We start from the raw sequence: 144179 nt of genomic DNA, 5'->3' as shown, positions 1-144179 counted from the left end.
GCTTTTTTTTTTAATTTTAACTGTGAATTAAGTTAACTATTCCTTTATTAAAAGTACTGAAACACTACTTTGGCATTGTTCTTCCAGTAACTAGATGTTATATAGCCTACTCACTCTGGATTATTTTATCAGGCAAAGATGAATCTGACGACAAACAAAGCAGAACAAGCTACTCTAAATGTTCCTGAAGGCCACACAAATATAATTACAATTCAAGCCCCAACAACAGTCTCTGACAAGGAGAAACAGCAATTCCAGACCTCTATTCCAAAACGATTTGATTTAATGTTGCCTGAGCTTTTAGAAGTCACTCATCACTGTAACACCATCATTAGTGACATTTTACAGGACTCCAAACACTCCTCTATTCGGCATAAACACTGATTACCAAACTGTCAGTTTTAAGTAGGCCTAGCCTAATCTTATTTTTCAAGAACGTATGTGCCGAATGAACGAGACCCTATAAATAAAGATATATTCCTACGTAATATTTAGATCCACCAGAATTGACAATTCCTTAAAAAAGCAGTTTAATGAATGGAGTTCGTGTTAGTTGGAGAAACTTACCATCCCATGGCCATAGAAGTCCGCATCAGAGGAGCGTCCATGGCACCAGGGCAGCGGGAAGGTGGGAGGTGGAGGCGGGGAGGCGTCGTAGCCGCCGCCGCCGCCGTTGTTGTTGTTGTTGTTGTGATTGCAACTGTAGCCGTTGCTCGGCAACATCAAGTCCTCAAAATGCTGCGGGACGTCGTTGAAGGTGCTCTCCTGCATCTGGAAGTTGCACGAGCTGTCAGGGACCGGGAACAAGGTGGCGCGCAGATGGAGGGCTCGCGCGCTACAGTTGCTGGCGTCAGCTGGTGGAATGGAGGGAGGAGGGTCCACATAGCGACCTAAGGGAAAGCAAGTTAGATTAAAAGAATGCCCATAAAGGAAACAAAAAAAAAATGAAAAACTCGTATTACAGGCTCCAGGTTAAGCATTACATCCAAATATTATACATTAACCTACAACCCCGCCACATGTCAAAATACACTGATTGAAAATCGATCTGCTCAAGACTCATGATACATTTCAAATGAAAAGTTGTTAAAATGTTCTTGGGCCAATCTATCGACATAGTAAAATATATTCAAGAGCACAAAGAAAGGTGCTCGTTCACTGTGGTCTCTGAATGGTAACAGACCACAGGAGGATATTTAAATAGACCTATAATTTCAAAGAGTGATGTCATGACACTATCAGCCAACACACAGCCTTCGTTTATAAGAAGGGACCCTGCACTTTTGGAATGTGGTATTCAATAGCTGACCGGAATTGCATTCCACGTAGGTTAGACTTGTAGTTGGTCATGACCTGGGCGTTCATGTGAGTATTTTCTTTCGGTTTGGTGGGTCACAGCAGATTGCTGCCTGTCCTCCATGAGTGCGCGATGTTTTTGATTTTGCTTTTTTTTAGATGCATCTGCTTATGTTGTCTTACTGCAACCAGATTTTTTTTTATTTGGATCATTGCAAACTGCATGCAAATTTTGACTTGCATTTGCAAGTCGTACACCGCCAATGCAGGTGGAGCCTGTGATTGCTTTAGGTGAGTCTGGGTTCAAATTCTGCAGATTTAATAGTTTGAATTGATTTATTTAGCTTCAGACACTGGGCTTCGATATTGCTGCTGGGTAAACTTACATGGAAGTGTGGACGCGCAAAGATCCTGAAGATCCAAGCAAGCCTGGGACAGACCCATCTGTTAGGAGAAGAAAGGTGGGGAGAGCAGAGAAAGATACAAGATCATTAGATATGTCCTTTCAGAAAATTTGGATTTGACTTTGAAAGAGATCATTTTGTTCATATATTTAGTGTGGGGTGGGGGGGGGGGGGGGGTTCCACTTTAAATGTGTGTGTGTGTGTGGTTAGGCCTACTTGCGTGCTTAATGGCTTTGTTAGGGTGTTTTCTAATGGAGGGATAGTCAGTCATTTACAGGGGCATTTTTTGCTTTGCTCATTTTTTTCTCCCTTGCTTTGTCAGGAAGTATTGGAGAGAGAAATGAGGGAGGGAGGGTTACCGTTTTCACTTTCTTGCTGGTGGCCTCTCGGGCTCTGTGCCTCTGCAGCAGCTCTTTGACCGTGGTCTTTACTCGGACGCCCTGGTACACCCTCGGCTTATCTGCACGAAGAGAACAGCATGTCACTCATGTTTACAAAATGCTCTCTATTGGAGCAAACAATAGCCGACAATACCTACTCTCTTCTCCACCCACTACACCACCCTTCCTCCCTCCCCCTCAGTTTAAGCCCACAATGTTATTTTCCCTCAAATTGAAAAGATGTCATAGGCCAATATCATTTTTCCCCAATAAGCTGCAATCTCTCCATGCAATGATTCTGTCTACATATTCTCCTGTCCCTAATAAACTGTTGATGTTGAATGAAATACTTTTTATTCGTTGGTAACACATAGCCAACATGTTATGAGAAACAAGAAACTGTAGATTAAACTGTGTCTGGAGCTTCAAAGTCCAACATTTTGTCAAAAAACCGCTATGCGTAAAAGTGCATTATCAGCGCTCGGGTATTTTCGCCCTCTTTTCCGGACCCTGGAGCCCCAGTGCTCCCGGTCAGGGCTCGCTCTTTGCGGAACCGCACGGCTCGGCGTTTCCTATTACGCCGTCTGCAGACTCTTTCACTGCAGCCTGTGTGGGATCCGCGTTCCAGAGCTACCGCGCCCAGACCAGGAACAAACGAACGGGGCACAAGATGCGTTACAGTAAGTGTATATTTCTGATCATAAAGGCATGTACGACAGAATGAACGTTGAAATGAAATGGGAAACCTGGATCAATCCAGAGGTTGGAATAGAATTGGTAAATTTAAATAAGGGCGCTTGGGGCGGTCGCGTATAACGCAAGGACAAATAGATTAAAAGAGTCTGTACATAGATCCGTAACTAAAACTTAAAACTTTTCCTAGTGATCGCGGAGAAAGTGTCAGTCTGACTTACAGTTCTGCCCTGTGAGTCGATAGAAACGTAAATTTTGCAACGGCAAGAGCAGCGCCACATGTATCTATGAATACTCTCCGCATTTCAGCTCCATGCTACTGACGTTTGACAAGTTCAGTCTGAGCTTCAGCTTGATCGGACTGATTTTTTGAAAAAATCAAGAGCAATTTCAGCCTCATGCTGTTTATAATTCAAACCAAAGCTCTACTCCAACCTCTGTTACTTTATTCAAATCACCCCCTTTTGAATATGTGATGCTGAAATGCTACGGAGCTTATGCAGGCAGTAATTTGCCAGATTTTTCCTATAGGTGAAGCTTAATTAGCGAACCCAGAAAGAACACCTCGCATAGGTGCACGCAGTTTAGGCCTAAAGGCGTAATTTAATGCACCCAGGAGTGGCGAGCCGTTTGGAAAAAGGCGATTTGATAACGAAACGAAGCCTCCGCTGCGAAACTCATAAATAAATAAATATTCATACACCTAACTGCTACTTCAGGATTTGTTTTAAATGTGGCAAATAGTTGGTTCAAAATCACTCGACAGACACATCCCACTCTAACACGGTTACACCTAACGTCCTGTTACGCACAAGCAGCCCGGGCAGAGAGGTTATGGTTGAATTATTAGTTCTAGTAGTTATTAATCTTTAATAAAATGTCTTTGGAAATATATATCAACATGCCCTGACGTTTGTGATGGCGTGGGCATAACGATTTAACATGTAAAAAAAATCCACAAATGTCATAAAGCTGCACCAGACTACTTAAATGGAAAAGCTCCTGATCCACCCATCAAAGGAATCAGGTGGCTTAATTTAGTTGAATTTTACTTTTGTTCATCTTATATATTCATATATATTAAAATTTGTAATGAAATGAACATCCATAGGGAAAAACTCCTCATTTTGCACGTATCCCTGGTTTGATATTAATTTTGCCACTAAACATCCCCTTTTGTCTTTTGTCTTTTGTCTTTTCTGTCTAACAGGACAAAATACTACACATTCATTTCCATGAAAATCCGATGTGAAACTTACCAGACATGATGGCTGAGATGAAGAGAGACTCCCTGGAGAAGACCTGTGGGACTCCACTCCACAACGTCCTTTTCTGCCTCAGCAAAATGGCCAAGAACGAAAATTGTTCAAAAGTCTCCAAAATTTCAACACAAATGTCTTACAGTAGAGTGAGAGCATACACAAATATTGTATTATAGCTGGGGATATACTAGTTTGAGATTTTCTCCCTCCATGCCTACTATTTAAAACCCCTAGAACTCAATGATTTGACAATGATTTGATTGCGCGTTACTTTCAATTTGAATATTCAGAGGCAACTGTCTTATATCGATTTTTCAATAAAAAGCACTACGCATGGACATCGCATAAACTCCACTTTAATGTAATATAGTAGTATTTTACATTTTGACCAAAAAGAAACCATACTTTTTAAATTTTATCCTCCTTTTGCAATATCAGAGCATCACACCCCCCTCATTAAGCACTGCAGCACTGGATGCTTCTTGTGCGCAACTTTAACACACCAATTCACCGTATATCTGCCATCACACGTTTACCGCGGCCAGTTTACACGCCAAGAACATATTCAAACATATTTTTAAGCTTTATTTCAGAAAAAAGCACATCAAAGAGAGAAAGAAGTGGGCGTGGCAAAGGCCAGTAGCCATCTTTGCAAGCTCAGGCCTTAGCAAGTGCTCTGAGTGCAGTCACCTGCTCAAGCCTGCAGGGAGAAGACTCATCAGCTCTTTGCTTTTATATTATTACGTTATATTTTGAGACTTTTAATTAGTTTAGAGAATAAAATTATAAATAAAAATTGCAGAATAATGAAAAGTTTCCCATTGAAGCTCCACAGTCTGACAGGGAGTTTGAATACACCCTATTTCAGCACCGAATCATTTCCATCTAAACTTAACACAGCTGATTAAAGCTAAAACGCATTCATTTTCTTTAATAATCTATAGGAGGAGGCATGAAGAACTTTGGTAGCTCTTTCTGGACATCCCACAGCAACAATAGGCATATATTCAGATTGGAATATAAAATGTTGCAAAACACTTTTACCTTTCTTTTTTTTTTTTAAATTAGGACGCACAATAGGTAACTAAATTAATCGAAATGTCAGAAAAATACAAATACAAACATTTTATACTAACATTGTCCTATTCAGCAATCTGTGATCATCTGGAGCAATCTGGTCTCTCAAACTGGTCAAACGTTATTCATTAAACCTCGGTATTAATATTATTACTTTAATTATCATGACTGAAATTATCATTACTACAACTATACATTCATTTCTATTATTTGTTTCAGTAGCAGTCGTGGTAGTAGCTGCAGAATCCCAACTCCATATAGAAAGTGATAGATTTTGACGTATATGACATGTTAGTAGGTCATATTCGTTCCTTTAAAAGCGCTCTTTGGTGATCACAAGCACTTCACATGAAGTCCCCTCTTCATTACATTACACACACCTAAACTTCCCTAAACTTCTTCCTCCCTGTCCTGTCGTCTTCCATCATAGTCATGGATTTTCACCCTCTTGTTGCAGCACAGCGGAGCCTCTTCTCCTGCTGCAGGATTGTTGCAGGGGCTCCACCTAGTGGTCAACAATCAGAACGTCTTCCCAGCTCACCTGCCTTTAAGTCTGCCTATTTATTTACCTGTGTATCACTTTACTTTTATAAGTTTGACAAAATGAGCTGGCCAGTATTAAAGTGTTTCTGTGTTTACTATCATGTTTATTCGTGATCCAAAAACAAAACCTTTCGAATACATTTTAGAAAGTGGTCTGTTATAGATACACACACAAATATAAGGATGTATCAGTTTCAGTATTAATATGAAACCTATTCAATCAGCATCAGCCCTTATTTTGATTGCAGTTGTTTTCTAGGTTAAAAACAAAAATGTGTAATCATTTCAAAAAAGCAATACTAAGATGCTGTGTCATTTAACAGGAGTTCTACTGATACACTTCTTTAGGAAAATATGGAGCTCCATGAAAACACTGGACTCCGGTCCATTAACAGTCATAATTAAACATGCTGAACATAACAAAGTATGAGTGTTTAGACAATAAATATGAATCAATGGGATTTTCTTGTCAGTTGTCTGATTGAAAAAGCTTGATGAAAAAGAAGGATTGACATAATCCTTCTTTTTCATCAGATTGAGCATTTCTAGACAGTATAACAATTATTAAAATGTTTATAACACACTTTTGTGTGGTTGTAGGCAGATATGAGGACATCTGCGTTCATCAGTTTCTTTGTTAACAACTATAACTCGTCCCATGATGCACTCATAACTACTGATGTTTGACAACACACTAAAACGTGTAAATATTAACAAGTAATAATATCATCACTAGTGTCAGATATATTTCTTAATAGTTTTATACTTACCTGTGAATATATACACAGTTAATGCTTTACTTTACTGTTAAATTGATATCTGGCAGGGTTTAAATATTGACTCACTTCATCAATCATTTGTAATAAAGCAAAGGACTTTCTGTTCAATGTTGTCAAATGTGCATTAAAGGAGCCTTTATGTCTTAGCATTTGTTTGGTGTCTTTTGTGACAAAGACATGAAACACAAAAATGTCTTAGCCTTATCTATTTACCACTATATTTAGTGAGTAATAAGTTATAAGGTATTTATTATTGTTTAGATTGTGCTTTTTGAATGCTATAGGGGGGTTAAAGTAAAGTATTGCCCAGGGTACCCCCCAGCAGAAAGCAGACTTGCATAATTTCATTCTATTTGCAACAATGTACCCACTGAGACGCCTGAAGTAATGTCTTCATCATACTTTTCAGGCTCTCAGTTGTTGTATTGTTCTATTTTCTTAACCTAAATTATATATAGTTGTTTAATTCTGTATTGAGCCATATCTAACACTCTCCTTGAATAAGGGTCACCGCTGACCCATGTGCTAAAGCTGTGGATCTCTACATTTTTTGTCTGATGTACCCCTACTGCCCTGATTAGCTAACCCCTTTCAGCAGCACCACCAGTCATGTTCCAACTGTTTTCAACTGAACTTTTAATAAACACTGTGTATTCTGTAAAAGTGGATATTGCCACAATATTGTTTCCATTCAAGACACAGTGATGCTGACGTTGCCAATGTCTCTTTTTTACCCAGTAGGTTTGGCCAAGTTTGCCTTCAGAGTATTACCACTTAGATGAGCAGTTTCAACCATGGGTCTATTCACTTCTTTGCTCTAACAAGTTTTCTAAATTCTCAAGCACAGCAGGTGGTGTTAAAGGAGAGGTGTGGTTCATATATGTACAATTTTCAGGTCACTTGCATACATAGAAACAGAATGATCTCTGTCTCTCCATCAATAGTTCAAGCGGCTGTCTTTCCCTGTGTGCATGATGAAACCTGTGTACATTGGGAATTAAAAAGTCATTAACTTGGAGCCTAAGGACAGGATGTACAGGGGTTTGGTGTGCTTCTTCGATCTTATATGTTTACAGACTGTCTCTACTTTGAATGCAATACATGTGACCTCCGGCTCCAAACACGACTTAGGTTATGTATTGGAGTCTAGCTTCCATTTGGATGCCTACACATATTTAGGCCAGCAAAGAATGACCCTTTATGGGATACTGTGACAGAGTACCGTCACTACGGGTGTGTATGCTTTCTGACTGTGGCACCAGCGAGCCTGGCTCTTTGGCGTTGTGGTCAAGTTGCACGTTTGGTAGCCTGTAGACCCAGGCTGACTGCTCTCTCCCTTTGCTACAGACACATGATAGACTCTATGGTACAGCAAAGGGATGTAATGCTGTGTAAGACAGCCTGAGTTTCCTAAAACCTTCTCCTTCAATAAGAGTTGACTCGCTAACAAGAATTTCCATCACAGTCAACTTATTGTTTATTGGTTAATGTCGCATTAAATATACTAAAGATCAGACATGTTTACTCTATATGTCAGTGGAGCCACTCCACAATCTTACCCTTTACCGACTGAAGAGGTACCCCCTCCCAGGTAAGTTTAAGGGTCTTAAGCATGTAACATGTTCTCTTAGTTTTTCATAACAAGTCCTCATATTATACACATGACGGTAACAGCCCTATTTTATTAACTGTACTAAATTTTGTTTTACAAAGTTTGTTTGTTTTTTAGTTTTAAGGCTTATGGTGTGATTTAAATCTAATCAAATCCATACTTGTCACTCTTTTAATACAAATCAAACAATAAAGACACACTTTTTACATCATGTCAGGGTGTACTATGGGCACCTTGGTCAACATAGGCTACCACACTCCTACCAACATATTCAAACTTGAATCTTGCACTGACATTGTCCTTTCAACAAAACACTTCACGACTGTTTGACTGAGTGTGTTTCCTCTGTATTGTCAAGTGCTTGTTGAGTCCATTATTTAATTGTCTGTAAAATCTCCATCTTCCTATGGACTCGGAACCTCAGGCCCGGCATCCAGTCAGTAAGCCCTCCTGATCTCGTAGGGCGACCAGGAGCTCACTCCGTCCTCTTTGGCCCAGCAGGAGTGAGCCTCGCCATTGGCAGGGAGGCTGGCGTGGCTGTCAGCTGCCTCCTCTGTCACCATCTTGGACACCAGGTCGCTGACGGGGCTGCTCATGTAGGGAGGGCAGGCAAAGGATGTGGAGGGGACCGGGTAGGAGCTGGTGGTGGTTAAGGAGTGGTAGTGGGCGTCCTCCAGAGAGTGCAGGGTGTAGGGTTGGCTGCTAGACACGGGGCCCATAGAGGAGCCTCGGCTGGGGGAGCGGTACTGGGAGGGGCTCCCTGGGTGCTCTGGGCTGGACATGGAGGGCGGGACGTTGACGGAGGCCAGGCTGTCTGGACACAGAGCCTCCACCTGGGAAACTGGCTCTGGTACTGACTGCTCCCATGAGTCTCTCTGAGGCAGGAAGACAAGAGAGGATCATTTATTTCTTTTATTTTTTTACTGCAGAGTAAATTTGTTTGTCAGTGTTTTCTTCTTACCACTAATTTTGACTGAATGTCCCAATTTGAGTAACCTCTGATTATTATTTATATTATAACCATAGTAAACTTGTGAAAGCGATAAAGCCCCATCCTATGCATCAATTTATTTATTAATAATCCCAAAACAAATGGTCCGGCCCCTCTAGCATTTGCCAGAATTGCTAGATAGCCAGTCCGCTGCTGGTCCTGGGCTTAATGCAATAGCATCAGACACCAGATTTTAAAAAAATGTTGTGTCAGAGCATTTGATACATTGATTGCAGTATATAAAGAGAATTTCAACAAATAGAACAAAGAATGCCTCTGAAATAAATTGCCTAACCCTCTAGTCCAACAGATTTGAAAATCTGTGAGGACTGTGCACATCAATACTCATAATCCTGCAGTTCCTGTCAGGTAGAACTTTCTTAGCACACAGATTCTTTTCACTTACCATAGCAGGGATGTGGTGAATCATAATGAGGGTATCCTTTTAACTAGATAGTTATCACAAGCTGTATAATAAAATATTATGTCCATAAATGAATGCTTTTCCCTTCATATCCCAGCCATTATTGTAATATACTTATATATGATTATTAAGAAAAAGTTGTGTTAAAGGTATTTTAGGTGGATTTACAATATATTAAATCTCAAATGATGATGATGAACCTCCATCCCCTCTCCACTCATTTCTGTCATATATATTCAGCGTGACCCCATCATACCAGAAATAAATGCGAGGACTCTCCACCGAAAGGCAGCAGGGATGAGAGGGCCGATGAGGGGAGAAAGGATCCTCCAGAGCTGGAGAAGGCGGCGGCGCTGCGGTAATCACCGAAGGTCTCTGGGTAGTAGCTGTCAATGAGGGAGGAGTAGCTGCTCATGGCGGAGGGCTCGCAGCCCAGAGGTTTACCTCCCAGAGTGGACGAATAGATGTCAGGAGAGAACTGCTTGGTGGACTGGCAGAAGTCTGACTCTGAGATGAAGGGACGCCTCATGCCATAGTAGCTGGGCAGCATGTGAGACCCTGCAAAGAACAATATGAAGCTTTTACACTGAGAAGAATAAGCTCATCTTCATCATGGCAGGAGTAGCAATCATTTGCTTTGATTGAGACGGCGTTGACAGGTTTGTCTTGCAAGAGTGAATGAGAGAGTGAGAGGAAGATCTTTGATGTGTTTGATTTGCAGAGCCTCACCTGGCATCTGGACAAATGAAGGTGGAGTTGTCGATCCTCCCTGTGACGGAGAAACAAGACTTGAAATAAGGCACACAATGTGGATGTTTTAATTGAAGGGGGGGGTGGGGGGGGGTGTTGAGGAGTGACAGAACTTTTAGAAGAATGCACTGAAGTGGATTATGTCTTTCACAAATGCTGGATTCTGTCAAATTCAGGTCTCAGTCCTGAGCAAACAGCCTGTTAAAACAACAGGGCTCCTTTTGTTGAATGTGTCTCACTTAAGGCTAGTTTTTGAAAAGCTGTTATCTAAATGTGTCTTTTATACCAACATTCAGCTGAACCTCTCGTTCGTTTTTCATACATGTAATCCACCTGTATTTGCTCATGGCCTCTAGTCTGTGTTGGAGAGTTTATTATTTCTATAATTATCAAGAAAACAGTCAGTGAATACTCACCCTACCTATGTGTGAATTCAGTGATTTTCTTACTTTCTTGTTTTGGACATAACAAATAGGGATACACAGACACATCTGGATAACAGAGGCCAATGTAGGCAATCCACACAAGAGCCAAAGGAAAACCAACAAATCAGCAATAACAAAAAATAAAGTACAGACCCAGGAATAAGCACACTTCTAATAATAGAGAACATATAACAACAGAAACAAAGTGATGAGCAGTATATTACTAAACTCAGAGGCCATATTTGCTGCCTTACATCATTAAAGCCTCCGAGCATGACTCGGAAAGGACAAGACACAGTATACACATCAATATAGCTTATACTGTCTTTAATCAAACTGACTGACACTGTGGTGAAGGTCTATCCCTCAGAAGATAATTATTTTAAAAAAAATGTATTTGCACAGCACTTTTCAAGTGAGGAGCGTTTCCCAGTGTGTAAAATGAAATGCAAAACACAAGATATACAATATTATGAGTATAAAAAAAGATGTTGACACAAGACATACATAATCAGTTGATCTGTCAGTAAGGTAAAAGGAGTAACAGTCATGCAAATCAGACATAAAGGCAAGAAAAGAAATTCAGGTGACAACATGACGTGCCGACAACATGACGTGCCGACAACATGACGTGCCGATAACATGACGTGCCGATAACATGACGTGCCGATAACATGACGTGACGAGCCGTGTTATGAAAACAATATGTAGTATGTCATGGTCTGAAAACAAGTGGATACAAATGTGTTGACAGCAAGAAGTGAAAAGTTCACTGATGAACTCTGGCACAGAGTCAGGTGAAGCCTCGAATGTAACAAGTAAGATTTTAAGATGGATTCTGAAGTAATAACCAATACAACTGGAGGTCACAAGATTCATTGGGGTGGTTACTAAATGATGACCAGGACAGGAAGAAATAATCTGTACATTATTTCCTAAACTTTCCTTTAAACTTTGCTGTTTCTGTTGTGATTACTGGCACGTGATTACATGCAGACAGGGTTTAGACAGAAGTATACACATATATATAACTTGTTTGTTTTGGCCACTTGGGGGCAGCTTAAACAAGTTGTGAACACAACAATGACTACATTTACATGTACAAATTATTCAGGTCTTCATTCTGGCCTTATTCCAAAAAAGACAAAATTCCTACAGTTTACATGGCTAATTAAAATTAATATTTCACTACAATTCCTGTTTACATGCAACCGTGGATCCCACGTTGATGCCAGTCTTAGCTGTGTTGGACAGGGGACTAAGCCCTAACATGTTGCTTATCACTTTAAAATATGGAAAAGTGGAACGGCTAGAGCCTCTTGAGCCATCATGCATATGTCTAATATGTGATATTTGCACATATCCAAAAACCTGTTGATATCCAAGCCTTTCATAATGTTTAAAAGTAGGTGTGTCTCGCCTTCCAGCCACAAATGTTTTCTTTTGCGTGCGCATCTCTACCAGTTGGCTAGTTGGTTTGTATACACCGCACAGATTTGACCATAAAAAGAGGCTTTGTAGTAAAAAAAAAAAAAAAAAAAAAACTGCAGTAAAAACCCCAAATGAGAAGCTTTTTCAGAATACTCCTGAAACCCGAATGATATCGACACGTCTTAATAGTAAAATGCTACATTCAGAATATGGCCTCATTCTGAATATCCAAAAGGAATATGCTTTTTACCTGACCTGTATCAAATGTGGAATATTGTCATATTCAGAATAATAGTGGAAAATTAGAATGCATGAAAACGCAGTGACTGATTCATCATGACCTTTATGTTAATATGGCGAGCTTAATCGCACACATCCAGCAGCTACAGAGTTCCATTATCATTAAGGTCAAAGTCCAGTTCACCTGTTGAAAGTCCAGTAATGTAATATATGTAACTTGACTTAATGTATGTAACTTAACTTATGTAACTAACGCACTTACTTTAACCCAAACCATGATCTTTTCCTGAACCTAATCAAGTAGTTTTGGTGTCTAAACCTAACCAAACTCAACCGTTTCACAAGATTAACCATGTGTTTTATTTTGAAATTCTATGTTTATTTATAACTTGACCTGCTCATGCAAAAACGTCCCTAAACGGGTTCCCAGTGCATTAAAAAGCAACACCAAAGGGTCTTGTCCAAGCTTCCATAAGGGACAACTTGGGAGTGAGAATGTGTGGTTTAGTAGGGTAGGCAGAAATGTCTGCTGCACGAATTTGTATGAATTTAGTTTTAGGACTTTTATGTTATCTTACATTTGCTTATTTTGTGAGATACTGAATAATTTGTCCTCTTTAGGCCTCAAAGCTGTTGAAGTTTGAGAGGAACTGTCCCTCACAGACATCTGAAACCTGTGACTGGACACATTTTTTTGGGTTTAATCTTAAGCTTATCAGAAGTATTTTATGTAAAATCTCTGAAAACAATTAGGAACCGCAGCTAAATGTAGTGGAGTAAAAGTAGAATATTACCCTCCGAAATGTAGTGATATAACACAAAGTACCACAAAATGGAAATACTCAAGTAAAGTACAAGCACCTCAGAATTGAACATTTTCAAGCGCAGCACTTGACTAAATGTTTTTAGCTTTAGAAATCTCACTCTATGCTCTTGAACGTTCAACTTACACGACAATTTAATAATTCACTAACTGCAGGATTTTCAGGGAATAACAAGGAAATCCAGAAGAAGTTGAGAAACTGTGTAAAAATATATTTATCTATTACTTTCTTATTTCCTTTTCCACTCTGCATTATAATATGTTGTTCCAGCTCTTGGTTGAAGCTATATGATGTTCAAGCTGCATTAAATACAATATTCAAATCCAGGACCATTCCATCAAATAGAAATGTTTAGGAAGTTTTCATTTTAAATTACTCCTAATTCAGACATTTTGTTTTGTTTGTCTTATTTGCACAAAAAAAAATAAAGAAAAAAAGAAATCACATTTAAAAAGTCAGATAAAAATATTGTCACAGGTAAAAACACAAGGAGGCATTCATCCAATTCACAAAAGATGAGCAGGCAGGGCCAAAAAGCCAAAGGGCCTATTGTGCGGTTACTCTAGATGAGTATCAAATTTCATCATCATAGCATGCTACAGGAGCAAAACATCTACAGTCACCATTAATATTCTCCTCTGTGCAAACCAGAACCTACAATATTGTTCAGAACAGAGACGTTTACAAACTTATTGGGGTTTGAACAGCAAAATGTTAGATCCCTGTTAGAAAATTAATTGAGTGTATGAAGTTCTTTAGTATGCAGACTGCTGATGGTATCTTCGGAACCTCAGGATCTCTAATGGAACGATGGTTGGCTGCACAGAATGAATATACACGTACAGTGGCACCTGTCAGCTGGTTCATCTACTTCTGTTTGATCTATAATAGATTTGTTGTGTAATTAATATGAATTTTATGTTTTCTTATTGTTAATACAATCTTGTATAATTCGTGTGTCTGTCTGTTTCTGTTCTAAACCCAGATACAGATTCGTGCAGAGTCAGAGAGATCAGACTGCAGGGACATACAGTCAGGGTTCGATAGAACAAGCTCACTTGTTTGCATATTGCTAACATGAAAGAGTTGATATTAAGCCTGCGCTGGCTGGGAGACAAGCAAATTTTGAGGGCAGAATTTGAATGTGATTTGCCAGTGCCAAGACTTCCTCATGTGGCCCAGGTATGGCTCAGTGCTTCTCTGAAGGCTGTCTATGGAAATCACCTTGCTCAAGCTCAGAGTCAGGCAGTGTGTGTGTGAAATGGAGGAGGGTTGGAGGGTAATGATGATAGATTTTTCTAGCATTATTTCCCAGAGAAATGCTTCCTTCCTATGTAAAACACTCTTTATATTCTCATGTTCCCATTATCTGTTACACGCAGATAAAAGATAAAAATGGTTGCAACCTTTTCACGGAATAAATGAACACACACACACACACACACATCTTTTGTGAGAATATTCCCACATTCTGCATTCAGTTTAATGTTCCTTTCAATGGTCCATAGCCTCACAGCAGTTCCTTTACGTACTTTATATTTCTCATTTTCTAGTATTTTACTTGTCAGGACTTTAAAATGACACCTATTTCTTGTTTCTATTCTGTTATTTTTATTTTATCTGATCACAATTTCCCTACAGGGATCATTAAAGTTAAGTCTTATGTTGAATTGTGAGTTCTTGGTATAAAATGTCACAAACCAGCATCGCACAGACTGCAGTACTGCGGCATGTATGTTAATAGTAGCATGTCTGGGCACCTTACCTCGATAGAAATGTTTTCGGTTCTTTATATTTTCACTGTGGCTCTCTGTGTTCCAACATGAGGAGACTGCCTCTGTGGTCAGAGTTTGCTCTTCATTCTCAATGGCCTTTTATTCCCAGAGATAAAAGGTGGCATTAGCTAACATAAGGATGTGGACGGCTTTAGTTACTGTGTGTCTCTGGGCATCGTTAGGTCTTTAGTCATTTATAAACATACAAGTAAACGTTGCACTGAAAAGGGGCGCGATGCCTGAATCCAGTGAAATGGAAGTATGGCATACTGATTTGACAGTAGGACATTTGACATTACTTTATAATAAAAACTACTTTATATTTATATATTTAACCCTAGGAACACAACACCCGGTTATTACTTAAAAAATGCTAATCCAATTTAAATGTAGTGGGTTTTCAATGGAAAGCGTTACAGTTAAATTCTCTTCCAGTGAGACTCCTGTGTGTAACCTTTGATGAACTGTGGCCACAAGTGGCAGCCGGAGGATACTGGTCAATGCTAAAACATAGTAGCATAACTGAACTGACTCAGTAATGTCACGTATACTAAACTAAACTATCTCAATCTCTATATATAAGCTATATATTTAAGTTTGCTAACATTAGCTATCATTAGGCTAATGGCTGTAATTGGCTGTAGCAGCAAAGCCACTGAGCATATTGAACTGAGCAAAGGTGTTTGATTCCTTATTAATTCAACTTTTTATTTCCTAGAGTTCCTAAGAGTTTGTTCTAAAATTGGCACTTTATTTTAAAAAGTGGATGCAAAGTCAACTTTTATTTTCCAGAGCTTGTTGAAGAGTAACAAAAGCAGAAGTTAACTTTTTGAGCTGCTGTTATTGTCTCATCTGTGGAATCCCCTGACGGCCTCCATGTGCTGGAAGTCATGATTTAAAGTCAGGTTTAGACACCCCCTCTCACCCAATTATAGTTACCAAGTAAACAAGTTAGAGTTTTGCTCACGTAAATTTCCTGATGTCAGATGGGCCCACACACTGGCAGAAAAGCCACCAGGTGTAATTCGGGGTTCAGCAATTTACCCAAGGCCACTTTGATATGCAGCCTGGGGAGCGGGGGATTGAACCACCAACCTTCTGATTAACGGCCAACCTGCTCTATCTCCTGAGCCACAGCCTCCCAGAAATGGTAGCGATTGATGCGAAATTTCTCATTAAGCTTACAACAAGTGATGGGCTCCTGCATGAACCCAATATGTTTCTGCCAGAGTTTCAACAATTTTGGTTTATGTACACAATTCAGAAAGTTCTGTATTTTTAGAGCAGTGGAGCTCTACGGCATAGAGGAATAACATAGATGAGCATACATAGACAATACTTGTTAGTAGCATCACTTCCTTGTTGGTTTTGGTCTTTAATGGGATTCGGTGATAATTAGAAGAATATAGAATATCGCCACAAATGCTACGAGGAACATCAACTACAGTAATGAGGCTGGCTAACTTACCAGTTAGCCACCTGCACTCTGAAACTGTGTTTGTTTGGCTTCACCAACTGAAGCTAAACTCAACCGCATGTATATTTAATCTTTCAGAGCAGCTCTGCCTCCACAAAATTTGTTTTTAAATAAAACTTAAATGTGTCACCAGCACAGCCAAGGATTACTGTTGCCTTACTGTCCTCCCACTCAGAACAACCCCCATATCTCAGAACAGAGGCGGAGGCAGACATCCAGTACTTTGCCCAGACCTAGAAGGGTGCGGGGGCATGCTCCCTCAGGGAGATGTTTTCCCCCATTACAGCAGCTAAATGTTTTTTAAGCCCAAACATCTGTACATCATTTGGGAAAAACATGAGAGTTGCTCAGGAAAAAATCATCCCGTAGAACCTACATCCTATGTTTTATTTAACTGTACTCTCTCTTCATCATTGTGAAAACATGACAACACAACAAATGTTGAGGCTTCTTTAATCTAAAAAGAGGTAAAAATTAGATAATTAGATAGAGTAGGAATTTGGTGTAAACAGCAATACTGATGTTGAAACCAATTTTTGTTATACTATGCTGGAGCAGAATTCACAAAATAAATGTTTAGTGGACAAATGTGCAACATCTGAATCCATCCCATTATAATCAGTGCTGCTCTCAGAGCAAATCAAGGGTCCCCTACAGTGCCATGTCAATGTGTGGTCTTCAGTAGCAACTCTGAATTGAATATTAGATGAACATTTACTCAGCAAAATCAGTGACACCTGGTGGCTTGTAATTAATTTAGCTGACATTAATAGTAATATGTGTGTTATAAAACCTGCATGTTATTATCACACCTGTATACTTTACATTTATTCATTTAGCTGTACTTTAGTATACATTTGTTGTAGTGCTGTATTAAATTCACATATTATTGTAAAAAGCCTAGATAAAATATTTTTGTTTGTACCTTTTTGGTATAGTTTAGTCCGAGTGCCACTGTGGGCTCATGTTTTTAAACTTCATGGTTGATATTTAAGTCGCAATGTGAAGTGATTGCAGAGGGATTTAAATCCATTCAATTAGCTTGTTACTTTTATTCCAGTATTACTTGGAATCAGGAGGAAACGTTCACATACGTATGAATAAGTCTTCTTAATATTGATCGCCATTTTTCTCTGTTATCCTCCTCTCTTCTTTTCTCAGTAATGTGCTGATCAGAACTTTCGAAACTGTCAAACTGAATGAAGGGCTTTCTGAAGCACCAGTGACGTTTGAAGCTTTGAACGACATCAGTATTCTCTATTTGACACAACCTCTACTTGCATTAGATAGCTAGCCAGCAAGAAATCTTGTCTACTCACTAGCCAACTGTTACAGCTGCGGATTCATACACCTGTCCACGGTTCAATGATCAAAGCTGCTGAACCATTTTCTGTGGCTGAGGTTTCCTTCTCGGGAAAAACAGTGTCATATCCATAGTCAATAAGTTGGTCAGCTAGCCAGCTAGCAAGCCTGCTCACTGAAGTGACACAATGGAAATGACACAAAACAAGATACCAACCCCCCATACGATGTTAGGGCGGACCTATAGATGATGACATTTCCACAGTAATGGAACGTTTACTCATCTTGATTTGACCATGTTCTGTTGATGTATGCTAACTATCGAGATGTGCTACTTAGCGGTTCTGAGCATGCATATGACCATTAATCTGTGCAACCTTATTGTCGAGCATGCCGTCGAGACAGATCGTGAGCAATATCTAATAAAAATCATTATTAGTCAGATCATCAGATTATCAGAATACACTACCCCCGAAAACAGTAGATGTCATAATACTGTGAGTCGGCCTGTTGAAATGCTAACACATATGGTAGCATTTTTGGACAAGGCAGAACACCGGTCCAGTCAGAGAGACTGAGTGGAAATGTAACAAAGTTAAAGTTATTTTAAAAAGCTAAAAGATTCTGGACGTTAGATTCTGAAGCCACCAACCCCCCAGCTCCGCCGTTGTCACAGAACATAGGTCCAGTTGCTGTGATCTCTTCTTACAAAGCTCTAAATAAAAGCCTCAGCCAGTAATTTCATGCCAAGTGTTACATTTGAGAAGGGCGATTTATTTGACCCGCCTCTCTTTGTTGCATGATGATATTTTATCTATTGTCTTTCAGACAATCCCCTCATTACGCCTGTCGTTAGCGGCCTGCATATCCATAAAGAGGACATGCCGATGCTAAACAGAAAACAAACAGTGGATACTGTCCTGTAAAAGCCTTTTGACAGGCGGTTTGTGGAAAATGAAAAGCCAGTCTTGCTTGTGCATGCAGGGGTCTAAAGCAGAGCCTTGCTTCTGTGGCTGTGAGAGTGTGTGTTGGCGTGTGTTTCTGAGACAACAATAGGAGGTTTGTCTGCGGCCTGTACACTACAGAGGACAATGTCAGCTGGCAGGTGTGCGTGGATCAAACTTTGCATAGGCAGCCTCCTTCGCTGCCCTTTTTCTGTCTCTCTATGCTACCTGTCCACCTCAATCTTCCCACCCCGCCTCCACCTCGGGGGAGTTTTTGGAAGATCATGGCCGTCACCATTGCGAGTATTGTGTCGATGTTCTTTTGTGAGGTCAGGATGAGACTCTGGGCTTTGTGTCTCTCTCTACACAAACCGCGCTCAGCTATTTACAGATTGGCTTTGCGAGCGCTCGAGGGGAGCAGAGACAGAGGGGGGAGGTACAGTTGGTCAATGGATCAACCATGGATCGTTGGTCCACAAAACAAACCAAAATGTAAACAAGGAGAAGAGATTTTTAGAAAGCAACCTCTTAATTGTGCCACCAACAGAATGTCAACTGTGGCTGCACTGTTTGGTTTGGGAGAAAAATGAAGTGGGGAGAGACAGGACAGGACAAAGCAGGGCAGTTTAGAGGAGATTGTGCTTACACCGTATCTGGGCCCAGTTGTTTGTCGGGATCGCTTCTCCGCCAGCAGGTCTTTGACTGTGTGCTTGACTCGAACGCCTTGGTACACTCTCTTAGAATATTCTAGACAGAGCAGAAAAACCATTTGGGAATCCACGTTTGATACAAATCCAGAAACAGTTTGACTGGCAACACAACTTCATCCAAATTTTCATCCATCCCCACAATTGTGTGTTCATTTGAATGTTTCACAGTTTTATTCATAAAGGTGAATGACTCTTTGGGATTGGTGTGTAAATGTCATGGAAATTGCCTTTGGTTTGGTCAATGCAAATGGCCTGCTAAAATAATGGAAATATTACAAAAGAATCTTACACTTAAATAAACATGTGAAATTCTACATGCATGCATCATCCAGTAGAAGTAGCTCATTTGCTATTACTTTAGTCTTTACAAATCTCAAATAGGTGCTGGTGTGATTTGGGCACATTCCTGGGAAGCAGAAGCATAAACTCAATGAAAATGCAAACTTTATTATGCAAACGGGAATTGCATGCAAAAAACTTTATGTAAAAGATCACAACTTTTTGAATGGATATTTGAGATAAGCCCCAACTTTTGCTCAGCCAATGAAATTCTTGAAAATATGCATTATTCTTTGGATTACATCAAAATAAAATTTGAATGTTTTACAATGTGTGACTTGGCCACAAAGCTAAACATCATCCCATCAGGTATTATTCCCTATTTATATTTATGTTACAATATGAATTGTATTAATCAGCATATACCTTCCAGCATCTTTCAAATATCAAACACTGATTAATGATTTTTATGGAGAAGGCATTTACTGACATTGCTTTGTCCTAGCTGACATATTTCTTATGTCAGCCCTACTGAATCGACAATATCAAGAAAGGAAACTATTGATTTAATAAGCACACATGTCATCAAACACTAGACACGACACGAATGACATTGTCACACGCACACAAAAAAATCCTTCTAAATGGCCTACCATGCACCCTCCAAAAGAAAAACACTATTTTATAAAATTAAAAATGGATGTTTAACAGGTTAAAACAACCTTGCAGCAAAAGTTCCGTTAGACGTTACATGTAGAACATGTACAAGGTTTATGGCAACAGTAATAATGACAGCAGGAGCAGCTGTCATATATGAATGAGTATGTCTTACCTGTGTCCATGATGCTGTTGAGCAGTCTGACACACACACACACACACACACATAGACACACACACACAGGGGCCTCTCTGTTCTTCCTCGGCTGTATTTGCCTAGAGTAGCTAAATCCCAGTGTGCAGCTCCATACTGAATGCCGTGCCACGATGGGAGCTTTAACTACGCTGTCAGGAGGGCAGGGACACATGGAACATGCCACCTCATACTGCAGTCATGAGGAGGCAGCTTTTGAAAATGACCTTTATCTATTTGTTTAAATGCAAATCTTTGGTAGGGACGTTTTTTAGACTATTTGCATCTGCAGTCAAGATTAGGGGTTGGAAGCATCGTGATCATGGAAGAGAGACTGGGAAGCAGCATGTCACTCCTCCCTCAGCCCCCACTCATCATCCAAATGTGAAAGGATATATTGTTTCCACATTTTGATTTGTAGCTGCAGGACTTTTCTTACTGCTGGTTTGTGGGATCGAGTCTGTTTTTGTTTCAGTTTGAGCTTCTGCATCTCTGGCATAAATAAAAGCTTTTCCAAGCAGCTCAGAATGTACCAAAGCATCTTCTTGTGTTTGCAGGTTGAGGGTTGGCATCTCAGGTCAGACAGTTGACAACAGACTTTATTGCCTCCAGCCAAAAATGATTGTTTTAAAAAAACCGAGAGACTTTTTTTGCATAAAAGCATATTATCGTGCAATTTTCTACTCAAATTGATGTGCTGAAATTTGTATAAAAGAACTTGAGCAAACTAAAAACAAATGAGTCATTTCAACCTTGTGTTTATAAGATAGGGAAGAAGAGCTGTAGGCATGTTTTGCTAAACAATTTGTGTCTGTCATTATAACGAAACTTCCATCCGACATTTCAGTTGTTTCCTAGCTGAACCTCTCAGTGTTTTGCCTTCTGATTGTGACTCCTGTAGTTTGTTAAAATGCGAACAGTGTCAATGACATTTTTTCCACACTGTGCGATGCTGATTAAGATTGAACCTGGTTAAATTCGGACACACATGATTTCATAACGACTTTGAGACCAGTAAGATAAACTAGCTAAACATTACATTTATACCTACTTGGATTTGCATGCAGTTTGGTGTGATACTTTCAAATAGAGATCCTAACGCTATTGCAATGTTACTACGTTCGTGCATATGAACACACTCCCAGTTAAAAGCCTGCAAATTTCAAATGCTATCTGTATGACCTGAATCACAATGATGGTCACCTTAATTACCCAGAGCTGAAATTCTGCCACAAAAAATAACCCATTTCAGCCACAAAACAGCAACATTAAGCTTAGGAGCTGATCTACAGCGGACAGAAGATTATGCATATTACTCTCTGTTCAGTGCATTCAGCTTCCCATAACTATGAGAGACTTACATACAGTTGGTGTGTTGGCATGTGTTGCAGCAACACACAGGAGAAGTGATGAGATATTGCTTACTTGTTTTTACAGAAAATAAATGAGAGCATCAGAGGAACTTATTTCATAATTAAAGCAACATTATGTAGTAATTTTATCTTAAAATAACAGCTTCAAATGTTGGTTATTGGCGCTTTGTAACACTGGAGTCACAGACGTGCACCAACAACATTTCTCAACAATGGCGTAATGCTTTACTGCACCAACAAGACTCATCAGCAAGCAAGCTTTAAGAAACAAAATGTCGAATGTACTATGTGAGTTCTTTGGAAGAAACTAGGTATGTATTCTCTGTATGGATATCATGGCAGAGGCTGCTAAGAGAAGACTTTAGGTTAGGTTAGGTTAGGTTAACTTTATTGTCCCCAGGGGGAAATTCTGCTTGGGCACAGTGCAGTGTTGCTTCATAAAAAAACATCACAAAAGACATCAACAAGAACCTGAGAAGCATTGACATGTTGTACTTCACAAGAGTGAAATATAAACACAGAAGAAAAAGGACATTGTTGACAACATAGTTCCATGGATTAAAGTGCAAGTGCTAAAGTGCTAGTATGTTTGTTGCACGTTGCCCCATTGCCCCGGGATCACAAGTAAAGTGCTGAAGTGCTCACATATTTATTGCACACAGCTCTACTTGACATTGTTTAGCAGATTAATGGAGACTGGCACAAATGATAATTTTAGGCGATTGGATTTGCATTTTGGCACAGGGAGTCTTCTTCCTGATGGCAGGGTTTCGTATTCAGGGAAGAAGGGATGTTGAGGGTCTTGTTTAATTTTCCTAGCCTGTTTCATAACTACCTGGTCATACAGGCTCTGTATAGGCTCGTAGTTTGGAAGTGAGGAAGAGAAAAAGAGAGAGTGACCGGACTAGAGTAAATAGCAGACTGGTTTTTACTTTCTGTTGGACTAGTAAGTGACAACGTATGAGTTGGCTTGCTGTGTCTTGTGTTGTTGCGCTTGCTTGATGTCTGCCTTTGTTAGCAAAGGTGTCGACTCAAGCAATCTCAGCCAGAGGTTTTACAGACAGAGGTTTAGCCGCTTGCTATAAATCTCAAGTTGATGTTAGCAAACTTGAACACTGAAGCTAGCTCACTTGAACATTGGTAACGTTACTGTACGTGCTCTTGCGTCAGTTGGTATATAACTTTGTTAGCTAGCTTGCCCAACAAGTTTCAAGCAACATTATGCAGCTATTGGTGGAGAGCGGTGCCAGGGATGAGCCGGAGAGAAGCTCAGCAGCCTCTATGGACATAACGCTAGCTAATGGCAGAGGCGAAGAGACCAAGGACGATGCTGACAGAGGAAGCTATAGAAGAGAAAAAGAGAGTAACCGAGCAAGAGGCTCCTGGACGTTGGCGAGAGCTTTGTGAAATAAAAGGCTGCAAGACAGACGCTGAGCTAGCCTTATTTATGATGGACTAGTGAGAAATATTGCTGTGTCTTGTGTTGTTGCACTTGCTTGATGTTTGGCTGTGTTAGCGAAGTTGTCGATTTGCTAGTTTTTAATAATCAGTCATGTAATCATAATAAATACACATGTGCGGCTGTCCTTATTAACAACAGTGGTGAATTACACTCTGAAACGCACAAAAACAAATCTTACATAATGTAAAAATAAAAAATATGCTGCTGTTGCCAGCTTTGTTGTAGCCTGCATGTTTAATTAACATTAATAAAGTCAACTTATATAAATCTTTTGTATTTAACTATCCGAAGTGACTGTGACTCAAGAAGCAAAGCCCTTAGAAAGTGTTTTGTTCTACTGATAATAGAGTAATAGAGTCAGAGCATCAGACTGACAAAACTAGGACAATATAACAATATGGTTTCAATGCAAAAGAAAAGCATACAAAAAGTAGAATTTTAAAGCCTGAATAAATGTTTGGTCTTTAGTGCCAATACAGCAATGCAGACCTAAAGGAACATTCTCCACTTTCATGTGTTGGTGTGTCACAATATTTGTAATATTTCCTCTGTGTGCTCTCCAAGTGTTGTGTGCCTTCAGAGAGCCCACAGGGAGCATCTCATCAGGCTAAATGATTTATCACAGGTTACTCTGTTCATGCATATTTTAGCGATACTAAGATTTTTTAATCAGTCTACAACTAGCAGCTTTGTAAAGCCATACAAGACACAGTGCCAGTCTGGTTTAACCTGATTCTTCCCAGCAGCAAACATTGCATAGCCTATTGTTCATCAATTTTTACAGCCAGGAGAAGAATCAAACTTGGCAGGTCTTCAGTTTGTGCATACACAATGCATGCTGGTATTTGTAGGCAGAGTGGGGCAGGCTTTGTGCAGGAGAACATTACTGTCTATCAGTGGGAATGCAAAGGTACTGGAGAGGTTCTAATTTTCCTGGACAATACAGACGTGTTTATAATTATAGTGGGGACATTTTTCATGGGCCCAAATGGTTTACGCATTTGTATGTATCTCACCATATTGTTGTTTTAACATAGCCTACTGTAGTGCTTAAACAACTAGGCCTAGTCAATAATCATTAAGTCATATTAATTAACATCAAAGTGATCGGTTAATAATGAAAATTATTTATCAAGCAAAAATGATGCCTTCTGTGGTTTCAGTTTCTCGAATGTGAGGATTTTTATATTGCAAATGTAATATCCTTGGACTGTTGGACAGGCAAAAGAATGTTTTTCTTATACATTTTATAGACTAAACAGTCAATCTAAAAATAAGGTATAAGTGAATTATTATAGAAAGTAGAAGTAATTATTGCAGCCCGTCGAATATAAAAGCCCACATGGACAGATTATGAGATAATGGACCCCTGGGCACAGATATAGGACCCCTCTGCACAACAGCTGCAATGGTCATTTTGCATCTCTTTGAGCTACATTTTGCAGGTTAACTCTCAAGTGCTGCTGATCATTAGCGCGGGAAGGTGGGTGTAGGGGCTGCAGCCCCCCCTGCTGGCCAGAGTGAAACATAGGGCAAATATCAGTTTGGAAATTTTAAATCATCTCTGATAAAGTCATTTCAGCAGTTGCTGTTCAGGGTTCTTGTGGATACAATAGTCTGTTGTGGAGTATTTGATAAATTGGTTCATTTTGAAGATTAAACATACAGTGTGGTTTTCTCAGTATTCTGGCATTCCTGTCTGCCTAATCTCAGCTAAAGGTTTAGAGGAACTAAAAAAAGCATATTTTTACACTTATAATAATTGAATAAAAGGAACACAACGTGCATGTGCTCTGCACACCCACAGACGCCTTTAGAATGTATCCTGTCAATCAAACGGAAACTGTACATGTGGGCTCTATTTTGGTGTCGGCTAAGGTGCAGAGAGGTCCTGGCCTGAGCTGGCTCGGTATCCTGGTGACTGGTGGCACCACGGGGAATCACGGTGGAGGGTGTGGCAGTGTGGTGCAAAGTGTCCGCTGCACACCTGCTCCGAGCAGCTTGACAGCTCAGCACATTTGTGATCTGATTTGTGATGTGTATCTTCAACATATCCAGAAAAGTGAATTCAGCTTAAAAAGAGTGATCAGCTGCTCTTGGTATAGTTGAGCTGTTGTAATCATATTTGGAATTATGCAAGTCCCATACAAGAATACGTTTCCTCAGAGGAAAACTCTCCATGACTGTCACAGTCCCTAACACACCCACCCATAATGTCTGCTAATGTATCCCACCCTGTGCCCAAGTGTGTCACAGGTGCGCCAAGGAAGGCTGACCACAAACATACAAGTGCGTTTGCGCGCTCCCGTCGCTGGCCGCGCCGCTGGCTTCATGAATACAGAACCTTCTGTGTCCACTAACACACTATCGTTTTGTGAAGGTGAAGAAATACGCTCTGCACAGAATAAGTGACAGACTGACAGCTGATTCTGAGAAAAGACATGATGGACAGTATCTGGAAAGTAAAATCTTTACAAGTCACACTTTATTTGGATAGTCTGCCTGCCAGTCATTCATTAAATTATTGTGCAAGAAAAATGATACATGGTAGTAGTCTCTGATTTATTAACCATTCATGCAGAACAACAGGTTCAGCATTTTAAAAGTTTGGTGATTGCGTCACTTTCTGAAGACATAAGGGCTCAGATTAGGGGTGTGACCACTTTGAGCATGAAACACTTAATTTCCTGCATTCTAAAGACATTTTCTGCACCAATTGGTGGAAATGTCTTTATTTATATGAAAAATATAAAAATATAATCGAATCTAATGCAGTAATCAGCCTTTGGACAATGCATTTCTTTCTTCTGTATTTGAGTTGCATTGTTTTCTTATTGTACATTGTTTCATTTGTTATCCAACATTTCTCGTTGCACGTTGTTTTTCAAAACATTTGTAACAAAAGCTTTCAAAAAGTGATGGAGACTGTCCCCATCGTCATCAGTGTAAATGACACCTATCTGTCAATATTTTTAAATGTCCCGCCCCTTTCAGGCTGTGATTGGTCGGTTCACGAGAAGTCACATATAAACTCCATTCAGCACACGGCTGTTTGAAAGGCAGCCGAGCTTCTCTTCTCCCTCGTCTTCTGCTGAAATGACGTTCCCGCGCATATGCTAGATGAAAACAATCTATCTAATACCTTTCCAGACACACTTCCCATAGGCCTACACAATACCTCACAAAATAAGGGCATGCATTGTGCAGCTGTAAGAAGTAAAGAAAAATGTATTTCAATATTAGTTGTGAAATATTAACACACTCAGTGTTGGCATAGTTATTTGCAGCATTTTATCCTGTTAATCAGAACTTCAGTTACATTTTACAATGTGAAAAATAAGGGGATTTTCCCAGGAACAGCCAGCAGAGGTATCGGCTCTTTCCCTCCACCACAGCATATGGTATTTCCAAACCAACAAGGCACCTTTGAGTCAGGCCTGGATTTCACTGTGAATTACAGGAGCTGACTTCCTTGTCAATAGCAGTATTGTAGCTCCCTGAACTTTTGAAATGAGGTGATGTTATGTGTACTGACTGCTCTGTGGAGTTTTTATCAGTTAATGACTCAGAGATAAGAGAGATGCACAGCTCTCCTCTGCAACGGACACCTGGGGCAGAAGAGGAAGGAAACATTGCAACAGTGCTGTAGTGTACATTGTCTCATTCTGCAAGTGAAGTCACAGGACAGCGTGATAGCGCCACGGATGTGTCTCTACATTTTCTAATGCTCCAGTCATTTAATTTTGCATCTGATCTTGTAAACAAGGTTAAATTTCTCTGCTAGCTTTTCTTCTGGGAAATTCCTCCAGTGAATATTAAGTATCTCCTGTGTACAGATTGGTTTGGAGCCTGACATTCCAAAAATAATGTGCTACAAAGAGATTCCCTAGCCTACTTTTATTAAATGAAAGTCATAAATAAATGCCCGCAATGTGAATTTGCATGCTTTAAAGGTCCATGTTTTAAAAAGTGAACACCAACTCTTAGAATGCAACTTACCTTTTGTGTTTCCAGTTAACATTTTTTTGAAAATGCTTTGCAAAAAGCCCAATTAGGATTTTGGCACTAAACACAGAAACAGTGGCATGCACTTTAATTTTTATGGACCCTGGGCCCTTCTGGTCCTCCCATATGGAGCCATTTCATGACTTTGTCTTTAATCTTTTGTATTATTACAGTTTATGTAACTACTAGTACTTCACTGATTTGATGCAGTTCTGCCAATTGTATTTTAAGACTGCAAGCGCAGTGCTGCGGTGACTTCAGATGCCTTCCCTTAACTCTTAATCAGCTCAGATTCGTTAACACAGTTCCCTTCTATTGTCAAACCACTGTCACGCAGAAAACATGGTTTGCAAAACATTTACCCAAGTTAAGATTTCAGATGAGTCTTCTGTTCAGAATATTCTCCGTCTTGCTCCCAATGAAGAGAAATCTATTTGTGTCATGTCGGGTCATTCACTCTGAAAACAAGTAAAGCTGCAAAACTGTAGACTAAACTGTAGACATGAAAAGATAAAGGAAAGGAAGATATGAAGCAGTAAACAGATTGCTAAAAGTTTATTTTCAGTTCTGTGTATCAGCACTAAATGGCTTGTTACAGTTTTTTTTATAGCATTGCATGAAGAGGTTTGAAAACACAGCACCTTTTGGAGCATGCATTTGTCGTTTTACAAATGGGACCACAGTTTGATGTTTGTGTTGCCTATTCTCAAAACTGTTTTTGCTTCTAACATAGCATTAAAGCAATCAAGAAAAACTGTATATGGGGGAAAAATGCATTTCCTGAAGTACACATTGCTATGATTGCTAAACGTGTTTAACGGATGAGCCGTGGATTTCCTCACACATTCATGTAAATGGCAGCAAGGCATTCCATTGTATAATCAGTTGAGTGTTTGAAGCGGCAGCTGCAGTGCCTCTTGGTGGACTATTGCTTCCAAACTTTCCACAGCATTTCAAAATCCACACAGTAGAGCTAACCTTGTCAAATTGTTGATTAAAGCTGAAAGACTGATAAGAGCCATGATATTTGGAGATATGCGGAATATGAGTCTATTAAGGATGGATTGTGCAAAAAGGTTATAGACCTTCGATCTGTTGGGTCTGCCTCTTTTTATCCCTGTTGCTCCTTATCTTTATATCTCACCAACAAAGGGGACAAATCTAATTATTTTATGATGTTTTTAATGATAATTCTTTACTCAGCTTCTGGTCTGCACCATGTCATCAATAGTACATAATCTGTCAATGAGCATCTTTACATGTACACTTGTGCCTGCGTCCCTGTTCAAAAATGAAAACTTCCATGGGGGAAGTTAATCCTTTTGGCAGGAAATCTAAATAGAACATTATTTAATTTTTAGAAATGGAGAAATCACAGATGACCACTTTAGGTGTAGAGTTAGGACTGGATATTCAGTACGTTGTGTTAGGTTACAGTGATGGTTTGGCATGTATGAGTTTTGATATAAAGTCACTAGAAAAATGACTTGTGCTGCCAGCTACACATGTTGTGTGCATCTATGCTGACCTCCAGTGAAATCCTTTAGTCATAACAGCTGAAGCACTCTGCAGTCCATCCACTAGAGGGCAGTAAGAGACAACTCAACACAGAACAGAGATGACGGCGGCTGACTTTCGCCGACTTGACAGTCTAACGTGAGCTGCAGGTGACTGCAGGGGCGGGGAATAAAAACGGCGCCGTCAAGTCGGACACATTCTACCTTCGTGAGCTGAGATCAAGGACAGATCTCGCGGCATTTGCACAGAAAAATGCCGCGAGACCAGGCAAAAGTGTGGTTCAACTTGGTGCAGCCGGGGAAAAGCAACTGCGGCCGCCGGACTCGGCGCCTGCAGCCGCCTTGCTCCCGCGAGGTTTTAATGTCATGTGAAATGGTCACGTTTTGAAGCGCCGGCGAAAGTCGGACACAATTTCTAACCAGCATGCCTTATTTTAAGGCCAGCATGCATCACGTTAAGTCAGCGCTGCGCAGCGCCGCATGAAGTCAAACGCACCTATTGACACAGCAGTGACAGTCAGGTGAATGGATGGAAAACAGTGCGGAAAGAACAAAAAACTATAACAGAACTGTCAGATAAGTGGAATTGGTAGATTTCTAATAAAAGGACATGTGCAGTAAATACACACATTGGATCAGACCGTCAATAGAAAGATGTCATGCAGACAGATAGGAGGAGCATAAAAACAGTTTCTCTCATCTCTCTGTCATCTGGGCTTGTTCGAACAGTTTTTGCTTATCATGCAACACTGCTGAGTCATATTAATGTATCACTGGCTGGGATCACACATGTCCTCTGCTGCTGTTAGTCTCTACTGTCAACAAAGAACACACTGTGCTCAGGTCAGGCTGATTTATCAGGCTGAGATTTTGTTGGAAGCTGGATATCAGCTACAACTGCTCTTAATGCTGCTCCTGCAGCTACTACAACTGTTGCTTCTACTACTACTATCATCTGAGAGTGTCCTCCCTTTTCCACTGCTACCTGTTACATAAGAATGAGTTGATGTTAAAGGGATAGTCTGGGTTTTTTGAAGTGGGGCTGGATGAAGTCTATGCCAAATGAGTAAATGACTTATCCATAGTCAGTGTGTTACTTGCTGTAGATGGTGGTCAGCGTGTCCCCAGCTTGGAGAAACACAGAGTTGTACCATCAAAGAAGCAAAACATGTACTGCTGTTGACAGGGTCAGCAGCAAAACGTATTTTAGCCGCCTAGAAGAAGGAGAAAAAAAAGTTCCAATGTACACTTCATTTAGAATATTTTCAGCTCTTTGCCTTGCCGTCAGACAACCATTTCCTTTGGAACTTCTCCAAATGGGGGGACACACTGACCTTGATTAAAAACCCCAGAACTATCCCTTTAACAGTCCTGTGTTCTGTCTCTAAAAGGCTGACTTCTGAATAAAAAATATTGTTTTCTTATTATGCAATCTACCAGTTTGAAAACATGTAAATTCAAACTAATTCACAAGCATTTCTTTGACCACTTATCAAGGCAATAGTCAAGAAAAAACCTGACCAGATGCGATCTGTCAATTTAATGTAAGTCTGTTTGGAGTCTGTGACATGAAAAGTCCAGCCAGTTTAGAAATATCTGTAATTTACAACTAGACAGTCTTTTACAACAAAACCAGCAGAACCTTGTAACCCGTATAACTCTTTTTGGATTTTCAGCCTCCTAAAATAAATCCTAAACTGTTATTTTCTCTGTCACCATCAGGAATAATATGTTTCTTATCGCAGGACATGGTCTTGGACCGCTGAGTGGAAATTTCCAGAGGACGGAGTATTCTGCCTCGGACGGAGGAGAAAGCTGTATTGGAGAGGATTCTTCGTGGGTTCCTGTGTATCATGCACATATAGGGATTATGCTCATAAAACTAAATTCCAGCTTGTAAAGTTTTGGTATGTCTCTGAGCCCTGGCCACTTGCTCTTTCTTGGAAATTATAGTGCTTCGTCACACTCGAGAGAAATACTTTAAATTCTTCAGAGAGTCTGGAAGATGTGTTTTGCTGAGTGGGGTAATATAAATGTTTATTCAAGCCCTGCCTGCACAGATATTCACATCACTTAGGCACATGGAGGACAACTCACATGATATTTGAGATATTTGATCTGTGTTATTATTTCCGCTCAATCATTGAAGATCTACATCATATTACATCTATGCATTATTTATTTAAACTCATCACTGGAAAAGGCCCAGTTTCACTAAATATGGGTAAGAGTAATCCACGAGTCAGTCTGGTCAAAAATGCAGCCACTGATCTATCACCACAGACACGACTCTATATGATTAGCTGTCACAATTCTCAATCAACAAAACATTTTGTCACATTACAGCAAAATGGAAATGTACTCCTGAAACAAAACCAATAAATTTAAGCAACCAGACGGAGTACTCTTACATAAAAGTAGTGATATATTACAGTACCCAGCCCTTGGACGAGCACATGGAAACATATTAAGTTGAAGGGAATCTAACCCTTTTCTTCAGCACTTTATAAACAATTTCTCGTTTAAAATGTGCAATAGTGAGAGTGAGAGGGACACATTATTTAAGCAGAGGCCTCTGTGGGTGAAGCAGGAGATATAAATATGAGGTAAAGCAGACTGCCAGAGAAAACACTTTCCTTTTTAACCTGATGAGGTTGTACTGATAATCCTGTTCGGTATCATTACATTTGGAGAGTTTACATGATGGAGACTGGAATGATGTGAAGCTATCACCCCCTCCATGAAAAGCTACTGCCTGCTTTTAGTTTTGTTTCCTCCACAGAAGTCTTTGTGGTGACGATATGTGCAGGCACGTAAACATTTCACGGAAAAGGATTTGAACTCTGAAACAATTTAATCACAGCAGCAAAGCAGCTACCCGAGGCAGTGAACAGAGGTCCAATGAGGCCATCTCTTATGCGCTCCAAGTGCAGGTGCATCGGTCAAACAAGAGAATAATAAAAAATGGCATGATGCTTTCATACGTCAAGAGGAAGGTCTGGAGCTTCTGCTTGTCATTCTATTTAATATGATCCACTTTTGCGGCAGTGTTTTCAATGGCGATTTAGTTACTTTAAAGTTAAAATCCTCTAGTGTGATTTTCGTAGACATAAATCAAATCAAATTTTATTTACAGTGAAAAATCTCCATTTAGCATTGTCCCAATACACATTCCAATGCATACACAGTATAAAATACAAAAGAAAAGATAAAATACACAAGATACAACACATCAGGGTAAAACAGTATGGAAGATTTTATTGGACTTTAATATTTGTAACTCACAGAAAAAAATCCACAAATGTGTACTATGATGCACAAATATTTCACTATTTACAAATATTTATTTTTACATTTGTGATGTGGAAAATCACATCCACAAAGCTATAGAGTGACTTGTACACACAAAACAGTTTTTGCGCATTTGCAGATTGCTTTGTGTCAATTTGTGGATCATGTTATAACTTCCTTTTAACGCATTTGTGGAATTTTGTCCAATGCATCTTGTGGAGATCTGTAAACAGAGATCTGTAAGTGGGAGAGCAGTTTATTCGCTATTCGTAGAATATCTACTGCAGTACCCAGGGTAATCTGGGTATCTAAAAAAACATATTTGTAGTTATTGATATATTTGTGCATCATTGTACACATTTGTGGATTGTTTTCTGTGGGTTACAAATACTAGTCCCACTAAAATCTTCCATAAAACAGCAAGAAATTAAATGATAAAACATAAGTTAAAACAGTTACATTTAAAACATCAAATTAAGGGGACGTTCAAAGGTGATGGACCAAACACGAATTCTAGGGGAGACTGTAGTGACATGACTACAGGTACGTTTTCAGTGTTGACCTAAATATATCCACTGATCGTGCTGCCCTAACGTATAGTGGAAGGTCATTCCATAAATAGAGAGCACAGTATACAAAAGCTCTGTAGCCAGCTGATTTTTTTGTTAAACAAAGGGATGACCAGCAGAACAGCATTTAGAGAGACATGTAAAAGGGCATGTACGTGAATGTGGTGTAATTAGCTCAGCTAGGTGGGGTCCAAGTCCATGCAAATCATTATGAGTTAAAGGAAAGACCTTAAAATGAGCTCTAGCTTGCATTGGTAACCAGTGAAGAGAGGCCAGAATAGGTGTTATATGGTCAGATTTTCTGTCAAGATTCTGGCTGCTGTGTTCTGGACAAGTTGAAGACTTCAGGTAGCACAGCTGGGGAGACCAGAGAAAAGGACATTACAGTAATAAGTCTGGATGATACAAATGCATGGATTACAACTTTAGCCTCACGCAATGATAGCAGTGATCGGATTTTGACAATGTTACTTCAATGAAAGAATGCTGTCTTGGTAATAGCCCTGATGTACCTCTGGAATGTCAGGCTAGAGTCAGATATCACTCCAAGGATGGTAGAGCTTTTTGGAAATGTTAACTATCAAGTTCTCATACAGATTCTCATGTTTGGCTAAACCAACTACTGTTTTTTATTTGAATGTTTTTTAAAAAAAGTTCATATCCATGCATTCTTAAATGGATTTTTTAAAGTGGTCATACTATGCTCATCTTCAGGTTCATCATTTTATTTATGGGTTGTACCAGAACAGGTTTACATGGTTTCAGTTTCAAAAAACATACTGCACATTGCTACAGCTCCTCTTTTCACCCTGTGTGTTGAACGCTCCATTTTAGCTATGGAGTGATGCATCTAACTTTTACAAGATCTTTGTTGGGAGTTGCACATGCGCAGTACCTAGTTACTACTACTAGCCAATCAGAAGAAGAGTAGGGCGTGCCCTGAAAAGCCGGCAAACATGGCTTCGGTTCAGCTGTATATGTTCCCCTTACCAGCTTAGCAACATAGACTGGAGCAAGAGTTTCAGAGTGGTGAGTTATTAATCTGTAACAGATTGGTCTTTCATAGGTAACGTTTTAACTGAGCTCTGTCTCTACATCACAGTAACAACTTTATGTTCATTGACTGCCTGGAGGGTAGTGTTAGTATTGGGAAGGAAGAGGAGAGGCAGCAGGTGGATGTCTTGTCACTGTGTGCTGCAGCTCAGTGTGTTTTTCCACCGGTGTTTTTGAGGGCGTGTCTGACTTGTCACTAGGCGAGCATTTTGACGCGTATTTTCTTGTGACGTCACAAGAAAGCAGAAGAAAAGGCTGGACTACAAACGAACTGTTTTTAGACAGTTCAAAGCAGTGATCTCTGATGGTAACTCCCTTTGGGGTGGACTTTGGGCTTTTTCTTGGGCATAGGACCGAAGATCGATCCCTGGATCTACAGAGGGGTTAGAGGTTGTGTTGTTATAGCTTACATATTATAATCTGTTAGATGAATACAAGTGAAAGCATTAATGACTGTCCCTTGGATACCAATGCACTTCTCCAGGAGGCTTAGAAGTATGCCATGGTCTAAGGGAACAGTTCCTTAAAAAGCTGACCTATTATACTACCTTTCCAGTCCTATATTGTAGTTCTCCTGTATGGCAGCTTTGCATTATTCAGTTCTAAAAACTAATTTTCTATCTTATATCGGCACTTCATGTAGGATTTCATTTCAGCCTCTGTCTGAAACCAGCTGTAAGCGCTCCTGTCACTTTAAGGCCCCCTCTCTCAAAGCCACGCTGTCTTCTAATTGGCCATGACCTGAAGCACGTTACCAGGCTGTTGTTGTCGCTGAGCTGTACAGACAGACTGAGTGTAGCTGTGCAGAGCAAATGACCATATATGGAACACTGGCTCTGTGTAGCTCTGTGTGTCGTCAAACAGAGCCATTGGTAGAAAAAGCAGTTTATCTGATGAGAAGGTTCTAGGTTTGGAGGCATCAACCAGGCTTTTCAAGGCCTCAGAGGAGATGGTATCAAACTGAGTGAGGGTTAAATTGGACTAAGTCACACTGCCTGCATCAATATTATTAATGGAGAGATAACAGACATCAAGTGGACTGTGGACCAGTGAGTAGTACTCCAACCAAGTCAGTCTTATTTGTAAAACACTTCAGAAAGTCATCAGCTGCGAAAGGAGAACTATTGGCAGAGGTTTTCCATGTGAGACCATGTCAAAAAGTTATTAATGTTAATGAAGTGGAGAAATACATACATAATAACACTCTGGGTCCAGGCAAAGCAAAAAAACTAGTTATAGTTATACTAGTTAGTATAGTTATACTAGTTAGTTATACTTATGCCACCTGCATTGCAGCTGGCATAAGAAAGTATGCAGTTTGAGTGCATGTGTGTCATCTGAGTGAGTTTTCTGGTAGAGAGGTGTGGCAGTTGAGGATATATAGAACTATTCACATTGTTTGTGAAGTTGTCAAGAGAGTCAGAATTAGCAGAGCAGGAGTCAAGTATGTCGGGTAAGCGCTCAGACAGTATTGACTGTCCTGCGATAGACAAATATTTCCGGCGCTGAGCATGTAAATGAGTACAAAGAGAAACACTGAAAAAGACACAAGAGTGGTCAGAATGTGGAACCTGTAATATAGATGTAATCAGTGCTTGAAGTGGAAAATCCATGTTCTGGGTGATGGAGAATATGTTAGCCTAAATGAATCCACCCCTCCCAGTCATATTAATACTCACATTCCTCGAGGCACAGGCTGAGGAGGTGGAGTTGCAGCTATCTTCGACTCTAGCCTACTAATCAGCTCTAAACCTAAACCAGACTATAACTCATTTGAAAGTCTTGTTCTTAGTCTTTCGCACCCAAGTTGGAAATCACTGCAACCAATTCTCTTCGTTATAGTGTACCGAGCACCTAGCCCGTATTCTGAATTCTTATCTGAATTTGCAGAGTTTTTGTCAACTTTAGTCCTTAAAACGGACAAAGTTATTATTGTAGGGGATTTTAATATTCATGTGGACGTTGAGAATGACAGCTTTAGTACTGCGTTTATCTCTCTGTTAGATTCCATTGGCTTCTCTCAGAGTGTTCATGAACTGACTCACTGTTAACCACACCCTCGACCTTGTTTTGGTGTATGGTATTGAAATTGAACATTTAATAGTGTTCCCACAGAATCCCTCTTTGTCCGACCACTGTTTGATAACTTTTGAGTTTGTATTGCTGAACTACACGCCATTGGGCAAAAATTTCTATACAAGATGTCTGTCTGATAGTGCTATAGCTAAATTTAAGGATGCGATTCCATCAGCTCTAAATACATTATCTAGTCACAAAGTAACGGAGGACTCCTATGCTAGTTTCAGTCCCTCCCAAATCGATCATCTTGTTGATAGTGCTGCAGGCTCGAATGACACTCGACTCTGTAGCCCCTCTAAAAAAGAAAATACTAAAACAAAGACGGTTAGCTCCATGGTATAATACTGAAACTCGCAAATTAAAGCAAATATCGCGGAAACTTGAGAGGAATTGGTGTTCCACCAAAGTGGAAAATTCTCGTTTAATTTGGCAAGATAGTCTTAAAACTTATAGGAAGGCCCTCCGTAATGCTAGAGCAGCGTACTACTCGTCATTAATAGAGGAAAATAGGAACAACCCAAAGTTTCTTTTCAGCACTGTAGCCAGGCTGACAGAGAGTCACAGCTCTATTGAGCCAAGTATTCCCATAGCTCTCAGTAGTTACGATTTCATGAGCTTCTTTAATGATAAAATTCTAGCTATTAGAGACAAAATTCACCAACACCTGCAACTGGCACCGACTTATCTCTTAACTCAGGAACTTTAGAAACAGTTGTAGAACCAGATACATGTTTAGACTGTATTGCTTCCCTCAATCTTTACCAACTAACTTCAATAATTTCTTCATCTAAACCATCAACCTGCCTCTTAGACCCCATCCCAACTAGGCTGCTAAAAGATGTTTTACCCTTAGTCAGCACCTCTATACTAGATATGATCAATCTATCTTTATCAACAGGCTATGTACCACAGTACTTTAAAGTAGCTGTAATTAAACCTCTTCTGAAAAAGCCCAAACTTGATCCAGATGTTTTAGCCAACTATAGACCTATATCTAACCTTCCATTTCTCTCTAAGGTTCTGGAGAAAGCAGTTGCTAAATAGCTGTGTGACTTTCTACAGAGCAATAGTTTATTTGAGGATTTTCAGTCAGGATTTAGAGCTCATCATAGCACAGAGACAGCACTGGTGAAAATTACTAACGACCTCCTTATTGCATCAGACAAAGGACTTGTCTCTGTACTGGTTTTATTAGATCTTAGTGCTGCATTTGATACCATTGACCATCAGATCCTATTGCAGAGACTGGAACATTTCATTGGCATTAAAGGAACCGCTCTAAGCTGGTTTAAGTCCTATTTATCAGATTGATTTCAGTTTGTACATGTTAACAATCCTCCAACAGTCCTCCGTGCATGCCAAAGTTAGTCATGGAGTTCCTCAAGGATCTGTCCTCGGACCAATCCTCTTCACTTTATATATGCTTCCTTTAGGCAATATTATCAGGAAACATTCCATAAAGCTTTCATTGTTATGCAGATGATACTCAGTTATATCTATCGATCAAGCCAGATGAAACTCATCAGTTAGCTAAGCTTCAAATGTGCCTTCAGGATGTTAAAACCTGGATGACCTGTAATTTTCTCATGTTAAACTCAGATAAAACTGAAATTATTGCTCTGGGGCCTAAGCACCTCCGTGACGCATTATCTAAAGATATAGTTTCCCTGGATGGCATCACCCTGGCCTCCAGCACCACTGTGAGGAATCTTGGAGTTATCTTTGATCAGGACATGTCGTTTAAGTCTCACATTAAGCAAATTTCAAGGACCGCCTTTTTTCACCGACGTAATATTGCAAAAATCAGGAACATCCTGTCTAAAAATGATGCAGAAAAACTAGTCCATGCATTTGTTACTTCTAGGCTGGATTACTGCAATTCCCTATTATCAGGCTGCTCGAAAAAGTCCATTAAGACTCTTCAGCTGATCCATAATGCTGCAGCATGTGTTCTGACAGGAACCAGGAAAAGAGATCACATTTCTCCTGTTTTAGCTTCTTTGCATTGGCTTCCAGTAAAATCCAGAATAGAATTTAAAATCATTCTTCTTACCTACAAAGCTCTTAATGGTCAGGCACCATCTTATCTTAAAGAGCTCATAGTACCTTACTACCCCACCAGAGCACTGCGCTCCCAGAATGCAGGGTTACTTGTGGTTCCTAGAGTCTCCAAAAGTAGACTAGGAGCCAGAGCGTTCAGCTATCAAGCTCCTCTCCTGTGGAACCAGGTTCCAGTTTTGGTTCAGGAGGCAGACACCATCTCCACATTTAAGAGTAGGCTTAAGACTTTCCTCTTTGATAAAGCTTATAGTTAGGGCTGTCACACTCTGCATGTCTGTCTCTGTTTTCCCCTGCTCTCTCTCCCTGCCTGTGCCTCATTAGCCTCATGTCTTTCACCTGTGTTGCTCCCGCCCTGCTCGTTAGTCCCTGTGTGTGTATATACCTGGTGTTTCTGTCTTGTCTTTGTCGGGTCATTGTATGTTGTCACCCAGTGTTGCAGTTTGTCTCGTGTCGTCAGCCTTTTGGATTTCTGTTGGACAGCCGTTGTTTATTAAACCACTGAACCATACCTGCTCCGCTCTGTGTCCTGCTTTTGGGTCCTTCAACCTGCTCCACCCTGCTCCACACCACCGATCGTGACAGAATGACCCGACCCAAATATGGACCCAGCGGACATTGTTAAATTGCCCAGCACCTGGGAGGAACTGGGGGTGCCTAAAGAGGAGCTAACAGCCGAGGAGCCGCAGTTTTTTGAGTTACTCTCTAATATGTGGAGAACGGACCCAGAAATGGCCCTGCTCGTTGCCTCCTCCCGATGGAGAAGGTCTTTTGAATTTGAGACTGTGTCGAGACTTTGCTCTGCAACCCCCCAGTGTGTGACTGCTAAGCCTGCTAGCCCCGAGCCCCGGCCTGCCGGCTGCACGCAGGGAAGCATCCACTCGTCCTGCCCAACTGGCGCTGCCAGTCGCCAGCCTGATCCGCCAGTCTCCAGCTCGGCTAGCGTTGCTAGTCCTCAGCCTGTCCCCGGTGCTGCTAGCTCCAGGACTTGTTCCCGGCCTGCTAGCTGCAGGGTGGGAGGCTTCTTCCTCTCCCGGCCTTCTAGCACCCAGCCTGCTAGTCGCCCGCCTAATTCCCTCCCAGCTAGCGCTGCTAGCCGCCCGCCTGGTCATCTCCCTCCTGTGTTGGCTCCATCATCCGGACTGGTTGGGGACTCCTGGACATCTAGCTCTCTGGTCTCCTTTTTGTTGGACTTGCCGTTAGAACCAGAGAGCCCTAGGATTGCTAGTTCCCAACCAGTCAGCCAACCAGCTCGGAGTCGACCAGCTAGCCTATGGCCTGATAGCCTGGAGGCTAGGCTCCCCCCGGAGTCCTCCTTCGAGGGAAGTCGCCTGGCCATCTTTTCGGGTTTCCGTGGTGGTCATCGGAGGCGACCAGGTCACCAGCAGCGACCGGTCTGCAACCAGCGTGATCCCAGGCCAGCTAGTGCTACTAGCTTTGTGCCTGCCCACCTGCCTGATCCCCGGCCTGCTAGCGCTGCTAGCAGCCAGCCTGATCACCAGCTGACTCCTGTTCCTTCGTCGGTGGTCCGACCAACGCCAGCTTCGTTGGTGGCCCAGCCGACTTCTGTTCCCTCGTCGGTGTTCAGACCGACTCCAGCACCTCGTGTCCGGTCCATGGTCCCCAGCCCAGCTGCTCAGTCGGTGTTCAGACCGACTCCAGCTCCTCGTGTCCGGTCCATGGTCCCCAGCCCAGCTGTCCAGTCGGTGGTCAGACCGACTCCAGCTCCTCGTGTCCGGTCCATGGTCCCCAGCCCAGCTGCTCAGTCGGTGGTCAGACCGACTCCAGCTCCTCGTGTCCGGTCCATGGTCCCCAGCCCAGCTGCTCAGTCGGTGGTCAGACCGACTCCAGCTCCTCGTGTCCGGTCCATGGTCCCCAGCCCAGCTGCTCAGTCGGTGTTCAGACCGACTCCAGCTCCTCGTGTCCGGTCCATGGTCCCCAGCCCAGCTGCTCAGTCCGTGGACCTCAGCTCAGCTATCCAGTCGGTGTTCAGACCGACTCCAGCTCCTCGTGTCCGGTCCATGGTCCCCAGCCCAGCTGTCCAGTCGGTGTTCAGACCGACTCCAGCTCCTCGTGTCCGGTCCATGGTCCTCAGCCCAGCTGTCTCGCCGGTGGTCCTCAGCCCAGCTGCTCAGCTCTCGGACCTCAGCCCAGCTGCGGCTCCAGAGCACCAGAGCTTTGGGTGCCGACCTCTGGAGAGGTCTTGCCGTCGGCCTCCCGCTTGGCTTCCAGTGGGTTTCCAGCCTCTTTGTTGGCCTTCCTGCCGTCCCCCGGAACAGTCCGGCCTCCAGGGCCGTACTCCGGGACGGCCACCTGAACTCTGTGGACCCTCTGGTCCTCCCGCCAGGACCCCCAGTTGGTTCGTCCTCCCAGACGACCTCCTGAACTCTGTTCTCCCCCTGATTTGCCCGGCCTCATGGGTCACCCTCCGGGACGACCCCCTGAACTCTGTTGGCCTCCTGGTCTGCTGTGTCGACCTCCGGGTCTGCCCCTGAACTGTTGTTCACCTCTGGCCGCCTTGGTCGGCCTCCTGAACTGCCTTTCCCTGCCGGTAGTTGGCCCTTTGGGACTTTTGGTTTTGTTTTTCTGGCCCTCCACCTGGCCTCCCTCCGCCCACCCTGGGCCGGCTTGACCTGTTTGTGTTTTTTTTTGTTTGTGATGTTTCGTTTTAGGACGTCAGGGGCCGTCCTTTTGAGGGAGGGGTACTGTCACACTCTGCATGTCTGTCTCTGTTTTCCCCTGCTCTCTCTCCCTGCCTGTGCCTCATTAGCCTCATGTCTTTCACCTGTGTTGCTCCCGCCCTGCTCGTTAGTCCCTGTGTGTGTATATACCTGGTGTTTCTGTCTTGTCTTTGTCGGGTCATTGTATGTTGTCACCCAGTGTTGCAGTTTGTCTCGTGTCGTCAGCCTTTTGGATTTCTGTTGGACAGCCGTTGTTTATTAAACCACTGAACCATACCTGCTCCGCTCTGTGTCCTGCTTTTGGGTCCTTCAACCTGCTCCACCCTGCTCCACACCACCGATCGTGACAAGGGCTGGCTCAGGTGAGTCCTGAACCATCCCTTATAGCAGCATAACTATGCTGCTATAGGCCTAGACTGCCGGGGGATTTCCCATGATGCACTGAGCTCCTCTCTTCTCTACTTTCTCTCCCTCTGTATGCAACCTCATCCCATTATTGCATGTTACTAACAAAACTTCTCCCCTTTCTGGTAGTCTTGTGCTTTCTCGTCTCTCTCCTCTCTCCTATCACTTCCTGCAGGTTTTCTGGCTCTGGAGCTGTGGAGTCTGGATCTGTGGTTGCGGGTCACCTGCTGCCCCCGTGTTCCTGCTCGACACCCTCTGCTGCAACGACTATTGTTGCTAGTCTTATTGTTATTATTGTTATTATAATCATTAACATTACGATTGTTACCATTAACACTACTATAAATATCTGTACCATTTTTCATTTAGTCTATAGCAACATCACCTTCACTGTCTATACCTCTGTGTGTATATTATGTAGGCTGCCTCCCTCCCCTCTCTCTCTCCTTACATCCCTCTCTTTTTCTCTCTATTCCTCTCTCTCTCTCTCTCTCTCTCTCTCTCCCTCACCCCCAACCGGTCGAGGCAGATGGCCGCCCACCCTGAGCCATGGTTCTGCTCGAGGTTTCTGCCTCTTAAAAGGAAGTTTTTCCTTGCCTCTGTCGCCTAGTGCTTGCTCTTGGTGGGAACTGTTGGGCTTCTGTAAATATCATCACAGAGTACGGTCTAGACCTGCTCTTTTATGAAAAGCGCTGTGAGATAACTGTTGTTGTGATTTGGCGCTATATAAATAAAATTGAATTGAATTGAATTGAATTGAAAAGAATAGGTGCCAGTACTTCCCCCCCAGCCCCTCGCACTATCCTCAACCACAAGATGACAATTCACATTTGTTTCTTCTATAGACGCTTTCAATGGTAACAACATAAACAAACGGTACTGTGCATGTGCATTACTCTGGCCCAAAGTTAACTTCTGGCAGACTTCCGCAAGCAATCCATAACAAGTAAATAACCTTAGCTGCCAGTCGAAGAAAAGAAACGTTACTTGGCCAAACTGAAATGTGATAAGGTCACACAAGCAGACCCGAGCAAACATTTGAGACAAGAATGTTTTTCTACTGACCTGTCTGATTTACCGCAGTGTTTCCCACAGAATGACAGCGTAACTGTGATGAGCGCGGAGGGGTGGGGATCTCCGACATTGACATTGGACGAATTTGTGCTGCGGCTTTCATGATACTAACCATTAAATACCCAGACTGGTTCGCTGTAAATGTGTTTGTGGGAGAGAGAGATGGAGTGAGTGACAGGAGGTGCTGAGTGAATATGCGCTGCGTGCAGCTCTGCAATCAAATAAAAGTTTTCCCATTGTAATTGTAAAAAAAAAACCTCTCCGCCGACAGAGATTAGCAGGCAGGCAAGAGCGGGAACAGGTGAGTGTCACGTAGCACCCAGAGAACCTGATATGGAGAGGGTAGAGGAGAGGAGAGGACCGGCAGCTTGGGACAAGTCCTGGTACGCAAGAAAATGAGAGTAAAGAGTAAAATGTTGAGGTGCTGATACTGCGTACCGGTGCGTTCTGGCCCACTTTAAGCACTGGATGTAACATTAGTATCGACACCCTTCCTAAAATAAGGTCCAGTGTGACTCCACAGTTGTGAGTGGCATTAATCATGTTGTGTAAAGTTAGGGTTGTGCTTTGGGGGGTCTATAAATTGTTAAAGTTAAAATGTGCTAGTGGGTTCTAATAACCATGGCCAAGTATTCCAATTCAGTGCAGGTGAACAGATTCGAAAAGATATTTTCTATTCCACCCCCGTTCTTTCCTTTTCTAGCTATAGTCTGGGGGAGAGGCCTCAATAAGTGTCGCTGAGGCAATGGACGAGAGCTAACATTCAGTAAGGAATAGACTATGGAAACCCTATTGAGAGATACAATTCTTTGGAAAGTGGAGAGTGACCTAATATTTAATAATGCTATTCAGGTCAGTTGAGGAAGAGGGTGCAGGATGGGAATTTATCAGGCTGACTTGCACTAAGATGTATATGCCTAAGTTTGAGTTCTGTTCCATAGGACAGATATTCTGGCGGTGGTTAGTGCTGCCTTGGTAGGTGGCGATTGGGCCTCTTAGCCACGAGCTGGAGCTAGCGTGATTAGCAGGGGAGGGGGAATTTGTAGTGAGAAGAGGAGATAGAGAAGGAGAGCAAAGGGGAGCAGAAAAACAGTGTGTGACATCATTAGCGAAGTGAATGTTCCTCACTATGGAGTCTCCAACTATCAGTGAAGTTGGGTGGATGAGAGGAGGCACAGCGGGGGGTCGAAGCGAGTGGTGAGGTGCTGTAGGTCTCCTGGCCACAGTCTCTCTGAACGAGTTGATGAGGAAGGTTTGACCGCTGGGGGTTGGGAGCGACAGTCCAGTGGAGGAAAGTCATGTCTCCAAGATGTTATACCTCCACTGGAACATGGCAAAGAGTAGAGATGGCAATTACGTTAGGCTTTGCTCCCATAAGGACAGGCAAGCGACAGGCAAGGGTCAGGCTGAGCTGAAACCTCCTCAGGCCCCGAAGGTCCTGTGATGACAGAGCCGTTCCATGGAATAGTGGGACTTTAGCATTGTCGATTTCTGTGGAACAGTTTGGGGTGAGACCTGTTGGTCACATTCTGCCCATGGTCAAAGGTGCTCAGAAATGAGAGGCGTTTTTCTTGGGCCCTGGCAAGTGTGGTGAACCCCATGATGAGCTTATATTTCTCTTTAAGCTCGGACTTCAAACAGGTGATGCTTTCCTTCAGCTTTGACATGGTAAGGTGGCAAGATTCACACTCAGCCATCACACTCACAGTTAGTCCATAAATATGATAAAACTTGAGGTCTACAATTGAGTCTATAAAAGCTCAAAGGGCATAAAAGAGCGTAAAATCCTCAGTGCAAGTGAAATTTAGCCCAGCACCACAACCCATTCTCACTCCCTGACTTGTCACATATGGACGCATGGTCAAGACCCATCGGCGTCAGTTTGTAACACACTGGGGATCCCTATAGCGTCATAGTTCAACGCACTGGGGGAAGCCCTGTAGCGTCAGTTTTTGGCAGTAAAGGTAAGTGTATGATATTTAACAGAATGACTGAGTGAGGGGGTGGTGGGAGTGGATGGAGGGCCAGAACCCCGACTTTAGACCAGGAGACTGGGATTCATGTCCTGTTTGAAACAAAAAGTCAACATTAAATATTTTTAAGTTACGTAAATTGCGTAAATTGCATAAGTTACGCAAGTGACGTAAGATAACTTAAGTGGTAACTGACCTAGCCTACGTAGTTATTTTAACCCAAACCATATTCTTTTTCTAACCTTAACCAAGTAGTTTTGTTGCCTAAACCTAACCAAATTGCAACGTTTCATGACTTCAATAACGTGCTGTTTCAAAATGGCGATGTTTCGAAATGGTAGCGTTTAATTAGAAAGTGTAACCGGACGTTTCATATTAATTGTTGCTAACTTTACCGGACGTTGCCTATTTGTTGTTGCTCAGCATTAACTTGACCACGGAGCTATAAACGTCAAAAAATTATGCTAAAGGGGTACCCAGGGTGTTAAAAAGCGTCGCCAAAGGGCCTCGACCAAGCGTCAATATGTGATGAGTCGGAGTGAGAATGTGTTGGCAACCAGGCTAAAAATAGTCCAGGTAAGCTAGCAGCAATGGAAGAGAATCCAGCGGGGTTCATATCCCAGTCACGTAAAAAATATTTAATATCCATGCGTCTGAGGAAAACGTTTTAGCCATGTAAAAAATTACTTCGTAGAAAAACTAAGATCTAATGTGCACTGTAGTGGATATGAAAGTATTTCGCCCTGCTGTCATACTTATCTTTCAGAGTAGGTATAATAGGACGACACATCAAATTAACTAGTTTGTTTCAAGCGTACTGGACCCTTAAGAAAGTTTGCAGACAACAAGCACAACCATCAACACGAAAACCAAAACAACCAAATCAACCACTTTTTTTTTGTAGTTTGGCAGCATTTTTGTCTTTGTTGGATGTTTGACAGCCGGATTCAAACTGGGGATGTTGAGGTGCGTGGTATATATCTTAAACCACTTGGCTGTGAGAATGCCCATCTCAACACCAGTTATGTTTCTGAGACAGGTTTCATGTTTATAAAGAAAATGCAGTGGAGATCATTTTGCTGATGAAGCACATATTTGCATTCTTCTAACAGATGAAAACCTGCAGCCTGTTTTCTTCAAGTTCTGGTCACTTTAAGGTTTTTGTCTTTGTCTTTGTGAAGTGGTTCTTTTTTCTGTTTTCATTACTTTTGTCTGTTTTAACTTGTCCAATTCCAAGTATGTTTTTTTGTGATCTGATCCTCAGGCAAGTGAAGTGCTATGTGCACATACTCTCACTAATAAGAACTAACATAACTTAGTCCAGAACTCTAGTCAAGAAGTAGCTGATAATAGTAAATGAAATGAAGGCAATGTGAAAGGAGTCGCACTTATTTGAACCAACTTGGGACTTCTTTAGCACCTTTTAGCCTCTTTTTGCTAATTGTTTTAGTTCTGTTCGGTAAATGTAAATGCTCCGTACTTGTATAGCACCTTTCTATTCTTTTTGACCACTCAAAGCGCTTTTACACTACATCTGCATTCACCATTCACACACTGGGCCTAAGTGCTCAAACAGAAACTAACATTCACACACCGGAACAGCCGCCAGGGGCAATTCAGGGTTCAGTATCTTGCCCAAGGACACATCGACATGCAGCCTAGGGAAGCCGGGATTGAACCTCCAACCTTCCAATTAACGGCCAACCCGACTACCCTTTGTTTAATTTCCCCATAGTATTTATGTTACTTTGTTCACTCTTAATACATTTTTCACTTGTTTGTTGGAACACTTTGCTCATCTCATGAAAATTCCCGTGACCAGGTGAGATCATCAAATTCTCATACACCCAATTTGGCCTAATTAGGGGATTAACACCAGAAGCAAACATTTACATTCACCACGTGACTTCTCTAGTCTGGGTCACTATGTGCAGCACCAGCAGGGCCCACCTCACAGACACAGGCTGCCCTCAGTTCACAGACAGGCCAATGTGCTGCCAGGCCCAGAGGTCGACATGTGGTGTGGACAGACGTCAGCAGACGCTGCAGGTTCAGCAAAAAGACACAAGTAGAATTAATATAAGAACTGTAGGAATGTAAGGGTGAGAGGTTGTGTGTGTTGTGTTGGGTGTACAGTATGTGCTTGTGTGCGTAATAAAGAAGACAAGGATGGACGCAGGCGGGAAGCACAGACAAGTGCAGCAAGCTGTGTGCTCACACACCATTAATATTGCCTTTTCACTTGGTGTGTGAATGTGTGCCTCTTTCACCCAGCTTCTGTGGCAAAGCAGTTTTGACAGCTCCAGTCTCGTTGAATGGAATTACACATCTTTGGCGAAGGCCTTTGAAGTTCTGATTGACACACACAGTGTTGTGAGATAGGACAGTAGCAGGAATAGTGAGCGCATTAATCCGCCAGGCCACCCAGTGTCCAGTGTTTTAGTAGACCCTGAAGACAAAGCCAACCCCGATCTGTTAGCCACGACTAATTTTCACTCAGACAGTGGAAAATAACTAGAGCAGCACTGAAGAAGCTCACTAATGAGCTGATCCCTAGGTCTTTGTATGACTGGAGTACTCACTAGCAAAGTAGCTTTGTGTATTTTGGACCCTATGTGAAGAAGGTTGCGTGATTACATCTTTCAAATCATTCTGCTGGCTTTAGATGTTGAGTGCAGAAAAAAATAGGTCCAGATTTAAGTTGATGCAGCTTAGGTCAATAGAGGGAACTTTTCAGATTCCACATAGTGACATTAAAGCTACACTGATCGATATTTTATATTAACAACTGATCAATTGACTTAGACTTAGTAAAAGTGTTGCTCATTGTGACAAAGCAACAAATAACTATCACCCACTTCTTAGGTTTCCTCAGTTCTCCAGAGTGCTTTAGCATTGTTCAGCTCATTGTTTCAAAATGAAATGACTCACCACTCTCGTCAGCCTTGTTTGCAGATGCAGCACGCAGCTGTTTTCAAGGAAAAAGCTCTGAAAAACCCACTGTAAATTACCTGTCCAGCACCAAAGGCAAAGTTAGCGATTAGCTGGTCAACACAGTGGAAATTTAGCTGCTTTAGAGCATATATTTTAAAAGAGGGTGAATATTACACTTATATTCATCAGGTGGACAGAGACACAACTCAAGATAAATACTAGTGTTACTCTGTATCTGCTGGATGTGTAAAGAAGCAGTTTTTGCTAATGTCATAGCTACTTCATAAGGTGCTAATATGCCACCGTTTTATAAACTTGCCCCCAAGTGGCCCAAAAAATCAATGATTGCAGCTTTAAGAAAAATACTCACACTTTCAATGCTACTTCCCTGTGCTTGTTTTCATATTGCATAATGAATTATTTAAAATGTTATTAGTAATGATTAAAACTTACTAGATGTAACAGGCAGTAATGCAGCTATGCATACAATTATGAAAACTGTCTAAACCTTTAATTTGGTGCTATGTTTTGGTTGACATTTGATCCTCATATTTACTTTTATTCACTGTTTCTGGGATATCTTGACTACTGCTAATATTACTAAACTTTATGGGAAGAAGTGGAATTCTGGATTTCACTCTTCGTGTGTAATATTGAATGTTGGCGCTGGAACTCCTGTGGTAATATTAATGCTAATAGTCTGTCGTCAGCAGCTCTGCGCCTGTAGATGAGGTTTTGTTCATTTGATGCTATGCAGAGCAGTTGACCAGGAGAGAAATCAATTGCGGAAAGCAATGACATATGAAGTGAGGCCTGCAAGACTGAAAAAGAATACGTCCAAACCAAATTGATGTACAATGTGTGGTCCATTTGTGAAGCCTTTTGCCATTGGCACTCTGAGGTCTAATGCTGGACGAGTTGATTTCCAGATGTGTCTTCAGGCTCTGACTTATGTAAGGTAAGGAGTCTGCACAGTGGGGGCAGGCGTTGGCTGTCTTCTCTCTTGATTGAAGAAGTTCAAATGTTGATTCAGTCTCAGTACACCAAGTATTTCTCTTTTCACTGTAACAGGCATCATTAACCTTCTCCTTATTCATTCCTCTTGTTCACAACTGTGAGTTTTCAATATGCTGCACAGAGTCTGTTTGCTTTCCAAACTGACCTCATGAATGAAAACATATAGGCCCATAATGACTGCATTTCATAACTTTTTGGCTGACAGAAACAGGCCTGACAACTTCAATTAATTTGTCGTGCAAAAGCACAGAAAGGTGGGCCTGTCAACCTGCATAAGCTGTCACGAAGGATTTAAAAAACAACAACCCACAATTAACTTGAATCATAGTGTGTATACACAGTGTCATCCATCAGGGCCAGATACGTGTGTTTGGTTTACTCACCTGTGTGGACCTGCAAGTGCTCCTCAACAGGTACTTCTGTGGTCCAAGGTTGTGGTTGGGACAGTGTTTGTATAAAGCTGTTTACTTAAATAACAGCATTGTGTGTGTGTGCTAAGCGGGTGGGGCTGCTTGGCTGCTCAGCTCTCAGAGATGACATCATGGTGCTCTCAGAGTGAAACAGCTGTTACTTTAATGAAATTTTGCTTGAGTAGAAGCAAGTTTAATGATGTAAAAAGAGCTCAGCACACGTTTAAAGTTATTCAAAGTAAACGTTAGACATAAAGACATAAGAAATTCTTGCTTGTGAGATTGTCAATCCACCTTGAAGGCCCAGTGAGTGATTTTTTGACCAGATAACGAAGAGGTGCATTTACAACTAATGGAAAACTTTGACTTATATGAAAAATTTGCATTTTATGAAAGAAGTAGCCTTTTAACTTCTTAAATCTGCAAGAACAGATTATTTGGCAACTGACGCCAGTGGAAACAACCTGTAAACAAAACATAGACATTTCCCCCCTGCTAGCAAACAGTTGCTTATTTACACATCCATCAGCTACGAAGCAATATTAGCATTCATTTGGAGTCATAAAACCAAAACAATGAGCTAAAAAAGAGGCTAAAGCCCTCTGTAGAACTAATTCTCCATGGGTTCCTTACTACCACCGACACCTTTCACATTACACATAGTCATTAGACCCATTGTTATTAAAAACTACTACTACTTAAACTTTAATATACACAGATGAGTGCCAATGCAGAGTGATCACACATTCACTCACGCTTTAGTCATATAGGTGAGATTTTACTCTGCCTACCATCCCTGTCTTTATCCTTTTATGTTTGTGTGGATCATTCAATTAATTTGCCATGCTCAGAGCATTAAAATGGAATTCAGAACACTTAGTAGCAGTGTGTCTTTTTTAGTCCTAATTGTGATGGTGGAATGGATGAGATTGGGATTTGATGACAAAAAGACAAAGACAGAATATCATCAGCCTTATCCTTTCAGCAGAAACTTGTTCTCAATGAAAAGTGTTAACTCAGCCCAGGTTGTTCTCTTGAGTCCTAAGGAATGGGAATAGGCGAACAGACGGAAAATAGAAGTAGAAGGAAATGATGCATTTTCGGTGGGTGGGAGCGAGAAAAAAAAGTGAAGACACTTAACTCCTGAAATGCAGTGGAAATCATTGAATTATTGATTTCAAACAATGGTCATTTTCTAACTCTAACTCTAAGAAAATGTTAGCTTCTCAGTAACAGTAACAACATGAAATGTACCCTACTGTACCACAATGCTCACCTCCATCCAAAGCTGCTATAAAACATATTGACGTTCAAAGCCATTGGTCAGACATGCAAATAAATGAACTCATCACCATCAATCATATAATGCCTCAGTGAAACGGTTTACTTACACAAAGAGTCTAATAAAGGATATTCTTGATTGTTCAAACTGTAAAAATAATTTTGCAAATAGTGGACATACCTAAAGTGGAGCTTTTAACAAAGCCTAACTGCTCATCATTTTTATCATAAACTGGCTGTTTTTAATCCAAGGCCACTCCTGACGTCAGCACTTTTGGAGAAGAACCTGCATGCATTCCTGAGATGAGGAGGGATCCAGACCCAGACTCATTCCCCCTCCTCCTCCCCCCTGCACTTATCAGCCAGGACAACAAGCAGAGCTCTCTGAAGACAGACTGACTGATAAATCAATTTGAGCAAATTTACATGTCTTTTTTTTACTCCAGACTCCCAAATAATGATGAAGTGGTTCATTTTCTGCAACACAACATCCTATGCAGACTGAGTTAAAATTACCACGTGAGGGGGGAAAAAGCCTTTATTATTTATGAGGTGCATCTGATGACCGAGAAACCCGGTACAAACATGCTAAAATGTCAGACCAGTGGCTATATGGAAAACTTTCACTCATATTGTGTAAAACATTTGCACTGAGAGTGCTTTTAAGACAGCTGTCTTGGCAAGAATAGGCATTTCTGCCACAGAAAAATCATCCTTTGATTCTTTTCTAACATTATTTATTCTGGATATATCGTGGCTGCAGCTCAACCATTTTTTACTGTTCTCTGTTTCTTCAACCTTTTTTTCCACAAATCATTGGGAGGTGCTGCATTTACAACAAGGAAAACCACAGTGCTGTTTTCTCAAAAACACAAAGTACCTTACATTAAAATACCTCCCGACTCCTACGCAACTGCATAGCTCTTGAACATGTTCCATACTGCTTTTAGGAGCATAAACTTTAATTGTGCTCATTACAAGACCTGTAAATCTGCTAGTAAATACTTTCAGAAAGCCCCTTTGACATATGTAACCTGGGAAACACATGTTTAAAATGTTAGGCCACATCAGAAATGATCTGATATTTCTGATAATTAGGGAAAATAATTTGATTGAAACTATGTTTTAGTTTGATTTTTGACTTGATATTGATTTGAAGATTACAAATACAAATAAATACAAAATAAGTATTACAATGATCTCTTCCTAATGCCAATTTTGCTTACAGTTTAGTGTGAAAACTAGAAAGGCTCAATTTTCACCTACAATATGCAAAAAATTAGCAAGTGAAAATACTTTAAAATGTCTTAAAATGTTAATTGTTTGCATCTGAGATGTTGAATAGGAGTTACAATTTAAGCACTTAAAGCAGTTAAAGTGTCAGTTGAAGGTGAAGTGCCTGAAAGAGTTTGAAGTGTCTTTTGAAATGTAAGAGCCGAAAGCAGTTAAACTCAGTGTGTGTATTGTGTGGTGTAGTTTCAAGTGTATACTAATTTCAAGTTAAGCATGGTAGGCATTTGAACACTGAAAGCAGTTAAACTGTAAACAATGAAAGCAAGTGAAATTACAGCTGCAGTTGAAGCACCAGAGATTGTTGAAGTACACTGTAAAAAGTGTCAGTTGAAATGTAAAAAAGTGCCAAGGTAGCTGTGGGCACAAAGTACAAGAGATGGAGGTCATTTGAATGAGGAAAAATTGATGAATGTTGTAAAAAGTGTGAAAGATATCACAAATATCCTAAATGAGCTGAAGATTTTAGAGTTTGAATAATATGTCTGTCTGACATATGAAAGTGTGCAGAAGTATCTGACAGACAGACAAAAAGCGTCAATAATAATAGTAAAGACGGAAATATGAGTTCATTAACCTGATTAGCCTCTCATGGATTTGTTACCCAAGAAGGTTCCGCTTGATCTTAAAAGCTGATTAAAATGAATTTAAGAAAATCTGGAAAATCAGCTGAAAAATCACCACATTTACTTCAGGTTTTGTTGCACTGTCAAGTCTTAAGTATGCATGGTAACTCTTTATACGTTCTTAGTAGGATTTCATGATGAAAAATATCCCGCCATGTTCCCTGAAACTCATATGCAGGTTCTGGCCTCCACAAATTGGCCACATGTGCTGGCTGACACCAGGACTACTGGAAAATGTCACAGGTGTCATAGGCGTTTTACTGTCACTGCTGTCAGGTCGGCTTTTCCATTACTTCCCAGAAATGCAATGGAAAGACTTTTCCATGAAAGAATGGAAAAAACTGCTCCAGACCCTTTTCTGATGGTTGGTTGGTGGGTTGGAAATCACCGCATCGCTTAAAGAAATCCCTCATGTGCTCCAAATATTGGTCCTATTTGTCTGATATAAATTTCAACCTTGTCTCAAAATGAAACACAGCCGTTGCAGACAATGGCTGCGCGCTAATGAGGGAAAAAGTGAAAGCATGCTTTTAATATCCCCAGCACGTGCCTAATGTCACAAATCTGTCATCTTAAGAGCCTCCTTTCAACACATATGTGAACAGGTGGAATCACTCACAGCTTGTGCAAGTAAACACGTCACAGAACGTGAATGAAATGATGATGCTACAGAGTGAAAAAGCAGGCCCTCGCGTTGTCATATGCTTTGCCTGTGCTGGATAAACTATCCAGGCGCAACCTTTGAGATCTCTGGGAAGATTATTTGGGAAGATGAGACCATTGTTTGACGTCAGATTCATGTGTCAAACAGAGATAGTGTCCTTAGCAACGGCGGAAAACAGTAGATCACAAATACAATTTTGAGAGCCAAGAACCTCATCCCAGTATTGTTACAAGAATAACACATTCTTGGAAATTACTTTGGATAGCTCAATAGTGAGTCATTAATTTCGTTGCTACTCCCCCCAAGCACTGGAAACCTCTGCTGATCAGAGAAAAATGCTAACAGGTTCCACTCTAGTGAAATAGGCTATTAAGGATTTTATTGTCTTATTTGGAAGCTTGATGTGATGCCATTTACAGTAACATTCAAAAGCTTACTGGTTATGACTTCATGGTCAACCCATTCTCTTCTGTTGTGCGCCACAAAAGGAAGGACCATGAAAAATAACAGACAGAAGACCTTCTCCACAGCAGAGGAAGCAAACACGACTCAAGACTCATATGTAATATAGTGAGAATACATATAATCCCTTGTTTTATTACATGGTATGATCTGTTAAAGGATAAATCTGGTTCATTACAACTTGGATCTATGTTTATAGGTTTAGCCATCATTGCTATCACTCATAAAAGTAACTGCTGGCATCTGTGGCTATGGTGAGATTGTAAAAACTGAGCACCACTTGCTGAGCTGGTAGAGTGGGGTGGCCACGTGTTTGTCGTAGGGTTGGTGTTTCGCGTCCCAAGTCCTCCTGTGTACGTTTAGGGTTGGGTATTGTTTAAATTTTATCGATTCTGATTCCATTTCCACTTATCAAATCTGGTTCTTATCAAATCTCAGTTCTGATTCCAACCCCTTCACCACAAATCTTGTCAGCGCTTGATGACATTCATCCACTTTTTTCTTGCTCATCTTTCCTGTACTAAGTCGTCTCTGAGGACTTGTATCTAAGAAAAATAAAAACATATTGGAATCATCATCATACCTCCTCCACTCTAGAGCTCCCTTCCTGTACATGCTGTACACCCACGACTGCATCCCCCGACATGGAGAGAACTCTGTTTGCGGATGACACCACCATCATCGGCCGGATTTCAAACAACGATGAGACTTCAGATTGGGAGGAAATTCATAATCTTGTCGAGAGGTGCTCAGAGAACAACCTGCTGCTCAACGTCAGGAAAACCAAGGAGGTGATCTGTGATTTTAGGAAGAAGTAGATAAAGACACACACTCCTGTCTACATCGGTGGAGCTGAGGTGGAGCAGGTGAACAGTTTCAGGTTCCTGGGAATCAGCATCACAGAGAACCTGACATGGTCATCTCACATCTCCACGCTGGTGAAGAAAGCTCAGAAACAACTGTATTTCTTGAGGAAGCTTAAGAAGGCCAAATCCACGCCAAGTTCTTGTCAGCTTTCACAGAGGAGCAATGGAAAACATTTACATATTTAGCTGACGCTTCTATCCAAAGCGACTTACAATTGCTATACATGTCAGAGGTCGCACACCTCTGGAGCAACGAGGGGTTAAGTGTCTTGCTCAGGGACACAATGGTGGATATCTCACAGTGGGAATTGAATCCAGGTCTCCCACACCAAAGGCAAGCATCTTATCTATGCGCCATCACCACCAAAACATCCTGACTGAAAACATCACAAACTAGCATGGGATGTGCACGGCCCAGGACCGGAGGGCTCTGCAGCGGGTGATTAAAACTGCCCAGAAGATCATTGGTACCCATCTCCCGAGCATCAGGGATATCGGTGAGGTGCCTACGCATAGCCCAAAGGATACTAAAGGTCAGTACCCACCCAGCCACAGCCTGTTCACCCTGCTGCCTTCTGGGAAGAGATACAGAAGTTTCTGCTGCTGCACCACCAGACTGCAGAGCAGATTTTTCCCACAAGCTGTCAGACTCTTAAACTCTAATTCATCCTCAGCACTGCTCCAGTGATTATAGTTTATTTCTGTTTACCATTCATTCTTTATTAATGTATATTGTCTGCTATGTAGCAGAAGGGAGTTACAAAACACAATTTCACTCTATAACCTGTTATAGTATGACAATAAACCTACCTACCTACCTACCTATATGAGATTTGGCTACTGTTAGCCTTAGCTTGTAGCTGTAGCAACACATTGAACACGGTGCGTTCCTTCAGATTCACGCCGTGTTGAAGTAAATGCTTCGTCATGTTGGAGCTGGATTTAGCTGCGTTTGCATCTTTTTTAGTGAAGCAAAGCCAAACTTGTGAGAGTCTGCTGCGGTCCGCCAAGGTACAGGAATGTAAACAGAAGGACTCTCTTCTTCTTGCTTTGTTGACGTATCGAGTAACAAATGACGTGACGTTAGGCCCGCGGAGGTCCTGGCAGATAAGTGACACTTTTATGGACTGTAAAATGCTCACTGTAGTTCAATGAGGAGTTTGACTGAAATATTCCAAAAGTTTGGAACCGATAAGCAGAATCGAAATGCATGTGGCTTAACGGATCCATGGTATTCGGAAATTTGGTTGCAGTTCCAACTTGGAACCAGTTCTGGATACCAAACCCTACATACAGTACGTGTCAAAGTGTTCCTGAGCAAGACACCACAAACACTAATATGTGTGTAAGGTAATGATGTGAACGTTTTCTCATCTGACACTCTGCGAGAGCAGGCATGTGGAGTCACAGGTGGAGAGGTTTTTATTTAGCCAGAAATGAAGTAAACCAGTTACAAAATATGCAATACAAGTTCTGGGCCCATAAAAGAGTGTCTGCGTCTGATCAGTGTTTAACAGTGGTACTGTCAGTATTTGAATAAAAGGGGGAGGGGTCTGGCCCTTTTATTAAGATTTGGACCCCCACAAAAGTGGTAAACACAATAGGACATTGACTTCAAAACATTTATATATTCTTCTTACCTGTAATCGTAATATTCCACTATATTTCGAATCTGCTGGTTTATGTCTTACTACCCTTTAGTTTCTTACCTTCAAAGTTTCTGAATTAGATTATGTCTACGGATAAACTCTAACATTAGCTGTTTACAGTTTAGCTAACTTATGTTAGCCTTACCTAACATTGTGCTGTATTGGGTTCCCCTCAGGCAATGGAGAAAAAGCTGACCCCTGATTTTCATTCAGCACTCTGGGTACTGTAGCCGCATATCTTTTGATCAAGGGCATTGGATTTCATACTATAATAATATGAAATACACAAAACTCTACGTCTTAGTAAACTATGAAGGGAACAGCTTTTCCCCCTAAAACTGAAATGGACAGGAAAAGAAGTTTTAAGCAGGCCAACCGTTTACTGGTATTGTAACCCTACAGCATATCTGAGTCATTGCCACTTGATGAGTACCCCTATACGGTAATCTGTGATGTCTTTTCAGGTGTGTTTAGCTGCATTGATTGTGTGGCTGGGAGGCTGCTGAAACAGGCTCTTTATTCACTGAGATGATCTCTGAGATGAGGCAGGAATTCAATGGTGTTTCCACATGAGCAGATGGCTTGAAAGGACATGAAGTGGAACAGTGAAATTTTTATACCATTCTAGAGCCTGGAGCCATTCCTCTTTAGCTTATGTAACTTTATGTTATTTGCTACCTACTCACACCCTTGGAAACTTGCTTCTCCTCACCGGTTATTACAGGATTCAGGATCTGATGGAAGTTTTAATTTCCTTTATATCTGACTTCTATTTTAGGTCCTTGATTGAAAATGTTTATCTAGTGACACAGCTCCTGGAAAACAAAAATGATCAGCGCCATCCTCTAGTTACTGAATTAGTTATTCAAATGCTGAGCATCTCCAAAACTATGATGTTTTAGAAGGAAGTTGGCAGACAGAGAAACTAAATTTCTTTGCCTTTTTCTTTTGCACAGCAAAGATGTGACTAAATACATGAGATTTATGCTCACATGGGTCGACACATGCCAGCTATGTCTTAAAGCAAAAACATATGATTCATACTCTCCAAAATACACTGCTTAACTGCTTTAACTTACCATGGATGTTTTTTAGTTGTAAAAGTCAAATAAAAGTGTGCGTGTATGCCTGTTCATTTTCATGTGCTTGCTCTTTATCAGTGCATCTATTAATACAACATTCTCAAAACTGAAACAAGTCAATGCAGTGCTTTCGCATTAATGCATTTAGTGGAGAACGTTCATATATCCCAGTATATGTGACATTTTTTATTGTATGATTTATTATGTTCTGAGTCATCTGTAACAGCCCTCTCAATAACTTTAGTCATGGATAATTTACAGAGAAATGTCACATTCCTCTTTCCAGTCTCTTCTTACTTTACTTGGGGTTGAGATTACAGGTAGGAATGTTTTTGTAACATAATTCTCTTTAGCATTCAAACATTCTAAGGACGTGGTTCCCAAGGGTTAAACCTGCAAGTCACAAGATGATTGATAAGAAACATAAATCCTATCAGTAATTTCACTTGTACAAAATTACATACAAAACTGTTTTTCCCCCAGATTTTTCTCAAAATATGCCTTTTTTCATGTAAAATAGTGACTATTTTAACCTTTTCTGGACTTCTAAAATTTCTTGTAATGAAGGGAAGAAAAAATGCTCACTTGACCTAAGGAGAAACCTGTGACACGGTGTCACAAGTAGACATTAATTTTAAGTAGGTCACAAGCCAAAAACCACTCACAAAAGTAGGAGAAAGAAACAGACAGAGAGAGAGATGAGAGGAAGACGAACATCCAGATCCAAAACATCTGGAGAGAGACAGCGACAGCCAGGGGAGAGAGAGTGGTCACAGGACGGCCAATGGTCCGGCACAGGGGGGGTGGGGGGGGTTCTTGTCGTCAGTACAAACCTGGACTATAAATCAGAAATATCAAAATGACCTTCTTAACCTGAATATAAAGGCCCCAACAGAGTCAGACTGTCTAATGTCAACAAGGTCAAGTTATTCCAGAGGAAGGGGACGTGCAGCCAGCTGACTTGTTTTTAACTCTGGAGACAGACAGGAGGTCTATTCTGAGAGCAGAGGGCCCGGGATGGAATATAAGGTTTAAAAAGGTCAGACAGGTCTGAAGGGGCGAGCCCATTTACAATTTTGTAAGTCATCAAAAGCATCTTAAAATCAGATCTGACAATGAAGGGAAGTTAAAATTGGTGTCAAGATCCTAGCTGCAGCATTCTGAACCATTTGAAGCCTTTTAGTGGTAGCATGCGGTAGACCTGACAACAAAATGTTACAATGATCAAGTCTGCATGAAACAGAGGATCTCTGCATCAGCTAAGGACAGAAAATACCTAATTTTAGCAGGACTGGGATTTGTTACCTCCACTTATATCTGGCTCTGTATATCTGGATATCGAACTGAAGCTCATGCTGCTATTAATTTTGAATACTGAAGCAGCAACAACAGAAAGACCTTAAAGCTGCACAAATCAGTAATATTGTAAAAATGGGTGTGTAATATAAAAGGTGTTGGTCAACTCCCCTTCGCTCTACGCAGCGTTTTAGCATTTTTCAGCTTGGCCCACCCTTTACCGCTTTGGTTCAGTCTCCCCGATATCAACCTAATTTCGTTTTAGTAAAAAAAAATAAAAAAAATAAAGCTCTGATAAATCCCTATTTGGGACCTATATGGCCAGCACCAATTAGCAAACAAAGTTATAGAATAGCTGGTGAACACAGAGGAGCATTTGGCAGCTAAAGAGCCATATAGTTGATGCAGGCAAAAACAAAGCTAAAAAAGTTAAGCTAATCAGGTTTAAAAAACAAAACAAACAAAAAAAAAAAACTTGCCTCCATGCCTGCTGAAAGTGTAAATTAACATTTGTTTGCTAACATGCAGATTATGTACCCCAGGTGGCCAACAAAATATATAGATAAAAAAATCAATTTATGTTATTTAATATAATGGCCTCTATAAGGTAGCCACACATTGCTGATATGTCCAAATGCAGCCCCTGGCTCCTGCTTAGCATCTACAGTCCTGTTTTCAATAGACTGGGTGCTCTATTTAAACAGTCAATGATAACAGGTCTTGGCAAAAGTATGTGCTGTTGAAAAATTGCAAATTTTATTTATGGAATCAGGATAAATGGAGGATCTGTCGTGAGACGGGACAGAAAGAACCCAAACGCAACGCTCAGAGGGAAGGAGGTTTTATTGAGGGTTCACGGAGGGGGCTAGGGAAGAGGTGAGGGGGGAGAGGTGGACGCCGGGGGATGCGGGCACGGAGGACCGAGGAGCAGGCGAGGCGCAGGTGGTGAGGCGAGGAGGAGCCGGGAGGGCGCCATGGAGGAAGCCCGAGAGGTGAGGACCGGAGGATGAGCCCAGCTGACAGGACGGAGGACGAGGGTGAGTGAACCTGGGGGGAAAGCAGACAAAGAGACAGGGTTAGTGACAGCAGAGGTGGCACCGGGTATGGAGCAACGACAATCAAGCGAGGATGGTGTGGAGAACCGGGGTTGAAATACAGGCAGGGATGAGGTTGATTACTGGCAGGTGTGGCAGGCTGACGAGGTGGCTGATGAGGTGCAGATGCGGGTAGTTGGCTGGGCTCAGGAGCAGAGGGAGAGAGAGAGAGAGAGCACACAGGGAGGCAGGCAGAGCAAAACAATGGGTGAAATAAAGCAAGACAAAAAAGGGAAACCAGGACACTCACCGTCAGCTGGGCTGTCCCCACAACAGGATCAAGATGGTTGATCAGTTATCTCCATACAGAATACTCAATACCTCTACCAACCATGTGGAAAATAGACAGCTTTACACTGCATTACACAAACAATAAAGAACATTAATGGAAACGTGACCATTCAGAGTGTGCAGTGACTTCATGCACCACAGGCCTGCCATGTATTGTCATGTCATATAGTTTCCTGAGGACACAAAAAGGACTTGAATGAAAATCCATCTCAGGTCAACTATCATCTGTTCGTGTGGGTCCCTAAAGGCCATCTGCATCCAATAAGGGTTCTTCAACTCCGTTCTGTTGCTCTGGATATGTTAGACTACAGGCCGGCTCCTCTCACTCTCACTTCTAGACATCCACCTTATAGCATACCATTCTGTTCAGGAGCATCAGCACTAATGGAATACACTGCGGGGATACAGAATGCTGGGCCATAAAGTGACTCTTTATAAATGTCAACTCTTTAATGTAAGTGATACTCCAGGGGCAGGTTGGGGTGGTTTTACTGGAAAAGGATTCCCTTACAGGTACCGTAATGTGAAAATGTGGTATGCCCTTATGTGCAAATAATTGCACTCATGGCAGGAGCTCATTGTTCAATATAGGCCCTCCGGTAGTCTGACTTAACTGTCAGTCATACAAAAATATTAGTATTAGGCAAATTAAATATTTGTCTGGATTTGACATAACTCGTTGGTGTTGTTACTGCTCTAGCACTTTTTGAAATAGACTAATTGGCCTCCGAAGCACACCATGCTCTTTTACTTGCTGATTGTCTACATGGGATAGTACCATTACACCAGATAAAGGAATGATGTGACTAGAACTTTTGAAATTTTGACAAGTCATAAAAGGAACAGCACAGGTTTAATTAGTAACATTAATAATTACCCCTATTAGTATGTGTATGAATGCTTACTGACTTGGTTTACTGGGACATCTCAATGGAATGGAGTCATTAGCAATGTTATTAGTTACACCTGTGCTCTTCCAGCTAAAGCCCATTGATGTGAAACTGCCCGAGAAGAGGTGACAAGACCTGTTCATGACATCACTTGGGGAAGGTACCTGACCTTTAGTGCCTCAATCAGTTATAAGTGACAATCTTGACATTCCTTGCCAAGTGACAGCTTAATTCATGAGTCTACTATTAACCACTCTTACAAACTGCCATGTGACTTTAACAACCTTAATGACATCAAGATGTTAACCACCAAATAAGTTTAAATCAGAGCCCGACCGATAAACTGGTTAAGATTATTGACAGATATATCGGTATCAGTGTTCTGTATGTTAGACCATAAGTAACACGGAAATTGCAGTATAGAAATTGCAGAGATACTGTATGTTTGTGGTAGATATGGTATGATATGGTAGAAATGGAATAGTTTGTCCACTAGGGTGAAATTACAGGGTTATTAGCCATGGCTGTGGGGATGACATTGTCGGTTGTTTGGTTGGTCAGTTTACCCCTTTGGTCCCGGAAATCTCTCAACAACTATTAGATGGATCTACTATGACATTTTGCACGCACATTTATGGTTTCCAGAGAATGTATCCAACTTTGGTGATGCCCTGACTTTCCATTTAATGCATGTTGACATTTGTGGTTTTGAGTGAAATGTCTTAGCAAGCTTTGCAGGGACAGACATTTATGTTAATTAAGTTAATCCCTTAACTTTTTATTTAGTGCTATTGGTGGTTTATGAACAAATACCTACAAAATGAATGACACTCGCATCAGTCTCTGTGTTGTTAGCATGCAGGCAGGCTAAACTAAGATACTTAAGATGGTAAACATAATACCTGCTAAACATCAGCATCTTAGCAAAGTCATTGTGTGCCTACGAACAGCCTCACAGAACCACTAGCAAGGGTGAAGATTCTTGTTTAAATGTAAAATGTCCTGCTCAGTACAAATCTTGGTCACTGTTATTTAATAACTTCAGTGTATTAAATAAGAGTGGTTGTCTGTGTGGCCCTGCGATGGACTGGCGACCTGTCCAGGGTGTACCCCGCCTTTCGCCCAGTGTCAGCTGGGATTGGCTCCAGCCCCCCCCGCGACCCTGTACGCAGGATAAGTGGTTGACGATGGATGGATGGAAGTGTATTAAATAAATAAAAAATATTTAAACTGACAAATAGACATCAGTATCTACCTCAAAAACATTGGATAGCATCGACTTTAAATGCCTGGATGCCCACCACGATTAGTTGAAATTCTTTCAGCTTAATATTATGAATCAGGATGAATGCCCTTACTGCAACAAAACACTGACATTCTCCTGTGTTTCTACTGCGAACATCTATAGATAGACTTTAACTTGAATAGACAGACATGTCTCAAATTGTAGGCTCTGTTACTTATACACATATCTAGTGATCTGTATTGCTAACACAGTTTAGAGTAGGCACACATACAAATACACATATAAACTCTAGTAAAGCTTTTTCCAAAGTTTACTCATGCCTGCAGAATCATTTTGCCCATCCTTATGAGGAGAAGATCTGGCGTATACCTGTTGACACTTTTGCAAGTGAACACCCAGAGTCATCAAAACAGAGCGTCACTTCCAGTTCAGCCTTACTGAGTTGACCATGTGCAGGCTTCTGGAACAATAACTGACAGATAGTGACATTATGCTGCACTATGCAGCCTGTCCAAGACTTGCAGTGCTCTAATGGTGACGCCTTTCACTGTGTGAACCTGTGTGAAGTGAATAAGCAGACAGGCAGACAATGAGCCCGTAACCTGGTGATGAGAGACCATATAAGGCAGCAGTCAAAAGGAATGCACAGCAGTGAAATCCTGCCAGTTAGCAAGGAGAGGCCCTGCAAGTCACCCAAACACATGTGACATACACACGTTCCCAATAAAGTTGATACCACCAGTCAAACAAATAGGTTTTGTTTTAAAGACCTATTCCCGCTAACCACACTGGAAAGTGAGACCTACAGAACTGCGCCAACCAGAAGAGTCCTTTAGAGCCAAATGCCCACTTAATAAATCAAGCTTATGTAAGTACTTAGGAGTGCTGATAGACAGACAATGTTCTGAAGATATCTGACATTTAGTATGCCTAAATTGCCAAACAGCTGCAGGACAAAGACGAGATGCAGCAGCAGTGATGTTCAGTGTATCATCTGAAGCTGAAATCATGCAGCCATGCTGTCACTGTACTTTAAGAGTCACCAGACTTGGCTTTTTTACACAAATAATGTCTGTTTTCAAGTTTTTTGGCTAAGTTTGGTATAGACAATATTCCTATCAGCCTAAATGACAAAATGGAGCTGAAATTGAAACGTGATAGATTTCCATCATTTGTCCAAATGAAAAGTGGCAGGTAGAGAGAATGGTAGGGCATCATCTCAACCAGCAGGTAGTGACAATTTAGAAGTAACAGCAGCAAATGGGTGCTTTGTCCAAAGAAAAGTGGACTCTGGATGACTGGATATTTAACAATCTGGCTCCTAAATAGGCATGCTATGATTTTTTTTTTTTAACAGTTAAATGACATTTCAGGTTGCTAACATTTTGATCTTATTTTTGTATGTTATTTTGGCTATTTTGGTTGTGATAACATTTTGTTTTAGTGATGTTGTTGTGTTACCAGCTCTAAGCAATAAACTTGGTGAGTGCATTGGTTTAACCGATAGTAATTAAGTCTACAGCTATGAAAATAAGGTAAGTTAAATAAGTTATGATAAACCAGAATTGATGATCAGGAAGACAACTCCAGCGAAAGCAATGTGGGGAATGGAAGAAAAGTAAAGTTAAACTGATTAGTTGATCAACTTAACTATCATAACCATTTAAACTATGTTTAAAGCTAACAGAGACAAAGAGAGAGAGGGGGAGTGAGTTGTGGGGCAATTGCGTTGTCTAACGCCAGAAACCGTAATGAAAAGGACAGAAAGTTGTGAAAAGTTGTCATAATTCAGGAGAAATGTGATCCATGAGAGGAAAACAAAATACAGGAGTTTCCCATGAAAATTGAGAGGATTAGCAAGTATGAGCTAACCAGAACTAACCTTGGCGGCTCCTTGTTTACTTCTGTATGACAGCGTGCTGCTGCGTGTGAAGTTGTTATTCTTCTGCGCATGCGGGTCAATTTCAGGTAGTGGAAAATTCACAATGGAGTCTGATATGGACCACATTTGAGCAATAATTTGAACTGTCAAACAAAAAAAAATCGGATCTGGGAAAAAAATCGGAATTGAGCATTAAGGCCTGCAGTCTGAACATAGCCTAAGATGAACTTATGGTCTGGCAAATTCTGAGGTGAAGAGCTGGGTTTCAAGTCTGCAGAGGTTGTGGGATAGCACTTCAGGTGTGTCAGGAAGCTCCATGTGATCTTACTGATTGGTGCCTGCAGAGAAGTGCGCCACCACGCCCACTCACAAACATGAGACAGAGAGCAGACAGACAGAAACACGGCGAGGGGAAAATGCACAGCCTGATCATGAACACCCAGAATCACTGAAATCAAGCTTCTGTATCACTTATGTTGGTGTTATCACTCATTTTACAGAAACTGAGACAGAATACCTTGGCGAATAATACAAAGTTCACTGACAAATGAAAATGAAATAAAGGGGAAAAACACAGGAAATGGAAAAGCCAGGGTCAGGATGAAGATACAGGGCCGCTAGTACAGGTTGTTGTTTATTCAGATGAGACCATAGCAATCATCCAATGACACAAATCTTCTGCCGGGACTTCACCCTGCAGGGTTAATGCTGAAGACAAAGACTTGCATGAAAACACTGAAACACATGGAACAATTTCCCTGAAACAACAGAGCCACACAAAGGCTTAGAGCCTGGTCATGTGGGTCAGTTACAACAAAGGGTCCTTGCAGAACAGCTTCAAATTATCTTTTAAAACAATAAATTTGTGTCACATAAGCTAAAGCAGAAATATGCGGTGTGCCTGCAGACAGCTGATCAAATAGCAAGACCACTGCTTTGACTGCTCTCACTTCTGTATGTGAGATTATTTCATAGAAATAATGAGTTGGGCAGGGAGCCACCTTCCCCGGAGTTAAATAGGACATACAGTGACCATGACATGCATTAAAGGTTGATTTTATTATGTAACTGACTAGATGGCTTGCTGATATAGTTGGAAAATGTACTCTTGGCCTAATGATAGACAGGTGGAAGGATGAATGTTGGAAACAGTGACTGAAAAGGGTTTTCAAGTCAAAATCTGGCACATGTTCATATAAATGAATATGTTTTACTACTTACTATCACTCATCAGTAATTGAAAGCTTTTACATTGACTGTTGCAAATGCAAGCCATTGTGTCTTACCTTGCTTAAAGAAAGTGTTTTGGAATACTGTCTGCTTCTGTTTGGAATCAACAGAGGAGAAAGTGGGTAGTTTGCGTGAGCAGCAGTGACAGCTCACGGGGAAAGACTGCTGCCTACAGAAACACCAATTACAAGCTGCAAAAATCCATCTGAAAAGTAACCCTATCACCAGACAAGAACGCAGATATTGGACAATTCTGGAAAACCCCGCATTTAATTCAGTGACAATATTTTTTAGTATGCGCATGCCAACTACGGTTAGTGAAATATTATGGCTACAGAAAATAAACTATGATGGAGGTATGGTCAACATTAGGCAACAAAAATACTTGGTTAAGGTTTGAAAGATTGTGGCTACAGTTGAACATTAGTCTACCGTGCCAGTCAGAATCAGAATCCGCTTTATTGCCAGGTATGTGTACACATACGAGGAATTCATTCACACTCAGGATTGTACATTGCTCACGATGTGCTTACTGGTACAAAAATACCATAACACAATAATAAAATAAAATAATAATAAAATTACAACTACAGTATAGAGAACACTAATATACACACTATGAACAAAACAATAAAAACATATTGACAAATAGTGCAGTAATCAGAGTGCAAAGGATGCAAGAGTAAACTATTCTCATTATGTACATGTTGAAGGTGGATATGATATACAGGTACACATACATGTACACAGTGTGACGGAACATAGTGCAAAGGATGCTGGAAAAAATAAATAAGACCTATGACCTGAGGTAGGTGTATTGGTATACATTATATACAATATGACATAGTATGAACAGCACATAGTGGCTCTGTTGTGAGGCTGTACTTAGGCACAGAGCTTCAAACTAAATACTAACATCAGCATGCTAACATGCTCACAATGACATATCTAGCATGCTAAACATTTGCTAATTAGTGCTCAACACAAAGTACAGACATGGACATCTCCCATTCATTTGCAAAAAGTTTGGTGGTTGTGTTGTTTGCAGTGAGGGAGAGATCACCTAAAGCCATATAAAAAGGTAGATAGAGTAATCTTTTGCCAAATAATCACAAACTTACTACATTGACATTGTACATTTGAAGTAAAACCATTAAAGAAACTACAAAGGGAGGGAAGGGATCAAACAAACTAAAAAGCAGAACTGCAACCCTTCTTGACTGATGGGAAGTGCAGTGCAAAAACATCACAGTAATGAACTAAATTCAAAAGACAAAGCAGTTTGCTTTGATGGAAGGTCCTGCCTAATGAAAATTGTAAAACACAAGCTTTGGTTTGGCAAGTGTAATATTAATGTGGGCTAGGGGACAATTTGGACAATCAGATAGCTCTCCTAACAGAGATCATATGGACCTCCGGTGGCAGCAGAATCATTGGATGTTAAAAACAGCCAAGCATGTGGTTACCAATCCTCAAATGCCAGAAATATAGGGTGGAGCAGCAGGGCAAGGTACAGTATAAACCGTTGGTTAATTGCTACAGACCCTCTGGAAATCCCTCTTACAAGTTTACCACCTCTTTCTTCCTCCATCCACGGCACAGCGGGACATCACGTGATTCGAAGTTTTAGAAGAATTTACACTGGAATGAAGGCTGAATGTTCCATGTCTGGCAGAAATGATGCTTTTCCAACACAAGAGAGCAGATTAAATTCTGAGCTATAGTGGAAAGAAAATAAAAGGTCTGAGAAGCTCATTAGAAATGAATGGAAAGTGACATAACACTGTAGGAGGATGAATTGATTTTCTTATTGCATCTATTAGCAGGTATTCTGTGGAGTAGAGCTACTGGTGAACAGACACGAGCTGCGCTGTGGAAAAGGGAGAAATCTGCATGGTCAATGCATTTCAGACGCCCGTCATCGCTGTCCCTAAATCTTGGAAAATAACTGAACAAATGTATTCAGTTCTTCAGATGTCAGCCACAAGAATGGCCAGTAACATTACCCAGGTCCTGGGGTCACTTCTTGAAATACAGAGTTTGAATGTCTAACTATTATTTTCTGTGGATACAAAAGCCTAACGAATCTGGCAAGGATGTGATGTGTGGAATATTCCATTGAATCCAACCCCTCCATTGATTGGGAATGTATGACTTGTGTATTAGTCATGCAGTGCGTTTTATTTTTCCTGGCAGCAAGGCTTGCCCCAGCATTATCACTCTCCTCACAAACTGCTGTATCCAGTTTGTCTAAAATCCCCCTCCAGCTGTGCTCGTCCAACAGATAAACCCAAAATGTAAACAAGTCATAAATGCATCTGCAAACACATTTTTGGCTCTGCAGTAAAAGTTTACAAGGAACAAAGTAAAAGCCCAGTGTTGTGCAATGGGCTTGTAAAGGAGGCAATGCATGCAGGGTGAAGGGGGAGGGGTGAATTATGGGTTCCATCACCTGGTAATTCATATTCATCCACCTGTCCTCACTTTATTCTCTAAATTTTAAGATTTGCCTTCATCTTTAAAACACACATTGGGGTAGAGGGCTTTCTCTGATGGGTCTACAGTCTCCTGCAGGCCACAATCAATAGACATCTGGCTCTGTAAAAAGGGAGTAGATTAGCTCCATCTTACCTGTCATTAACCTAAAATCCCAGTGTCATCCACCAATGTCTGCATCTTCTCCAAAGATTTCCAGGAATATATAAAAAAAAAAAGCAGATTACGAAACACAGATTTATACCAGAGGCTGACATGTTAATCTTGCTCTTTCAGCTAAAGATTCCCTCATAGTTCTTTGTGAGACAAAAGTTGCCTAAAAAAGCAAAACATTTTGTAATATTTGGATTAATGGTTCAGGTCTGCAAGTTACTGCAGGAGACTGTTATTAGCAATGTCAATAAATTCCTATTTCTTCCAAGGTTTCACTGGAGTAAGAATGCTGAAACTTAATCTGTTAAATCGGAAGAATATGACAAATGACTACTCTCTGAGAATTGTGTTCAAACCATCCAAAAGCATTGAGAAGCTCCTTTCCCATGTTCAGACAGGGGACGATCTGGATCGCCTAATTTTTGTAATTGTTCCAAATCAAAACATCCAGCAGTCATGCTTTTTTACCCCCCAGCAGTGATTGGCTAGGTGTACACAGACGTAAAAATAAAGGAAGGCTTCCTTCATTCACATTCTATATACATTCTTTAGCTTAGCACTGTCCTGTCCACTAGTGACCCACAACGACACAGTACATCAGCAATGGATGCAATGTGCTTTCAGAGGCAGAAAGAGTGTAGCTAACTGAAATCTGTCGACTGCTTGTGCTTTTTGGGTCCCCATTTACTGTGACTACCCAACCATATTGCCAGATAACAAAAACCAGATTACTTTCAGTGACTACTTTTTCCAATAAAAATGTTTTAGAAATTCTTGTTTTCTACAATAAGGTTAGACTTACAACACTTGGTTAAGGTAAGGGAAGGATCATGGTGTGGGTTATAAAATCACATTAATTATCATTAATTGCAGGTCTGTGACAATGGGGGACTTCCGGTCTCCTGCATGAAAGTAAGACATGCTAAGCACACATCCACCTCTTCCTCCACACCCTTACTATGTACCTTGCTATATGGAGAACACAGCACACTGCTTCCTGCGTTGGAATTGGACGTTCAGCATGAATCATTCAATGTGGATGTAATAGCGAGCTTTACGGAACGAGTGCAAGCAGGAGTGTGAGCCCAAACGCAAGACACCAAGGCAGAGATTCGGTTCAGGGGATTTAATCCAACAGAAGCAGAATATCAAGCTTACAGGTAGTTGACTGGTATACAAAACGACAGGCGGAACAGCAACAGACAGAACACTCCCCCATACAATACAACATAACATAACATAACATAACATAACATATACACACTACAATGACCGAACACAGACTGAGGAAACAAGCATATATATATATATATATATATATATATATCTACAGTATATATACACATGGGTTAACGAGCTAGGAGGGGGATCCACAGGTGAAAGACATGAGGGACTGATCAAGCACATAGACAGGGAGAGTAACAGCAGGGGAAAACAGACAGATACTAACAGATGAAAAATACAAGACACTAACACTAACTGGAACTCAAGGTACTTAGTGGAATATGGGCCCTAAACACGCTTAGGTTTTTCAGACAGACTGATAAAAGAAATGTGATTGCATTTAGTTACAGAAGCTAGTGGAACAGAGGCTAGCCCAGATGCAATGTCATGACTTCGGCTCTCCGGATTTTGAGTGCAGTGACTCTTAGATAATTTGTATTGGTGGACAATGCATTGTTATGGTAACTGAGTATATTAAAGCCTTAAAACTGTAAAATTCTGTACTTTCAGCCTTTTAACCAAATGTTACCATCGGGTAAGAGCCACAGGTAACTAAACTAAACTAAACTAAAAGCAGAAACTTGACAGAACAATCTACTTTAATACTTTTAATATGTAATTATGTAACATCTCTTTTGCTACTCTTTACCAACCAATTTATAAATATTGACCCATCTACACAGCCATTTCTTGACAGTCTTTTCTGTTCTAAACATATTCCAAATGAATGTGTCTTTGTTAGGAATATCCTCAGCCAAAGAGTGAGTGTTGCCCTCTATGTTTATGGACATAATAACTGTGGTTGTTTTTGTCATAAATGAAAGAAAAACAGAGTAGTTAGCTCTGGCGGCAGTCGTCATCAAATCTGCAAAGAAAGAACTCACATTTCATCAACAAAATTGCAGAGGAAGAAGAAACAGATGAATGGCTCAGAGGCTGCTCACTGTGACAGCACATGATTAGCGGTATAAATATTTTGTGCTGTCTGATGCTTTGTTTTCCTAGAGAGACAGCGGTGCCATCTAACATATGGCATCATCGGTGCCGTGGACTGCTTTACAACTTTTGAATTTTATAGGTAATGCCACGTTACACAATTCACAGGAGCAATGGCTCCACACACTGAGCAGTCTTTCGTGCATCTCTGAAACACTAGTGTTCTGAAGTGTCTACTGGTGGACAGTGCATGAATGTGGAAAATTCAGCGGCAGAAGACCACACCGGGTGCCACTCCTGTCAGCTAAGAACAGGAAACTGAGGCTACAGTTCACACAGTCTCACCAAAATTGGACAATAGAAGATTGGAAAAACGTTGCCTGGTCTGATGACTCTCGATTCAGATGGTAGAGTCAGAATTTGGCATTAACAACATGAAAGCATGGATCCATCCTGCCTTGTATCAACAGTTCAGGCTGGTGGTGGTGGTGTAATGGTGTGGGGGATATTTTCTTGGCACACTTTGGGCCCCTTGGTACCAACAGAGCATCATGTAAACGTACCAGCCTACCTGAGTATTGTTGCTGACCATGTCCATCCCTTTATGACCACAGTGTTCCCATCTTCTGATGGCTACTTCCAGCAGGATAATGCTCCATGTCACAAAGCTCAAATCATCTCAAACTGGTTTCTTGAACATGACAATGAGTTCACTGTACTCCAATGGCCCCCACAGTCACCAGATCTCAATCCAAGCGAGCCCCGTTGGGATGTGGTGGAACGGGAGATTCACATCATGGTTGTGCAGCCGACAAATCTGCTCCAACTGCGTGATGTTATCATGTCGATATGGACCAAAGTCTCTGAGGAATGTTTCCAACACCTTGTTGCAAGTATGCTAAGAAGCATTTAGGCAGTTCTGAAGGCAAAAGGTGGTCCAACCTGGTACTAGCAAGGTGTAACTAATAAAGTGTATTATTACAGAGCCTGCCAATTTATTTTTACAAACAATTTTTGAGATAAAATACAAAGATGAGGCAAGCTATGGGGATCTGTGAACCAATGTATTTGATCAAATAGTATATTATTTATTATTAAAGATTGGAGAGAAAGGAGAGAGTGAAAAGGAAAATTAAGGGAGTAAAAAGAGTGAAGCAAGAAGAGTTTAGAAAAGGAAAAGAGACGGAAAAGAGACGGAAAGGGAGAAAGTGAAGAAACAAAACAAATGAAGAAAGGAGGAGAAAGATTGGAGGAGACGGAAAAAAGTTGAGAGTAACAAGAAGAGTGAAGAAGAGCAGACAGTACAATGGCTCTTTCCAAGAAACGGAAATGCCATTTTAATGACTGCCTAATGAGAGAATCTCCATTTATATGCTGAGGTCAAGATGACACAATGGTTCACTGCACATTTTGTAATTCCTCTTTCTCCATTGGCAGCAGGGGAAGAACATCATCGTGCTGGTGTGCCCTCTGTAACAGCATTCTTCAAGAAAGTAGAGCCTTCCCTAGAAAAATATGATTTAGCTGTGCATACCACACTATGCAACACAATCATAGTGTTGGGACCAAGGATAGTATGAGAAAACAAAGGAAGGGCCTGCATGCATCTCACAAGCCTGACTAGGGCATGTATGATGTATTTCCAGAAGCCTGGCTAAAATCCTTTAAAGAAAGAACCCCCAAGAGGAAAACTGACACCAAAACTCTATTCACATGTAGGTGTTAAAATTAGATGATTCTGACCCAGAGTTGCAACTGGCTGCACCTTGCGAGTCCTAGCAGCGCACCTGTGACGCCACAAAAGTATAATTAGACCCAGAGCTCTGGGCCATTCCAAGTTTCGTCCAATAGCTGTAAGGAGGTGGAACTTTGCTAAACTTTCCAACGTTGATCTTTTGTTTCCTAAATCCAGACTTACCACTAAGATCTAACAAGACAAGTATAGAGACAAGTCCTTTGTCAGATGCATTAGTAATTTTCCCCAGTGCTGTCTCCGTGCTATGATGCACTCTAAATCCTGACTGAAAATCCTCAAATAAACTATCGCTATGTTGAGAAAGGGAAGGGTAGATATAGGTTGGATATAGTTGGCTAAACCCCTGGATCAAGAGTGGGCTCAAGAGGTTTTAATACAGCTACTTCAAAGTACTGTGGTACTGTCACACCCCGGCTCAGAGAATGTTACAGAAAGGGGGAGACCAAACAGATTAAACTGCAAAAAGAGGTTTTATTATTAAACAAACTATGAACAACGTAACAATTTACAGAACATGGAATGTGATAATCGCCCTGCGATGGACTGGCAACCTGTCCAGGGTGTACCCCGTCTTGCGCCTGATGTCAGCTCGGATTGGCTCCAGCCCCCCTGCGACCCTGTACGCAGGATAAGCGGTTGATGATGGAGGGATGGATGGATGGAATGTGATAATCAGTGGCATCAGTGGTGAGTGAAATACATGGTTGGGTAAGAAATGTTTCAATGAAGGTTGACAACAACACAGGATGGCAAACAAACCCAAACCAGGAGATGTGGAGGCTAGCAGAGAGACATCGACAATCAGACAGGGCTGATATATGTAACCTAGGCTGAAGGAAGCAGCCCTGAAACCACAGCAGGCAGAAAGGGAGGGCTCGTAACAGGTACATAGTAGAGAAGTGCTAACTAAGGGTAAAACTTCTTTAGGCAGCCTTGTTGGGATCAGGTCTAAGAGACAGGTTTAGATGAAGAAACTATTAAAATCTGGTCAACTTAGTTTATGCAACTATTTGATAGTTTTGCTGTAGCTTAGCTGCCAATGGTAACCAGTTAGCCGCGCTAAAATTTCTTTCATCAGACTCCCCACTTGGACAAAATTTAGCTATTGTTGGATTGTTGTGTTAACAGTACAACAATTAGAGTTTTGTACATTTGTTGGACACACTTAAACCAACACAAAGCATGTTAAGTGGTGTGTCGGAAATGATGTTCACAGTGACGTATTGCAAAAAAGGTTGAAACCAGCCTTAACTTGATTTTTTTTAAATGGAATCATATTAAATATAGAATGTATTTGTAAAATGTTTTATACAAGAAATACAAGTAACATTATAGAATGTAAAAACAGTTTTTTAATTAACAAAGCTTAGCCTATGTCACAGCTCAAACATGGTCATCAGGCGAAAGGTGGCTTCTGATATGGAGATTACAGTTGTTGTGAAAGAAGTCAATCTTGAGGTATTTCTTTTCTTGGCTGATTCTCTGTTACGCCACATAAAAATGTCACACAGACTTAACTAATATTTAAAGTATCATTACAATTAAACAGCTGTGTATGGTGACATATCAGCGATCAGACTGCAGTGTTGTTTCCTGTGTTGATAGCTGCAAAGCTAATTCAAATAAAGCTAGTAACATACCTAACCAAAGCTATTGCAGATATGGTAATTAAGGTTATTTTTTCCCAGAATGTTACAGCTACACTAAAAAAGTAGGGGAGAGAGGGGTAAGTTGTCTAGTGTGTAAGTTGTCCCACTGCTTATAACTCCAACATTAGACGCTCTATGTCAAAAATCATCATCTTTTTCTATGTTCAACTTTCTGTTCACATGTGGTCAAGGTCAATCCAGTCTGAGGTGAGCACAATTTTATTATTTTTTTGCTTCAAAAGTAAAATATTTGCACTTTACATTTTATGCAATCCAACATTATTAGGTATAAATGTTCAAAATGATAACTTTGCACAAAGTTGAGGAGACAATAACGTGTCTTTTGATACTTCAGCAGAAGTGCTATGTTAAACTAACCTTGAGATTTTGCCAACATTAGTACACATGTCAGTATGAGGCAAGTTGTCTCAATGACTTTGGGGCAATTTCTCACATGTGATCACTTGCCCCAGTACAAATAAACACATAGAAGATGCTCAAAAAACTGTGTGAAATTCTGTAATTACCTAGGACACCATTATTAAATGATACTGTAAATAAAATATTACACACTGTAGTTTACAGCAGCAGTCATACGCCTGGAAAAGACTGAATTCATGACAGGGCATATATGGTCTTATACCGTAGGCATGTTAGTAGACACAAACACACACACTCTACGTCATACAGTTATTAATTTAGTTAGGCAACAAGGGTAGTAGACGAATATGCTTTTAATTAATTTGTAATTGCAAGGAGGAATGTGTTTTTGAAGGAAGGAAGAAAATTATCAACAGAAGACAGAGAATGGCAGCACACCACCTCATAATGTTAAAGGCAGTCAGGCAGGTGAAGTTGAAAAACAAATAAATCAGAAGTACAGCTAAGGATTTTGACATAAACTGCTGACATCTCTTTTGGCCTCATCTATGTGGATGACAGTACAGTATTCCAAAGGAAATGTGGTTTAAGTGTGTGAAATGCAACAAATGGGCTCACAACGCTTACACCTCAAGCCAGGCAATTTATGTGTGCCAGAACTGTGACTTTGAATACACGTCTGTTTAGTCAGAGACATATGTACGTCATACAAAAATGCAAAATGAGTTGCATTAATGTATTTAAACACCACATCTGTTTAGTTAAGAATTTATAATTTAAGCAAGTTATCTGGAGCATTACATTCAATTACCACAGATCTATTTTCAATGTTTGATTTGAAAGAAAGAGGTTGTCCCACTTAATGTGTGCTCTGCCAACATTTCTGTTTTGAATTAAATTATTTATTTTCCAAATTCTCTAGGCTTGATTCAATTTTTAGTTCTGGTTACAGTTTGAAATTGAAATCAATATTCACAATTAAGTGTTCTAACTGTTTGATAACCCAGTGTGACAACTGCCGATGGGCTAAATTGTCACAAGTGCACACTCTCTATTCAACAGTCTACAACTCTGTAATCAGATAAGACATCAAGATGTTTGTGATGACCATTGTGATTTACGGTGCTCAGTAAATATTTGACAGTGTGAAAAGTGTGACAACATACCCCGCTCTCTCCTACTAATTGTATATTAAATTGTAAGAGTTGAACTGTTCATACATATAAGTGATTACGTTGTATCAGTGTTGACCAGAGCATTTGCCACAACTCATTCAACAGAGCATGAGTGCAGTTCAGACATTAGTGTTGGCCTTCCAAGATGACAAACACTCCAAAATGAGAAATAATTATGAGGAGTGATGCAGATGTGACTAATTCAATCACAATGTCCCTAGTTTAAATCCAACTTGGGACCTTTGTTGCAAGATATCACCTCTCCCTCCCCTGATCTCATATCTCTCACTGTCTTCTATCTAATAAAGGCAAAAAGTGTCCCCCAATTAATTTCAAGAAGCAACCATGAGGATTGGCCTTGAAATCCTTTATCAGTCTCAAAGGATAGATTCAGACCTGTCTTAAAGGGAACTCCAACGATTTTACATGTCAAGTCTGTTTACAGGTGTTGCATGTGTGAAAAAAGTTGCATAAAGCCTTTTTATTTGAAAATGAGAAATATGGGGCTGTGGAGTTGGAAAGAAGTGAGCTTACCAGACCTCTCTAGCCCGCTTCTCATTCCTGCTTGAGGGTAGCAGCTCAAGCAAGCGGCAACCCCCGGGTCTGGAAAGTGAAGCCAATGTGAAAGTGCTATAAACATACATTCTTTCTAATCGCCAGCAGGGCGCGACTCCACTGCAAAAAGAAGTCCGATTGCACTGGAGTCTATGACAAAATTACCCTACTTCTAACTTGATTTATTAGGTTATGGTCTCAGTCACTAGTTTCAAGTCTTCTTCAATACAGCACAAATAGATACTCTTTATGGCATGGCTACCTTGTGATTGACCAGTCGCTACCACGACGACCTGTAAACCTACTGTTGAAAAATCTTATTTAACTAGCCATGAACTTGTTTTTCAGTGCTATCTGTGTTTTTGTCTAAGAAGTTTAACCCTTTCACAGTGTGTTTCCAGTTAATTTCAATTTTAATTGTGAGGCCATTTTAATATGATTAATATGATGTCAATCAATCACACACTCCACATCAGAACATAATGAAAAGTTTGAAACACGGACCTAACCTCTAGTGAGGTTATTTGGGCTCATGAATAAAAAACATGCGACGAGCCAGTCACCTGCCTGGGGCCCCAGAGCTCTCTGAAAGGTCTAGGCTTACGTTGTATAAACTAGTTTGTGTTACTTTATTGAACATTTGGGATCACGTGCAACTAGTAGGAACCAATATGATAATGCACTGTCTTGAGGATGGTCCCCATCTCAAAATCGAGCCTTTAATTACTGTCTTCAATGGAAAATCAGTCTCCTGGAAGTATGCCAGCATAGAAAATCTGTAAACAGAAGTTCAGGTTACTTTATTTGTACCTGTAGTAGGTAACTTATTAGTAGGGTTTTTGTTGTCCTGGGCCCCTTAGCAGTTTATTTCAGAAACTCAAAAAAAGTTAGAAATTCCTTTTTTCCTTTTTCATTGTTTGCTTTTTGTCAACCGTTAAAAACGCAACCTCTGCCTTGTTATGATGTAGAGTATATAAGTAATGTTGCATATTACCAAAAAAAGAATGTGCTCAAATAAACTTCTAGTACACTTAGATATATATTAGTGACAAAAATAACTTGAGACAAGTTTTAGACTTATTCTGACTGTTTTTTTTATTTACATTGTATGCTTTTACAAAAACGTCTCTTTTTAATAACAGGACTGCAAATCCAGAACACTAGCAAATATTCAGAACAACCATAAACTCTAAAATACAGAGTGGTCTTGTCAGTTTTTAACAGCCAACTGTGTATGATCCAGTTAAAACACTCAACACCACAAACGTCATTTCTCCCTATACAATGTGCAGGTTGCATTACTATCCGGGATGTTTTTGTACACTTTCTCCAAACTACAGTTTAAATACAGTATCAAAGACACAAAATACAACATCTGTCTCAAAGCAGGTTGTAGTCAAGTAGCCTACAGTACAAAGAATATGCAACATGGTATGAGTGTATATACTGTATATTTATTTATATATATATATACAAACACTGCAGACAGTCACAAAGTGAAGACTACCAAGGCCCCCCCCATACTCCCAAACTAAGCTGTTCTATTCACATTTAACAAGAATATCCAAAGATGCCATGAAACAGCAACCATAATACAAAAGTCACCAAAAATATATATGCCGATATGAAGAGCTACCATGTTTTTTTCTTATATTTTCCTCCTTTTAAATAAACCATAAGGACTGGGAAACATATACAACATCAAGTGTACATTGAAAAGGCATGTCCTGTATGTAATCAAGATATTTTAAAACATTGCACATAAAAAGGGATAACATACAGAAAAGAAGAGGGCATGCTCAACAACAGATCAAAACTAAGTTGGATGAAGAGTCATCAACAAATAAGGCCTTGACAGAACGAATCGCCAACTGAAGACATGCTCTCCACTTCACAGAACGATATGAACATGCAACTTCAGAAACAAACAGAAAGGAGCTGAATAGAACCAGCCGTTTGATATCAAAGCTTTGTTCCTTGTTTCACAGATCAAATGGGGTCCTTGCCTATTTAATTCACCTTCAGTCACATTTGAATGAAACAAAATTATACATTCTTTTTTTTTAATATATAGTATTCACCATTCCAAAGACAAAATCAAAACTTTTAAAACACCACCTGTCCATTTATTGCACACCATTGGTTCACAAAAATATTTTGGGCACTTTTGCGTTTCAACAAACAGCAGCATTTCATTATAAAAAGTTGTTTGAATACAGACACCGAACACGATAGATGTAAAGCATGACATACAAATGGAGAATAGAAAACTTTTTAAAATTTTGATATTGTGCAACTAGAGTTAATAGGTCCATTTACTAAGGCTAGCCTCTTAATGCACAACATCGTACAGTGTTTTAAGGGGCGAAACAGCAGGACCCCTTTGCTAAATAGCATGGACCACTTAGAATGATTATCTCTTTCTTTTAATATGTGCAATTACTGATTGCCATGGCAAATCCCCAATGAGATAGAGAACATTTGGTCCTGGAGGAAAAAGCGTGAACTGTACCCAGATAAAAATGGGCAAATGGCACAGCTTTGACAAAGTGACTGATAGGATGGCGCAGGCTAACGCAAACTCTTAAGACAGTTCTCAGTGAATTTCAATGATCAGGACAGGGTAATATTGATGCCCTCATTACAGCAATATTCATCATTACATTTACAATCAACCCTGTATGTATGAGGTCTTTCATCCTGCTGTGATAATCCTAAATGTTGGCTGTTTGTACTACTTTCAGGGGGCAACAGAAACAAAGCATTTCACTGAACAAGATACCCAGTCACAGTCAGTAGCATTCAACTCATGGATTATGACCACGGGCATCATTATCTTCTCAAAATACAGGCACAACAATGTCCAAGTACACAAATACAACCATGTTGGCACACAGATACAGTTAAGAGGAGTTGGAGGTTTGACCCAAAATCAACATTGAAAAATGAAGCTACAAATGTTAACTGGCAAACTGTGTTTTCAGTTTAAGGTGAAGGATAAGCTCTTGCCTAACACAATACAGTTAAGTTATCATTTATAATGATTCAACTCACAGTATTTGAATTCACACATTAGAATGTTCCTATTGCTTCTGAAGCAATACTATCACACAAGACCCAACAAACAGCCTTGCAATCTGTTCTGACTGGCCATCACAGATAGCCATCATGATCTGTCTGCATCACTTCCTCTCCCAATTTTATTTAATTTAATTTTTTTAGTAAGGGGATTTGTCATATAATACAATATAGAATTCGCCTTTGTAACAACTTAGGTAAAGAAAAAAAAATGCTGGTGGTTAATCCACACGTTTTGAGTTAATATTCCCACAAAGTCACACAAGGATAAAACTTAAAAAAAAGACAATCATGTTGTACCTAAGTGAAACATCACTTCAACAGTCATGCAATATCCTAGAACATCAGCAGTGTACCTGTTGGTAAATCAGGATGACCAAAATTTGAAAGCCATGTCAGATATCAATATTTATAACACAAACAGACGTGAAAACTGAAAGAAACTGCCATTTGACAAGCAGGCCTAACTTCAACTTGGATGAAATGCTACATTACCATATCTTAGAGCCCATTTGGGAATATAACACTGCAGTTGTGAAAAACCTTGTAACTCCAAATTAGAATTTTTTTGTTTTACATATGTTTCAGCCTTATTCCATCATCTATTTGGTTGGATTTTGAAAGTTCCATCAGTGCTTATCCAAGTTTCCTAAACTCTAGGAGTTAGTTTTTTTGGAGATGCGAGGTTTGATTTAACAACAGCGTTAATTAAAAATAGCTTCTAATAGGTCAGAAAAATGATATACTGCACAAACTTCTTAAGGGAATACTCTGTCAATATAATTTCAAGTTTTAAACATTTAAAAATGAAATGTACTGTGTTCATATAGATAAAAAGAAATGCACATACACACACCTGACATATCATTTTTCACAACATCCAACATACACAGCATTCAAATAGTAAACTACAGTACAAGCTATTGCAGTATAGATAATATTGACATTTACCAGTTTGCCTATAGCGACGGCACTGACGGGATAACACAGTCTCTGCCCATACAAACTAGCATTATCACTACAAATGAAATACAATGTTTTTATCTTTAGCTCAGTTTGCAAAGGCTTGATTTATCACTGTAGTCAAGACCTCTTCTTCCTCTACATGATGCTTTGTTAAAATGGTAACTCTCAGGCACTTTCCAAAAGTAGGGCAAGGCTTGTACTTAACAGACCTCAAATTAGCCAAGACAGAAATGACTTTAGCTACTTCTGCATTCACGTCATATGGGAAAAAACAACCCTCTTAAAAAATACTGTTCACTTGCTTCACTTGATAAATACTACTTTGAAACTTAGATTTGGTGGTGGGCAAAGAAATCAAAACAAATGACCATTTGCTTTGCTGGATTTGGTTTGGTGTAAAACATCAACTCAAATAAGTGCATCTGTGTTGCGTGTGGAAAAACATCATCAAGGCCACTGAAGTCTTTGCAAAACTTCAATCGTGGCGTCTTCATGGCTTCACATGAGGAGGTTTAACATGTGCCCATGTCCACGCTGTCCCTTTTAGCCGCAAAGGTGTTTCAACAGATATTCCCATATGACATGACTGCAAAATAAGACATGATGGGCAAGTAGAAGGCTTGAATCACTCTATGGTAATGGAAGCCAGCTCCTTGGCCTGGGCATGCTGCTGCTGCTGCTGCTGCTGCTCTTCTTCAAACACCTCTGGGGAACTGCCTCCTACACTGTTGTCCATCTTGGTCTCCTCTGTCATAGTTGCTGTCTCATCGGCGTCCATCTTGAGGGAGGCTGGCGCTTCCAGAGGATCCAGGGGCTCGGGAGAAAGGAAGCCGGAGGAACTCTCGCAATTCTGGGTAGAGGAGGAGACCTGGGAGATGACGGGCATCTGGACTGAGGAGGAGGACGAGGCCGCAGTGGTGGTGGAGGCGGAGGTGCTGCCCGGGTATACGGGGTGATGTTGGGACTCCTCTAGCTCATATTGGACTCCCAGCGCCTCCTCCTCCTCCTGTACTTGGCTCAGGTAGTCGGGCACGAGGAAATCACTGCAAAGATTAGAGGAGTTCAATGTCCTTTCATTTGCTACATTAACACACGTTTGAACTGTCCATGTAATATTGCCCTGTTTTCACACATGCCTCAGTATAAGAGCTATGTGCTCAGTGATGTCTTGTGTAAAAGAGATTTCTAAGTTGTAACTAAAATGACTTTGGGAAATAAGCTTTCATACACAAGGAGCACTGATGACTAGAACCTAAATCAGTAGACAGTACAAATACTGTCAAACTGTAATGTTCCATGTCTTCAAGCAAGTTTGCCCGTCTGTTAGCTGGATACCTCAAAAAGATATGAACATTTGGTAGACAGACAGGCCTTAGACCAAGGAACACAATGAGCTAGAGCTGGCTTTGGACATTTATCATTTTTACCCAGACCACGCTGAAACTGAACCCACAGAGGGGGACGTCCTTCCAAATAAAATATGGTATATTTGGAGGATCCAAAAATGAATCTCACAAATGCCTCAAAAGAATTTCAAACGGTAATGATGGATTGCGGCATCAAATCTGACAATTAGGCAAGCTTGATGACGATTACTTGATTTTTTGATTAGTCGATAAACAGAAAATTGATCAATAAATAAATGCAACTATTTTGATATCTTATTGTGTGATTTGATGATTTGCTGCTCAGTCTTTAAGATCTCTGGGTTTTGGAATGGTGGTCAGACAAAACGAGAAATTGAATTGGGTTCTTTGGCATTTTCCAGTATTTTCTGACATTTTAAAGACCAAACGATTAGAAAGAAAATAATCAGCATATGAAGTGGTAATGACAATAATGATCAGTTACTGCTCTTGTTGCGGCTGTGGCTTAGGAGGTAGAGCAATTCACCCAGTGATTGGAAGATCGGCTGTTCAATACCCTGGTTCTGCATGTCTAAGATACTGAACCCCAAATTGGTGTGTGAATTTCTGTTTCTGAAATTTGGCAGTTGGCACCTAAGCCTCTACCATCAATGTGTGAATGTGACGGAGTGTAAAAGCGCTTTATGCAAGTACAGACCATTTATTTGGTAGTTAGGTGAAGAAGTATTGTTTTCAGATTTTCTCCATCAGTAAGTAATTTTCCTACATTTCTCAGAATGCATTTCAACAGCCACAAGAAACATGTGGGAATTTGTTGTGTTCACTCAAAGGCTGGTTTGTGGGGACAGAAACAGCTATAGTTTGGTTCTCCAGATCTGAGTTGCACATGTCAATAATAAACTGAAATACACAGAATGTAGTTGTAGCTACATTGTATTCTGGTCTATGGACGCTACTGCTAATTCTGTAACCATTACTGTTACTGGTCCATTGTTCCCCATATCATTGGTCAATTTTAGTGCAACAAAACACTGTTCTAGAAACCTTTGCCCACAGTCAGATCACTCTGTAATGATTTTATTACATCTAAACCATTTCTATGATCTTAGAATTTGTGTTTTCACCTGGTTCCAGAATATGTTTTGTCAATTTAAAATTAAGTCAGAACATTTCACTGTGATTACATAATAATTGCATGCATAGGCTTCTATACAAATTATTTGCATGTGACGCATAACTGGTGTAACTAAGGTGCGCTGGCCGCTACTTTTTGCCTCAATTCTTGATGAAAATAGATCTATACACTCAAGTACTCACAGTCTGGCTTGGTCTCACTTTGTCTTCATGTGATAATAATACCCTACAGAATTACATTTAAATTCCCATCACAGAGGCCCTTTAAAATGAGTGCACTGTGTGACCACAGTTGTAAACTAGAGTTCATCAGAGCTCAGTATCCAGAATAAATAGTTATGGTGAAGTGTAACTGTCCATAAAGTGACAAAGATGATCGCTGAATCTGACAACCTGGTCTGCTAATCAGCAACTTCTAAAAAAATACAGTATAGTTAACATTATCTTTTTATGTGAAGACCGAGAATGGTGAGAAAAAAGTTAAGAGTATGACTGGATTGCAAGAGAATTTTCCACACTGTTATGATCTCAGGCGTAGACCTTCTACTATAAAATGTTTGAGGAGTCAATGGCCCGTTTGAGTCCTGCCGACCTGTGAGGGCTTGAGTTGATTAAGAAGTGGAAAAGTCTGGGAAATAAAAACACTCCTCGACTTTATAAAAAGACACTGTGTTCTGATTTTCACGAGGCTTTGTGGCCTTGCGGGCTGAGCTGCTGACAAAAACAAACAACCTACTCTATTTTGTTAAGGAAAATCCATTCAAAAAGAAACAAACAGAGACGACACAATGACTAGAGTTGTGTCTGGCAGCTATTGTATGACCAAACACACTGTACAGTAGGGTTCTACTATTGGCAGTTCGTCAGTGTATTTAAAAAACTTAAGTCACTTAATTTTGTATACTTGAAAGCCCAAATCTTCACTCACATCTCGTGGAATTTTGTCAGTAAACAGAGCAGAGATGGGTATTTGCCATCTCCTCTTAATGATGACTGTTAAAGGAATAGTTCAACCATTTGGGAAATACGCTTATTTCACTTTCTTCCCTGAAAGTTAGATAAGAAGGTTAATACCACTTTCATGTCTGTAAGGTAAATATGAACAAAATCCACCTACCAGCACCTCTAAAGCTCTCTAATCAACACGTTATATGTCGTTTGTTTAATCTATACAGAAATGGCAATGTAAAAACAGCAATTCAGTGTTGGCATATTCTGTTACCGCTGGACAGAGCCAGGCTAGCCGTTTCCACCAGTTTCCAGTAATTATGTAGAGCTAAGCTAACCGGCTGCTGGCTCCAGCTATATATTTACAAAACACATATGACAGTACTATCAATCTTCTCATCTAACTTGTGGGAAGAAAATGAATACGCATTTTTTCCTAAATGTCTAACTATCCCTTTAAATATGTGAAATTAAAACTCCCAAATAAATACAGTCAAATACTTCAGGTACACTTGATCTGAGCATTCAAATCAATTGCAATCATCTCAAAAATAATTTTACACAACCAAAGTCATTAAAGGAAAAACGATCAAATGAACCTCAGGTATTAGAATCTAAACTGAAGTTATTTCTGATCCAGGTGAGATCTGAGTAAATGATGGGGGTCAGCGCCCCCGGACTCCTCACCTGCTCTGGAAGTAGTTTGCTAGTTCGGATGCCTCATGGTTCAGACTCCTCAGGTGTACAATTAAATTGCCAGAGTTGGTGAACATGGCGCCGCACGTTTTGCACTCGTAAATCCGCGGCTTGCGGATTATGTGTCGGGAGACCCTCATGTGGTGCTTATATTCACCGAAGGACGTGAATGTGGCGCTACAAATCTGGCACCGGAAACAGCGTTTACCTTCGTGCTTCAGCCGATGCATCTTTAGGGAGTAGGCCCGTGTGAACTTTTTCCCACAGCGGTCACACTGGAAAGGCTTAATGCCTGGAGGAAGAGGAAGAAAAACTGTTCAGCTGATCTGTATATTAGCATCACAAAAGCCTTAGTATCTGTGTGTGGGTACAACAAAGTCAGCGTTAACTGTTGTTTCAAATCACTGTTTCCCAGAATGTCCTGAACAAAAAGCCTCATCCATTCATCACTTAGCTTTATACAAGTTGAAGGTACAGCAACTCACCATCATTCAACCCTTTATTTAGATTTCCATTAGCAACTGTGGCTCAGGAGGTACAGCGGCTCCAAAATGTAAATATACAGATCTTTGTTAAGCCTAATGAATCTCTTGTCAAATCTTCTATCTCAAAATTACTAAAACACTTACGAAACACAATCCACTTACTTAAAACAAGGGGGAAAAACACATGTGGTCATTTAGCTAAACAGTAAATATGTAATCGATCTAGTAAAAAGTTTTAGTTCTTTGAATTTTAGCGCTAGAATAAGTCTCTCCCACCAACTACCTACCAAAATAGATTCAATGACAGATTCAACAGGATTCACCTGACCTTTTCCCACTACATTTGGAAAACCAAAACACACACGTTTTGTAACCCCGGTCATATTGCGTGAATCCCACTGACTCATGCTTTACTTTGTTTATACATTTAAGTCTTTTAAAAGTTCAAAGAACCTACTCTGAACTAATTTTTACACAGCAAGATAAAGACATTATTTTCGCTTTTGTAATACAAACTCCTCAGTAAATTTGACTACTACTTTAATCACCCCAGGGAAACTGGACTTGATTGGAGATACGATGAGAAGAGGAAGCCTCTTGGATTGGAGAGGAAAAACGTCTTCAAGTATCTTCAACCAAGTGCACCCACCCACCTCGGATGTTGTAGGCTTAGTTAACTGTCTTTCCATCTATCTATCTATCCCATCTTGCCTTGGGAAAACACTTAAGACTAAAAAAAATTATGGTTCCACAATCCATACCAAAGTAATTTAATCCCCAGAGTTACTGGGAACCACTTAACGCAATATTTTATTCCCCATGTGTAAGTTTATGCTACTACCCTATCTTGAAAGGTAAGCTAAGAGAGATTGCAAGTCTCGTGTTTTGCTGTTTAAACTGCATGGCCTTGTATAAACAGGTTTTTCTTTTCCAAATTTCCAGAGATATACTCCAGCAAATGTCTGTAAACATCTCAAAGACAATCAAAGGAAAAAGGTTGCAACTAAGTAACATTTCCTGACATATGTGTATATTTACTTGCTCCATGCCTTCCTGTTACTGAGTCAATAGTCTCCAAATTGATTGAAGATGTGGTGTTAATGTAAAGGATGGACCCCATCTGATTCAACAAGCAGCGCTGCTTCTTCTTTAAGCATAATCTATCATTTTCACTTATGTTTCATATTTCTTGAATCAGACATGCAAGTGCCTCAGCACCATTTCCTCTATCAATTCTGGACTGTTCCCCATCCCAGCCGATGTTTGAAGGCAAGCGCCTCTTCCACAGTGGATTTCTCTATATATGATAGTTGAGTACAAAAGTCTTTGTCCTTTGATACAGAAGTGACAAGAAAATCTGATGTTTGGACAGCTGAAGTATTTCTACTGTCAAATTCAATTGTAACTGCATTGTTCATATTTTCACATGTAAAAATATTTTCCCACAGTAATAAAAATAAACCAACAATGAACAAAATGGCCAATAAATGCAAGGTACAAATATCTAAAACATAAATATAGACATTTTTATCCCAGGACATTTGCTAGGCTACAAAACTAACTTATGGCATTGTTTTACAAGCTCACTTAACTTCTGATGCAACTAAACATTTCAAATGCAAGATTAAATCCCACAGTTATAATAAGTAACGCGTGGCAACATGTTCATTTGTACGATTTCTACATGTTCTAAAAATAAGCGAGGACAGAATATCCAAACCATAATAACAGGCATGCTTTGCTCTGAATTTCCAAATATGTACAATACACATCCTGTAAACCAGCATGGAGTTTTTTTCCACCCTTTTTCCTTTTTGTAGAACATTACATCACAGTGAATGCAATTTGGCTTTTTTACAGTTATAAAGATAAAAACAACCTTAATCTACAGTATGTCAAAACAAATCTTTACAAATTACACTAGCATTAGCCTTAGTGGAGCTGAAGACTAGAGGTTTGAAAATGAAAGAAGACTACATTAACCGCTACATAGCATTTCACGTACCGGAGTGTATGAGCATATGCTGCTTCAGGTTTTGAATACGCGTGAATCTGACTCCGCAGGTTGGACATTGGAAGGGCCTGTCGGGGCCATTGGTGCCGGGCCTGGCTGAGGGGCTGATATAGAGGTGGTATGGATACTGAATACCTTCTAACCTGAAAAACAAAATAGAGGAAACATGAAAGTGATATTCAAGCTTGTATGAGCCCTTACTTTCATCAAAAATGAAGCTGTCCCGATATGAATACTACTACCTTGACGTGTCAATAAAATAACTCTTTCAGAGTAATCTCTTTGTTTCCTTGCACATAAAAGATTGCTAAGGGGAAAGAAGCCCCCACTATGAGTTTGGTAAAATGACTGGTATATTCTAAAAAATGTCCTAAGATGTTTAAGAACTTTTAACACTGAGATGTTAGTGATGATAGGGATATGCATTACATTTTTTAAGTGTTTGACGTGCATGCAAGTGTTTGCCAGTTAGATGCCACGTTTGCTTTCACATAAAATTAATCACGCATTTGTGGCTCGAGGCTTTTACAAAATGCAACCGGCATTCTTTATATTATAGTGCATCGTGTCTTTTCAACATGACGTCTACATTTATTATCCAAACAGGTGTGGCTCAGACACCCAGTGATGAGGTTTGTGTCTGTATATCCTTTACTGCTTATGACTTGCCTCGTTGCAAGTTGTAACAAATCATGGTACCTTTCATCATCTTCTGCATGTCCTCCAGTGTTAGAGGTGCTCTGCATTGACGGCAAGCCCTCAGACACTCCCTCATCCATCGACCCTTAAAGGAGAAAGAAAAATGACTTATATGGTAGCTGTCTGCTGAATTTATGACTACAGATGTCACCTTGGATGGGGTGAGACTAATATACTGTAGGTCTTTGATAATCCCATATTTAAGGATTGATACTGGTGTAATCCAATTCACTGTGCTATTCAGCAGTTTAGGAAAAAATGACGAATGTTTCCATTTTCTTTTTATTTATGGCAGGGCAGACAACGCTTTCAAACTATATTGGGCCACCGGACTGAGACAAACACAAATAAAAATCTTGTAGGTAGGTAGGCAGCTGTGATGGCTGGGTGATGCAGGTTTGATTCAATGTTTTAGAAAACAACACAGTTTTAACTGGATAGGACACAGAGGCTCTATTATCATAACGGTGATAGATACAATAACAATAACACACTATATTTTATCCACGTTACTTACTGACTAACGGTGAAGTATTTATTCTTTAAAGAGGTCATATTATGCTCATTTCCAGGTTCATCATTTTATTTAGGGGTTGTACCAGAACAGGTTTACATGGTTTCAGTTTCAAAAAACACTATATTTCTGTCATACTGAACACTGCTGCAGCTCCTCTTTTCACCCTGTGTTGAACGCTCCATTTCAGCTGTGGAGTGATGCATCTCACCTCTACAAGATCTTTGTTGGGAGTTGCACATGTGCAGTACCTAGTTAAGGACTACTAGCCAATCAGAAGCAGAGAAGGGCGGGCCCTGAAAAAACGGTAAACATGGTTTCGGTTCAGCTGTATATGTTCCCCATACCAGCTTAGCAATGTAGACTGAAGCAAGAGTTTCAGAGTGGTGAGTTATTAATCTGTAACAGACTGATCTTTCATGCAACGTTTTAACTAGGGCTGAAACGATTCATCGATTAAATCGATTACTAAAATGCATCGACGCAAATTCTTTGCATTGAGGCTTTGTAACAGTAACAGCAACTTTAGCATTAAACTGAAATCATGATTGATTGTTGAGTTGAAGGCTAGCCAAAGTAATCTGCAGTCCTCAGCTGAAAATGTGCACACGTGCGTTTGTTGTTCTCCATTTTGGGCCGTGAGTTGTAACCTCACAGTCATGAGTTAACTGGGTGTTGGGCAGCTACACCTTTTAAATCCCCTCCAGAAAATCCCTGCTACCTGCGTGTGCTAATCCATCCTTTCAATCAGATTGTCTTTATTTCATTTTGTTCATTTGTTTTCTTGACAAAACGTGGTTTGGAGACCAGCGTCGGGTGACACAGCCGCCGTTAGCTCGTGTAGTGTGTGACCCCGTCACCAATCAGTCACGTAGTGCGAACGCCACAACGACTTCAAGACTCCCGTCACAAGACGGCAAGTTGTGTAGTGTGAACAGCACGGCCATCAGCCGAAGCTGATAGTCGTGTAGTCTGCGCGAGCCGCCACCAAGCAAAAGTACTTCTTAAAATCGATGAAATAATCTACAGAAGCTTTGAGTACTAAAATCATCGTTAGCTGCAGCCCTAGTTTTAACTAGGCTGTCTCTACATCACAGTAACAACTTTATGTCCATTGACTGCCTGGAGGGTAGCTAGTGTTTGGACGGGAGAGGAGAGGCAGCAGGCGGACGTCTTGTCACTGTGTGCTGCAGCTGTGTTTTTGAGGGTGTGTCGGACTAGCTGCTAGGCGAGCATTATGATGTATGTTTTTTGTGACGTCGGCATAAGGCTGAACTACAAACATGCTGTTTTCAGGCAGTTCAGAGCAGTGTTTCTGTGGGAGACGGGAACACTTTTTCACTTTGCAAACCTATTACATGCACAAAAAAGATGTATAACTCAATAAAGGAGAAAAAGCCAAAAAGCATAATATGACCTCTTTAAGACAACAAATCACACATGCAGGATTAATTGACCGTTTGCTAAGTCCTGTCCCTCTCTATAACTGTTACGCTTTACGGCCTCGCATGACACATACCGTAAAACTTCAAACTTCAGCCTGGTCTGGTTTTTATAGAAGTTCTTTGGATGTATAAAACCTCTTAAACCCCGCGGGGTCACCCGATTTAGCTGCTTCTAAGCTGCTTAGATCGTTAATACAAATATTAATGTTACATACGTATAGTCAATATCTCCATGTGAGCTAATGAGCAGATATAACACTGTAAATCCTAGCAAACTTGGCAAACATAAGGCTTTCCAACGTAAGCAATTGATGCAAGCATGTCAATTATCAACAACGGAACCTTTAAACCTATTAAATTAGGTAGTTGGCTAATAAACATGCCCCTTGCCTTCGGAGGGTTGCTATTGGTTAATACTGTAAGTAAGAGACGCCAGACATGCTAACGTTTACAACTGACAAACAATGCTGATGGTGCAGTGGATAAGACACATGCCTTTGGTGTGAGAGACCTGGGTTCAATCCCCCTGTGACACATCCAGTGCGACCTCTGACATATATAGCAGTTGTAAGTCGCTTTGGATAAAAGCGTCAGATAAATGTAATCCATTTCTTACACTACTGTTCTTGCATTTCTGCTTTTGCAGTGGCTAAAAAAAAGCCATGACCCTACAAACATTTTATAAAGGAGTATTGCTCTGACTACAGTCGCAAGCACACTGCTTCAACATGTTGATGGATCCAAAGACTGAACTTGTTGTTAATCTAAGCTATATTTGGACAATCAATGTCCGGGGTGAGAGGTTAGGCGAGCAGTTAGTTCTAAATGCTGTGGATCAGTTAGGTAAGGAGAATACCCCACCTATAGAGGACGACTGTGGACTGATGAGTAGCTCCTCTTGGACCTGTTCACTCCCTGGCACTGTCTGCTGGTCACTCAGCGAGCTCTGGGAGGCACTGACTGGCTGCGAGGATGCCTCTTGGACCTCCTCATCGCTGAGACGCTCCACCTTCACCCTCACGTCTTCTTCCTCTGCCGGTACTGGCGATGACACCGCCTTGGAGCTCTCACACGTAAGGAAGTCACTGAGCCGCCGGCCAACTACCACCTCTGAGGTCCCAGGGGCGCCTTGCTCTAAACAACGAGGGCTCTCCGGGAGCTTTGATTTATCTGAGTGGAACCTTCGGTCGATACCGAACGGGAAGGTCCATGGGAAGGCCAGGGAGGACTCCACGGGCTGGGCTGTGCTGTCTGAGAATGAAGGGGATGGATTGGGTATCTGAGGGGAGGTGGTGACCATCTGTGTAGTGCATTTGAGTGGACTCTCAGGCGATGCCATTGTTACAAAGCTTTTGCGTTTCCTTCGCGATTCGCGGCATATAGGAACGTTTCTCTCCATTACACTGCAGTCAGACGAAACAGGTGACACGCTGCCGTCCAATGGCGTCAGGGCACAGTTTGATGAAGCGCTCTCTGGTGCTGATTCATGCGGTTTATCTGCCATCATGTTGTTGTTGTTGTTGTTGTTGTTACCAGGGCTCCACAAAATACTGGACTTCATGAACTCTGAACATGTGCTGGCCACAGCAAACATCTGCATGTAACTCGCAGCTGCCAGAACGTCGATGATATTCTCTGTGCTAATGGAGAGGGTAGACGTGTAGGCATATTCCAACAGAGGTGCGAAGCCACTAACGGTCACATGATGAAGGTCCAACACAAACTTGTCCTCCTCCTCTGGTCGGCCCACCAGTTTAGAGCGGAAGAATTCACTGCAGCAGGCCAGGACCACTTTGTGGGCCAGGAAGAGCTTGTCTTGGACCCGGATCGTAACATCACATAAGTGACCCTCGTTGCGTAAAGCGTTGAGTTTCTCGAGCATCTCCTGGCTGTGGGAGGTCGAGCTGTGGGTGAAGGTTTTGACCCCCATGTTGGAGTCAGTTTCTGACTTTGTACAGGAAATGCGTCCTGCACAGAGATAGAAAACAAAAATACAAAACACGTCACTTCAGTTTGCAAAAACTAAACCATATGAATGGTGTCTCAGGAGTCAATCCTGATCCATTTCTGGAAGGAAAAGAGAGAAAATGGATCAATGTTAATAAAAAATGTTTTCCAAACTTTGTTATGTGTCAAGTACTTTACATCATTATTGTTTGTATATAGCACTAGCAATGTGTCTAACCTAACTAAACAAATGAAGTCCCAGCAGTTCAATAATCAGGTGTTAAATAACAAATGTCACACTGGACTCTCGCTGAACCGCTCCATTATAAAATAGACAAAATGAGATGTCAAATATCACTTTGCAAAACACTAGTCCCATGGTAAGGACAGGACGAAACAAAGGAAGCACATTGTGGAAGGCAGAGGGTGTAAGTAGAGAAATACTAAGGTACTCTCTGAGGGGTAGGTAAGGTAAGGGGGGGTGAAAGCAGGGTAGGGAGCACGGAGGACAAAATGCCAAGTTATGTAACAACAATCAAAGCAGATGCGCAGCGATGCGAGCCAGACCCATGTGGAGGCCAGTGCACTACAGGATGCTCAGCAGCTGTCTGCGAGACATGTGGATTCTCTGAGGCATGAGATTTTCCATCAAACAAAAGCTCAAGTGAAGGGGCTCTCGCAGGGAGAGCGCGCTCCCCTTTACACACACACAGACCAAAGGAAAATACTCTTGGGCTATGTTGGCCCAGTAAAGGCAACGTGAATTATAGATCTGGGCTGTGGAGTTGCAACAGGAGAGTGTCTTGCCTGTACCAGCAAACAGGGCTATGAGAACAGAGCTGTAATTCTAACATTGGGTTTTCTCAAGGCTAAAATATTTCCTGTAGGAGAAGTATTTGGCTACATGATCTCTATTAAGTTCTTCCTGGCAAAAAAAGAATGTTCATAAAGTTTACATGAACTTGACAGAGCAGTGATGAATACAAATCCAATAAGTCTGATTTAAAAATAATAATACACACACACACTACACACACATAATTTATGTCTCTTACAGAGAATATATAAAATCATTCTACAAAAACAAATACTTTGCTATCTCCACTGTCCTCCACTCACAGACCTTGAGAAAAACTTCACCTACATGCTGTGTGTTGACTTCTGCTCAGCATTCAACAACTTAGCACTCTGGAACTGGATACTGGACTTCCTCACAAACAGACCCCAGTCAGTTCCGATCGGCGGTCACACCTTTTTCACTCTAGAGCTCAACATCTGATCCCCCCAGGGCTGTGTGCTCAGCCCCCTCCTGTTCATGTGGTACACCTATGAGTGCAACCCCCGGCATCGAGAGATCTCCGTTGTGAAGTTTGAGAAACTCAAGAAGGTGAAATTCCCATGCCAAGTTCTTATTAACTTTCACAGACGAGCAATAGAACTGACTGGGAACATCACAAATTTGCATGGGATGTGCACGCCCAGGACCGGAGGGCTCTGCAGCGGGTGATTAATACCGCTCAGAAGATCATTGGTACCCATCTCCCGAGCATCAGTGAGGTGAGCTGCCTGCAGAGCCCAAAGGATACTAAAGGACAGTACCCACCCAGCCACAGCCTGTTCACCCTGCTGCTGTCAGGGAAGAGACGCTGTCGCACCACCAGACTCCAGAGTAGCTTCTTCCATCGGACTAAGGGCCTTTCCAAAACTGCTACTGCACGGAGGGTCCGCCACATTGAGTGCTATCCGAATGAGGGCGGAGTGGTAGTGGGTTGTTAAACTCTCCAATGCCGAGTGAGCACTGATGCCGACCTGAAGGTGTCTAACAGCCTTTGCTGCACGATGGGGGACCTTTCTTTCAAATATGAGTTCCATGTGACTTGGCGGTTAACATGTAGGATATTTAAATTCCTAAACTACACTTACAGTTCATATCACCATTCACAGGTTAACAACGTAGCCCAAAGGTTATGTTGTGTTTAATAAAAAAAATGCTCTTGTCTGATAGACAATACAACTGTTGTTTTTATTGAATCGTATTCATCTGATATGAATATCTCATATGAACATCTCAAATCTTCAGCCAAAACAAAATAGCCTACATTAAATGACAGAATAATAGACACAACTAGATACACAGGGGGATTACGTAACAAGCAACAAATATATTAAAGAAAATTTGCTAAGTCTTTATACATTTTAACTGTTTTAAATTCTTCAGACTATATAATGCTTCAATATAATGTTTGATTTATTTTGAAATGTTTTGTGAATGTAATATTTTCATATAAGATAAAGAGGTTCATATTATTATTATTACATTTTATAGCAGTGAGTGCAGCAGTAACGTCAGATACTATTTACTCTGGGGAGAGGGTATTTAATCCGAAAGTTGGCCACTGTACGTATACACTATGTGGGATAGGGTGCTCGATTTGGCTAAATACATCCACAGCACTGCACCATGTAAACTGTTTTATTTTTATGACTTTATTATCCAGCCATTTAAGTGTATGCAATTTTTGTATATAACAGAAAAAGAACTACAACTCTTTTTATACATCCCTGTGTTGTAAAATGATAAATAAATCTACCTTGTACCTTGACCTTTTCCAGCAAATTAGTCTAATAACTTTATTGATCCTTGGTCAAATGCTTAAGTTAAAGAGAATGGTAGATCTTAACGGCCATGTGGTGGCTCAAATATACATCATTTCTGTAAATAAGTTAAATTTCTCTCCCACGTGCCTCACAGTAAAGCTACTGATTTGATAGGGGGAAAAAATCATACAATAAATGACTATTTTGATCATGAATTCACCAAGAAAAATAATAACCTCTTCCTGGTTATAGCGTCACGGGTGTGAGGACTTGGTGATTGTTTCTTTTTCACGTTATTGTACAACACCTTTGGTTTGTTTTCTTTATTGTGTCAGACAAAATAAGCAATTTGAATACATTATTGGACCATTTATTAGTAATATACATTGTAAATACTTATAGATCAACTGATCTATCAATAGTTATGTAACTTAAGAGTCAGCAACAAGTTACAAAGTACTGAAATTCATCAAAAAGAAAAAAGTATGATGGCGATAGGGCAGAGGAGGCGTAGCCTTCAACCTGGTACTTTTACTCAGTTTACATCACGAAACGTTACTAACAAGTGACCACAAGCGCCGGGCTGAACGTCCACACCAGAAGCAGAAAGGCTGTGTATAAGGCATGGGGGCTAAGAATCTAATGAACAAACTGCTGATCAAACATGTTTGCATCAACAATCACAGTTTAGCAAACACCAGCTAACGGTGTCAAGTTCATACGTCATGTCAGCCAGTAGATGAAAAGTATATCCGATTTCATCTGTCAAAGTAAAATAAATAAATTGACAGTACAATCTAAATGAATAGCGTCGCACCCAATCATTATAATGCACTAAAACTGAATGGTCGCTTTCATTGCCTATATATTGTTACCAACGATTTGTGTAGTATTCAAACTTAAAATAAGGCCATTTTATCTATCATCTGTTGTCAACCCCTACCGACTGTCCTGTATTGTTCTGTTCAAAAATAGTTATATTCTGTAATACATTCAGTAGTTTTGCGTTGCAGTTTATTGATATATACATTAAACCATAACACCACACAAAACATAACATTTAATGATCAAACATATGTCATTCAATTTCAACACAATTATTTTGAAGCCGAATTCGCCATTTCCGGTTTGGCCGTTGATAACCCTAGATCCGTCGACGCAGCTGCTGCACATTAGCTAACTACCTTTCGCTATCAAGCTAGCGCTAGCCGACACAACACAGTACTATTAGTTAGTACCTTTGCCCCTATCAGTGCAGAGACAACAGACTAGTAAAGTGTTCACAGCGGGGTTACTGTTATCAGACAGACGTTACGACGGGAATTTACCTGCTGGGATAAGGCCCGTGATAACGGCTGGGCCTCGGGATGCAACCAGCTCAGCTGACAAAGCAGCGATAGTCGGAGACAGCGGTGCGCCCTGCCGCTTCACTCCGACCACTCACATTCCCTGCGCTTCTCAGGCAGTTGTCAGCCTGCCAGTCGCCAAAACTCACAGTTTAATCAACACACGGATGTATTCACATCACAACAAGCTGAAGTTAAAAGTTTTCGAGGTGCTGTTTTCATTCCTTTGTGCTCCCCGCTGTCCTTTCTGCGCTGTATTTGTATCCCCACAATGCAACGCGCATCTCTCACGGTGCTGTACTGTAAGAAACAGGAAGTCTCACATTCAGCAACATGAACAACACTGCTCAGGAATTCCCACTGTTTATATTCATTCACATGCAGCTTATATGACCCTCCGTGGACCTGTTAATCTATTCATAACACGCACAAATCTGTGACGTGCTGTAAATACGTTTCGTGTATTCAGAATTTTGGAAATTATTATTTATCTCTACCTCAGCTCTGTGGTACACTAGAACATGCAATGTGTTCATATTGCCTCAGACTTTTTGAATTTTTTAACTTCCTGTATATTCAGTTGTCTTGTTTCTTGTGTGATATGAATATTTGCTGTTGCTGCATAAATAGTCATATTTTTATTGTTTCTTAATTTTTTATTTATTTCTTCTTATTACTAATTTACATATTAATTGTTTCTTACCTTCAAGACAAAAATGGCTGCCAGATGCTATTCACTAATAGAATTATGGATATCTTGAAGGTTTTTATGTTTTACTTTTTAATTTTTTGATTTTCACATCTTGGAACTATACAACAGTTGTCTTCTATAAGATGACTTTTACTTTTGAGTATCTATGATACTTATTTTAACTTGGCTGCTTCCTAAAAGAAATCAAAAAAATAATTTGCTGTTCATATGGTTAGCACTGTCGCCTCACAGCAAGAAGGTCGCGGGTTCAAACCCCGGTTGCCCCGGCCTTTCTGTTTGGAGTTTGCATGTTCTGCGTGGGTTCTCTCCGGGTGCTCCGGCTTCCTCCCACCGTCCAAAGACATGCAGACTAGGTTAATTGGTTACCCTAAATTGCCCTTAGGTGTGAGTGTGAGTGGTTGTTCATCTATGTGTGGCCCTGCGATGGACTGGTGACCTGTCCAGGGTGTACCCTGCCTTTCACCCGATGTCAGCTGGGATTGGCTCCAGCCCCCCTGCAACCCTGTACGCAGGATCAGCGGTTGACGATGGATGGATGGATGATTTTGTTTCCTATTTATTTTGTTCCCATTTTATAATAGTTATTCTAGAATGAAGTTATTACAATACAGATGGTTGATGACAACATACATAACCCCGGTTAAACCGATGGTCCCCTGATGTGCCAGACATGTACATTAAGTGCTTGGAAGGAAAGGGTACTCTGTATCACTGCGTATAGGATTGCCCAAAAAAAAATAACAAAATATTGGGAAGAAGTTGTTCCAACTTTATCTGAGATTGTTGGAGTGAAGATACTTCACCAGGCGGGAATATGTATACTTGGTCTATATCCAAAAAACTTTATTGTCAATCCTAAAGAGTTAACTTTAATTGACTTCGGACTCCTGCAGGCTAGGAGGATGATTGCTGTCTTGGAACAAATTGAATGTGCCCTCGATATATTTGTGGATAAAGGAGATGGCATCTTGTACTGTGTTGGAAAGACTGACTTATAAATCCAGGGGAAGGGCTGCAGAGTTTGAGACTGTGTAGAAACCTTAATAGAGTTTCTTAAACGTTAAAGTGCACAATCAACTTCAAACTGCGGTGTTGACATATGCTGCTGAGTGTTTGTGTTTTATTTAGTTTATTTAATTTGTTATATGTGTGAAGTATGTGAAATGTCTTGTGGAAATTGTGACAATTTGTTTTATGGATGTTATTGTTTTGATTGTTGTCTCTTGTTTTGATTGTTGTATAAGTGATATAAGAGTTCAATAAAAATATTGTTGAAAAAAAAGAAATAATAGTTCTTAATGTCAAACATCGAACGCCTTTCTCCATCTTGACAAAACTCGGTCGACTATGAATACTCCTGGGGCCACAATGGAAATAGATTTTTATTCCTGACAAAGTCTGATATGTTGTATTAGTTTGTTGTCATTAATCCAATCAAAAAAAAATTCTGTATATGAAATTATGGGCCTATATGTAACCAAGCTCAGTCAGCTGTGAATAAAATAAGGCTGACAATAAAAATAGGATATTATGAGACTGTTATCTGGTAAATAGAGGTTCCTCCCCAGCCACAGCTACTGAGTGTGTTTTTATATGGCTTTATTTCAAATGTCTGAGCAGAGGAGTTATTCCAACGTGGGAGGATTTTACTGAACATGCTAAGGGGTTTCAGTTTGGAAAACCAGCAATGAAATCTGCCTCACCCTGCTTTTAAAAGCTGCCGGCCCACCTAAAAGAATTTCATTACTCTGGTCTTCGTTGGTGGGTTTCAGTGGCCCACAATGGTCTAAAGGAGTGCTCTGGAAAACATGAGAAACATTCATTTTGAACTTTGGCTCCTCTTGCACTTGGCACAGTTGTTGATATGAACCCACCAGTAATTAGGTTTATCTGCACAACAGAGAAAAGGAAAGGTTTCTTACAATATTCTTCCAACATTTGGAGAAATGTTGGACAAGGTTTCCATTTGGTTGTCAAGCTGCAGTAAAAAATAATCATGTATTGACATAAATGTGTTTATTTGACCATTTTCATAGACAAAAAAATCTCAAAGACAGCAGCATCTGCCATGTTAATTACATGTCCAAGGTAAAAACTTTACAAAAATAAATAGCTTAAAAAGGAAGCTGTTATAATAAAATAATATGGTCCTTCACTGAAGGTATATGGCCTAATGCTCCATCTCTTTTCTTGTATAACATACTGTAAATTAACAACAGGAATGAAGAAATTAAATATACATACAAGAGTCTGAAAACAACTGTGAGTGTTTGCATATGATGCATTAACAAGTAAATGTCTGGAAATTAATAAAATTAATGTTGTTTTTCATATATATGATAGATAGTATGCTTTCCACTTAACTTAGCAATAACACCTCCAAAGAAACATTTGTTGCACTGCAGATTTTGTACCACTGTTTCTCTCAATAATGCACCTGGGAAAAGGCTAAAATTAAACTACAGGACAGAGGGAAATTATCTGTCATGGGTTTTTCTGGTCATAAATGATCAGTCATTATCTAGGCAAATGCATTTTACACTCTGTGTAAACTCAAACTCTTATCAATTTCTATAAATTCTACATGTCTGGTTCGGCATTGAAACAATCTGATCTGATGTAAGCTCTAACTAGCACGAGTACAAAATATTGTCATATTTAGTGTCACTGAATGGTTTCCCCATAGTTCAACAATGCCAGTGACATCTTCATCCCAATCATTTAACACAAATCACATTTGGTATGTGTGTAGAAAGAGAAGCAATCCAACAGGAGCACATTTCCCAGAGGCTTAAAATCCTGATGCATCAATCGTACGTACCTACCTCAATAATAGGTTAATTAATTGCTTGCTCAAAGTTTTAGGGGTTTGAGTTCTGTGGAAGACAGTTGGAGGTATATTTACACTGTGCCGGTGTTTGACAGCAGATTTCATGCCACTGTTCTTGCCCCACTTTAAATGACCACTTATACCAGCCTTAATCTAAAAAGTTACTTTCTGTTGTGGGACTAAAAACCTCTCTTTCTTGAGAAAACACACACAAACACAACACCTTCATCTAGCATCTATACATAGCATCACATGTACATCTTGAGGTAGATTTCCATTGTTTCAAATCTCAATAGTGGTTGTCAAATGTCAACAAAAGATAACAAAACAATATTCCGACAAAAGCCCTTGATGTGACGTGACACAACCATTTGGTGACATGGACAGATTATGAGGCAATGGGCCCCTGGGCACAGACATGTAAAAGCCCCCACCCCCTATCCTACATAGAAGCAAGACCCCCAAACTGAGAGATGCACATAACGACTACAAACAATGTGAAACAGTCGAACCGCATTTTAGATTAGATTAGATTAGATTAGATTTGCAGTTCAAACAGAACTCTCAGAATCTCAGAGTGTCTTTGTAGTTGTTTTGCATATTTGTTGGTCATTTTGTGCCTCTTTGTGGTTGTTTTGTGTCTCTTTGTTGTTGCTTTGTTGTCTCTTTGTGTCTCTATGGTAATTGTGTGTGTCTTTTCAGTTGTTTCTTGTCTCTTTGTGATTGTTTAGCGTGTTTTGTTGTCATTTTGTGTCTCTTTGTGATAATCTTGTGTCTCTTTGTTGTTGCTATGTTGTCACTTTGTTGTAGCTTTGTGTCTTTATGATAATTGTGTGTCACTTTGTAATTGTTTCGTGTCTCTTTATGATTGTTTTGTGTCTTTTTGTGGTCGTTTTGTGTCTCTGCCCCCTGACCCCTTGGGCCCCTGGGTCTGTGCCTGGTGTGCCCATTCAGTAATCCATCCATGGTTGGTGAGTGCGGTCAGACCAAAAAGGGAAAATTCACTGTACTCATGTTCCTCATAAGCACTCTTGGTTGAGACATTCTCCAGAGAGTGGCTCTGGGATTTTATACGGATCGCACTTCTCTGGCTCAACAGTCTTTCCAGTGTAGTCTATGCAGAAGACTCTGCGGCGGCGCTCCCCCTGGCCACAAGTTCGTGAGCAGGTGGACCAAGGTCCCATCTGCCATATGGGGCATGGCAGATCCCCACAAGGCCTGATATCTATGGGCTTCAGGTCTTTGTCGCACATGGTGGAGAGGAAGCCCGCGCTGTCTCTGCATTCAACGTTCCTCCTGGACCATCCTGAACCGCAGCTCTTGGAGCACTCGGACCACTCCCCCAGCATCCAGTCAGGCACGCCGAATGGATGGATCATATGCAAAGATGGTGACGAGCCCTTCTTCTCTTTGGATTTGTTGAAGGTCACATCTCTAGGGATGAAAAAGGTATATTTGACCTTGGGAGGGTTGGCGTCCCCTGCAGTGGCCAGGAGTTGGATGGTGATGGCCTCCTTTAGCTGCATGAAGCTCTGGATCCTCTCAAGTGTGGTTGAGGAGCCACTGTACTTTAACACAGCACCGAGCACGGGAATGTCCTGCTCCACCGTGGATACAGAGAAGTTACCGTTGAGGATGTAACCACCACTCTCTCTCATTATAGCCAGGTAGTTCCCATCATGTTTGATTCCTCTGTGGCTCCGCTGTTTGATATCAATGTTAGTAGCACCAACAGGAATTGTAACAATGTCACTATATCCATAGCTGGAAGAGGAAACAAAGAATGGATTAAGAAATGTCAACACTTTTTTCAATTTTGTTCAAATACTTTTTCCCCGAGATACAATTACATTATAATTTTCACATATTAGAGATCTTTTTTGGAGCACTTACGTTGCTTTGTTGTAGGAGCCTGTGATCTTTCTACAGGTGAGCCCATTTCCTCCACACACTCCACACTTATCCACTCTCTTGTTGGATCCAATTACCTGGTCACAGCCTGCCTTCACGCACTGGCCTTGGACACACACAGATGTGGTGTCAGGGCCACAGGTCGTCCCGTCAATCACCTGCAGGGACACAAGTGGTGTTGTTGATTATTTTATCACAAGTGGGGTTTTTTATTCACATGCATCCTGCAGAATTCTTTTAATGATCACGCCCTTCTTATGAAAAATGTAGCTCAAATTCTAAATTAAGTATTATACAATGTCTTTTGACAAAGGTTTTTTACTCAGGGTCCGCTTATCAGCTTTTGTTCAACCGCATATCACAGCTTTTATCAGTGGTGACATCAGGTCATGGGTTGTATTCCTTTTTTGTCAGACTACTGTTTGCAAGGTAGAGTGGGTTGCTTGATTGGCAGATACATTCCCATTGCCTCCAGTCTGCATGTCTAAGTGTCCTTGGGCAAGATACTGAACCCTAAATTGGTGTATTAATGTTAATTTCTATTTTGATGAGTGGTTGGCACCTAAGACTTTGCCATCAGTGCATAAATGGGTGAATGTGACGTAGTGTAAAGGCGCTTTGAGTGGTCGGAAGATTAGAAAGGCGGTATACAAGTACAGACCATTTCCATGTTTGCAAGGTCAACAAGAATTAAAGTGATAATTATGTTTTAAAAGCATAACAAGTGACTTTATCTGACTCAAGGCTTCTTTACAAAAGCTACTTGGCTATTTGGTTTTACTTCCAGGTGAGTGACCTGTAATTCCCCATCTTCACATTTAGTCAGCAAACTGCCAGATTTCCAATGTGTGAGATTACCTGTTATTAAAACTCTGACACTCGAAGATTATGTGCTTTAGGGCACAATTGTGTTCTTAATAGCCACATATAATAAGAAAGGAAAGCCCCAGATCGAGCGTATATTGGGACATGTTAGCTGTAGTGTGAACGTCACAAGTTGGCAAAATTGCATGTATAAGCTGGGATGCTGAATGCATATACTGTACCTTGGATTCAAACACCTTAAATTCACTACTGCCCCGGGCCCTGCAGAACAGCTTGCATCTGTCTCTGGGAGAAACACCAGCATACTTTGGTATCCACTGTTTCATATTCCCATTGTAGTCAAGGTAGTTAGGGCTGTTGTACTTCTCACACTGTTCCTCTCTAAAACTCTTTCCTAAAGGTAGAAGATGCGTAAGAAAATATTAAATATATTATTTTATATGAATCTACTGGCTGTCTGCAGCTTCAAGTATTGATTCTCACCTTCGTTGTTGTCACAGGGTTGTGTGTTGCAGGACTGATACTGAACTCTCTGTCCCTCACAGTACTTCCCTCCGTTCTGAGGCACAGGGTCAGTGCACTCCCTATAGGAGAACTCCACCCCGCCTCCACATGTTCTGGAGCACTGCTGCCACGGTCCCCATAAGCTCCAGTCACCATCCACAACCACCTGTGGTAAAACACGGCAAGAAAAGAGGGAAAAAAGAGCAGTCAGAGTGGTTGGTTAGCGCTTGGTGCCAAAGGCAATCTCAGCTGTGTAGCCTAAACCACAGTCTGGGCTTCTGGGTTTGAGGCCGCACAGTGTGTTGGCGTGCCGTGACTCCAGGCTAAATCTGTGTTGAAGTTCGGCACGCGTCTGCTGTCTGCCTCTACCCACATTCCTGCCACATGTGTCACTCACCACTAGTGAAACCTGCCATGCTGCAGCTTTGTAAGGCAAAATTGAAAGTGTGTGTGTGTGTGTGTGTGTGTGTGTGTGTGTGTGTGTGTGTGTGTGTGTGTGTGTTTGCTAGTGTGGGTGTCCTTTCCAGAAGTTTTATGAGTTTGGACCAGCTAACATCTCAACTGCCAGCACGTCTGGGTTCACAAACAGATGTGTTCTCATAACACAAGGAGAAGATATCAAGGCAACCAAGCTGAAATGAAACACTGAGCTGTATAAATGTTCTTTAAGGAAATATAAAAAGACATCACGAAGCAGCTGGATTAAAACTCACCAAATTCCAACAATTTTGTAATCTGTACTTTTAGCCTGTACTTTTCATTCATGTATTCCTACTTAAAGCTGCACACAACTGTGTGTCATATCTCCAAAAACTGAGATGCTGTATTGATGACTTTTTCCTAAAACGGCAGATTTCCAATAGAAATCTTGTATTGGGTTGATGATTTTTTTTTTTTTTAAAGTTTGAGTCTAACGCATCTTATGGGAGCTGTTCTGGAGCTTTCATTTGTGTCATCTTCAACTGGGTTTTCCCACTTGTCATTGAATTCTAGATGTTTTTCTAATCATCTTTAAGGACTTCTGAGACATGTCGGCTTAAAAGTTGAACGTCAAAGCATATTCTTGACAACAGTCCATGGTGCATATAGGAGCTGTTCTGGGCCTTTCTATCAAATCACACAATCATCTTCACGACTAAGAATGAGCTTTGATACTGAAAATTTTGTGATATTTTTGATCAAGAAGAAAATGTTTCAGGCAAGTCAGCACATATCCAATGGATAGGTGTAAAGTTAATAACATTTCACAACTCTCCGGCATACAATAATCACATACACATCATCTCAATATCCGTATCAAAAAACGTGTGAAATTTAAAAAAACAACGGAAATCTGCTGAGGGATATTGTTTCAAAGTTGCTGACTTGTGAGTTTTATGAGTGCAAACTTGATTACTCTATTTGTGAGTCAATGACAAAAGCATTTCAAAGGAAGTGACTCACTGAAACCGACGGGCAGTTCTCCGCACCAAGCAAGTGCAATCAAAGAAACACTGTCAGCATGCAACATGCAATGAGGAGTGAATTAGGAAAGAGTACCCAGTTCCCTAATGTCAAGGTTGATGAGTTCAGCATTTTACAAAATTGACAGCCAGCTTTCAAGTGCAGCTTTACTATTGTTTTGTGTATAATCTTTTGTCTTAAAACTGCATTAATTATGTTGTTTGTTTATTTTTGTCAACTTCGCCATATCACATTATGGATGTGTAATGTTGGAATGGCTAATGGATTAGCACAGAGATGCCTATCAAGCAGATAAGAAGCAGCATTATTTTGGAAATTCACTCTCCTTTTAGTTCTGTTTTGTTTTTCATCTACTCCTAAAAAAATGACTTTTTAATATTTAATTTAGCTGTTAAATGTTTACCATTTAGTCATTACCTTTGTATGTGCTGGGCAGGTAGTGTACAGTGGGGTTATCAGAGCTTTTTCACTGAAAACAGCTGCCTGCAGCTTCTGGAAATGAGGTTGATGAGATCCGTGACAGTGAATTAAAACAAAAAGTTGCAGGCCATAAAACCAAAACAATGAGCTGAAAGACACTAAAATGCTAGGTAGGCTAGTTTTATCTAATTGGGGCTAATTTATCACTACAACTTTTCCACTTAGTCATTCAACCCACTCTTTTTATAAAAAATAGTGATTAGTGCAGCATTAAAGGTTCAGTGTGTAATATTTAGGGAGATCTATTGACAGAAATGCACTATAATATCCATAACTGTGTTTTCAGCGGTGTATAAAAATCTTACATAATTAACTGTTTTGTTTTTATTACATTAGAATACACAAGGTCCTCTTACATGGAAGTCGCCATGTTTCTACAGTTGCCCAAACAGACTCTGCTCTACAGAGCATGTTTCGTTACTATGTTAAATATGTATGAAGAAGAAGAAGTAACGTCAATAGTAGTAGTAGCTGAATGGTGTATTAGAAGTAAGAAGAAAAGTGAAATTTGGACAAATGGAGGCCCACATGTATTATTTAACACATGAGGGTAACACACCTTATACGCTTTAATCTTGAGAAGCTGTAGAGCTGTAGTCTCTAAATTTCTAGCTAAACTGAGGCTTTTTGAAGACCCTTTTCTCTCTCTCTCTCTCTCGTCCGTCATTCACCGGTCTTGTGCAGAGTTTAGCATGCATGCCGTGCTGCCGACAGCTGCATGCACGTTGCGGTTCCTCGTTGGTCTATTTTAAGTAGCCGGCTATTTAAAAATGATAAAATATTCTTTGTGTGGTTCATCAACTGTGATAAATTATCCGAAAGTCCTGCGATGTGCGGACAACTCGGCACAACACCAGTGAAGCTGGAGCTCCCTCTTCAGCAAGCATCTTCTGCCACTACACACATTCACGCTACGCTTACACATGTGCACTGACGACCCAGGGTTAGGGTTACAATTTTGGGTTTATTTACGCACTTTAAAAACATTTATTGAAAGTTTTTATTCTTTTTACATGTTTATTTACAGCATTAAATGTTGAAGTGTGTATTGAAATAGGCTTTATATTAATTTATTGGAAGAAAAATGGTAGTTCTGTGTAAATGGCATGATCCTTGTTTCACTGTTTCAACTGTAAGACTGACAGTCGAATCAGGCTCCGCCCATCGAAGCATCAACTCTTCGACTATTTGGGATCAGCCCTACATATTGCATATGCATATTTTGCAAACATGTAATTTGTTATATGGTTGGTTTACTGTTCATGTAGAGTGAACTAGATGTCTGTGTGTTGTTTATATGCTCTGATAATCCACCACATCTTTATAGTAGCATCCATGTTGATTCCACATTCAGACTTAAGAGCACATGAACACACACTGAAGTCAGAAGAACGATTTCACAACTCAGGAAATGGGACAATCTGAGGAACATGTGAATGCACCATGAGTCACTGGTTGCAATTCGCAACCCTCACCACTAGATGCCACTAAAACCTACACACTGAACCCTTAAAGCAAGACTATGTAACTTTTACTTAAAGGTGGCCACTATATGCACAATTGGCAATTACAGGGCAATTCTAAAGCTAATAGGCAACATAGCTTAACACTAGCAGAAGAGGAGAAGAGTTACAAAGTCAGAAAACTTAGTAGGCCTACTGTTAATTACACAGCTAAGTTTGCTAACATTAGCCACTAAGAAAGTAGTGGCAAAAACCCCCAGTGTATTGAAATGAAGGTGTGTTTTGTGTGTGTGTATTGCTAATAGAACAACAAGGTATTAATTCTTTAAAAGTTATATAGTCTCGCTTGACACAAATGACACCTACCACTACTTTTCCGATAAGGAAGAGGTCTTACCAGCGGCTGCTTCACCTCCTGGGTCGACATGCACGCTCCGTGGAGGCAGGTCCCGTTGAGGCTACAGGGGGTGCCGTCAGCCCAGGGCAAGCTACCGTTCTTGGTGGAGCACTGTGGCGTACCGTCCTCTTGACACCACAGCTGGCTGCAAATATCACTGTCTGAGGTGTTGGGGCAGTGGACAAACTCCTCTCCAAAAATCTGCTGGCACTGTTGGTCCAGGCTGTACTTGGTGCCTGGCAGCTCTCTTGGTAACGGTATGGTACTTTCTGGGACATCCAGCAGGCAGTCCCCTGTGGTTACAATACAAAGCAACACTGTATGAGACTGATTATATTGTGGTTTATGGATATTAAGGACCTTGCTGCACTGTGACAATTGTAAATGTGTTGCTCGTTGTGTGTGGCATGACAACAGTGGGAAAATATTCAGGGCAAGTAGTGTCCTGACTATAAAAATGAATAATTTAAATTTAACTAATGCAGTGCACTTTTATAGGCAGCCTAGTGCTCAGAATCTGGACATTTGACAGCTATTCTAAATCTGAATTTATTCATGATTCCTCTAATGATTCTTTATTACATTCAATAAGCTTTTTGTGTCGAGTTGTCAATGACGTTTGCAATGCGGAATGAACATTCTCAGCCACATGAGTTTTCTTTGGAGCCATTTTCCAACTGATAAAGAACATATTTTGCTGACACCAGCTGTTGCTTTTGGCTGAGGAGGTGAGGAGCAGGAAGAAGTCCATTTTATGACTCAGTGGAAAAGAAGGTTCACTGATAGGTCTAGTATGGATACAAACAGTACATGATGCACAACATGAGATGGTGAGGTGGAGGGGAGTCAAAGAGAGAGGGAGGGAGGATGTGGAAAGAGAAGATGTGAAAATCTAGGGTAAGATAAACTATACCCACAACCCATAATTTGTGGGGAGCAACATGTTTAAGCAGGAAAGCCATCGTTAGAGTGTGAGACAATAACAGTATGTTTAATTCATCTCTGAATCAGCCTTAATAACAGATCCACAGTGTTGTGGCAGACATCCACATTGGCAGACATGGCTGCTCAGTTTCTGATTCAGTGTGTAATTTTTAACACGTTGGGGCGACAACCTGAAATATTTCCTACCATGTCCATTGTCAAAGAACTCTGTGATGTAGAGAGCGCTGCAGGGAGACCAAGGCGCAGTCTTGTTGAGACTGACAAAGAGAGGAGCCATCAGGTAATGTCCTCCCAGATCTCCAAACAGCCTCTCACAGGTCTTGGAGTCGTCATGAGGCATACTCAACACGTGACCTGCAGTGGGAAAGGATGCAATGTAACGATGTGACATACGGGTGCACCGATGCATGCAAAGTGTGGTTCTGAATGACTGAAAAAGACTTTAAAGCTTCACATAACAGAACTTGTTTTTCATAAATCCTACACCCACACCAGCCCACCCATATGACAATAAATGTGAGCTAACCGAGCTCATGTGCAGCTGTGAAGGCAGCTTGCAGGCCGTTGTCCTCGATGACGGAGCAGCTTCTCTTGGGATCGCACATCGTCCCAACATCGGCCACACCCAACGTGTCGCAGCTCTTCTGTCCACAGATATCCTGCAGCATAAACAAACACAGAAAACACTGAAACTGGAGCACCAAGGGCATGATGATGAGGTGAAATTTGAAAAGATACCAATGTTGAGATTTCTTTATTAAAGATTTAAAAAGCAGATATTATATGTGACCTTCTTCATTCCAGAAAATTCCTAAAATGTTGAGCATTTGTGTTTACCCAAACAGTATTAGGTATTATATTTTATTCAGGTTAACAAGCCTTTAATACAGAGTGACGTCGTGTTCAAAAAGTGGGGAATTGTATGCCGCTCATGTTCTACTGGAATTTGCTAATTCTGGTATATCACCGCTGAGAATGATAAGCCACTGCTGTGGGAGACTTTTAAATGACTTTTCACTCTTCCACAGGCAGAGACTACTTTTTACAATCATGTGCTGGTAGTGTGCCACTCTTGTTTTAGTTTTATATGTCAATTACTAGCAGTATGCCTTTTTCACTAGGTGTATGTTGCTGCTGTTCGACCAGCATATGGCACATGAAAGAGGTAGGTCACTGTTGCTTCACTAGCAGCCAGCACTCCCCACAGGCTTAATATTATTGGTATGCTGTAGGATATAGTTTGACCAACCAACACTAACTATGAGACAGTAGACTACAGATCAAAATGTAATTTTTATTTTTTATCTATTTAATTTAAGAAATTGTTGATGTAGCCTATGTACAAACTATATGTATTAGGCATATCATTACCAGCAGCAACATATGCTGGTAAGAATCATTACGTGCAAGTAGAGGGGTGGTATGTACCGTTCAAATGGCAGCAACATGAGTAACATACCATTCTATTGTATTTTAAGTGCCATAACCCAGTACAACTACAGCGGCATACCAAAAACCAACAGCATCATATCACTCAAAATCGAAATATGCCAGTGTAGGAGTAAAGCTGCATACCATGAGCCACTTTGGTTGTTGTTGCTGCCAAACAGTTTCAGTGTCATGGAACACTAAAACTGTCCAGAGAAACCAAGAAACTGCATACTTGTATTAGATCCAATTCAACTATTTCATTCAAATCAGTTCAGGGTAAGGTCTTGTCATGGACAATGCGTGTAATTAATTTGTAAAACCAAAACAGGCAACATACTTTTTAATACCCTATGCTTAATACAATCAATATTGGCTTGATACATTGTTATAAAAATGGATACGATTTATTTCCATTGAAATGTACAGACCAATTGCTTAGACACAGCCTGCAAAGTGGATTATTAGAGTAAAAGACATTGTTCGGTCAAATAGTAAATATAGTAAGTGCATGGGCAGCTCTAAGTGACTGTTATATTAATCATGTAGGATGGCGAACCTTGACTGGTTATTTATGTCCAGTTGTTTTTTTGCCATTTTTAAAGAAGCAAATCAAAAACATGTTGCTCAGTGTTTCCGTCATAAAACAAAGCAAATAAATATCCTCAGCATGCAGCTATCCAGAGCTGTGATCTGGGAAAATGAACAGTGTGGTGTATCAGAAATCTTTCCCTGCTTGAGAATACGCCTGGCTGTGTAGGATGTAGATGATTCCATGGCCTCGCCTCAGTCCCCAAAAAACCACAAGGCAGAACCCTCTGTGATTCAAAACACATCTGGACTTGGAGCTGCCATTTAAACACAGCTCAGCATGTGTTTGTACACCTTGTTCCACAATAGCATCTGTCACTCATGTATGCAGACATGCAGACACAAACCACAATCTATGGAGTCAAAGCACAAGCCACAGTATTGAATTTGCAGATAGTGCAGACTGATGTGCAAGCATCCCCATACAGTATAATCATGAGAAAAAGAGTGTGAGTTTTGAATTTCACAACAGCCAGTAGTAGCAGCAGCCTTCTCTTATGACTGTGGGACACATGGCATACATATTCAACCCCGCCCGGGCCACACACTCAAGCCCTGACCATTTAAAGTGTCTTAATCATGTCAGGGCTGATTTGTGGCCACACTAAAGTTAGCTCATCCACGAGGAGCCTTCCGTCCTCTACATTTCAAAGCATATCTCCGCAGAAATGGAAAAACAAACAAACCGGGTTTGGATGAATGATGGAGAGCTACTTCAACAAATCCAACACAACACCGCAAAAGCTCATATGTGCTATTCATCATTTCTCTCATCCAGGGTCAGACTTATGTGCTAATGCCATTCAGTAGTTGGATAAATGCCAAGCCTGTCATCAAATCAAGTTGCAACCAGGGCACTTAGCTATAAAAATTTAATAATAGAGATGTTACTCACCTAATGTATTGTCTGCTAACACCTTGTCAACATGCACATACCAGATGGAAAAAGGCAGCCAAATACAGCAGAACAAGTCAATCTCAAGTTAAACCCTGAGGACTTGTGAACTTATTTCCTGTCGAAGCATTCATAAAGCACAGGTTGTTTGCTCTCCGTTCATGTTCCCCCTGCTTGGAAAAGATTACAACTATTCCATCTCAAAAATCCCTTTTCAGCCAAAGCAAGGGGTTCTTTTTAAACTGGGACCCTCCGCTCCGCACACAACTGGCCTAAATGCACCTGTGTTACTGTAAGACACTTGGGTTTCAAGTAATTGCTTTGTGGTTGAGTCTGCTGCCCCTGAAACCACATTATGTACCGCAGCTGGCCTGGGACTGAATTCCACCAGGGCTAAATTTGTGACTCATCCTCGCTGGGTTACTGCCTTCTGAATGAAGAACGAAATATACACACTGTAAAGCACTCAACATTATTTGAGTGCACCAAACAGTACAAACCATGCTCTCAAGAAAGGCACGACTATCATAATCTATCATGATCTGTGTGTATTTTAAAACCACTGTGAGTCGGGAAGCCTGATGCAACAGTATTTATGTTTTTATTTATTTGTATTATTTATAAATGTTTGTGCTAAAAGCAGCATTTATCTTGGATTTAGTTTTTTGCCACTTGAGGGGAGAATTCCAGAACAAGCTGAAAATTACACATGGTTAGTTGCGTGCCTTATAAAGTTGTTATGGCTAATGTGTTAGCCAGATGAAATTGACTGTTTACACATTCAGCAGACACTGATAAACATTTATTTGGAATCATGTGTATGGCCCCCTGAAGAATGCAAGAGTCTAATGTTCACTCTCCTTTTAGTTTTATTTTAGTTTCCACCAACTCCCAAGGGAAATATTAGGCTCTTTAGCTGATAAATGCTCCAGTACGTTCACCAGCTAGTTGCTGCTGTTGTGCTGGCAACGTAGTGTACAATCGTTTTATCAGAGAGATTTTTCACTGACAACTGCTTCCTGCTGCTGCTGCTGCTGGAAATTAGATTAAAAAGGTGAGTTGCAGGTCAGAAAATCAAAACAATGAGCCGAAAGTGGTAAAACACCTTGTAGTGCTAAGGGGAACTGCAGAATCGGGTAATAATTCTCAGTGGGTTCATCATTGTGACACTGTCACATTAAACAGAAGCATTTGACCCATTATTTATATAAACATATTCATTAGTGGAGCTTTAAATTCTTGTTTCATGGCCAAATATTGTAAACATTCAGCATTTCCTGTAGCTGAACCCTTCAAATGAAACCCATGCAACTATAGCTTCTTTTAACATGAAACTTGGTGTTCCACAAGGATCAATTCTTGGGCCACTGCTGTTTTAAATTAACATAAATAATTTGATGTAAAAAGAATTTCTTAGCTCAAGGTCCACTTAGTAGCTTTTTCTGGAGATTTCAACCACTTCTCACAGCCATCCTAAGTGGATGAAGTTTGCTCAGTTGTCATGCAATTGGCTCAAATGGTCTCCAGTGTCAGAAGAGTCTTGATTGTTTTCCAACCACTGACTCCTGGTCAATGACATTTGACCCCTTCTTGGTCAATGCTGAGAAACATTTTGGCCTGGTGTTCACAGACAGCTAAGGTTGTCTGTTTCCAGTGTTCATTTAATCTCGCGTCCAGGGTCCTTGTTGTTTAAACTGATATAATGTATTTAGCAACTGAGCAAACTCCATTCGGTAAAGATGACTGAGTCACAGGTGAAAGCTCAGGAAAGACACTGGTAGGTGGACCTTGAGTTAAGATATTGAAATGTTTAAAACATTATATGCAGATGATGGTATGTTTTACTGGAGACAGCCATTCTGCAGCTGTGTAAAGATGCTAAACCAGGTATATACTCTGCCCTCACCTCTCTGGTGAAGAGCATGGCAGTGTCATAGTGCTCTGGATGCCTTTGGCTTGGAGGGTTGAAGAGCTGCTGCCACGAGCAGAAGTTCCTCAGAGCCACACCTCCATTGCTGGAGACCTCCGGGCCGACCTCGTCGTCCTCCACCACCAACATCTTAACCAGCACCATGTTAACTGAGTTCTTTATGCTGGGGTGCTTGTAAAGCTGGGCGGCCATCGACATCAGGGTCAGAATGTAGTGCTGTGGAGGAGGAGAGACAGGACACAACATTTACAAATGTTCACAAAATTTCCATGAACATTAACTTCCTTGTTCTTGACATTTAAAGAGCTTGGACAGCTCAAAGACATAGTGAAGGTGGATAAAAGAGAGCAGGGTTAAAGCCAACTTGGTGAATTTCATCCTGCGCAGGTACCCATTATTGCACGACAATATGTTTGTGTTTCTGCCAGCACAGGCTAGATATTGGATTTTTTGATATTTAGTGATATTTGAGAGTTACAAAACCTGATAACACTTTATGAAGGGATATTAGTTTTTTTTAACAAACCTGCATAACATAAAGAAACATTTTTGATTTTAAAGAGCCCTTAAAATATGCTTTTAAAGAAATATGAACAAGAAATGTACAGAGCTGTACATTCTTTGATTTTGAAATAACAAATTAAATTGAGATATGAACATTGTTCCATTTATAATTTATAATGTATTTTTGTAATTTTAATGTACAATTTATGATTTTCAATCATCCTGAGACATTTCTGGGTTTCCTAAAATGGTAATTTAACTTAGAAAATGACATTATTGGTTTTTAAAAGCATGCTGTTTAATAATATTTGGGGCGCTGAAACTGCATATCTGTGTTGCTATCTACAACATTTGCTCCTTGCTGTAGAGCAATAGTTCTCCCTGCTGACAAGTTGGCCAGGAATCTCCTCCTGGCCCATTGAGCTGCCTGCTGCCTTTAAAGGTGATGAGAGGAGCAGATGTGATTGTTCATTATGGAAGTCTGACACCAGCTGTATCGCTCCCGCTAATAATGTACATTATTGATACACTTCACCAGGACTGCATATGAGCTTTAAAGTTGCAGTATCTGTTGAACATACTCACATGTATTTGCACCTTAACTTTCAGGAACATAGAAGCATTATTTTATGCTCCACTGTCTTCTTGAGTGATGAATTCCTTGAAGAAAAACCCTCATTTGGCTTTATTAACAGTAAACAGCTGCTTCCAAATAGCTTTTGTTCACTATCCATGATTGTGTCATGGTAGGTAGGGATGGGCAGGGTTTTCCACAGCGCTGTCATGGTTGTATTTTAGTGGAGAGCTGGTAAATCTCTATGAATGTGAGGGGTTGTGCCAGGATGTGTATTGTAAAGTCTTCCATCAGCCTTCATGAAATCACTTTTTCTAGAGTGGGATGAGGTTTTTCCACATGTGCTGTACACACACCCACAGAGCCACCAAATCACTAAAACTGCCCCGTTTACAGTAATACATGCAATTTTAAATTAATCTGAATTATAATGAAAAGCCAAATATAAGCCCAGTTTATCAGTTTAACCCTCTTCCACTTGATTCTGGTGCCTGGATGCCTTCACTTACTCTTGGGATAATGACCACTGACAACACTCAGTAAAGACAGGAGAGAACAGATATTGTAAGCCTTGTGAATCTTCCCTGGATGATGCTGAGGCGCTGCTGCCAAATCGTGACCAAGTCATGAGGAATGTGGTTCAGCATTGCTTGCATTTCTGTTGCCTGACCTTATTCTCAGCCTGTGGAAAACAGGGAGCTCCTTCATTGCCAAAACATGTTTTATGAAGCAGTACAGAAAAACAAATCCCTGCCACTATATTTCTAGGTGAACCCTTGCAAACAACAAGATGGGAAAATAAAGGAAAAAAACATGACGTCTTCAGCGTCTTTGTTTGTTTATGGTACAGTATAAGTTAAACTAAGATTTTTTTTAGGTTCCTACCAACAGTGTGTGCAGGAAAGAATGAGTTCATTGTGTCTGACCTTTATTTCGTCTCCATAGAAGTGGGTCATTGTTGAGTCTGCTACCACCAGGGTCTCTATGAACCGTGGCGCGGAAACAAAGCGTCTACGGCGAGGTTCCCTCTGTGCGTCACTGTCGCCGTGCGTAAAACTTTCCCCATTGTGCTTCTCCGCTCGGCTCTCCGCCGCCGCGTGATCAAACAGGAGGGGAACACCGTGGCTTTTGGTGAATGTCCTTCTCTTGATGACATGCAGCTGCTCTGCAGAGGCCGGCCCCAGGCCGTCGCGAAGCTTGGGCTCAATTGAATACTCTTTCCCCTCTGTGATGAAGGAGCCAAATATACCGTAGCACAAACTGACAGATACAACCGAGTTTTGGTCGTGATCTACGTTCCCCGAGTAAAAACAGCTCCTAAGCTGTCCTTCACTCTCCTCCGTCTGGTTCATAAAATTCTGGAGATCCGCGGCAGGTTGGACACCTGAAGCGCTGCGTAAAGCGCCAACATCTCTGGCTTTGATGCGCTGTATTTTGAAGGAAGGCGCGATAAAGCTGGTATCTGGAATAAGATTCAGAGTCAAGTCCTTGCCAAATGCACTCAGGATAAATCTCGGCTGTTCCTCGCTTCTTTTCCAAAAGCGACCGCTTATTCTTCCATTTATCCGAACAGGTACAATATCCTCTGATTCAAACGGAGTGGAAAGTGCCGCGTTCATGACGCACAGGAGTAAAACGATCGAACACATAGTGGAACACATCTTATGCAATGGAAATTGCACTCAAGAGTTGTAAAAATGAAAAAAAAAAAAAAAAAGATTAAAAAAGAAACATGTATTGCAATGTATGTCCTTTATCTCTGGTAAGTGGTGAGTGTTCTTTAGTCGAAGGAGTAGCTCCTCAATTCAGAGATCTTTTCAAATTAAAAGTGATTTTCCAGTGCTGTAAAGGCAGTCTTGGTCAAAGTATGTCTGGTATTTAATTTCAGTCTATGTGAGTTGCCGTTTCTAATTACCTAACCAAGCTAAGTCTTGCTGTACCACTCACCAGCACCGCTGCAGTCTGGACACATCGCGGGTATTTATACTTTCTGCTCTTCTCTGGACATGAGGGGGTTTATTTTTGATATCCTCAGTTGCTGGAAATTCTCCTCCCACTCGCACTTCATGAGATACTCGCGGATAAAACGGATCCAATGAGAATAGGTCGACACTCCCCCCTTCTGAAATAGCTTGACACCGCGCTCCTATTATTAACCCAGCGTGCTATATGGCAGCGGCAGGACATTTATACTACGCATAGCTTTAAGTCCGCTACTTGAGTTATTTGGGAGCAGTGTGTGAGTGGCAGGCCCCCACAAAGCCCAGAAACCCCCCAAGGCCGATCTGCTTTATCCCCGCACAAAAGACCACCGCTGGACAGAGAAAGGCACTGTGTGTGCTTGGATCCGACCGCCACCTGGAACACTGAGAAATGTATAACTAAATAAGAGCTATAGAAATAATAATTAAAGTGTATTTAATGAAGTCATAATGACTCAAATAAACGTATATTTTTTTAAATCCAAAATGTGAAAACAAAGAACTGCAGATCTGATTTTTCTTTATTTTTTTATGAACATTTCTTTAGCTGTGATATGGCGCCAGCCCCCCTGCAATCCCGCAAGGATAAGCGGTTATAGATAATGGATAGACTGATGGAAAAAATATTTCTTTCCAGCACCATAAAGGCTTCTTATAGAGAAGCATTCTCTTCATGATGCCAGAGAGCCTTTCCAAAAGGCTTCTGATGTATTACAAGACTAAACACATGTTCTGCCAGACACCATGTAAATCACTTTATGACGACTACGTGCCAGGAGAATGCCAGGACGCTGAACAATAAAAAGAAGAGTGGAGAGAGAGTCTTGGAGTTGCATTCTTACACTTTCACTGCCAGATGGCGCCAGAGTACAACACGCTTGTTCAGGCGCTTATGTGCACTGAAGCGCCAGTGGACTTCAGGTGTCGCTATTAGCCTGCATTTCACTTTGCATTTGTCTAAACTTTTTCTTAGGCAGATAATATGCAGACAAAAAGAAATGTCTTTGATTTATTCAATGTATTATCTCCCCGGCTGACTTTTAGTGTTTTTTTCCCCATTCATTTAACTTATTAAAAGTCTTTTTAAAAACATTTTATGGAAAATATGAGAAATATATTACATCGTTTGAAGGTTATGGTGTAGATGCATTAGTTTGAAATGAATGTCAAAATGTAAACAAAACAAAAAACCCAACAACAACTCAAATTGAATTGAGTGTTGCCTTTTGTTCCTTGTGTTTTTGCTCCCCGTCTGTCCGCAGCGAGTTTAGGCGGTGGGAGGGGGATGATGCTCAAGCTCCTGTCACACATGCTGTACGGCAACAATAATATTTGGAGAGTTACAAGTGGCTGCGGTCTGCAGCACAAACCGAGACGCATGACCAATGAGCTCGCTCTTGCGCACATACCCAGATTTCAGTTGACAGTGACCATCGGTGTTTATGCGCGGCTTTAAAGCTCAACAGCTCAGACAAGTTGGTGGCCAGAGTGGAAACGGTGCAAGATGTGTAGGAAGCTGGAAAGCAGTGTGGGTGCTTAGTTTTCTTAGGAAAGCACAAGCGGCGCTCCGTGCCATTGCGCACAACTTCTTGACTGCATCCAAACGCACCGCAGCCGAATTACAGAGTGGAATTTCCTGAGCAGGAGCAGAGATGGCTATACTCATTAGTTCTTTGATTATTTTTACAAAATTCCTACTTTATTTGAAACTAACATATTGCATGGAAGTAGATTTCTGCATACCTGTTCGTGTGGATCATCAAAAGCATGAAAAACCTCTGCACCGGCGCGCGGAGCAGATGAATGAAAGACAGATTGTTTTTAGACTAAGTGCATTCAAACAGGAATTTTACCTCCACCTTACGCCGGATTCTAGTTTCCTTGCAACGGGCAGCTTGCCGGCTAAGAGCGGCTCCTCAGCATCCAACGCCTCTGCAACCGCTGACCTCAGGGAATGCTTCTACTCCGGTGATGTCAACGCAGACCCGGACTCCTTCGCCGCGCTCAGCCTGTGTAAAGGTCTCCATGGGGGGTTCTCCTCTAACGGCATGGAGTATTTCATTAGCCAGACCAGGACAGAAGACGCATCTGCAGCGTCTGGATACGGAGCCTCTTTCGACAGGACCCATGTCATTCGCCGCCGGAGACGCGCTGCGCACTCAGGCGGTAACTTCACCAGCAGGTGCGGAGTTACACATGACACCAGCTTCAACATTTCCCTGGAGAAGTACAAGCACATGAGCGAACTGGAGATTGATGGCTTAACTGAAACTGTGTTGAAAACCTTGGGGAGGTCAAAGCGGTTTGCCTCCATCCCCAGGTTTGTGGAGGTGCTGGTGGTGGCAGATGAATCTATGGCTAAATTTCACGGGGATGACCTGAAGCATTACCTCCTGACCCTGATGTCAGTAGCAGCCAGGCTTTACAAGCACCCAAGCATTCTCAACTCCATAAACATATTGGTGGTGGGCTTCATGGTGATAAATGAAGCTGACAAGGGACCTAAGGTTTCCAGTAATGCAGCCCTGACTCTGCGCAACTTCTGCTCCTGGCAGAAGAAGTTGAATAAACACAGCGACAAGCACCCAGATTATTGGGACACTGCCATACTGTTCACCAAACAGGTAAGCAGGGGAGGAGTGAGCTGTGTGTAATGCATCACATTGGTGGTGCAAAGAATAGAATAAAAATACTGCACTCATGCACAACTAGCATGGATGCATTAGGAGTCAATGGGCCCCTGGGCACAAACATGTAAAAGGCCCCTCAACCCTTCTATATAGGAGAAAGACACCCAGACTGAAAAAGACACAAAACAACTACTCTTTCAATATGTTGCAAGTTAACCAGAACTATCAGACTCTCAGACTCTACTGTGGTAGTTTTGCATGTCTTTGTAGTTGATTGACTTTCCAACAAGAAATATTAACTGTCACTTCATACAGAGTCATGTTCCTTGCTTTGCAAGTCCCCTTCATTTAGTTCATGAGTCACTAAGAGCAGCTGAGCCAGTTCTTTCCATGAAAGACCTCACCTCTGTCTGCTTCTATGGAATCAGAACTGGGTCACTATCTGCCTATATAAGGAACTTTTATAATAATGAGAATTTTTTTAACCAGAATCCAAAGTACTTCTTCATTCATTCAAACTGACACAATCTATACACTATAAAACATTCATTCCTGGTCACAGATGTCCCACATAATCCCATGTGGCCACCAGACATGTGACCACTGACTAGTAAATCTTTCTCCACAGTCTGACTTCTCTCTGTCTGTCCCTCTCTGATGCCTGGCCGTTGGTGCCTGCTTTCCATTAGGTCCAGTTTGGCTCTGGATGGCCATCTGATACACAGCCTCTCTCCTTCACTGCATAGCAACATACAAAAACACTCAAGGTCAAAATGAGTGAAGAATCATCCCACGCCGGGAAAGATCCCGGATTTACACTGAGGGCAATTATATGTAGGAAAGTCCAAGTCTGGTGTTGTTGTCCTTGTAGGGCACAATGAGTTCAGCTGCAGCGATGGAAAAAATCTTGTAATAGGTTATGGAGAGCAAGTGGTGTGGAATACACATGGCTGGCAGAGGGTGCTTTTGGCATCTCTGGGCTGCAACACTGGGTTAACAAGTTCATCGTCCGCTATGTGTTCAAATTTACTCTGAACACTACAAAAGAACAGGAAAGTCATTTTTTAATTAACTGAAATGAATTTTACATTATATCCTGATCAGAAATATTAAAACTGAGACAAAACAATTTTTAGACACAGAAAAACAAGGCAACTATCTTCCTGATGACCAATGAGTCACGGCTATTTCCAATAATAATAAATTGTTCCAGTGGAAAAGGCTCAAAACATTTCCTGTAATTTGAAATAACAAGACAAAGAGTCTACAGTACATCCAAGCTAGCAGCTTGTGAGGCTGTGCATGTACTTAGCGAAATGCTAACACCAGCATGCTAACTTGAATGGCGTAAGTATTTGGTTGTAAACCAAAGTATTGGACAAACTGAAATTTGACCTGATGATGGCGTTACATTAAACATTAAGGGATCACCAAAGTTAAAACATGAATGTCAATCCATCTAACAGTACCGTGAATGTATATGCAGTTTCAGGGCAATCTATCAAATGGTTGTTGAGATATTTCAGTCTGGACCAAAGTGGTGGACTGACCAAACAACGTTGCCATCGGCTGCTAGCATGGCTAAACATACAATCTCAGGGCCATGACACAAAAACTGGCACAGATGTTTATTTTAGGGAAAGTCGGTGGTGCACAGTTAGATGTAGCCAACTAGCAGAAACTGAGGTACAACGCAGAGAAAAGAGGTGATAGGGAGAGAGTTCATGGTTAACATGACTGTTGTGGAGTTGACATGGTTTTACTTCAGCCTGGGGTGTGGGCTGCATGTGGGACTCATCTAGTCCTTTCTTCATACCTCTTTAACTAAACACCAAGAGGAAATCTGTGGTGGGCCTATCTCCCCTGACCCTCTGCTTCAATATATTTTAAGAACAGAGTAGCAATAAGCAAACCAGAGTCCCATGTGCTTTGCATTAGTGCTCTTCGTGTTCTGTTCATTCTGGAGCTTTCGGCACAGCCACACAAAACATGTTCGAAACATGGCAGAGTCCTATCTGATTTTCCAAGTTTCCTATAATAACAATAAAGAGAAAGGCTTTTCGCAATTAACACTTGTCTGTGTCATCAGGATCTTTGCGGGGCCACAACCTGTGATACACTGGGGATGGCTGACGTTGGGACCATGTGTGACCCGAAGAGGAGCTGCTCTGTCATTGAAGATGATGGCTTGCCCTCAGCTTTCACAACTGCCCACGAACTTGGTATGAAAGTTGTCGCATTATTTGTAAAATGTGAGCAACATGTTCATCTGCAGGGACTGAACACTAACATTATGCATTTTATATTTATGCTAATGCACATAGGTCTTAGAGTGAGATATGCTCAGGGCAAGAGTTGCATACAGTATGACCTTACCTTAAAACGTCAAAGGAAGTCTGCAATCAGGTTTGACAGACGTATAATGAGTGTGGAAACTGGCTTTGCAGGAGGACTTAGCAAATTTCATGATGATCTATATGACTGTGGTTCTCAGTCCGGGTCCCAAAGTACTACTGGGTTTCAATCCTTCCAGATATTTAATTGCATTCACGAGCGATATGCATGTTCGACATTACAGCTGCAGAACGTAACTTTGCACACTGGCAGCTGTAAATGGCAAATGAGAGATAACAGTATAGAAATACTTAAGTCACTCTGAATGATTTCATGATGTAACATTACAATAATACCTGCTTGTTCAAATTTATTCCGAGAGAGCCCTAAGAGAGCCCTGTATTTTAGTCCAAATGTCCAATCCACTAAGACAACGTGTTGTATTTGAACATACACTCATGTTGATGATCTGCCATGTTGAACCATGGACTGTGGCAATTGGCTTGGAAATGGCATTGGAATAGATCATTTTGGGAAACAAGTCCAACACACGCAGAGGTAGGCAGTGTGGCTGTAAAACCAAAATGATGCTCACCAAACGTACACCTATGCTGTAGCTGCAGAGGCAGATGCTACACTGACGACCTGGTTAGATGGATAAACTGTCACGAAATAACTCCAACAAAAAGCTCATCTAAATTGTCATTTTACAATTCTTTAATGAACTTGTTAAAAACAACACATACACAGACACATTGTGAACTTTAGCGGTGTTGGTAGGCACCAGCTGTCCAAACTCCTGTTAACATCTGTTTCAGTCTTTGTACTAAGCTAGGCTAACCACAACCTGCCTCCAGCTTCTTACTTAACCCACATGTGAGTGATAGCAATTCTTTCATTTTACTCTTGGAGAGAAAGCCAAAATGACCAAATACTGATTGACATTATGTTGCTTTTTCATGCTTAGTGTAAGCTGTTGTTTCCCAGTTAGACCTCAGGGTTTTTTATACACCAGAATGTCTGAATTCTGAAAGTACACTGATTGTAGAAGTTTTGATTTTATCACCTCCTGTGGGTGGCCTGTGTAGTTTAGACTAATAGGGTGAGTCTATAACATTGCATTGTTTCTCTGTTTCTCCAATATCTGTGATTTTATGGATGTAGTTTTACCCCCAACAATGTCCTTATTGTGGCTCTAAATGACCTGTTTTAGTCTGTGAGCTAAATACTGGAAATCCTTCCTTGTCTGCATTTTAATGCAATTTAATAGGTGTTATTATATATATTATACTGTTTGACACACTACTAAATTTGTCTAGTTAAGGCAAATCCTATTAATAATCCATGTGAAAGTTTTTTTCTTCACATTTTAATGATCAGTGATTGAAAAGACTTTAAAAGAAGCAAGACTCAGAGACCAGGTGCACGATAACCCCTGAGGCCCCAGGAGAGGTATTGGTTTACACCTTCCTCATATAATGTGTGTTAAGTAATTACACATTTCCCCCTCAAAATGGCCCAGTCTCACAATTAAATGCACTGAAACACAGTACTTTTTTCTTTTGAAAAATACTATAAGTTCATATTTAGGTAATGAAATGATTTCCTTGGGAACTAATGTTCCCTGAGAGGCACGGACGAATGCCACGATGAAAATTCCCATGCATAACTGCATTCCTGTCTGCTATGACATCAGCTTCAAATCAGTCCAAGTTGAATTTGCTTTATCTCATACATACATGTGTTTTGTGATGTCTGGTAAAAAGTTTCTCTCTGTAGTCATATTTTCATATTTCTCTGTCATCTACCATGTAACTCTAACTAACTGCTTATTGTGTTTTAAATCATGGGACAACAGAAAAGAGAACTACTTGACTTGGCCGTCTATTTCTCTTTCCACCCCACCCTCTTCCCCCAGGTCACGTCTTCAACATGCCCCACGACAATGTGAAGGCATGTGAGGAGGTATTTGGGAAACTAAAAGACAACCACATGATGTCTCCCACACTGATTCAGATCGACAGGAGCAGGCCCTGGTCTGTGTGCAGCGCAGCCATCATTACTGAGTTTCTGGATAGAGGTCATGGTTAGTAAACACTTCCTGTATATGTCTCTGGTCTCAGATGGACCACTAATTCTGTCCAGGCTTCATGCTCTCAGCTGGTTGTAATCTAATTGTATGCACAAAAAAACAGACCTTGGCTCTATTTTGTCACAGTTAAATTTCATTTCAGTTTGAACTTGGAAGTGATCACACATTCACACATGTCAAAATAATAAATTTATTTTATTTTATATTTTACTCTGACTCTACAGTTTCCCCTCAGTGTTTTAGTGTCAGCTCATGGTTTTGGTTTTCTGGACCACAATTTTAATGTTTCAGTTCATTCTCTGTGTTCGCATCAACCTCGTTTCTGGTCACAGTGGGCAGCTGAAAAAGCTCCAATAAACCCACTGTACCCTACATGCCCAGCACCAAACAGGAGACAGACAAAATCAGAGACCAACTGGCAGACATAATAGAGCATTTAGTAGCTAAAAAGCAAGATTTTTTGTAATGTAACTTTGAGTCTCTTGCATGTGAAAAAGGCAGTGTTAGCCACATTTAGGCTACAATGTGTCAACTATGTGATTATTAGCTGATTGTGAAGTTCTTCCTCCAAGTGGCCAAAAAGATAAAAATGGTTAGGGTTTCTCTCAGACACAAGTTCATGGTGAAATGACAGAATAATCAATCCCAAAGCACATTGAAAGTAATGCTAAATTACCTTACATGGGATCAGTATTTTGGATCCTTGGCTAGAAATCCTGCTATAACAATAAACTCAAAATGATGCAGCACCCAGCGACTCAAGAGTCTTTGGGAAGTACTTAAGAATGACAAAACAACAGAGTGGCTTATGTTGTCTGCTAGGCAGAGCCCATAAAAGGATGCTGTTGTGTAATGTTGGTGTAATATCTGGGTCCATTCTGTTGTATTTTGATGTGGTCACATATGCCCGTGCTTGTAAAAATGGGGATGAGAGCAGAATTATTTTTTTTTAATCTAAAACAGTAAATATCAGTTATTTGAGTCAGAAAGGGAGAAATCCATTATAAAACTGGCAGATTTCAGATTCTCACTAGCCTCAATAGACTGCAATGTACTTAGAAACATAGAAATGTGAAACACTTTATGGCAGAATTACACATGAAGCTGGAATGCAATAAACATTACACATGGAAGAAACTGAAAAGTATACTGGAGAAAGTATTTTTCTTTGAGATATAACTTCATATGCTTATGATGATATACAGTATTAATTTGCGGTATCCACATTCAACACAACATTCATAAGTGCATTAATATATCATTTGCCTTTTTCTCCTCAGTAGCTCCTTTATGCCAAGTCTTTTTCTGTCTGTGTAAACTCCAATAAGTGACTGTAAGTAGATTCTGTGGAACAGAATTAAACACTCCAATTTATTACCTCCTCCCGACCAGCCGACTTAATGTAACAAGCAAATGAGCATTTGCTAAGTTTAACACTCCAAAACACTACTGTCTTTTCTACATGAGTCATTTGCTTAATATAAACATTATCCAGCGCCTGCACTGTCTCATATAGAGCTGTGTCTGCTTTTGTACAGACGGACAAAAGTTATTTGACAAACAGTAACAATTTTAAGCTCATTCATTCATTATTTATATGTCAAAATCATATCTGTCTTGGATCATACTGTGCAATAATTTGCACAGTATTTTAAAATTTTAAAATTTATTTCCTGCCTCAATATTTTCTGAACTTTGTACAACCTGTTGTCATTACCTTAAATGGTAAACAGTTTTAAAGCTCAAAATTAATTCTCAGGCAAATTTGAAATGAGAGTTCATTTCACCACCAGAGTTCACCGCTTTAGGTGATCATTAGTCTTTTAAAATGTATTGACTGATGAATCACAATTAGTATGATATGTAAATTATGACTTTCCTAGGAGTGTATGCAAGTTTAGAGAATACTATATGATTAGCCACAAATGTGTCATAATAAAGTGTTATTTTCACCAGATCAGTCAATTTATCAAAAATTTATCAAGCTTCAATTGCTTAGTAATTTTTTTGGCCACATAGGGGCAGTGCATCAAGCTGTAAACAAAACACTGACATATCGCCCCCTTTTAAGTTGATATGGCCAATGTGTTACACATCCAGCAGACACAAGGCAACGGTGGCATTAATTTGGAGTCGTGTTTCTGTCCACCTGAGAAACAACAGTCCAGTATTCACTTTTACCTTTGTTAACATATTTTTTGGTCCCCACCAACTCCTGAGGGAAGGGTCATGAAAATGAAACATTGAGTTAAAAGATGCTGAATCACTTCATAGAGCTGAGGGAAACAAGAGTTGGTGACAATTGTGTGTGGGTTTGTGAAGAAAACCCTTTCATATTGTAATTATACTTTTTCAAAAATATTAATAAGAGCAGCTTTAAGTTCCGTTTAAAAAGTCTGATCAGCAGCAGCCACAGAAAACTCTAGTCATGGTGGCTTCAGATAAACACTTCCACACTTGATTTTAATATCAATATGAACAAATGCAGCTGCAGTCTGATTGTTTGCAGTGTTGTTGGTTTTTGTTTCTGCAGGAGACTGTCTGCTGGACCAGCCTCAAAGGCAGCTGTCTCTCTCAGACAACCTGCCTGGTTCCAGCTACAGCCTGCACCGCCAATGTGAGCTAGCCTTCGGCTCCGGCTCCAAGCCCTGCCCATACATGCAGCCCTGCTCCAAGCTATGGTGCACCGGGAAGGCCCGTGGTCAGCTAGTCTGCCAAACCCGACACTTCCCCTGGGCGGATGGCACCAGCTGTGGCAATGGCAAGGTGTGCTACCAAGGAGCCTGCACTGATAAGAACAGCACCATGCACATCAAGGTGAGAGAGTGAGGAAAGAAAGCACTGTCCTGCCCTGCTTGGTCCTTTTATAACAGATTGATGTACTATTGGACCTTTTTTCTTTTGTCCCAGGTGGATGGCCGGTGGGGGAAGTGGGGTGCATTTGGAGATTGTTCCAGAAGTTGTGGTGGAGGAGTTCATCTGGCCAAGAGAGAGTGTGATAACCCTGTTCCTGAGAATGGAGGCAAATACTGCTACGGTCTTCGCATCAAATATCGCTCCTGTAACCTCAACCCTTGTCCTGAAACAGGTACGCTGTTTGAGTACATTCACACAAGAACACACATTAAGGGCTATAACCGACGTTTCACTTAAACCTTTCCCCCAAACAGTGATTGTCCAATTATACCTTGATTGTCATGCTTTGGCTTTCTCCCAATGCAGAGTGTGTTGGGTTGTAGTGTGAATTTGATGTTTATAGAATTTGGAAGGTGGGTTTTTTGAGCCTTTTCAAAGCCAAAATCTTTTGAGCAAAATTGTGAGGAATGGATTATTTAGTGTGTTTATCTGCCCTGATGAAAGCTGCAATTGTTAGTAGGTCCAGCTAACTAGCTTCCCACCTACAGAAGTATCCTAACTCTGCGTTACTTCCAAGGCTAAGCTAAATATATGGGCTTCAGGTTATGCATGAATTATTAAAAGCGTTATCTAGATTTTTTAAAGATTGTTTTTATTACTCAAAATTGTGCTAAAATTGATATCCATTTCCATTTTTTTATTTTGCCCATGCACCATGCAACAAAGGCGTATACAATATGGGATATTATGTTTTTTATGTCGTGTATTTAAGCTCAATTATTGGAGACAAACAATAAAACACATATTATAGGAACAAAAAGATGAAAAAGACTGTGGAGATTTTACATGTATGTGGAAACCCAGTAGCAATGGGTAAATAATGGAAAACTGCTTGTACATGTACACTGCTTATAAAGTAACAACTCATTATTTTTTTATTCTTATCTAACTTCATGTTGAATCACAACATATCGACATCCAAAATGTAACAGATTACATAGTTCTAGTTAGGGCTGACCCCCAATAGTCAAAGATTTGGCGCTTCGATGGGCGGAGCCTGATTCAACTCAATCTCACAGTTGAAGTTTTGCAGCGAAACAAGGATCACGCCATTTTGGCGATATGGGGGTGCTCAACATCTGATTTTACATAGAACTACCAGTTTTCTCCCAAAAGTTAATATACAGCATACTACAATATAAATTTCAACGTTTAATCCTGTAAATAAACATGTAAAAAGAATAAAACTTTAAATAAATGTTTTTAAAATGCGTAAATAATTCCAAAATTGTAACCCTAACCGTGGGTCGTCAGTGCGCATGTCTAGGCATAGCGCGTGTGTAGCGAACACTTGCTGAAGAGGGAGCCCCAGCTTCACTGGTGTTGTGCCGAGTTGTCCGTACCTCGCGGGACTTTCAGATAATTTATGACCGTTGATGTACCACACAAAGAATATTTTATAATTTTTAAATAGCCAGCTACTTGAAATAGATCCACGAGGAACCATGACTAAACTCTGCACAAGACAATAGATTTTGGGCAACTCAGGAAGTTAATCAGAAGGTTGGCGGTTCAATCCCCAGCTTCTCCAGGCTGCATGTTGAAGTGTCCTTGGGCAAGATACTGAACTGCCCCTGGTGTGTTCCACCAGTGTATGAAAGTGTGTGAATGTTAGCTTCTGTTTGAGCACTTAGGCTCAGTGTATGAATGTGAGTGACTGGTGAATGCAGATGTAGTGTAAAAGCGCTTTGAGTGGTTGAAAAGACTAGAAAGGCGCTACACAAATACAGAGCATTTATGTTCTTCATATATTTGTTTAATGTCTGTTTTATTATAATATCATAAAATTCCTCACATCTTTGAAAAAAAGAATAGATGTTTTAGCAGTTTACAGAAATCAGTCTTTATGCAATCTGACTCCACTGTTGCATGACGTCCACATACGTGGACAGTTTTTGGTGTACATTTTCCTTTGAATTTATATTATAAAACACAACCTCGATTGTCCTCCTTGAATGAAAGCTTTTTTTTTAATCAAGCAATGGATATTTGGAATACAAGACAGTAACCACTGTTAAAATGTTGCTATCAATCAACTGACACTGTCCGCAAGTGGCTTGGAGAACATAACGATGATTATTTTAACCCAAATTGCATTAAAATAAATGTCCACAAATGTGTATACCATAATAATTTCATGACTAGCAACATCCACTGTGTAGTATCCCCACCATGTGGGAGCTGGAGTTACCTGTTAGCAGCTCTGTCCTGCTCTTTAATGTTTTTTTTTAAATGGTCAATCTAATCTGAGGTTGTTTTTAAATCTGCAGGTAAGAGCTTCCGTGAGGAGCAGTGTGAGGGGTTCAATGGCTTAAACCTGAACACCAACAGACTGGGTTCCTCTGTGGTTTGGGTTCCCAAATATTCGGGCATCTCACCCAAGGACAAATGCAAGCTCATCTGTCGTGCCAACGGGACTGGTTACTTCTATGTCCTCGCTCCAAAAGTATGTAGCTGATTTGCTATGTTACCACTCACCCTAACACACCATGTGAATGTGATCTGTTTTAATCACCACTCACTTTTTCCTATTACTGAAAAAATTGACTTAATTCAAGAATAACCCTCTGGGTACACTGTGTTAATAAGAGAAACTCCAATGAGTTCTGAAAAGTTTGAGGCAAATGACATATTGACTGCTTTCACATTACCAGTAAAACATAATTATCCAGCCATCAGGAGGTTGATTTGAGCCTGATAATTGCTAGCTATAGTCCAAATGTGGTTGCAGCCTGTGAACAGTATGTAGAGCAGTGCTGTCAGGTTTCATTATGCTGCTATGAATAAAAAACACACTTAGATCTGTTAAAAAATCTAAGACATGACATCAGAGAATTCTGCTAATATTCTGAGCCAAATGGGTATCAACAATTGTACTTGCTAATGCAATCTGAACATCTTGTGGGAGGAGTAGTTGAAACATTTAGGTAGAAATACTGAGCAGCTCTCTGTTCACAAAGGGTTTCAGGTTTGGTGTGTAACTGCCCATTAGGATTTGGTCCTCATCCACAGTGCAAGAAGTAACGGCTAGTTCCATCAACAGCAGAGCAATGAAAGGTGATGTGTTAGTGGCAGCAGAGAGAGTTGCTGCAGCTGCAGGATGGATGGAGTGGTGAGAAAGGGAAACATGCAGGGACAGTGTTACTTCCCAGCTGTCGCTTGTCAGCAACTACTTATGCAACTAGCAAGGAAACAAGCAGCAATACAAGCCAACATCTTGCTTACACTAAAGGACACTGTACACTCCCTCTGGTGCTACTTTTGACTTTCTCTTTATGTAGCTCTTTGGTTTATTATGTTTGTTTAATCCGAAGAATGAAGTAGATGTAGAACATATACAGCATGTGTCAATGAAAAAAGGTAATGGCTGCACACTTAGTCTATGCCACAAAAGTAAAAAAATTGCATAGTTTCAATCCTACTTGATGAAGATCTAAATGTGATCGAAATGTTGATACTGTTTTCTGATAGCCTTGCACCTGCGTGATGTGCGTATGATTACTCTACTTCAACTCGAAGGCCATAAATGTGGAAACACTTTCGGTCTTCCTCTTTTTTTCTCTGTTGTTCCTGATGTGATTTATCACACTCTGCAGGTTGTGGACGGGACGCCCTGTTCTCCTGACACCTCAGCTGTGTGTGTTCAAGGAAAATGCATCAAGGCAGGCTGCGATGGCAAGCTGGACTCTAACAGGAAGTTTGACAAGTGCGGTGTGTGTGGCGGGGAGAACCAGGGCTGCAAGAAGGTCTCAGGAATGTTCACCAAACCTATGTAAGTAGTATGTCAGCACATACTGTACCACTCTGCTATATCTAAACAGGTCAGGACAGGTCAAGGTCAACTTTAGATTGCGGGCAGCAGAAAGTTTGCAAGTGGAGATGTCTTTGCTAGATGTGTGTTACTGAAAAGGAGGAGCTAACTGAACTGCATGTGGTCTCGTTACGCTCACAGTCCCAAATGACATCATACACACAGGCAGCCCATGCTGATAAATCACAGTTCTCCCAACATGGAATCTGTAGCTGCTGGAGAGCCTACAGACATAGTCACCATAGGTACAGCATAGCCTCTTAACATGGCACTATAAATAAAGCAAGACACAGGCTGTGTTTGAAACGGGCTAAACTGCTGTCTCAGAAGGTGTCTAACAGGACAGCGAGGCATCAAGTGCTGTTCCAAACGCTCAAACGATCTCTTCCTGTCTCGTAAGATGCCTTCAAACTGCCCCCTTAACGGCCAGTTTTGAAGGCAGCATCAAAGCTGCCTTTTACCCATGAACCAGAGCGGCAGCGGCAGCTTACGAAAAATGGTCAAAATGGTGGACATACTAGCCAAATTCGTATACAAATATACATATTTAAATGTTTTAAGTACTTTTCTCGCTTAGATTTTTGAAAAGTTAGCGAAAACTAAACACTGAACTATCATATTAGCCCGTGACTGTGACCAACCAAGTATGATTTCTAAGGCATCTACTAGCCATTTGTCTTTTTAATAGCTAGTTAGCTCATAATAAGGCTAGCCAGAAGAGAGAGATGGCGTGCTGGCGTCACACGTCAGTAAGAGAGAGAGAGAGATGCCTTCTCTTGTCATAAGTTACGCCTTCTGAGGCACCTGTCTATTACGGTAACAAGACAGCGAGGCAAATGCCTTCTGTTTCAAACACTGCCACAGCTAGCCTAGCTTTGCTCAAAAAAGAAACAGCTAGCCCAGCAAAATTAAAGAGGCCATCAAGCATTTCCACAATGTATCCTCTGTATTTAACACATGCACAAATACAAAGCATTGTGGTTGAACAAGCTAATTTGCGCATTGGAGTCACTAAAATATATTGGTAGCTTAGCAAGATAAAAGATAAAACATGTAAATAAGACAATTAAAGAGTACTTGGTGGGATTATTTTTAAAAAAATGTTATTGTTCTTTTGAGGCTAACTGTTTCCCACTGCTTCCAGTATCCGTGCTAATCTAGGCTAACCATTTCTTGGACCAATATTTCTACTACAAGCACAGACGTTTACCTCATGTTCTCAGCTGATGATTAATAAAAATGCTACATGTATCCCCTTGAAGTTTTTCAAGTTGCAGTTATATCCATGGTCCTGAAAGCTTTTGGAATAACCATTGGTTGTTCCACATCATAATGCTTTACATCTCCACTTTCTTTTCAGTCATGGCTACAACTTTGTGGTAATGCTGCCTGTTGGAGCTGCCAATATTGACATCCGTCAGCGCGGCTACCGAGGAATGGTCGGTGATGAAAACTATTTGGCGGTGAAGAATCGGCACGGCAAGTACCTGCTGAACGGAAACTATGTGGTGTCAGCAGTGGAGCGGGACCTGCTGGTGAGGGGCAGCTTACTGCGCTACAGCGGCACCTCCTCATCTGTAGAGATTCTTCAGGCCACAAGACCCCTGCAGGAGCCTCTGACTGTGGAGGTGCTGTCTGTCGGGAAGATGACTCCTCCAAGGGTGCGGTACTCCTTCTACATCGCCAAAGAGAGCAAGGAGGAGAAGACTCTGCGGAAAGAGGAGAGAAGCCATGCTGCACAGAATAGCGTCTTGACAGACAGTAATAGGGTAGAAGCTAAGAAGCGGATGATGGGTAAGAGGCCGGTCAGTCACTGGGTGACAGGAAGTTGGGATTCGTGCACGGTGACTTGTGGGAATGGTCTGCAGAAGAGGCTGGTGCAGTGCCAGAGCATGGAAGGGCGTCCTGCAGTGGACTGTGACAGTGCTGACAGGCCTGTATCAGTGAGAGCATGTGGGGATCCATGTCCCATGTGGGACGTAGGGGCCTGGTCTCACTGCTCCAAGTCCTGTGGAAGGGGTTTTAAAAGGCGGCCAGTACGCTGCATGACTGAGGATGGTCTGAATCTACCCAGAGATCACTGCTCTGGAAGGAGAAAGCCTCAGGAACTGGACCTCTGCAGCCTGAAGCCATGTTAGAACAGACTCAGCCCAAGGACTTATTTTTGTCAGTCAACATAATGATTTGACATGAACCTAAGCAACCAAAGAGGAAGATGATGATCTCGGCTGTGTTGGGTGGAAATACAGCCTCACTGTGTCTGAAGGGGCGTCTCTACACCGAGGAAAGGCATTGGAGACGGAGAGAGTCTCCCTCCATCTTTAAAAAAAAAAAAATCTGTTTAGATAAGAGACAAGAAGGAAAGCTGTCTCCTTGTAAACTGTCAAACCATCTGAGGCAGGTTTGACTTGTGGTTTGTCTACCTCTACAAGGAAAGATGACACAATGGCTGAGTACATACAGAGAGTAACAGAGAAATATGCAGAGACAGCGGTCACTCAGATCTGTACACAAACATAATTTCTTGGTATAGATGTGTGAGATAAGATTGCAAAAGCAGAGAGAAATAAAAGTCCAGGACAAACAAACATTGTGAAGTACAACCTCAACACTCACACTGTGCAGTTATCAAAGGCAGATATCTCACCTGTGATTTATCATTTTTCTTATTTCACTGAAGAATTAATTAAAATGTGAAATACAGTACTGTATCATTCATTCAACATCCAAGACCTGATTGTTACATGCAGTTTCTACATCTTTTGATTTCATCATTTTATTTTTACACCTATTGGCTCTAAAATCTAAATCAGTAGGCAACCGCACTGCTAGCCAGAGTCAGATCATCAACTAATAGCTTTACAAGCTTTATATCCTTCCAAAATGTAAAACAGTCAACAATAACAATCTTCATGAATTTGATCAATGTCAATGAATTTCTGAATTTCACTAGTGACCAAAAATCCCAAAATATTTTTTACTTATAGCATATTCTATACGGTGAATGTAGGCTGTTTGTATGGTGCAATCATAATGAATCTGTGTCAGTTCTGTGTAATCCAAACTGACCAATGCTCAGCTGTTTGTTCTATGTTGCCAAAGAGTTATAACCTTCAAAAACGCCTTAGTAGACGAGAGAGAGACGAGGCGAGAGACGCCTCTCTGCTTAAAATGACAGAAGTGTGGCTTGCTCTCGCCATACATTTCTTCATCAAGTCCAACTGAAATTAAACAGCATTTTTTTTGTCTGCTACAGCATCCTTTTCTGTTCTCTAAATCACTTGCCCTGTGTTCTCCTTGTGAAATCTGATATTTTTTAAGCCAGTCAAATCCTGCATAAACTAGTAACGCCAGCATGTCAACAACCACATTAGCTTTCCTGCTGAAGTCTCCTACTTTTCTAACTTACCAACATGAACATACATCTTGTGCTGCATAAAACATTCCTAAATACAGAAATTAGCTATGAAATGTGTTTACATTGTATACTCACACTCCAGACCATACAAGGCCTCATATGTAATAAACAATAGGCTACTTCAAAATCTAAGATTTGTGTAATAAAAGCAAGATTAGGGTGACATGTGAATATACACTTTGCACTTCGGTCTGGCTGCTGAATTTTGTAAAAATTGGCAAACAAGGCATTACAGTAATCTGGCCAATAATATTGCTAAATGAATACACTGCTTTCAGGTCATGCTGTTACCTTCCTCAAAGCTAAATAAATACAAGGTATGAGTGTTTTGTGCTCAAAAGATTTTTATTACTCAAATTTTACTTAGGTTGGAGTATCACCTAAATATTCTGCAAAGTTAATGTTTGCTATGTTGCTCTGGGTGAAATGTGTTTTGGCTAATATCATTTCCTCAACCTTCACATGCTTCTTTCCTTCTGCTGCATGTCAGCTTCAACACCCCTAGCCCTTAATGAGAAGACATGCTGCAAAGGTTGTGTTTTTTGCCAAGCTCGAGATGCCATCATGTCGTTATACCCAAGCATCAACAAGTACATGGTTTGATCATTTGCTCTGGTGCTACACTTATTACTTAACTGTTGAGTAAAGCCTGCTGTATACAGAAGTAGAAAAAAGCATACCATCTCTACGAATCACATCCATGGTGAAATTAAAGGGAAAATGCACCCTAAAACATGATCATCACCAAACATCTTTTGGTCTATTTTCCATCATGGGATTCCATCTTGTTGTTTTAAAGGGATTGTTTTCATTTCATCGGCCAACTGTTACTGCATGTCCAGCACAGCTGGAAATATGTGTAGTTGAATAGAAAATGGATTAGAAGTCTTAAAATTATTTAACTGAAGTCCATTTTTGGTGTCACACCCTAAGATTTGAAGTGCAAGGGCGTCTGTCTGGACTCACCATTTTACATGTTTACAATGTTCCAACAATTTCAACATTCATTATAACATAACATCTGGAATGTGGAAAACACAGAATAATAGATACTTGTATTTGAAGGTGGAATTAAACTGACACAACATGTCCTTCAACACAAATTTCCTTTCACTCTTCATTTCCAGTGTTTTGGTTCAGAGGGACCAATTACACCATCTAAAAGATGGTAATGTACAGTTGTATTTTCTTTCACATCATGTGCAGATAATGTTATTTTTTATCAGTTGTATTTTGTATTGTATACTATGTATACATTCATCTAGCTGTATAAAATAAAGTATATAAATAAGAATGTAATCATATGCTGAATCATGATTGATGATCTGAAGCTTTGGGTTGTAAGGTATTATTCAGATAGGTAATGTTAAACAATAGGGAAATATTACTTCCCTACTGTCAATCTATCCCATATCATTGGATGACAGACTGGATGGATGTCTGTTGTCTCTTGAATGTCTCCCTTTGCTCTAGCAGTATCTGTTACAGCAGAGTTCTGCTGTGCCACGCAGTCTTGCATCACATGAGATGAGACAGTCTTGATACCTCAGCTCTTCTCCAACTGAAGCATGACAGCAGATGAAAACACATTCATTCATCCCCTTTGGTATTCTGCTGATTCAAGCTCCGTTGTCCCAGCATACTGTAATAACACACCCAGCTTGGCCAGCGCCTGCCCAGGAAGCCTGATGCATTGTAGGACAGACTTCTCTCAGACTTGGATACCCTTAACCCAAGTATTTGACCCATATGAGTATTTAAAGGTCCATATTTATATCAATATCTTTGGATAGAATATGTGGATGGTTAATATTGAATAGCTTTATGCTTGATTTCTTAAAGACAACTTCACACTTAAAGGGGCAAAATGTAGTTTTCACCACCACTAGTGGTGCGGTTTTAGGATTGCAACCAGGCGTGTGCTTGTACTCGTGCTTGAACTGTAGGCTTGATCTCATGAGAGAGCATTATCCGAAACACAACTGCTTTAATAGAGAGATCCTGCAATAAAAGCGAAAACACCGGCATTCTGGCTGTGGCTTTTCTCCAGACATGTTCAGGTTCTGTTACTTTAACGTTCCCGGCTCAGAGGCAGATCAACACCTGCTCCTTATCTTTCATACAGCGCAGCGAGACACATGCATATTGGCACAATACTCCCGGAAAAAGAGGCAGTGTGACAGCGGCTATAGACAGACAGGGAAACAGCTTCACATAACCTGCTTGAAACTCAGGAAAACTCCTACAGCAATTTTACAGTAACATTTTGATCAGCTTGAGGTTGAACTAATCCATGCTCCTCACATGATAACGTTACATTTTCTGCATTTAGCCGACGTGATACATCGGCGTTTGCTGTCTGCTTTTCAGTAAGTAACATCACTATTTGTGTATCTTTCACAGGAGGCTCAGCAATGTGAGCATTGGATGATAATGAAAAGGTTAGTGAGCTGGACTGAATATTTTAATGAGAATGTTGCCACACTTTATAACAGTTAGATAATAAGTATTGTCACTGTAGTGGATGGGTCTTCCTCTGTGTTGTTGTCCTGCGCTGTTTTGTTGCAGTATTGTATGAGGGTCACATAAGTTACAGCGACAGAGAAGTGGAGAAGCTGTGTAAATCGACAATAAATCTAAATTTGAATGTTCCGAAGCAACAGCGGCAGGTCCAAGCTAATGTAATACTAGCTCACTGCCCTGCCTTGCATCACTGTAGACTAATATAACAAACCGCTCCACATTTGCTTTGTACTGTTACATCCTTCCTTGCAGACTAAATCAACACTTTGACATAATACTGGTGGTACACAGGATAGTAATGGGCATTGCGTTAGCTAGTAAAGAAATGTGGAAAGCGATACAACTTTGCACCGAATAACGATAGCAACTGCTTGGCATTAACCGGTGAGCAACCATGACTCTCTCTGTGATGTAGTCACCTTTCTGATGTTGACCGTTTTCACCCGACGTCATCTGAATCTTGTTTGGTCTGATGGGCTTCAGCACACAAAACTTTATTGTTGCGTTGTATCCTTACGTGTAGTTTATGTTGGAGTCTGTGTTGTGCTGGGAGCTGCTGGTTTTGCGGTGTTAGTGGACTGGATTTTGTTAGCTGCGGTGCTGTCGCTGTAGTCGGAGAGAGGCTCGGGAGCGCTCACAGGGCTACATCCCGACCCGGTGCCTTCACATTGATAGCAGAATCGTGGCTGTTCCAAGCAACAGAGGGAACAGGTGTGTGCTTCATTTCTAAGTGAGGCTACAGCCCATTGACAAAAAGGAAGTAAAAATTTTATTTATTAGGCTAATTCATTGAAAAACTAGATATATATATATTTTTTTGCCCTGTCCACATAATCATATATATTCTTTTTGGCACATTATGTTAAGAGGTGTAAAACTAGGTTGTACATGTTTCCTTAGATTCAAAAGGTCAGTTAAAAACCTTAACATCCCATGGGGCCTGCTAATGGTTAAGAACCATGAGATTTGCTGCTGGATGCTAGCTAGAAAGGGGGTGGGACTTACTGTAAGATAAATCATTGATAGTTCTCTCTTTCACTCAAGATATCAACATTAACATTCCTCATTGGACGCACCTGTCAAGGACTAGAGTCATTTTCTCAGACTTGACAAAGCTCCTCCAAAGTCACAGTACTAACCATGACTAATAAAATTGGTGGACTGGCCATTGTAATTTGCTGATTTGCTGATTTAATTTGCTGGTGGACAGGTCAGGCCTCAGAGTCAAGTGGGATGAAAACAGTGCCAGTTCAGTAATCAAACCCCTGTTGGAGGGTCCAAGGGCATTTCCCCCTGGAAGGCAAAGTTTTCACGCCAGGGGCCACATAAAGAAAAAAGTATATAGTCCTGGGCCGTGAGCCTTTAAATTTAGGAGAGCCTCTTAAAGAGCGAGTTTCTAGATTTTATCATTTTTACATTTCACTCATCAAATATCACACCTAATAGGAACATTTATGCAGGGACTTGGACTGAATAATTGCCTGATTGTGAGACTGAGGCCTGGACTTATTGTTTGCTTGGTAAAGAGGGTCTTCATGTTCAGCCAGGTGTCCAGCCCTGTATGTATGCTCTGAATTCCACGAGATCTAACCTGAAAAGCCTGAGTCAGTTTAGTTTTATATAGACGATATCTGACGAAGAAAGTTTAGTCTGTCTCAGTGCAGCCTGTGAGGGCAGTTTGCTAAAAACACAAACACAATTTACTAGGCATCCAAAGGCATTCTTTTAAAGCTGCAATAGGCTAGAGAATTATCCAAAACACACTTGTCAGCCTGAATCACAAGTAACAAAGAAGAGTAGTAAATTGTAGCCAAGACAGGTAGTCCTCAAACTGTCTGAAGGCTCATTCCCAACTCAGAGAAGCCATATCCACAGTTAAATCAGTTCATTTCAGCACTTGTGGTATACTCATGCAATGTCGGAAACTGAATCACCCACTACTTCACTGTCTGATTGACTTTGCCTCTTAAACCCTTAATGTTCTGCTATATACCCCATTTACAATGGGGCACAATCAGCCTAGTTCAATCCGTGACATTGCTTGAGTTAAATATTCAAAAACAAGAGGGTATTTTTAAATGGAAATGGCAATGTTTGCTTGTAATTTAGCCTGACATACTTATATTGCTGCAAACTATGCAACAGACTTTAAAGGACGTTCCAAGCATTTTGACAAAGCTTGGCAGAGTAACACGTGTTTATAATGACGGGTGTGGCAGGGTGGAAAGTGTTCATAGAGCCATGATTCACACAGTGACAAAGTAGGTTGAAGTACTCCTAATAATAAAAAGAATTAGAGTCTGAGACTTAATGTGTGATCTGGATAACATGTGCATGAGGAATCACTTCTTGTATGACACTACATCAATAAAACTGTTTGATTTGAATGTGTCTGGAAATTACATCAACTTAAATCAGCCATTACTATTCTGTTCCACAGCTCCTCCACCCATTCCATCTCCTCACACATCTTTAAAAAAAAAAAAGCAAAGAAGCATAGACGTGCAGTGTCTCCCTGTGTCATTGCTGCTCAAGTCTTTAGCCACTTTAATTGACCTGGACTTTGCCTGTAGCATCCTGAATGGATCAGGGCTCTATTGAATGTGAGCTTTGGTTGAGTGTATTTAGAAAATCACCCTCTTGGAGTTCATCTTAAGGAGTTTTACCTCACAGTGGGTGGCTGCTCGAGAGAGGTGTGAAGAGAATTCTTGTCCGGAAAGCACATTATCTGCTTTACACAACAACACAGCAGTTGACACTGGCCTCTGCCAAGAGCTGAGCGGATTTTGATTTACTTTTCCCCACACTTCTCCAAACGGGGGCCTGTCCACCTATTCAGAACCTACTCACGTGGCCAATGAGCATGAAGGGTTAATGTTTCCCAGTCCATGGGAACCGCTGAGGCTTTAAGTTGGCCTTTCTTTAAATTGACTGAACCGCAAAGTCAAAATGACCAGCGTTGCAGAATTAAATGCATGTGGAGGGCTGTAAACAACTGGCTGGGAAGTTCATATGCTAAGCCAAGGCGAAATACATCAAGACTTGTTTAACAGAGGCTCCTTGTAGGGGAAATATACAGATTTCAAGCAATAGCTGAAATTAACTACCATTAATAATTACCACTAAAGAATACAATGCAGGATATAATACAATCTGTGCTAGTTCACTTCCATGCCCAAATTCCCATTCCCAAATTCCATGCAACACATTTTAGATAGAGATAGTTTGCTAAATGTTCCTTTTCAACATGTTAAAGTATATAGGATGTGGTCAGGCATGATCATTGTATTAATGACAAGATCCCCGCAGAGGAAACAAGCTTCATACGCCAATTGTGTGAGAGTTGGCAAACCTGGATATGATGGAGGGGACAAAGCAATTTGGTCAAAAGGGTCCAAGGACCCAAATGAACCCCTGGACAGAAACACAACACAAAGACTACAAGATTTTTATGCATAAGTTTTCTGGTAATTACTTGTTTGCAGTTTCATCTTTCAGCTCACTGTCTGGTCCAGGAACAAGCTAATATGTTTAGCAAACTATTCATACAGAAGAACAATATATAATAAAAGAAATGATACACTACTTTGTGTAATTTTTTCTGTTAGGGATTCTCAATTGCTCAGGACAATGATTAGCTATCCTGATGTCATAAGGCGTCGGCTTCTGAATAACTCACAAAATAAAAATGCTCTGGGTTTTGAGGGTGTTATGGCCAAGCATGGCTGCAGCACTAATGTCTTGTCTTTTCCAACTACTTTATAAGTACTACTTTAGAAGAAACTGTATAACTTTATAAGTTCCTGATTTCCTAGACTTATTGTGCCTACTTGTACTCTACTTTGACTTGATGCTGTCTTTTTCCTAGAAGCTGACTTTACTTTTTCTTTCCTACTTAAGAAGTTTTAAAGATACATTTTTCTCCATTTGGGTCAGTTTCTCCCCTTAAAAGTATGCAGTTACATAAATTGAGATGAGCAAATTATAATCTTGTCTTTGGATTCACAAGTTGACCACATCCTTTCCACGAACACCATTTTAGGCAAACAGTTGCTGCTGAGGTCTTTGAGAGGATTCCTAGGGTGACAAATGATTCTGTGCTTTTTCCCCCTATAGCTCCTGTTAGCACCCCGCTTGCCTTGAAGTTATTCCATTACAGGAGGTGGAAGATTTGTCCATGCTGGGAATGGGAATTGTTTGATGCTTGGTGCTTTTAGGGTGTCAGCCCTTTCATGCTAATGTCTTATTCTGACAAATCGAAGTACATTGGAATGTGTACATGTGAAGTTACAGAGACTGTCCTGTACAGTACCTGCTAAGTCTCGGGTTCAGTCCCAGGAACCTATTGATGTGTGTTGTAAAGTAAATGATGTCAATGTAAATGTTAATTTAGCTGTGGAATGAACAACACATTAGAGATAACGAGTTAAGAGATAATTATGCCCAATTAGCTGGCTAAAAACAAGAGAAGAATAACTTCTGCACTAACTAGGTGTTTAGTTACATCAATAACAGTTAACAACTATCCATAAACAAACACAATAATGGATACAAGCAAGACAAAAGTTTTATTGTCTTCACAGATTCTCACTCATACCGCTCCCTTAACCACACAGATCATTTTATGGTTGCATTTTAAGGGATGAGATAAATACTGCAGCAGCACATTAAGACATATGCTTCGACTAAGTGCTTGTCTGCGACCTACAGTTACCCATAACACCCTTTGATGCATAGATTCACAGAGAAGTTTATGTGTATCTTTGCCAAAGCAAATGTAAATAATGACTGCCATTAGCTCTCAGTCCTTTTCTGGCAGAACAGCTGTATGTTTCAGGAGATTATTGGTTTGATTTTCCACCTGAATTGATGCTTGGATATTTGCTGTGATTTATGTCTTTGTTTATTAGAACCTTTCAAGATACAGCAAGGCTTGCAGCTGGATCTTCAAAGTCAACACAAACCAATTTATCTCATTTCACTGGCGCCTGTGTCATCATATCTAAATCTTGGCTCAGGTCAGGCAGGCCCTTCCTCCAGAGGAAGAGAGGCTGTGGTTTAAATCGATAAATCTAAAGGATCAGGGTTGTGAATGTGGGGTTAACAGTGAAGACTTTATCCACAAGAATTTATTGGCGGTGCCGTGTCCCCGTACCAATCTTGCTTTAAAGTGAAGGATTGATGATCTTCAACTGGAGATGAGAAAATGCAATATACCACAGCCACATGTGTGATTTCAGCAGTATGTGGTCTAATAACGTCTTATTACAGGATGCAATCAGGAGGTTCTTGTAGCTCCAGGTTTATTTCTGACCACATGTAACGTTACAGGTCAATTTACAGAGTGGTATGCTACTGAGTCTTTCCCGTAAGCAGCTCAAATGCTGAATTTTGTAACAGTCTCTAACATCCAAAAATGTTAGCAGAAGGAATAGGCAAAATAAAATAAAAAACAGAGAAATACAGTAAAAATACGATAGAAAATACGGCAGTGGGCTATGACTAGCGACAGAAAACATAAAATAAATCATGTTAACAACCATAAAACCATTATATAAAATGTGCAACTGTAAATGACACTTACACTTCACCAAGTTCTACCAAACCCACGTGGAACTTCCCAGAGGTCGCACAACTCAACACACTTTCAACGTCAATTACCTTCAAACACAGTTACACTTAATGTAAAACCTGTAACAGTTTTCGAGTAACAAAATACAATATCAGGGTATGGAATTTAGTACCATGAAATTTAGTACACAATGGTCGACGATTGGCGCCCAAAATCCCAGCACACAATTCCAGTAGTGCCTAAATCAAACCATCTTGTTAAAATATTGACACGTAATGTCATTTTATACACTTGTACATGAATATTTTACAAGATATACATGCACTTACCTACTATTCTACACAACGAAGTCTCCGCACCAATCCCTTGTACGTCCTTCGCACGTTAACAGGAAGAAAGACCATGATGCACTTGGCGGAACAACAACAATACTACTCAATGCTGCCACCTTGTAACCAAAGTCTGCCATCACAAGTACGACTGTGGAAATCCACTTACAATCTACTTCACACTTACTTTAAATTGAACAATGTTACTCTCAAACAAAAACAAAGAACACATGTATTTACATTACACAACTTTTAGAACTATATTAAACCACCCGGCTACATACTCCCCTGCAATATAGTCAACGTCCTCGGAACAGACCTTGAACAGACTCAAATGCTCCCTGCAACGCCTTCTCAAAGAGAGCAGCTCCCAGGCTTGTCAAAACCTGCGAAACCATGTCTGTGCTGACGGAGACAGCATTACAGGTTGACTTTGGCAAGTGAAATGGGTTTGAATGAGACCCAGCCGTTGCCCGTCTGCTTTTTCTTATGGGAGGTTTAGGTGCAGAGGCTTTATTTCCTGCCTCATCAGCTGTGTATGTTAGTGCATGCCTGTTTCTGTTTCTTGTTATGGGCAAGTCGGTGTCACTAACATCTGGATGCACATCACTGTTTACACATTCTGATTCTGTGTCACAAGTTCTCATATCTGCATAATGTTCGTCAGGTTCTTCACTATCACTCTCATCTGTGGGTGTCACAGATAAACCAACGCTTTGTGCCACCTGAGGAAGATTAGCTGTTTGCTCAGACTGGGGAGGAAGGACTTCCTCAACGACAACAACATCAGGTTCCGGTGACTCTGGCATGTCCATAACTACAGGCTGAGGCTGCCAACTGCTCTGTAGTCTAGTTTTAGTTCTGGGTTTGGGAACAGGTTTTGCACAAGGTCGCAACTCTGATGGACTCTCTTACTGGGACCTCCTTCAAAAGGTTCAACAGTGTGCGTGGTACCTCGGATGTCAATAACCTTGTAGACTGTGGGAGTCCATGCGTCTTCAATCTTATGTCTACCTAAAGGTCTATGACGTAGGAAAACCAACTGACCAATGTCTACAGTTGGACAATACACCTTCTCATTTTGCAGGCCGATTCTTTCAGCTGCTTTCTGCTCTGAGTACTCTAGGTCCCTCTCATGTGCCTGCCTGAGTCTTTCCTGATGAACAGACAACCAGTCCTGCTTTCTGTCTGACAAACACTCACGCCCTAGTAGCACATCTATGGGGAGATGTGGCTGTACCCCAAACAGCAGATAATAGGGCGAGTACCCAGTGGAGGAACCCATTGAGTGACATTATAGGCGTATACTAGTTCAGGAAGATGCTCTGTCCAACGCCTTTTTTTCTCTGGTGGAAGTGTTCTCAACAAATCATGGAGTGTTCGATTGTATCTTTCACACTGAGCGTTTCCTTGTGGCCTGTAAGGAGTTGTCCGTGTCTTTTTAACCCCATAGAGTTTGCACAGTTCTGCTATAACTTCACTCTCGAAATTTCGGTCTTGGTCAGAGTGCAGCCTCTCAGGGACCCCATATTTCATGAACCACTTCCTGAGCAAAACTTTAGCTGTAGTGTCGGCTTTTTGATGTTTGGTAGGATATGCTTGCGACATAGCAACTGCCATACTTCATCATGAAGTGGGTCTTTGATAACCCTGTACAACACCCCTTCCCTTTGCTGTATGCAGCTCCACAGTCTCTTTTCACTTGGCTAGACAGGGCTGCTCTCTCTCTGGGGCTTGGCCTCCTCCCCCGATCCCAAAACGTCTTCATGCTTTTAGACCAACCGCGAATTTTCACCTCGCGACGCTTTCCTCGCGTGAGTACATTCGCTGCAAGTGTTCACACACAACACGAGAAGGCGATTTTAACACGATAACGTGAATAAACACAACTTGCCACTACTACAACTGTATGAAACCAAAGTAAACATGTTGCTGTGATTGTATAGCAATAAACTGATTAAACTGATGCCGAAATAACTACAACATGATGCAGATTTGTTAAACATATGAATTCATGCTTTGTCAGGTCTGTCAGCAAGACAGCAGGACAACAACTTCTAAAATGTTTGTTTTCTGAATGGAGTTTGGATCAATCAGGTCTATGGGTCACAGTAAAGTACAGTGATAGCTGGAATAAAGTTACAGATATATGTTCTCTGAACTCACCAGGTAGTTCAACCTCCTCGCTTTCTTTTCTCCAAGTAATGTCCAGTTTTGTCCGTTTTTTATATAAATATGAAGTCATAGTCCCGACAGAGCTAACAACGCTAACAACAACACTGGAACCGGATGTGCACAGAACCTAGCTGCTGAGAAGCTCCAGTGAAGATAAATCAACGTTGATATCCCAAAATCTAAAGTAAAAAGCTAATGTAATAAAAGCAGTTAACTCCGAGATCCTCCCGCGACTAAATGGCATAGTTGTCAGAGCAGAATCCGACCGATTATGGGTGTTTATTTGTCCAATGTTTGCAGCGCTGCTCCCTGCTCCTCTTCTCCAAGTTTAGCAGCTCTCAGCCTGCCAGCAGATTTTCAATCCCCCACTCTGCCTGGCCCTCTCTCCACACAACGCTCTGAAGCCTCCGGCAAAACCCAAAACTGGGACAGAGGTAAGTTTTTCCTTTAACTGTTCAAAAGAAGAGTCACACTCGGGTGTCCACATAGCACAAAACTGGTTACCTACTTTTCCTGTTTTCTTCGCATCTGAGCATTTGTTGACTAGGTCGTGCAGTGACCCGGCCACCCGTGAGAAGCCTTGAATGAACTGCCTGTACTGCCTGTACCCAAGAATGACTGCAACTCTTTAACAGTGGTTGGGACTTTCCAGTTCTTAACAGCAGAGACCTTGGATGGGTCAGTTCCCACACCTTCTGCTGACACCTGATAGCCCAAAAACTTGACTTGACACTGACTGCTGTTGGAAAGCACACTTCTGTAACTTCACCTTAAGGTCTGTCTCTGCCAGTCTCTGCCAGTCTCTTAAGCACAGTCTCAAGTCTCTCCAGATGCTGCTCAAATGTCTCTGAAAAAAACAAGATGTCATCTAGGTAAACAAGGAGTATCTGAAAAATGAGATCACACATAGTAACTTGCATAAGTCTCTGGAACGTAGCTGGTCCGTTGCAAACACCAAAGGGCATTCTCACATACTCATATAAGCCAAACGGTGTAGTGAACGCTGTCTTGTCCCTATCTTGTTCATGCATGGCCACTTGGTGATATCCACTCACCAAATCTATGGTGGAGAATAACTTTGCCACCCTCAGTGCATCAAAACTCTCATCAGTCCTTGGAAGGGGAAAAGCATCTCGTCTCGTCTTTGAGTTAAGTTTACAATAATCGACACATAGCCTCAGACTACCATCTGCCTTCCTCACCAGCACTATCGGCGAAGCATAAGCACTGGGGTGAACCGACAGGCACACAGCTCACTCACCTTCTTAGCAGAGGTGAGAGCAAGGCGTAGGGCTGTTCAAGAGATAGCATTTTCAATGAAGACTGCTCCAGGGGCTCATAAGGTGCAGATTTTAGAGCCACCAACACAAGCAGCAAGTCCTAATGAGGCGCCGAGAGACACGACACCGGTCACTGTCTTCTCACACCCTGCAGAAAGCGTATCACGAGGGAGTGAAAAGAGCAGGAGCAGGAAAGAGAAAACGGATCCCACCGGTAGGCAGATCCGTCTCCCTCTCAATGCATCAATGCTGAAAGCCCAACCACTTAGCTTTACAGCAAGACGTGGTGGAGACTGCACGCCGCTTGGATGGTCTGTGAGACCTCAGCTGATAGACCAGCCTTAGTCTGCCTCTCCACAATTTTAGGAGAAAAACCTGGAGAAGCTGGTCCAACACCAGCATTGAGCATATGAAGCCTCACCCTTGTAGGCTGCGTCACTTCTACCAGAATGACGAACGACCGTTCCCGCCTCCCCTAACCGGAGAGACGAGATGGGGTGGGGGGGAACGCAAAAAGCAGCCCTTCTGGCAATGGCGCGTGTGTAACACGTCCGTCCCCAAGGGTGGGCTGTGCTGTGGCTGAATTGAGAACCACAGCGGGCAGTGGGTGTTGGCAAACAGTTCCACCTCCGTTCTCCCGAAGCGAGCTCAGATCTGCTGAACCACATTGTTGTGCAGTCTCCACCCGCTCGGTTGGGGGAGAGCCCTCGACATGAGGTCAGCCACCCCCGTTCTCCAAGCCTGGGACGTGAAGGGCTTTCAGAGACAGCAGGCGTTCTGATGTCCACATCTATAGGTTCCCTGCCAGCGCCAACAGAGCCGTGGATTGGACTTCGCCTTGTCTGTTAATATACGCGCTGGAGGAAACGCACCACTACACTAGCTGGAGTGGATTGTGCACTCCCCTGGCAGGTCCCTCCCCATCCAGTGAGAGACTCATCCATGAAGACTGACATGGATGAAGACACCCTGCCGAGCAGCACCCGCACAGCCAGACAGTGAGAGACCCCCAGAATCGCAGGTCCTCCTGCACTAGAGTTGAAATCACTTTTGCCTCTTGAGGTCCAGATGCAGGCTGACAAACCAACATTGTAGCCGTTGCATGTGCAGCAAGCCCAGAGGTAGCACCTGATGGACTACTGCCCTGAGGCCCAACAGCAGCATCACTGACAGCACTGCCGCAGCTGTCCCCTGCTGCAGCCTGTGGACCACCAAGCAACGCGCACAGATATGCTCTTGCAGTGTTGCAGTTGAGCACAATCCCCAGATACTCAGTTCGCTGCAGCGGCTAGGGGGAGCTCTCTTCCCAATTGATCGCAACCCCAGGCTGTTGAGGTGCAAAATCAACTGGGCTGTGTGGAGATATGCCCTGTCTTGACCTGACATATCCAATATCGAGTCAGGATAGGGCATCCTCCTCCCCACTGCAGCGAGCTACTGCTGAAAGAATGAGCTGCTGTTCACTGTGTTAAAGTGCCATGGGCCGTACCGCTGGAAGAGACGTGTTGGTCTCTCGGGCTATATCTGACCTAGATTGGCGTTAGCTCGATTGATTCCGTCGCAGCTAGTCAGCTGAACGCTGCGCTGGTTCGGTTGAGCATATGTTGACAATGTGGTTGTGTGTTTTAGGAATACACACACTGTCAGTGAGCTAGCAGTGTTCCCAAGGTCGTGAGTGCACGGCGAACGCAGAGTTAGCTCGCATTGCTGCATTGTGTCACGTCATGGCAGGAGCCCTTCATTCGACTGCCAGGCGATGTAGGCGAGCCGTTGCGCACAGCTGGCTAGCAAGGAGGAAGCCCAGGTTCTACTACCGTCTCGCTCGGATGCCACCAGGAGAGCGACGTGGGACATGGGCTTCTGTCCTAGTGGTTTGAATAGCGC

At 41.1% G+C, this 144179-nt stretch overlaps 5 protein-coding genes across 6 annotated transcripts in view; 1 reads left to right on the top strand and 4 right to left on the bottom strand.

Moving 5' to 3' along the window:
- Positions 1-4156, bottom strand: part of linc.pou2af1 (lnc RNA pou2af1) — a 4804-nt gene extending 648 nt beyond the window's left edge. The window contains exons 1-4 of the mRNA XM_038692761.1: positions 4033-4156; positions 2060-2160; positions 1683-1740; positions 568-890 (exon numbers count right to left, since the gene is read on the bottom strand). Of these exons, the coding sequence (XP_038548689.1) occupies positions 568-890; positions 1683-1740; positions 2060-2160; positions 4033-4039 (489 nt within the window). The 5' untranslated portion in view covers positions 4040-4156. The remainder of the gene's footprint in view (positions 1-567; positions 891-1682; positions 1741-2059; positions 2161-4032) is intronic.
- A 1574-nt stretch (positions 4157-5730) lies between these two features.
- Positions 5731-20642, bottom strand: LOC119882632 (uncharacterized protein C11orf53 homolog). Its single transcript, XM_038692760.1, has 5 exons — positions 20451-20642; positions 19276-19376; positions 10191-10230; positions 9718-10019; positions 5731-8921 (listed from the first exon to the last, which is right to left on the bottom strand). Exons 1-5 carry the CDS (start codon positions 20458-20460, stop codon positions 8484-8486), a joined length of 891 nt encoding a protein of 296 aa, XP_038548688.1. The 5' UTR covers positions 20461-20642; the 3' UTR covers positions 5731-8483.
- Positions 20643-75612: 54970 nt separating this feature from the next.
- Positions 75613-94068, bottom strand: zbtb44 (zinc finger and BTB domain containing 44). Of its 2 annotated transcripts, none has more exons than XM_038692758.1 (6): positions 93763-94068; positions 88751-89857; positions 85931-86015; positions 85223-85374; positions 82724-83024; positions 75613-79630 (listed from the first exon to the last, which is right to left on the bottom strand). In XM_038692758.1, the coding sequence occupies exons 2-6, from the start codon at positions 89817-89819 to the stop codon at positions 79213-79215; spliced, it is 2025 nt and encodes a 674-aa protein (XP_038548686.1). In that variant the 5' UTR covers positions 89820-89857; positions 93763-94068; the 3' UTR covers positions 75613-79212. The 2 variants fall into 2 exon arrangements, with proteins under 2 accessions (XP_038548686.1, XP_038548687.1); XM_038692759.1 differs by having other exon boundaries at positions 79458-79630; positions 82941-83024.
- A 2423-nt stretch (positions 94069-96491) lies between these two features.
- LOC119882630 (A disintegrin and metalloproteinase with thrombospondin motifs 8-like) lies at positions 96492-113217 on the bottom strand. Its single transcript, XM_038692757.1, has 9 exons — positions 112160-113217; positions 110132-110371; positions 105838-105970; positions 105498-105665; positions 104367-104659; positions 100542-100728; positions 100280-100452; positions 99216-99391; positions 96492-99086 (listed from the first exon to the last, which is right to left on the bottom strand). Exons 1-9 carry the CDS (start codon positions 112892-112894, stop codon positions 98342-98344), a joined length of 2850 nt encoding a protein of 949 aa, XP_038548685.1. The 5' UTR covers positions 112895-113217; the 3' UTR covers positions 96492-98341.
- Positions 113218-114541: 1324 nt separating this feature from the next.
- LOC119882629 (A disintegrin and metalloproteinase with thrombospondin motifs 15-like) lies at positions 114542-131720 on the top strand. Its single transcript, XM_038692755.1, has 8 exons — positions 114542-115839; positions 117935-118067; positions 120098-120265; positions 122805-123088; positions 123182-123359; positions 125458-125633; positions 126784-126959; positions 128359-131720. Exons 1-8 carry the CDS (start codon positions 114868-114870, stop codon positions 129134-129136), a joined length of 2865 nt encoding a protein of 954 aa, XP_038548683.1. The 5' UTR covers positions 114542-114867; the 3' UTR covers positions 129137-131720.
- The last annotated feature ends 12459 nt before the right edge of the window (positions 131721-144179 follow it).

The sequence above is a fragment of the Micropterus salmoides genome, unplaced genomic scaffold, assembly GCF_014851395.1.
Source record: "Micropterus salmoides isolate LMB-PRFRI ecotype aquatic unplaced genomic scaffold, ASM1485139v1 Ms_hic_scaffold_3, whole genome shotgun sequence".
Taxonomy (NCBI): Eukaryota; Metazoa; Chordata; class Actinopteri; order Centrarchiformes; family Centrarchidae; genus Micropterus; species Micropterus salmoides.
The sequence above is the reverse complement of the archived record's forward strand: the minus strand, read 5'-3'. Positions and strand labels throughout refer to the sequence as shown.

Bases quoted from the DNA above. Each gene is read 5' to 3' on its own strand.
- LOC119882632 (XM_038692760.1), bottom strand. The intron at 10,231-19,275 runs GTAAGCACAATC...TCTCCGTCACAG, and splicing joins CAACTGGGCCCAGATACGGT to GGAGGATCGACAACTCCACC. The intron at 8,922-9,717 runs GTATGATGGGGT...TTCCTGCCTCAG, and splicing joins AGTCCTCGCATTTATTTCTG to AGAGACTCATGGGAGCAGTC.
- zbtb44 (XM_038692758.1), bottom strand. From the start codon at position 89,819: ATGGGGGTCAAAACCTTCACCCACAGCTCGACCTCCCACAGCCAGGAG. The intron at 85,375-85,930 runs GTACCATGATTT...TTTGTTTTTCAG, and splicing joins CATGCAGAAGATGATGAAAG to GTTAGAAGGTATTCAGTATC. The intron at 83,025-85,222 runs GTACGTGAAATG...CTCTTCCTCCAG, and splicing joins GCATATGCTCATACACTCCG to GCATTAAGCCTTTCCAGTGT.
- LOC119882630 (XM_038692757.1), bottom strand. From the start codon at position 112,894: ATGTGTTCCACTATGTGTTCGATCGTTTTACTCCTGTGCGTCATGAAC. The intron at 105,971-110,131 runs GTGAGGGCAGAG...TTTATGCTGCAG, and splicing joins CCATGCTCTTCACCAGAGAG to GATATCTGTGGACAGAAGAG. The intron at 100,453-100,541 runs GTGAGAATCAAT...TTCTACCTTTAG, and splicing joins ACCCTGTGACAACAACGAAG to GAAAGAGTTTTAGAGAGGAA.
- LOC119882629 (XM_038692755.1), top strand. From the start codon at position 114,868: ATGGCTATACTCATTAGTTCTTTGATTATTTTTACAAAATTCCTACTT. The intron at 120,266-122,804 runs GTTAGTAAACAC...TTGTTTCTGCAG, and splicing joins GTTTCTGGATAGAGGTCATG to GAGACTGTCTGCTGGACCAG. The intron at 125,634-126,783 runs GTATGTAGCTGA...CACACTCTGCAG, and splicing joins TCTATGTCCTCGCTCCAAAA to GTTGTGGACGGGACGCCCTG.